Source organism: Rhamphochromis sp. 'chilingali', assembly GCF_963969265.1.
Source record: "Rhamphochromis sp. 'chilingali' genome assembly, chromosome: 13".
NCBI classification, from domain to species: Eukaryota; Metazoa; Chordata; class Actinopteri; order Cichliformes; family Cichlidae; genus Rhamphochromis; species Rhamphochromis sp. 'chilingali'.
This window is the reverse complement of record NC_137940.1, coordinates 9374833-9519011: the sequence shown is the minus strand read 5'-3', so window position 1 is coordinate 9519011 and position 144179 is coordinate 9374833. Positions and strand designations below refer to the sequence as shown.

The 144179-nt window shown below is 40.6% G+C and overlaps 2 protein-coding genes across 3 annotated transcripts; one reads left to right on the top strand and one right to left on the bottom strand.

The window, feature by feature from the left end:
* Positions 1-24217: 24217 nt before the first annotated feature.
* LOC308408818 (uncharacterized protein) lies at positions 24218-27999 on the bottom strand. The gene is made up of 4 exons (XM_080901223.1): positions 27788-27999; positions 26789-26983; positions 26624-26700; positions 24218-26374 (listed from the first exon to the last, which is right to left on the bottom strand). The coding sequence occupies exons 1-4, from the start codon at positions 27815-27817 to the stop codon at positions 25735-25737; spliced, it is 942 nt and encodes a 313-aa protein (XP_080757349.1). The 5' UTR covers positions 27818-27999; the 3' UTR covers positions 24218-25734.
* A 48685-nt stretch (positions 28000-76684) lies between these two features.
* cplx1 (complexin 1) lies at positions 76685-140616 on the top strand. 2 transcript variants are annotated; one of them, XM_080901786.1, is made up of 4 exons: positions 76685-77002; positions 77774-77892; positions 130923-131098; positions 136903-140616. In XM_080901786.1, exons 2-4 carry the CDS (start codon positions 77862-77864, stop codon positions 137095-137097), a joined length of 402 nt encoding a protein of 133 aa, XP_080757912.1. In that variant the 5' UTR covers positions 76685-77002; positions 77774-77861; the 3' UTR covers positions 137098-140616. The 2 variants fall into 2 exon arrangements, with proteins under 2 accessions (XP_080757912.1, XP_080757913.1); XM_080901787.1 differs by lacking the exon at positions 76685-77002 and adding an exon at positions 77394-77543.
* Positions 140617-144179: the final 3563 nt, after the last annotated feature.

Genomic DNA, 144179 nt, shown 5'->3' with positions numbered 1-144179 from the left:
GTGCATTTATCTCTTCCCAGCAATAAAAGCTGTGATTTTTTCCAACTTCTCTGCATCTGTCAACTGTCCAAGCTGTCAGATGTAGTCATGGAATCCACAAGGAAACCCAGGGACATTTTAGGAACACTGGGTGTTAGGAATTGTGGGAACAGAAATGAACTAGGATATGGGAGGTACAGGACTACTGAATTAGTAGGATTAGGAGAAACAGAATGCATAGTAACAGGATGACACAACAAAGAACTTCTCTTCTTCTTCTTTCTGTTTAACGGCGGTTGGCAACCAACTTGAAGGAGCCCACAACAAAGAACTAAACTGAAACAAAGGTTATAAACTCACATAAGGCAATTAGGAAGATGGGAAACATCAGTGAACACAGCTGGAACTAATCAGGGAAACAAGACCGGGGAAAATAAAACTGAATACTAAATACACAAGACGAAGGTCATACACTGTACAAAGGAACATCAAGGAAGCAGAGAACTATCACTAAGAAAACTTAAAGACTAAACTCAGAGTAAGAGCAACAACACATGTAATGGGGGTAAATATGAGGGAAAAATGTATAAAGACATCCCTGTTACATTATGATGGGTGACTGCTATTGCTTCACTGTGTTTAGCAGAAGCTGAGCGGAGTACTCTACTGGAGGACGCTGTCGGCCTGGCCCCACTGGTGGAGTTCGGTGGGTTATCAGCCTTAAGTGTGGCAGAGACTGATTGGGAACCTTGGGGGGCTTCAGCCCATTGACTGTGGAATGGACCTTTTATTGGGTTCAGTTTTATGTTTTTAATTATTCTTTCCCCGATCAGGATACGTTCTTATGCTGTAAATAAAGTATATGTTTTATATATATATATATATATATATATATATATATATATATATATATATATATATAAAAAAAACACCCAGCACGCCCCTGCGGACGGTTTATCCTTCAAGCTCAGGTCCTCTACCAGAGGCCTGGGAGCTTGAGGGTCCTGCGCAGTATCTTAGCTGTTCCCAGGACTGCGCTCTTCTGGACAGAGATCTCCGATGTTATTCCCGGGATCTGCTGGAGCCACTCACCTAGCTTGGGAGTCACCGCACCTATTGCTCCGATTACCACGGGGACCACCGTCACCTTCACCCTCCACATCCTCTCGAGCTCTTCTCTGAGCCCTTGGTATTTCTCCAGCTTCTCGTGTTCCTTCTTCCTGATATTGCTGTCATTCGGAACCGCTACATCAATCACTACGGCCGTCTTCTTCTGTTTGTCTACCACCACTATGTCCGGTTGGTTAGCCACCACCATTTTGTCCGTCTGTATCTGGAAGTCCCACAGGATCTTAGCTCGGTCATTCTCCACCACCCTTGGGGGCATCTCCCATTTTGACCTCGGGACTTCCAGGTTATACTCGGCACAGATGTTCCTGTACACTATGCCGCCCACTTGGTTATGGCGTTCCATGTATGCCTTGCCTGCTAGCATCTTGCACCCTGCTGTTATGTGCTGGATTGTCTCTGGGGCATGCTTACACAGCCTGCACCTGGGGTCTTGCCTGGTGTGATAGACCCCAGCCTCTATGGATCTTGTGCTCAGAGCTTGTTCTTGTGCTGCCATGACTAGTGCCTCTGTGCTGTCTTTCAGTCCAGCTTTGTCCAGCCACTGGTAGGATTTCTGGATATCAGCCACCTCCTCTATCTGCCGGTGGTACATACCGTGCAGGGGCCTGTCCTTCCATGATGGTTCCTCGTCTCCCTCCTCTTTCTTGGGTTTCTGCTGCCTGAGGTATTCACTGAGCACTCGGTCAGTTGGGGCCATCTTCCCAATGTATTCTTGGATGTTCGTTGTCTCATCCTGGACTGTGGTGCTGACACTCACCAGTCCCCGGCCCCCTTCCTTCCGCTTAGCGTACAGCCTCAGGGTGCTGGACTTGGGGTGAAACCCTCCATGCATGGTAAGGAGCTTTCTTGTCTTTATGTCAGTGGCTTCTATCTCCTCCTTTGGCCAGCCTATTACCCCAGCAGGGTACCTGATCACGGGCAGGGCGTACGTGTTGATGGCCCGGATCTTGTTCTTACCATTCAGCTGACTCCTCAGGACTTGCCTGACCCTCTGCAGGTACTTGGTGGTTGCAGCCTCTTCATGGTTCCTATTCGCCTGCGGGATCCCCAGGTACTTGTAACTGTCCTCTATGTCTGCAATGTTGCCTTGTGGTAGTTCAATCCTCTCAGTTCTGACTACCTTCCCTCTCTTTGTTACCATCCGACTACACTTCTCCAGTCCGAACGACATTCCAGTGTCATTGCTGTATAGCCTGGTAGTGTGGATCAGTGAATCGATGTCTCGCTCACCATTGGCATACAGCTTGATGTCATCCATGTACAGGAGGTGGCTGACAACTGCTCCATTCCGTAGTCGGTATCCATAGCCAGTCTTGTTAATGAACTCACTGAGGGGGTTCAGGCCTATGCAGAACAGCAGTGGGGACAGAGCATCTCCTTGGTAGATCCCGCACTTGATGGTGACTTGTGCTATGGGCTTGGAGTTGGCCTCTAGTGTTGTACGCCACATCCCCATTGAGTTCCTGATGAAGGCTCTTAGGGTCCCATTGATCTTGTACAATTCTAGGCATTCCAGTATCCAGCTGTGGGGCATTGAGTCATAGGCCTTCTTGTAATCAATCCAGGCCGTGCACAGGTTGGTCAGTCTGGTCTTGCAGTCTCGGCTGACTGTTCTGTCTACCAGTAGCTGGTGTTTTGCGCCTCTGGTATTCTTGCCAATTCCTTTCTGTGTCCCGCTCATGTATTGACCCATGTGCCTGTTCATCTTAGCTGATATGATGCCTGACAGGAGCTTCCATGTAGTACTGAGGCAGGTTATTGGTCGGTAGTTGGAGGGGACCGCTCCCTTATATGTGTGTGTGTATGTGTGTGTATATATATATATATTAGGGGTGCAACGATATTCGTATCGATATTGAACTGTTCGATACAGTGCTTTTGGTTCGGTACGCATATGTATCGAACAATACAAAATTTTTAATTTATTTTGTCAACTTTCCTTCTGACGATGCTGTCTGTGTTGAGCGCTCAGTGAATCTGCGTTCGACTACTCCGCCTAGGCTCGACAGTGCAGCCTAGGCAGAGTAGTCGAACGCAGATTCACTGAGCGCTCAACACAGACAGCATCGTCAGAAGGAAGAGCGCAGGGCAAGCTAGCGAGACAGAAGTTAAGCTCTCCTTGCAACATGGACCTTCCCCACCCTCATTCAGATCTGGCTTTTGGAATTATTTTGGTTTTCATGTGACGTATGACCCTGAAGGTAAGCGAGTCATGCACTAAAGTAAAACAGTATGTTGGATGTGCCATGCAATGCTCAATTACATGGGTGGGAACTAGTGTGTTAGCGCAAGGAGAGAGACAACCATCAGACCATCATATATATATATACCGAAAAGGCCCCACAAGCTCATCTTTGATGATACCAGCCCAAACCAGTACTCCACCTCCACCTTGCTGGCGTCTGAGTCGGACTGGAGCTCTCTGCCCTTTACCAATCCAGCCACGGGCCCATCCATCTGGCCCATCAAGACTCACTCTCATTTCATCAGTCCATAAAACCTTAGAAAAATCAGTCTTGAGATATTTCTTGGCCCAGTCTTGACGTTTCAGCCTGTGTGTCTTGTTCAGTGGTGGTCGTCTTTCAGCCTTTCTTACCTTGGCCATGTCTCTGAGTATTGCACACCTTGTGCTTTTGGGCACTCCAGTGATGTTGCAGCTCTGAAATATGGCCAAACTGGTGGCAAGTGGCATCTTGGCAGCTGCACGCTTGACTTTTCTCAGTTCATGGGCAGTTATTTTGCACCTTGGTTTTTCCACACGCTTCTTGCGACCCTGTTGACTATTTTGAATGAAACGCTTGATTGTTCGATGATCACGCTTCAGAAGCTTTGCAATTTTGAGACTGCTGCATCCCTCTGCAAGATATCTCACTATTTTTGACTTTTCTGAGCCTGTCAAGTCCTTCTTTTGACCCATTTTGCCAAAGGAAAGGACGTTGCCTAATAATTATGCACACCTGATATAGGGTGTTGATGTCCTTAGACCACACCCCTTCTCATTACAGAGATGCACATCACCTAATATGCTTAATTGGTAGTAGGCTTTCGAGCCTATACAGCTTGGAGTAAGACAACATGCATGAAGAGGATGATGTGGACAAAATACTCATTTGCCTAATAATTCTGCACTCCCTGCAGTTGAAAAAAAAAAGAAAAAAGGTCACAACATTTTTCATTGTCGAATATGGTGCTGACTCTTGTTTTGTTGCTTTTGTATGATCCAAGTAGATCACATTATATTCATACTTACTGTGCTAATTAAGAACTAATAGATTTGGGTCTGTTAAAGCAATGCAATGCCAATTTACCTTAACAGTTGAACTGCATTAAGAATGCCTTTCCACCCTTTGAGCAGAGTACCAGGCTTAGGTACTCAATGCCAAGGTGCATTGAACCTGCAGTTGCAAACACATTTTCACTGAGTTTTTCACATTTCAATGGACTGGTCCTTTAGCGAATTTTATGAAGTGCAGGAATTCATTCTTTCATTGTGAAGTCAAGAGTGGGCACTTATTCTGTCACTTGGTCTTCACTCACATATAACACACCCCAGTGTTTTCTATCTCAAACAATGTTAAGAACAGTTTTAGAAGTTTTGTCTGCCAGACCAACTGGCAGGGATCCTCACCAGGCTGTTCAACATCTACCTGACTCATGCTATGGTTCCCACCTGTCTAAAGGCTGCCACCATCATTCCCATCCTCAAAAAAGACTGGCATAAACATTCTCAATGACTACAGACCTATAGCCCTGCCCTTTGTAGTCATGAAGTATTTCTAGCAGATAGTGTCTAAGCACATCAGAGACTATCTACACCCCATGCTTGACTCCCACCAGTTTGCTTCCAGAGCATATCGGTCCATAGAGGATACCACCACGATTACCCCTCACAGAGCGCTTTTACTGCTCCTTGGTGGAGAGCGTGCTCTCATACTGCCTGGGTGTTAGGTACGCAGGGGTCACTACCAGTGTTGGGTAAGTTACTTTAAAACAGTAACTTAGTTACATTACTAGTTACTGCTATCAAAAGTAACTCAGTTACTTCAAGTTACTTGTTACTTTCAAAGTAACTAGTTACTAGGGAAAGTAACTTTGCTTTTACTCAGAATTCTCTTGTTAATGTGTTGCTTCCATAACTTTGCCAGTCTTCTAGCTTGCTTACTTGCCAGAAGTGCACTGTGCCACCTACCAATAGAAAGGAAAAGATAATGTGCATATTTCCACGAGAGAAATCCCTAGCCTACGTCACAGCGTCATGTGCACTTTTTACATCCAACACGAAAACTGCAGTCATGGTGCTTTCGATTGTACTCAGAGCTCGGAAATTCTGCCTTCTGAATAGGAAGATGTAGGTAACACCAGACTGCAGATGAGCTGCATACAGGGCTGGACTGGGACAAAAATCAGCCTGGGCCTTTTGACTGACCGGTCCGCCATTATAGGAAAAATCATAAAGCCTTTGAATGAAAACAAGCACTGTTGTGACAGTGATGTACACTGTTTTGATGGTATATATGTATCAATCTATCAATCGTTTGTTGTAAGATTCAGATAATTACTTTTTAAAAGCTAGACATTTTAAATGAGAATAAGAAAGAAAAGTACTTCTTTGTGCCCCCCTTTCCCTGTTAATGGCCCCCTGGCAACACTTTGCTAGACCCGCCCCTGCACAGTTACCAGCTGTCAGCTACCTAAAAAAGGATCCTGGTGTTGTTTGTCTCTCAGAAACAGTTCATAACTTCCCTTCAACTCATTCATGTCACCTAAAAGGTAAACCTGTTTCTCCATCACAGCTCTGATGATTCAGTAAGGACATCTCCTGGTTTCATCTTCATGTTTCCCTCTCACCACGTATCCAAACAGATATCATGACCAGCAAGTTTTACAGCTGTGGCTCCAGCAAACATCAACTGATACTAGAAAGTAATATTAAATAAATTCTAACAACAGCTGATCAGGCTTAAACGTGCAGCTGTTGTTTAGTGCTACATCCACTGGTTTCTTCTTTCTGGCGAGAAGTGGGCGATAAACAAACGAGAGAGAAAAGCCGATCAGCTGATCATTGATCAGTTTCATGATTGAAGTAGAAACGGGAGAGGGAGGGGAGACAATGAGAGAAGAAGAGGCAGCTGTGCAGCGTAAACACAGAATAACTCCAGCTTTGTGTCTTTTTCATGCTAGCTGAAGTCAGGGACAAACTGTGTTCCTTTTCACCTCAATATGAAACGAAAATATTACGAAACATGTAATATTTTCTCTGAATACGGAACGATTCCGTTTTTTACGGGATGGTTGGAAACTCTAATAATTAACCTTATGAACAAAATAAAGTTCACTATCAGTAACATCATAGCACCCACCCAGCTGTATAGAAACTCCGTCATACTAGCGAGTACGCAGTACGAGTTATTGTAACTGACTTTAAAAAGTCAGCACAACGAAAATAAACTCCACCTAAACTTGATTTATATCTGACCCAGATGGACTGCAGGTCATAACTTCTTACCTTAAGTTCAGTTCACCTGACACTCGGACCGGCGGCTGCTTCGGGTCTCTCCTCCTCCTGCGTCCCCTTTCCCTCATCCACCTGAAAGCCTCCACCACTTGCTAATGTTACTGAATCTGTGGAAGCTCCGCGACAGCCACCACACGAAGTAACGAATAACGACCCTATCTAAATCCCAGTAACGATTAACGCGTTCCTGATTTTGGCATAATAAATAGTTACCGTGCTGTAACGCGTTACTTAATAACGCGTTAGTCCCAACACTGGTCACTACTGAGAACAGAGAGGCTGCACAGAGGGTAATTAACACCATCACAAAAAATCATTGGCTGCCCTATGGCACCCTGGAGGCCATTGCCAGATCCTCCTGTCTCAAGTGAACCAGGGCCATCACAGGTGACCATTGTACCCCGCCCGCCACCCATTTGACCCCTCAGGTCAGCACCTCAGGCCAATCAGGTCCCACACCTCCATACAGTGACGCAGGTTTTCTAAGGTCTCATTCGCTTCAGTAGCACAGATACTGAAAAAGCACAATGTATAGTCCAAATTGTTTTGGCTCTGCTCCCTGCATTGTAATCTCACTGGGGGCAATTTGCCTTGTTTGTGTTTACATTAATATTTACCAGGCACCATTACATTTTTTAAGGAAGCAAGCACTAAGACAGCAACAGAGGGAGCTGCCCAAAGATCGTTTACATATTCTGTCAGTGCTTAAAGTTATTGTCATTGCACAGACCAGAAAAAAAATCAATACTTCATCAGAGCTGTTTGGACCATGACTGCAAGAAGCAGCGAGCATGCAGAATGTCAACAAGATCTTTTTTTAAATTTTTTTATAAACCTGTATACCTTCCAGTCTCCCTCAGGACCAAACAGCACACGTTGATTATACAACTGTGATATTGATCATTGCCTTGGGACTCAATTTGGATATGAGTTGATATGCAGTAATAAATCTTAGTCAGTTAATAATGATTCATTATTTGTGTGTGAATAACATTTGTTTAGGTACTGCATGACTAGAACTACAAATACTCAGTTTTAAAACATACATCTCTGCTGCTTTGAAGCTTCTGCTGATTATTTTTTTCTTCATGTAAATGGTTTTCAAATTGTCTCTTTTGTCACTTAAGTTCTCTATAGAATCATTAGATTTTATGATATATATATTTATTACTGTATATATAAAACAATACATATGGGGATATATATAATATATACGGGGATGTTTCATATGAACCAAGAATATACCAAATACCATTTACAGCCTAAGCTAATTTGCAGAGCCTGTCCTGTGACAGATTTATTTTGGAAAAGAAAAGAAACCAACAACCCCCTCCTTTGTGCTTTTCTTGCCACCCCAGGCAAGTGGAGACTGTATACCATCACTATTTTCTATCAAATACTTACTTCATTGCCCCAGTTTTCCAAAATATTATGATCTGATGTAGAGACACATGGGAGATATGTGCGCCATGTGCTGCCTTTGTTCCCTGCTCAGCACAGACACCGCAGGGAGCTTAAATCTCCCACGCAGAAATCTTCATCTCACTAGTAATCAGAGACATTACCCTGTAGATAACATATGCAGACATACAATCCATATACTCTGCCACATAGTGTACTTGAAAACTGAAGACTGGGACATCTGATTGAGAAAAGGCGATTTTCTTTTTTGTGAGGGTTGCAACTGTAATGGGTCTTTGGTTAAGCTGATTGTGTTGTATTCACGTCTGAAAAACATGAAAAGCTTAAGTGGGAGAAGAAAATAGAGAAAACAAGAGCGAAAACCCACACAAACAATATTCCACTGATGCAGACGCATTGCAGATGAAATCTCAGAACTGCAGCGCTGGGGCTCCAAACCCCAAAGAATGAATCTTTTTCTGTGCATAACTTTTAAACTATTCCCTCTGACTGGTGTCGTACTACTCGCCTGCTGTGTCTCAGGGTAGTGTTTCTTTTTCTAGTGCAGGAGGTGATGATGTACTGCAGATGATCTCCTTCCACAGCGTAAAGGCTGAAGTGCTGGAAGCACCGGTTCCTTATCTGGAGGTGTTCAAGGCAGCTTCAAAGGACTCAGAATCAAAATAAGAGTTCAAGGCATGATCAGCATCGATCAGCATCACTAAACCTGTGAAACTCCCCCTTCTTTCAGTCTGAAGAAGCTTAACTACAAATTTAATCAGTGAGACATCTTAATATAAGAAAAGGTGCAATTTCAAAGGTACGTCTCACATCTCAGATTTCTTTGATAAAGAAATGCTGCTGTAGGAAATGAAAGAAATCTGTTGGCATGACTCTTTGGGCTTAAACTGTAAGAAATAAACATACTGCGGACCAGTTGTTTAAAAACAAAAGTAGAATTTTAAATAATGGTAACAAAACAGTAACTTTTTTGTCATTATTACCTAATTACGTTGGTGTAGTATGAAAGACTTGGTTATAAAAAAATTACAAGGCCAAAATTTCCTTCCAAAGTCTTCCAGTGGGCGAAATTGAAATCTCTGGCAGGCTGATTCTGGACCCCAGGCCTCATGTTTGACACGCCTGTTAATGAGTAATGAAACCAATGAGATTCACAGCTCAAGCTTGTCCAGTGTCTATTCTTCCCAAGTTAAAGTTTATTTCACAACAGAGGGCTGAAAAATGAAGCCAATGCAGAGGTGCCAAAAAGTTCCTTTTACTCTTGCGGCTGGTTTAAAAAATAAAGTGAATCCCAACAGGGTTGAATTTTCAGACTTTAAAGCACTGATTTGGATAGTTTACCCCTTCAAAACTATGGCATCTATTAAGCCTCAACCTTTAAGTTGCTAAACTGGACTTTGCCACTGTGTTAGTGGTGCTGGTGCCATTTTCAGATGAATTAACTGACAAATAGCATGACTTGCTGTGTGCTTAACTGTGCCAACATACCATCCAAGAAGTCAATGCTCCAATTTTGGTGATTGAAATCTTCAGAAATCTTACTTCGGTGTCACTTGGCACTGACTCGGATATCTGTATCTTTGCAATTCAGCCATATAGTCTATGAATACAGCCTGCCAACAAAGCAAGCTTGTATCCAAATATGCTCAGTTCTGGCTCCAAAAACCCTGCATTGCAGCAACTGGAGAGCTAGTATTGCAGTTTTAAAATGTGGAGTCCAAACCTGGTGGATGACCTAGCTACGTCTATCATTTATATAATTTACGCCCAAACCACAACTTTATCGTGCAACATTTTTAATTTTTACTGAATGTAGTCAAAATTGTTCAGTAGTCATATATCTCTCTGCCACTATAGTCGGTGTAACTCACAACTACTAAAATAATGCATACAAATCGTGGCGGACACAGAATCTAAATGGTGGGCTTTGCAGTGACAAAGGTCTGAGCTTATTTCAATCTTTAAAACTCATTAGGGATTATGATGAATGATTAGTCACATGCATTGACTCGTTTTTTGTCAAACTAATGGGAGGGAAATGGCAGTTTTGAACAGCCGGGGATTTGCTGCTTTCAGAGTGTGAAAAATAAAACATGACAATAATGGTGCAGAGAAGCAAGTAGGACCATTCAATACAGATTATGAGGAGTTGGCACTAATCACATATTGTAGCTTGTGTCAAATGCTGTGCTGACCTTATTGTTGTTATGCCAATACTTTTTCGATTAATTCTTCAAACCTGAGCGAAAAGATTTATTTGCCATAAAGAAATCGAAATGAGGCTTACAGGAAGGAGGACACCACACGGTGTTTTTAAAACACACATTTTCCACAGTTAACTTTTTTATTAGAAACTTTAGACACTAAAAATGATTGAAGGGTGATTTTTTCACATTAAACAAACATGCTCGCTTCTCAAAGTGTACAGATGGAACACTTTTGATGCTTTATGCTGTGACAAGAATATGGGCAGCTTTCTGTTTTGGGAAGTGACAGCAATCTGTCCTGGGGATTATTGGATGATTTATTCTGCACTGAAATGTGAAACTTGAAGTGCCTAAGTGGTGCCTCAGCTTGAGAGGGAAGGGGCCACCAAGAGAAGAGTGGCTGCAGCGAGTGTGATTTATTTTAAGCGTCTTTATGTTTACAGGCTGCTTCATCAGCTGCTGAGATTTATGGGTTGTTGACTCGCACTTGAGGCGAAGCCAAATAACTTGGAGATAGTTTGGAGTCAAATAAGCCCGGAAGCTTTCAACATGCAAAAGGAGATAAGAATAATAGAACATTGGATGGAAGTTCAATAGGAGCTTTTGAACGCGGTTGCTGCAAACAAGAATTTATAGCTTCTTCTGAATGTTTGTCAGGAAGAAAAAAGACGTACTCTATGAAAAACAATAGTGTATTAAGTCACTGCCCCAACTGAAATTTCCAAGGAGATGGATCTACTTATCAGCATGTAAATTGCTGGAAATTGTGGTGCAAATAATTTAAGAAGTCTCTCTACCTCGGAGCAAAGGAAGTACTGGTTAGGAATTCTTACATGAGGTCTCTCCTTTTATATTGGAAAGTTCCCAAAAGAGCCAAGCTAATTTCTTTGCTCTGCAACATGATGAGTGGAACTTATTCCTCTCTCCAGTGCACACCTCCACCTCTCCAGGCTCTCTTCCACCTACCTCTTCCATCTGCAATCATCATAGTTCACTGAGACCCCTGCCTGATCTCATCTGTCAGCCTGTCCAACACCATCACAAACAGGACAGATCCCTGATAAAATACAAAGTCCACCTTAATCTCATCTGTTGCACCTACCTGAAAACTGTATTGGTGTAATAGATGTCTTGCACCACCCTCACATACTTCTCTGCCACTCCTGACTTCCTCATGCAGTGCCACAGTTCCTCTCTTGGCACCCTGTTATCTGCTTTCTCTGATCCACAAAGACACAGTGAAACTCCAGACTGCTTCTGTACTTCTCCATAAACACAGCAAATGCCACATTTGTACCACACAACAACTCTCTCTCATATTTTCATGGATTTTCTGTCACAATACAGTATAAATAACATAATGACCAATGTGGACTTCAGTGGTCCTCAGCAAGAGCTTCTGTTAAAGTTCCATGTGCTCTGTACGCCTGATTAAAAAGATTTTCTGCAGGGCAATGCGGCAGTTTAAATGATCTGCTATCTAATTAAACGCATGTTAAATGTGAGCCACAGTCATTACTCACACTGCAATGAAATTTCGCTTGCTTTGAAACTGTTTTGCATGTGCTAAAATTGTGTGCCGGCTTGGTGTGGAAAACTTTATCATCATGCAAAAACTGTCACAGAATTCAAAAACTGAAAGTTTTCTCTCCAAAACGCATCTAGCCATTAGGAACAAGCCAAGTGTGCAGGTGTAATAGGCAACAACAGTTTTTAAGACTATTGCCATTTTGCTAGAGTGCTAATTAGAATGCAAATCAGAGGATGTACTGCCAGCAAAATGTTCTGTCACCACATCCTGCACACAAAGAATGCACTTTTTCAGTCGTTATGGCTCCAATCAGCTGCAGAGTTGATGAGTAATGAAACAACATTAGAAATGGAAAGAAGACTTTCTTTATAACAGCGTGGGCTCAGAGATGAAATGGAGTTGGATAACTCCATGGCATGAATGTCTATGAAATCTAAATAGTTATTTGTTGTTAATCGTTACTGGGATTTAGTTATTTGTGATGGTGTTATACATTGTTTAATTCTATATTTAAATCGTTTTAAAAAATTGTGTATAAAAGGCACTCTATGACACCCTCATGTACAAATATTAAATATTACAAAGTCTCTAAAATAAAGGAAGCATTAATTACTAAGGTGTAAGAAAGATGAGCTCTGGAAGTGGAAATGTTTTTCTTTCCCAGGCTACAAAAAGCATAACATCTGGCTGAGATAATGTGCTGCCGGCTTCTTTCTCTCAACTCCAACTCTCGTTGTGAGTCATGACAAGAGGACTGATTAATAAGCAAGACGAACAATATCACACAACTGTCGCTGTGCAGTTAAAATCGCAATCACACTGTCATTTCACATTTATCCTGTTGTTCTGAAATGTAAATGTTTCGCCATCTTATCTTCTTTCCATTCATCACAAATAACTTGAACTGATCCAAACAAAACAAATCTGCCCTTCTGTAATGTAATTGAATACTCAGTAATGAAATGTAATCTAATTTTTCATTCGTATGACATGAGTCTTCCTGTTATTGTCGTAACGACAGGGCTGTGATCACCGTGAAGCATTTAATCTCATCTCATTTTGTCTTATTATAGGATTGTGTGACGTCTAGCTTTGTGCCTTTGTCATGATGACAGAGCAGCGCTCCAGTTGGACCGTGCTATGTAAGCATGGAGGTTAAAAATGACAGAATACCATTAAATTCAAAAGGTCACACATTCAAACCCTTCTATCCCAGGCAGGTGACTCTTTTTATTGCCTTTCCTTGAACGTGTGACCATTTAATTGAGTGTTTCTGTTTACAGCAAATAATGTAGGATGTGTCCGCTAGAGTTGGATTTCTCGAGACCGGTCTTGGTCTCGAGACCACTTTTACGTGGTTTTGGTCTTGTCTTGGTCTCAGATCCCTCGGTCTTGTCTTGGTCTCGCTGTCTCGGTGTTGCTGTCTCTGATCGACATAGTGGTCGGGAGATTTGGAGTCAACAGTATCCATGACACACAATGTAACGTTCGATAATGTGTCATGTGCGAAAGCATCAGCTCTAAGAGCTGCGCTTTAATGGATTGCATTTATATAGCGCTTTTCAAGACCCTCAAAGCACTTTACAATTCCACTATTCATTCGGTCTCACATTCACACACTGATGGAGGCAAGCTAAAGGTGCAGCCACAACTGCCCTGGGGCAGACTGACAGAAGTGAGGCTGCCACATCGCGCCATCGGCCCCTCTGGCCAATACCAGTAGGCAGTAGGTGAAGTGTCTTGCCCAAGGACACAGCGACCAAGACAGACAGAGCAGGGGATCGAACCGGTAACCTTCCGGTTACAAGATGAGCTTCCCAACCCCCAGTGCTTTGTAGTGAATCAGAAGAGTCGACTCCCATTGAGTGAGAGCCGGCTTCTCACTTAATTTCCTTTCACTGCTCAGCTCACAGTGGCTCAGCTATACTCCAATCCCTCCATATTGTGGCCAATCACATGCGAAGATATAGGATAATATCATTATGCGAAAAACAGAGAGGGTGAGAGACACGACAGTCAAGTGGAGCGTGCGTCTGTCCTCTCAGTAAGGGAGTGAGACAGTAGACAGCAGTGAGGAGGGCTGTGCGAGTGCATCGCAAAAACACATAAACACATGCCTGACACCCATAAAGCAACTGGCTGCAGTTTAAAGACTTTTTTGTCTCGGTCTTGGTCTTGTCTCGGTCTGTCTTGGTCTTGTCTTGGTCTCAATACCCTCTGATCTTGGTATTGTCTTGGTCTTGGTTTAGGCGGTCTTGACCACAAGTCTAGAGTCTGCCAGGAAAAGCCTTTTCTGAGAAATTTTGATCTAACTGTAACAGCAGCAGTCGTGGTGAAGAGAGAGCTGAGTGTAAAAGCAAAGCTCTCAATTTACCGGTCGATCTACGAAAGAATGAGATCGCAGATACAAGCGATAATGAGCTTCCTCTGAAGGGTGGCTGGCCTCTCCCTTAGAGATGGGGTGAGAAGTCCAACCATCCGGGAGAGGCTCAGAGTAGAGCCGCTGGTCTTCCACATCAAAAGGAGCCAGCTGAGGTGGTTCAGGCATCTGACAAGGATGCCTCCTGGGTGCCTCCTGTGTGAGGTGTTCCGGGCATGTCCCACCGGGATGAGGCCCCAGGGCTGGCCTGGATGGATGGATGTAACAGCAACAGCAGTTACTTTCCAGAGGTTGGGTGTCTAGCAGCAACTGGCAAGTTCTCATGCAGAGCTCAGCTACCTTTGGAGGAAGCTCATTTTTGCTGCTCCTATCTGTGATCTTCTTCCTTCCATCGCTACCCAAAGCTTGTGACAATAGGCGAGGGCAGGAACACAGATCGACAGGTAAACTGCAGATCAATATAGCATCCACATCACTGGTGACACCACACCGATCTGATGTAGTTTTAAGAGAATTATGCATTTAAAACACATAATAGTCAATGTACTGAGATGCTGTGTGACATTTTTCACATGAATGTTAAAGAGGTGTGCATTGGTCAGTATTGAGGAATGCTGACCCAATGCACACTGAACTGATGTACCATGATAACCAGGGTTAATTGGGATCATGCCTGTGTGACATCAACCTCCTTTGAAATAGGATTTTCCCTTTTACTTTTTCCCTCCTGTATGTGTTTATCAGAATGTGAACGCAGCAAATGTCTCCATTATCAGTAAACAAAAAAATGTCCATTAGCAAAACACATAACCTACCTGCTGACTCATTACAAGCTCCTCACAGAGCACTGCAGGTGATTTTAATTTTGTACCTCTGCTTTATCTCTCACAGATACTTGGCTTGTTTTGGCTATTTGCAAAGCATTTTCAGTAAATACTTTAACATAATGTTAAATTGCCCAGGAGCATTGTCATTAAGCGCTTCCATAAAAAACTAACATGTAATTTAATGACCCATGTGAATGACTGAATGAAGATGGTACTAATTATGGGATTTACTCGATACAATTTCAGCAAAATATAGAGTAAGCTGTTTCTTTCATACAGAATTTATTGACCAAAGTTTCACTGTTTTCACTGACACATAAAAGCTGTGTCTCCAATCCGATACAGATCAGGTGAAATCCAGACTGTTTAGTAATTGTTTTGAACCGAAACCCATCCCAGCATGTTGTCACTTTTGCTCCCTGAGCCCCACAGAGAATTAAACAATTAGCAGGTAAATTCCTGCCATGGCCACCACTGTCATAAACAACAAATGATCACAAGGTAAGGCCATACTGGCAAGGTAAGGACGTGAAATCTCACCTTGAGCTGGAATAGTAAAAGTACTCATCATTTGTCACGATGTCTGTTCTCTGTTAGCAGCTAGCCAGTAAGTGCTGAGTTGGTATTGATCAGCAACATAATCAAGGTTTTACAGCCACACTTCCCTCATTTTCTACAACAATATGTAAAAATAAAAGGTTGACTCGTAACTTTTATGCTAAAAGAACAAAAATTAATTGAAGCAGACATGTGAAGTGTTGGATATTTTATTCTTTTGTTACCATGGCGACGTGTCCTGTTATGTAAACCACCTTAGTAATACGGGAAACCAAGGATTAAGCCTGAAGATATCAGAACCTAACCTGCCATATAGTATGGGCCTCTGGTTAGAGTCATACTGAGGTTTAGCTTGAACTTTTGGGACCCCAGGAATCTCGATTACACCAAAGCCGTCTGTCAGCAAAAGATTAGACTAAGATTACCTCCAATACCGGGAGGATACGGATTTTAATGTAACAGTGAGAACCACGAGAGTATGAATTCAGGTTGTAGATGTGGCAAAAACAAAAACAAAAGAAAAAAGGGAATGAACTGCAGTTACCACACAACCAGTGATTAAAAACAGATGACAAATACACAGAGTTAGAAGCGTATCTAAACTAGTTTGATTAAGGCAAGGCAAGGCAAGTTTATTTGTATAGCACAATTCAACAACAAGGTGATTCAAAGTGCTTTACAGAGACATTAGAAACAAGAACAAATAAAAAGCATGATTTAAAATTGATTAAAACAAGCAAATAAACTAACTAACTAATTAACAAACAAACAAACAAACAACAGTATATAAAATCAAAACAGATAAAATCAGAACAGTAGATAAAATCAGTAGTTAAATGTAAGTTTTGAAATTTAAGCTTAAAGTGTGGATTTGGTGCTTTATTCAAATGCAGCTGAGAACAGGCGAGTCTTCAACCTGGATTTAAATAAACTGAGTGTTTCAGCTGATCTGAGGCTTTCTGGGAGTTTGTTCCAGATATAAGGAGCATAAAAGCTGAATGCAGCTTCTCCGTGTCTGGTTCTGACTCTGGGAACTGATAAAAGACCGGATCCAGATGACCTGAGGGATCTGGAAGGTTCATACTGGGTCAGGAGGTCATTGATGTATTTTGGTCCTAAACCATTCAGAGCTTTATAGGCCAGCATCAGAACTTTAAAGTCTATCCTCTGACGGACAGGCAGCCAGTGTAAGGACCTCAGAGCTGGACTGATGTGGTCCACTTTTTTGGTCTTAGTGAGGACTCGAGCAGCAGAGTTCTGAATGAGCTGTAGTTGTCTGACTGATTTTTTAGGTAGACCTGTAAAGATGCTGTTACAGTAATCAAGCCTACTAAAGATGAATGCATGGACTAGTTTTTCCAGGTCCTGTTGAGACATCAGATCTTTTATCCTTGATATATTCTTGAGGTGATAGTAAGCTGACTTTGTTATTGTCTTAATGTGTTTTTCTAAGTTTAGGTCTGCATCCATCACTACACCCAAATTTCTCGCCTGGTTTGTGGTTTTTAGATGTATAGATTGAAGTTCTCTGGTGACCTGTAATCGTTTTTCTTTGGCACCAAAGACTATTACCTCAGTTTTGTTTTTGTTTAGCTGGAGAAAATTGTGGAACAACCAGTCATTGATTTCCTCAATGCATTTACCAAGAGCCTGTACAGGGCCTCGGTCTCCTGGTGACATTGTGATATATATTTGTGTGTCATCTGCATAGCTGTGATAGTTTATTTTGTTGTTGTTTATAATCTGTGCCAGTGGGAGCATGTAGATGTTAAACAGAAGGGGTCCCAAGATGGAACCTTGGGGAACTCCACATGTGATACTTGTCTGCTCAGATGTGAAGTTACCTATTGATACAAAGTATTTCCTGTTTTCTACGTATGTTTTGAACCAGTTTAGTACAGTTCCTGAAAGACCTGTCCAGTTCTCCAGTCGTTTGAGTAATATGTTGTGGTCAACTGTATCAAATGCTGCACTGAGATCCAGTAAAACTAGGACTGACATTTTTCCACTGTCTGTATTCAGACATATGTCATTAAACACTTTGGTCAGAGCGGTTTCAGTGCTGTGGTTCTGTCTAAAACCTGACTGGAAGGCATCGTAGCAATTATTCTGTTTTAAGAAGTAACTGAGCTGTTGAGAAACTGCTTTTTCAATGATCTTACTTAAAAACGGGAGATTTGAGATCGGCCTGTAGTTGTTCATTTGTGTCTTGTCAAGATTGTCCTTTTTCAGTATAGGTTTAATTACAGCAGTTTTTAGTGATTCTGGAAACACACCTGATAATAAAGAAAAGTTGACGATCTGTAACAGGTCTGACTCTAAAGTCTTTGAGACCTTTTTGAAAAAACTTGTTGGCAGGACATCTAAACAGCAGGAGGAGGAGTTCAGTTGACCTAAGATGTCCTCCAGGTCTTTGCTGTTAATAGTTTGAAACTGTTTCATGGTGTTTAAACAGTTTTTTGGTGGACACAGTACATATCCTGGATCTGCTGTTGATGTACCAATTGCTTGTCTAATTTTTTGGATTTTTTCAGTGAAGAATTTGGCAAAGTCATTGCAGGCCATGGTCGAATGAAGTTCAGCTGCCACTGACACAGGAGGGTTTGTTAGCCTGTCAACTGTAGAAAATAAGACCCGAGCATTATGGCTGTTTTTAGTGATGATGTCAGAGAAGTAGGACCTCCTTGCACTCCTCAGTTGTAAATTATAATTGTGAAGTTTCTCTTTATAGATGTCATAGTGAACCTGGAGGTTTGTTTTTCTCCATCTGCGCTCAGCTTTCCTACACTCTCTTTTTTCATTTTTCACCAGTGTGGAGTTTCTCCATGGAGACTTTTTCCTTCCAGAGATAACCTTCACCTTAATGGGAGCAATAGTGTCCATTACATTTAACATGTTAGCATTGAAGCTATTGACGAGCTCATTGACTGACCCTCTGGACAGGTCAGGTGTTAATGGGAAGACCTGGTTAAAAATTGCACTACTGTGTTCAGTTATACACCGTTTTGTGATCACTGTTGTTGATATATTTGTGTGGGCTGAGATTTTACTTTCAAAGAAAACACAGTAATGATCAGACAGGCCCACATCAGACACAGTAACCTTTGAAATGCTCAGGCCTTTGGAGATCAGTAGGTCAAGAGTGTGTCCTCTATTATGTGTGGCCTCTGTTACATGCTGAGTCAGCCCAAAGTTGCCCAGAGTGTTACTCAGGTCTTTAGTCCCTTTGTCCTGAGGGTTGTCCACATGAATGTTAAAATCCCCAGCAATAATTACACAGTCAAAATCAACACAGATCACAGACAGCAGTTCACTGAGGTCATTAAAAAAGTCTGTGCAGTATTTGGGAGGCCTGTAAACATTAAGAAACACAACTTTGGATGGGGCCTTCAGCTGTAAAGCCACATATTCAAAAGACTGAAAACTTCCAGGAGATAGCTGCTTACATTGAAATGATTCATTAAATAAGACAGCAACCCCTCCTCCTCTCCTGCTCGCCCTGACCTCACTGATAAAACTGTAGTTAGGAGGGGTCGTCTTGATGAGAACAGCTCCACTGTTACTTTGGTCCAACCAAGTTTCAGTTAAAAACATAAAATCAAGGCTGTGCTCAGTGATTAAATCATTAATTAAAAATGGTTTCCCAGCTAGAGATCTAATGTTTAATAAAGCCAACTTAAGTGTTTTAGAGGTATTACTTGTCCCCTCGTGTTTGGGAGCAGTCTGTGGCACACAAGGTATGTTTACTATGTTTAAAGATCTTTTAGAGTGCAGCTCTCTGTGTTTTGACCAGGCCACATGTCTCCTGTCACCTAAAAGTACAGAAATTTTAAAACCTTCTAGTAAACAGGGTCCCAGCTTCTCCTGGGAAAAGTCATCACTGCCATAATCCTCACAGCCCGGACCCTTCACACATCACGCATCAGACTGCGGAGACAGGGCATGAAGAGGAACTAAGGGGGGCGAGGCTGGGCAATGTGACTTCGATTGCTCTGTTGAGGGTGGGGCTCGATGGCGAACCTTTGGCCACTCTGGTGGGGGGGGTTTATGGGGGACAAAAAGGGATTGGGACGGGGGGTAGATCTGAGCCCAGCATTGACCCGCTCCATCATCTCCTCAGTGAATTTCAGGTGTGGGGAGGAGGGAGAAAGGGAGGGGGAGGAGGGTGATGGCCTGTCAGGGGTTTGGGGGACTGGGGAAGGTCGTGGTCCCTTGTCCTGGTCGTTGGTGTTGTTGAGAGAGTTGGAGGCAAATAGGGACCCCTCTTCTTGCCTTAGATGTCTCTCCTTTCTGAGGCTCTTCCTCAGATGCCATGGATGTCTCTCCTTTCTGAGGCTCTTCCCGGGTGGGGGCAAATGGAGCTCCTCCTCAAGGTTTCTGCTGGGCTTTGTCTGTTCTTGGAGTACTGTTTGTTCCTCTTTATGAGATAACTCCTCGTTTATCTCAGCCTTGGCACCAAGCACGGATGGATGACGTATGGAATAAAACAAGTTGGAGGTGAACAGTTTCACCCCTGACTTGTTAAAATTAAATCCATTTGCTTTGAACAGATGCCTGTGTTCCCAAAAAATATTAAAGTTGTCGATAAAATGCACTGAGTGGTCAGCACATGCTGATATAAGCCATTTATTCAGTGTAAACAACCTGCTGAATCTCTCGTCTCCTCCTCTGACCGGCGGTACAGGTCCACTGATGAATACAGCTGCATTCAGAGAGTTTACAGTATTTAATAATCCAGTAAAGTCCCGTTTCAGAACCTCCGACTGTTGTTTGGACACATCGTTTGACCCTGTATGCAGAACAATGTTTGTCACAGTTGGATATTCATCTGCAATTTGAAGAATTCTCTCCTTCAGGTTGTTGACCATATCGTTAGGAAAGCAGAGGACTTTAGTGTTCTTACCGCACATCCTTTGTACATCCTTTATGGCAGAGTCACCCACAATCAGAGTTTCAGGCCTAGCCTTTAGCTTTCCCTGTGGCCTTTCACTTTTCAACAGATTTTCAGACCTTATTTCGCTGCTTTTAGATGGATGGTTGTCCGATATAGATCCAGGGTCCTTTGATAGTGGAGCAAATCTGTTCTGCAGTTTCACATTCAGTTGTTTTGGAGGTTTGTTGTTAACCTTCCTATTCACGGTTGTCCAGTCCTGTTTCCTCCCGTATACAGGGGTAGAAGAGCTTCTCTGTCTCGTAGGAAATGAAGGCCAGTCGGTTTCAGAGATTTCAGCTCGCTGTGCCCTGCCTGTGATACGTCCTCCCCCTTCCAGGAGACATGATTTATGTCTTGGTTTTGCACCAAGACAGTCTAAGGGGGGATTATCACTTGAGGATTTATAATAATGCACAGAGTCTACTTTCTTGGTCATGTTATCTGTGCTCCTTAGCTGTGTACTAGCTTGCTCATCGCCATTGTTTTGAATCAAAGGCAAGGTTGTTTCATTTCCACACAGTCCATTTACCTCCACGTTTACTTCTAAGCGATGAATTTTTGTCTCCAGTACTGCAATCTTCTGCAGGAGGCTGTGGTAGTCATCTGTGGAGAGGGAAGGCATCTTGTTGCTAGTTAGCCTAGCGGTTAGCACCTTTCCAGGCTATTGAGGCTGCTCGGTGCCCAGACGCTGTAATCAGGCTTCAGCTGTGTCTAGGCCACAGACACACGGAGCGCTGAGGACAAGGTAACCATAAAATGTTGCTGTTTCTGTTAAGAACACTCTAGTCCTAATGATCTACAAGTGTCCAGAAGTTATCGCAGGTAAGCTCACACGGAAAAAAGGGAAAAAATCAGCATAAAAATCAATAAAAATCAATATAAGAAGCAAAGCATTCAAGAGCAAAGAGATGAAGCGTCCACACTCACAAAGGGGAGGAGCATAATTAACTTCAATCAAATCTGAGACCAGATCTTCATAGAGTGGTGCCACTGTCTTCTTTCCATCCCCACCCCATAGAGGAGATCTTTTCCTCTCAGAGGTGAAACGCTCATGACCATCAGTGGCGTGACGAGGTGTCCCTCATGGATACAGTGAGTGCTTGAATTGTAGACATGTCTGCAAAAAGGTTGCCAGGATTTATCGGACGGATAAAAACATTCTACCCAGAGTAAGATATAAGGTGTGAGGGCAACATGTGGTCAAATGCAGGCAACAAAATAGACTAACACTCTTGTAGTGCTGTATTCTAATGACTGTGCCTATTCTGAACAAGTGTATACCATAAATACTGGCATCTTTAAATGAAATGCCTTTAGTTTTATTCTGTTCACTTAGAAATACTAAGCACATTAATGAAAAAAGCACTATGATGCATATTGCTACATTTCTGATTAAATTATATAACATACTGCAAGCCAGCACAGTGAATCCAATATGCCGATATGCTAAGTGTGTTTTTGGATGTTAGCATCATGGAAGGTTCAGGAACTGCCCAACATGAAACCGAAATCCTTTTCAGAAATGTGGAAGCCAAACCAGAATCCAAAGCAGGGATGATGAGTTAAAAAAGCACAAAACAAAAACAAAAATAAACCAGTAGATTTCTGAACATTTCTGAGGCAGCACAATAAAAAGATAACACAGACGAAGGAAAGGAAAAAAAAAAACCCTGCAGACTAACTGAGGATTAGAAACAGGAGAGGAGGGAGACAGGTTCATCTCATCAACACAACTGATTTTTATGGTGATTGTTATTGTTATAATTGTTATGGCTGTTTTTTCTCTGTTTTACTGTTTTCTACTCACTTGATGCTTCCTGGTTTTCCATGCTTCAGACTGAACACCTGTTGTTGACTATTCTGGTGGACAGTTGCTGTTGCTTGTCTTCCTTAGGCTACAGATGTGTTTTTATGTGATCCTTAGAAACCAAACCAAGAAACTCTGCGGAAAACGTACCTGTTTGCTCCCAGCTTACCCACCTTTTTCGGCTCAAATCTCCACCAGAGGAACCTTGACCAGTTCCTTCCCCCACAGCTCTTGCCTTGAGCCTCCCAAATTAGCACCAAATCCTATTCTGATCCAAGTTTTCACTCTCCTAAACTGTCCTGGCTAATCTCCCTCTCCTATCTGGCAGACCAGACCTCCTGAGTTGTGAAGACCTCCAGTGTTTCTCTGGCTGCGAATCCCAGCTGTTTCCCTTTGAGAAAATGCCAGTAAACCTTTTTAAAACTTCAAAGCTAGAGGTCCAATTTAGACTCCTGACATTAGATTTGCCTGATTTGGCAATGAGAACAATGTTAAGAAAAATCCCCTAAGAGCAAGCACTGAACAGCATTAAAAGACAAACCCTAAAGACAGAGACAAGAAGGGACACAAACAAGAAGACAGAAACAGGGCAACAGACACTAAGACAGAACAGAGGAACTGACAAGGAAACACTGGGGAGACTAGAATAATAAAATGAAACAGGAACCAAAGGTTCTACAAACTAAAACTCAACATCATACAAAAAAACTCAGGACCATGACAGGTGACTGTCATGGTTTGTCACAAGATGTCTGGGCAGCTTTCTTTAAAAGAAAAAAAAAAACATCAACTCTGTTATCAACAAGTTAACTTGAAATTTAGCTGAGTGACAGAAAAAATCTGAAATGTCTTCACATAGTTCTTTTTGACATGTCTTTCACTTCTGCGATGAAATGTCATCGCCAATTTTGAAAGCAAAAGAGCGGCATGTTTGAGGAGTGTCGGACCTGCCCATGGCACAGAGTTCAGCATGCTCGACTCAAAAATTTCTGAATTCTCGAACTGACAGCGCACAGCAAGTGACAAGAGTTTGCAGCCTGCTGCCATTACAGGAATACCGGTTTCCTACTTTCAACAGAATGGATGTGAAATCACCAATAACAGTACAGTTATAGGAAACGCTGTCAGTTTTGTGACTTCTATCCTACAAAATCTACAAATTAACATAGTGTATGATTGCACTCTGCTCTGGTATAAATAAGTCTACATGTGTGTCTTTAACAGCTCTGATACTTGCATTTTATTGTGCTAGATTTGAATCCACCTCAAATCCTATAGAATAAAAATAAATCCTTAGAACAGAAATCCTTGAGAGAATAGACTACTTGCACTAGGGCATGTGACGTATTTCCGTTTCCAAATAGTACCGCTTGTGCGTTTCCGGTACGTTTGCTTATCTATCGGTAGCTATGCTAATGTCGCTTCAGAATGAGTATAAAAAGGAAAGTATTTAAAACAGAACATTTTCAAAAACAGGAGAAGAAATACTCCGAGCATTGCTGTGTCCCACTTTGTTCAGCTTCAGCCAAATTTAATGGCATACTAAGTTTTCATGCCTTTCCGACCCATTCCGACTTGAGAAGACAATGGCCGGTAAACATACGCCGGGATCATTTCACGATCACCTCTCACACCAGGGTCTGCTGCAGACACTTTGCCAGTGATCAACTCATAGAGCCAACAACCCTCGATGGTCGAAGGAGGCTTATTAAAGGTGCTGTACCAACACTTTTTGAGTGGAATGGCTATAAAGTTGAACCACCGCGGCGTAGTGTTTGGGAGAGAACGGAGCGACGCCCTGAACTAGTTCCTCCTGACGATCAAGAAGAGCAAAGTCTTACAAGAGATCATGACTACTGCTCAGTCCCTGCATTGGACATATCTGCATCAGCTGCAGAAGACCTGTCCAAAGACGTGGAGACTCTGAGGAAGGAAATACAGGAGTTACGTGTCCAGCGAGAATTTGGGTTACAGCGTTTTGCTGGCTCCGACACTGACATCCGATTCTATACCAGGTACACCTAAGTTCTATTCAAGCTAACTGTTTAAAATATACCAAGGTCACCATCAGTTAAATTTCGAAAGTTTTTCCAGTCTTAATGAAAACAAAATAGATATTTACTTTTCATCTCTAATCTGTATGCTGGTTCGGTTAGTGACAAGGAACTATTCAAACAATCAGGCATTGCTGAGAAGTTGACTGAAGACATGGCAGTGATGGTAGATAAGGGCTTCCTAATCACTGATTGTTGTAAATGCAAAGTGTACTGCCCACCTTTTCTATCTAAGCAGAAGCAGATGCCAGCATACCAGGTTAAGGAGACGCAGGCCATAGCCAGACTCAGGGTACATGTGGAGCGAGTCATTAGGAGGATCAAACAGAACAAACTTTTTGATAGCATCATTACCATGTCACATGTTTATAATATCAACCAACTGTTTGCAGTGGCATGTATGCTGTCAAATTACCAGAACACAGCATTAGTTAAAAAATGGGTTAAGTGAGACAAGATGGATTTTTCCCAAGACACCAGTGCCAGTAACTTATGGAAAATGACCTGCAGCTGAGGCCACTACAGTTGCATTTCTTCCTTCTCAGCTGACAATACTTGATTACAGAACTGGTACTTGAGTGCTGATAGTTGAGTTTCAGTTATTGATAATTCAAATTCATTGCAAATGTTTAATGTTAATAATACTGTTTAATTATACTACTATATTACTATTCAGATTCAACAAAACTGTTTATCAAAATTATAAAGTAAATCACTAAATCGTTTTAAAACCATAAGTGACATTGAGCTTTTGGAACATCAAAAATACCATTTGTCATTTTCTACAGTTCAGTTGTGTTATTGTCTAAATGTATATCAGTATGCTAGGCATGGAGTTTTAAATACTTACCATGTAAATAAGTTCTGCACAAATTCAACGTTTTAATGTGTGTTTTTAAAAATTAAATTGATGCCATTGCTTAAATAACAGTTTATTGATGTCACATAAAGGTAACATGTAACAACAAAAGAATTCATGAAATATATTGAAAATAAAACATCAGTTATTTTGTTCCAGCCAGCCTGAAGGATCTGTTTTTCTTTTTGCTATGTTTTCACTGTTCATTTTTTCAAACACAGGTATCTTGGCATATATATGTAAAAAAAGAAATAGTCTGCCTTTTCTCTGATTGCATTGTGCACATCTGTATCCATGTATATTCTTTGCACTAGGTAGTCCTCTTGTGCCCACACAACAAAGTCACACCACTGCATCCCACTGATGAGCAGTTGTCCTTGCACTTGCCAGTAATATGCGTGGCTCTTTTTTAGTTTAGGGGTACCACATTCCATCTGCACATATTTGCAGTCAATAAAGTTTTGTACATTGGGACATTTGAATTCGACGAAGCCAAACTGGGGGTATTCATTGGGGTCAAAAACAACACCATCAGGAGATGCAGCAAGCAATGGGGTGAATGACCAGACCACAGGGTGAGTAGTTAACATTCATTAGCCTACTATACTCTGCTGCTATTGCAGGCTCCATCTCAGTTCCTCTCCTCATGTCTGCTGTCTGCCTTGTTCCCTTCAATATACGCTCTGCTAGTGACTCGGCCGAGCTCTGGCCTCTGACGTGACACACCTCCCGAAACCTAGAGGCAGTCACTCTGGGCCTGCGGAGCTGATGCCACTCAGACGAAGAGCTTTGCTCACGTGTAGCTTCCTCTATTTTGTGAGCCATTTCCAGAGTTACAGACAAGCTTTTCAGATGCAGAAGCTCTTCTTCTGAGCACACAAACACACAATCTGATGGCAAGATGTCATACCCCTCCAGAGGCAAGTGCGGTGTTGGTGGTGCATCGCGGTGTAGTGTGATGTACCGGGTTGTCAAAACCGGCTGCTGATATGACAGAACACTGCCCTCCTGCACCAGCCCAAAGGCACTTTCCACAAGGGGCTTGTCAGGTCTCATGTTCATTGTGGTCACAAGTGGCCTGTCCTCAATATTAAATTTTGCATATGCCTCCGTTATTCTGAACAAGCAGGGATCTGGTAACGGACCCACCATGCCTCTGTAGAAGCCACTCCTAAAGAAAACATCAATGACAATAATGTAAGGAAGAAGGTTGTTATACTGAACAACAACTAAACTAAAAACTAAAAGGTGTAAAACAGTGGTGCATAAGTTAGAGACTGGGATGTATATGTACATGACTGAGTTAGCCGTCTTCAGAAAGTGTAATGTATGTAAATTAATACCTATTCTGACACATGTATGAAAAAAATAGCAACATACATTTGTAACACGTGAAACCAAATTTTACAAATCTAATTACCGTACTCCAGTCTGGGCCATCCTATTTGGTACCGGCTTAGTGAAGATCATGGAGTTGATGGGTCCTGGCTTCACACCCTAACAGAAGACACATTTACTATGGATGGTGTTGCTGTTCATATGTAAACATGGACTAATTCAAAAACTTTAACCTCATTTAAATTACCACTGTCCGTGGCTTGTGCCATTGCTGTTCAGATTCCGTGCAGCTATGCACAGGGGGGACAACCGGCACTCTGAGTTGTGAGTAGTGTGCTGTTTGGAAGAGCAGTGCCACTGTGTGATTGCACATAACAGCGCCTGCCACACAGGAGCACTGGCTATGTGTCAGTATCACCGGCGATGAATCCAGAAGCTTAATCTAAGAAGAAAGAACGAAAATTAAAAATGTAACATCTTCATGGAAGAGCCGAACAGGAACATAGTTCAGTGTTATGGTTACGCACCCTCCTGAATGCTTAGTGTTTCCTTCTCTCCCTATTAAAACAACTTAACCATGCTTGATAACTGTAATAACTTAGATTGTGTATATTTGCAGTATTAACTTGTTGTCAAATGTTTCTGATCACCCAAACACACGTTGATTTAACTATCTGACTAGTCAAATTAGGAGTGATAAAGCAGGGAGACAAGGAAAACATTCAAGTTGATGGGCCTTTAGGAATGAACTTAACTAATGCTTAAATGAACTGAACCCCACTGAACGGGGATTAACAACTTTACACAGCTTCCTGCCTACACTTAGTCTGTGTGGTGCCTCACTCTTCCTCATTGACCTGTAGCACAGGGCTCTCACACCGACCTCCCCTGACAACCTGTCTTTATTGGACACTGAATAAAGATACAAGTACCATTAGCATTATTTCTGTATTACTCATTTCAGCATGTCTTAAACATATATATTTTACACTTAGCAAGAGTAGCATTAGGTAGTTAACTACCTCCATAGTTAGCCAACTACCTAACGCCATTATAACAGTGTCTAACTACAAAAGTGACATTAGTTAAGAAAACCTCAACTATAGTTTAGGACGACATAAAACACCGTTTAAGAAAACATGTAATGTAGAGAACTGACATCAAATGAAGGACATAGCGGAGTAACGTAGTGTTTGCATTTGACGTTAGCTAGCGTTTCTTTGTCGGTTAATTTACGTTTTCTTACCTTCGTAGTTGTGTATATATGATGCAGCATATAACTTAAATCCTTTATCTAATTTGCTGGCGGGGGTAGTCGTCACTCTGCAAATCCGATGAACATCGGTGATGTTCAATTTTGGGAGCTCTTGTAGGCAGCGAGTGTAGAACGTCGCCATGGTTTAACCGCACCGGAAGCACTGGGGCAGGACTACATAGAACGCGGAAGTGTTAGTGCAAGTAGTCCATTCTGTAACAAAGATGGCAGACGTTGTGTTCCTCCCACCTACGAGACAAACAGGGAAACATAAGTGAAAAGTGCTGCAGCACTGATGCAAATGCACAGTTAGGGTTAGGAATAGTCTCGACTGTGTGGTCACAAACATGTGTTCTTGTTAGTGTAGGGAAGATGGAAGTGGGTGTACTTCATTTTATTCATAACGTAAATTCACATGACTTTATTTAAGAGTGTTGGTGAAGTAGGTCTGAGATGTTGACTGTAGCTGCATGAAGCAGTAATGTTCTCTAAGTTCGCACATGTGCAATATGCGCTGCAGGCTAGTCAGATTACCCATGTGTACACAGGCCCATGTGCATTGGTTCCATCCATAGGGTGAATCAGATTTTGATCCACTGAAGGAGTTGTGTTGTAGGTTTTTGCAGGTGACATCTTTTTTTGATGTTTGCTGAATGTCTAGCGTTGACGTCTGTAGGACCTCTGTGTACTGGCCATTTACAGTCAACAAAGATTCTCGAGCATATAGTCCGGTTCATACATACACATTTGCCCTTCTCGTACCTTCCGTCGCAACTTCTCTCAGAGCAGGCTACAGATCACAAACACATTGTGAACGATGCACGACAGACCTGACCATGTTTCCATGCTTTTCAGCATCTACTTTTATTTGCACGATTGCATACACATACACACTACCAACAACACAATTTCAGGACCCAGTACAGATTTTAACAGCCGGTGAGGCATGATTACGGATGCTGTGCAGGTGCGTCCGCTTCAGTAAAACAGGATACGTGTAAAAATGAAGGCTAGGCTATGCCAACACATAAGAAATCGTGTTTGCTTATAAACAATCCATATTCATATGTTTTATGTTGAAAACAATGCTGATATTTGTAAATTTAAAAAAAAATACTACATTTATCAATGATGTAAATTTCATGCATGACATCCCCAAAATTTAACCAGTCCAAAGTTTAAATGCTGAACATCAAAGTGAGATCCAAGTTGGGTCATAATTGGAGGTGCAAAGTGTGGACCTAGTTTGAACGTTGTATAGATGTGAAATGGGAAAATGATGTAATAGGTATAATCTAGTAGTCTGTATTTTACCTGCCCTTTTCTCCTGTCCATTGCTGATGTTAGTAGTCTCTCCCAGAGTCAGCTAGTTAGTGAATATGTTACTTCCAAAATGAATGAAACAGGCATGGCAGAGGAAACTGGAAAAACTAGGGATGCCCTAGTACCCTTTCTTTCTTTCTTTCTTTCTTTCTTTCTTTCTTTCTTTCTTTCTTTCTTTCTTTCTTTCTTTCTTTCTTTCTTTCTTTCTTTCTTTCTTTTCTTTAACAGTCAATTCAGGATGAAATCATTCCCATTATTTTATTGAGATTTTCAGATGACATGCAAGCTAATCCAGAAGTTAGCTTTAGCAATAGCTCACAGTTGGAATGGATTAATGACCTGAAATTTTGGATGGATCCAAATGAAGGAGCTAGTGTGCCTTCACCAGTGGAGGGCCTTCGGCACCTCACAACTGAAGAGCCAATATCCATGTAATAGTTCAGTTTTACTTGAATTATTATTATTATTATTATTGTTATTATTATTATTATTATTACACTTTTTCGTCAAAGAAAAAACTGTTGATTCCATTTCTAAATGGTCACCTCTTAAAGGTGCTCTTCCTGTTAAGCTTACAGAGCTATACTTCATTATGGTTTCAACACTCATACTGTGATACTGTGCTGCTGGCTAAAGGCACTGAAAGGATGGAAAGGAAGAGGGGATCACCAGGACAACACAGAGAGAGAGAGAATGGCAGAGGAAGAAGACAACAACAGATGAGCACACATGAAAGTTTTTAGCAGTAAAAAATGTGATGAAAATTATTTGCTTTCTTTCATAAATTTAAATAAACTTGTAACAGGACTTGGCAAGACCGCTGCCAGAGTGGCAACATTTAACAAGTGACTCCATAAAATGGGTTAGAAATCTTGTATGGGACTAAATACCCATGTTGTAGTGTTAAAGCAAACTGCTTAATGCAAAGTATATTTTCCATACAAATGACCATAATATAGGGTAGCTTGTTGTGAAATGTGGAGGGTAAAGTGTAGCAAAAGCACTCTGATATAAACTTTGCTTGCAGGCAGTAGGGCGGACAAACAGTTTAATGATGACTCAGCCCTTAATGAAGCCAACTAAATCGGTCTAGCTCCCTGTTCATGGTCTGGGAACAGTTTTAAAAAAAACTCACACCCACTGGGCCAGCCCCCTCCTAGTGGAGGTTGAGGTAACATACACACAATAAAATAAGGCAGTGTTCCTAATGAAAACCGCCACACTAATGAGAGCATACATGTCCTTCATCCTTCTTCCTTTCCAGAGTTAGATGGTACTTTAGCTGTCAAGATCTTCTGTGTGGAAAGTGGTTGCGTTCGCAGACCCCACAGAAGTACGCAGGACATCAAGGTTAATGTAGGGTGAGGATTTAATAAAGAAGCGACAAGAGGGAAACAGTCTAAAAAGAAAACCAGGAATCATGAAGAATAACTACAACACTGGGGAGAACACGGAAAGCACAGCAATGTGAGGTGACTTGACAAAGGGCAAGTGACTGAGATAATAATAACAAGAGGTATCAATATGTCTGTGAAGGTTCTCAGTCATCCAGGTCATCGTAGTCAAAGAAGCTTGCAAAGAAAAGCGTCTGGACTTCTTTAAGTTGCTTGAAGACGTTTCACCTCTCATCCGAGAAGCTTCTTCAGTTCTAAGGTCAAATGGTGGAGAGTCCCAGATATAAACCTAGTGGGAGTGACCCCCCACAGAGGGACAAAAGGACCCCCTGATAATCCTCTAATCGCCTGAGCCATTGGGACCCACCTCGCCTGAGCCATTGAGACCCACCTCGCCTGAGCTGATTGGGACCCACACCCAGCGATTAGAGGATCATCAGGGGGTCCTTTTGTCCCTCTGTGGGGGGATACTCCCACTAGGTTTATATCTGGGACTCTCCACCATTTGACCTTAGAACTGAAGAAGCTTCTCGGATGAGAGGTGAAACGTCTTCAAGCAACTTAAAGAAGTCCAGACGCTTTTCTTTGCAAGCTCCTTTGACCAAGAGGTATCAATAAACACTGAGAGAGCTCACTGTCTTTTAGGGGAATAGTATTTTTTTTTAATTTTTATTTTTACTATAAGAATCTTTCTGTTATCTGTAACTTGATGATTCAGGAATGTCTGCCAAGTCCAGGCAGGAGAGTGACTATGTGATTTTATGAAGCATGACAAATCTATACAATGAGACTCTCCTGCTGTTTGTGCACAGAGGATTCTTCCAGGAATGGTGATGCCATTTTCCAGAGAATTGATTGGTCAGTAGGTGGTGATTTCATACCCACTGATCTCTAACCAGGCTATATTAAAGTTACCACAGCCTATACCCCGGGAAGAAGTGAAGCACTTCTGAAGCACCCTGAATTACCAAGATAAAATTAAATCCTGCTTCATATTACAGGCCTGTGGTCACATATGCATACAAGCACACATGCACCGATTAAAAAGCAAAAGTTTAAACAACAGAGAGTCAGTCTTTAAAATAATAACCAAAAGACATGCACAGAAACTAGAATACTCACAGTCTGATTCAGAAAGATAAAGGGAGGGACCAAGAGGGGAACATTGAGGGAACTACAACTATTGCTATTAAAACAAGAGAAAAGACATGAACAAAGCACAGCAAAAGCAGAACCAAAGTGAAAACAGTTTACAAAGACTTAATATCGCCAAAAATAAAACTCACAATTATTTACTAAAGTAATAAAGTAAAACAGGAATCCAGGAATTCAGAAACAAAAATAAGGACCAAACTCAAAGATTAGATTATTTATTGAAACCAGCAATGTCGGACTTCAGTGTCTGCTCAGCTACAAACAGTGCAAAATAAATGATGACTTCAAATCTTCATGAGATTTAAAACTCATGGTTGCCCAAACATTCAGATCAGAGGAGACACTGGTGAGTGTGCAACAGAAGATGGCAGACACTAAAAAGCTTCTAGTTTAAGACACATCAATACTGTATTGACTCTTTCCAGCATTTTTCTTTCCAGCAAAATTGAATTTGACATCTTTCGAGCTGGTTACAGTGAATCATTTGATATTACACCAATACCAAACACCAATGTTTCAGAAATTCCTAACAGATTGGAGCACATAAAAAAGCACGACTTTGCTGTACGATAGAAGGGTAATGACACTTTTTATTGTTGAGATTTATTGCGCTGGGGTAATATTCCTCAAAATGATTTGTTGTGATATAAACCAGCCCAGCACTCCAGAAAAGGAAGTGGTCTAATCGCCAAAGAAATGCCCGTCAATAAATATGTCCACAGCTTCTCATGTTTCATCTCATATGCAAACTATCTCATACGCAAAGAAAGCAACTTCATGAGGAAGAGAGATGGGTTTTACTCATTCCTCTGTCTTTGCAGTATCTCCAATGTCATAATGTGAACCTTTTAAAATGGATTTTCTTATCTCTTTAGGTGAGGTAATATGATATGTAATCATCCGAGTGTGGCTGGTGCCACATGGGGCACAGGGCTGATGGAGTTGTTGCTCATGTGCAAACATGATTCAACCTGCAGTTATCACAATGCTCCAGTCCTTTTTTTTTTTTTTTTTTTTTTTTTTTTTGGCCTGTCCCGTTTGGCTCTTTTGCCATCAGAATTATTGTCTAAAGGCAAAGAAAGGTGCCCAACGGATTTACTTTACCAAACTGACCATCCCAGCCTTGCCGTAATGGTCCATTTGATTCACCTTTTATTGTTTATTTTATTTTCACTTACTGAATACGGGACAGACTTGACTGGGGGAAAGAAGGGGAGAAAGAAAGAGGGAAAGAGAAACAGCTGAGAAGAGGGACAGGGGAGAAGGGCAAAAGACAAAAACCAACAGAACGGGCAGAGAAAAAAAAATGCATATATCAATCACCTGGCTCACCTGCTGAGAAAGAAAAAAGAAAGCAAGCAGAAGAGAACAAGAGTAATAGAATAAACAACATCACAATGATATATGGGAATATGACAGTAAATACTAAATGTTAAACATTATTGTGCAGCACATAAGATCAACAGAACACAGTGTGCTTTGAGGTAGGAGCCAAAAAGGGTGTAGTTTGTGGGTGTGATCACCCGTGTGTACACCTGTGAGCATGGACGCGCTTGTTTTTTTTTTTTTTTTTTTAAAAGGTTCCTTCATGTAATAATCTGCTAGAGGGTGTGGGGGGGCCACAGCCCCGTCCTCCAGGGCGTGAAGCAGGTGTGGAGGAGATCAAAACTCCAGACATCCAGAGGCCCCCAGAACACAAGAGACCAAGGAAGACCAACAGAGGGGCAGCTGCGCCACTGTCCCGGAAAGAGCTGAGGAGAGTCCCAGATGAGGGCTCACTCAGCAGCCGCGGAGCAGAAGCCAGGGGGAGTTGCAGTGACGCGCCCGTGAGCTCCGCCGGCAGCCAGCTGCGCCTGAGTGACCGAGCCCCAGGCCGAGAGGCCGGGGGCACCCCACCTCCGAAGTGGCCCGAGCGAGCCCCAGGCTCCAGGCCCCGATAAGCGGCCGCCAAGGAGTGAGCCGGTGTGTACCTGGACGCCCATCCCCGGACACAAAGAACCACCAACGCACCGATGTCTGAGGGGGTCCGCCACTGGCAGGGGAAGTGGTGGTAGGGGGAGATAGGCCTCCAAACCTTGGAGGGCCTGAGATGTCCCCAGAGAGGTGGCGCCTGACACCCAACCTGACATATAGACACAGACATACAGGCACACACAGACACAAACATCCATTCCCACCCTCATGCTCTCATATGCACTTACTCCACACTCAACCAACGTGGAGACAGACATAAAGAGACGTTGTACACACGATCACACTCCCCAAGCGTACTCTACAAACCGGGTCTAGGTGCCCCCGCCCCTGGAGGGGGGAACTGCACCCAGACCCAGGTGGTGTTTCCCTTTTCCCTGCGGTGGGGGGAGGCAGACCGCCCCGACTCCGCAGCAGCAGGAAGGCTCCACACTCCAGACCGCAGTCGGACGGCCAACTCCTCCTCCTAGTCCTAGCCCCCCTGCTCCAGCAGGTCGCAGAGAACGGGGGTGAGAGAAGACTCCGAACCTCCCTCCACCTGCTCATTTTAGTGTTGATGCATGTGTGTTCTAAGGTGCATTTAAAACCCAGGAGGGCTTGGAGCTACCTGCCAGAGAGCAGCAGGTAAGCGCATGGTCCCTCCTGCTAGCCCTCAATGTCTACGTGTATTTAAAATTGAGAGGTGGGCAACGATGCCAGGGGTGGGGTGTACACCCTGATGGTACTTTGGACTCCGTGTATCGTGCCCACCCCCAAGATCCTATATGTATGTGTAATGAGAGTGTGAGTAATGTGAATGTCTAAGTTGTGGGATAAAATTGAGGCAGAGGCAGCCAGAAGGGGACAGAGTGGGGGGGGGGGGGGGGGGGGTAGCCTCCTCTGCACCCTGGTGACATACCCCTACTCCAAGGCCCTGCATGTGTGGGTGGTTGTGGTGGAGCGGGAAGAGGGAGGCAGCTGGAGATGGGGAGGGAAGGAAGGGAGGGGCAGGTGACCCCTCCCTGGGGCCAGCTCCCCCGCTGACCCCAGTAGGCACCCCCATACTCCACAATGCTCCAGTCCTTCCTGTTCCTTGTTTCATTCAGAGCACATTCAGTCAACCAAAAATATATTCTGACTCTGTGTTATGTCTTTGCAGAGGCTATTTTCTATTCTTAGTTGCATAAATACAGTATCACTTTGCATAAATACACACGAATCTGAGTATTTCAGTCCAAGGATTCCAAAATATTAAAGGTGTATCTGTATTTTAACCTCCTAGGACCTGGCGTCCACATACACTCAACAAAAATATAAACGCAACACCTTTGTTACTGCTCCCATTCCCCATGGGATGGACGTAGAGACCTAAAATTCATTCCAGATACACAATATAACCATCCCTCCCAAACAGTGGTCACAAATCAGTCCAAATGTGTGGTAGTGGGCACATCTGCTATATTGAGATAATCCATCCCACCTCACAGGTGTGCCACATCAGGATGCTGATCTGACATCATGAGTAGTGCACAGGTATACCTCAGACTGCCCACAACAAAAGGCCACCCTGGAATGTGCAGTTTTTTGCGCTATTGGGGGTCTGGGGACCCAGAACCGGTCAGTATCTGGTGTGACCACCATTTGCCTCATGCAGTGCAACACATCGTCGCATGGAGTCTATCAGATTGTCAATTGTGGCCTTTGGAATGTTGGTCCACTCCACTTCAATGGCTGTGCGAGGTTGTTGGATATTCGTGGGAACTGGTACACGCTGTCGTATACGCCGGTCAAGCACATCCCGAACATGTTCAATGGGTGACATGTCCGGTGAGTATGCTGGCCATGCAAGAACTGGGACATTCTCAGCTGCCATCTGCCCTGAACAATGTGAACCATGATTCATCCGTGAAGCGCACACCTCTCCAACGTGCCAGACGCCATCGAATGTGAGCATTTGCCCACACAAGTCTGTTACGGCGACGAGCTGGAGTCAGGTCAAGACCCCGATGAGGACGACGGGCATGCAGTTGAGCGTCCCTGAGACGGTTTCTGACAGTTTGTGCAGAAATTGTTTGGTTGTGCAAACCAATTGTTCCAGCAGCTGTCTGGGTGGCTGGTCTCAGACGATCTTGGAGGTGAACCTGCTGGATGTGGAGGTCCTGGGCTGGTGTGGTTACACGAGGTCTGCGGTTGTGAGGCCGGTTGGATGTGCTGCCATATTCTCTGAAACGCCTGTGGAGACGGCTTATGGTTGAGAAATGAACATTCAATGCACGGGCGACAGATCTGGTTGACATTCCTGCTGTCAGCATGCCAATTGCACGCTCCCTCATTGCTTGTGGCATCTGTGGCATTTTGCTGTGAGACAAAACTGCACATTCCAGGGTGGCCTTTTGTTGTGGGCAGTCTGAGGTACACCTGTGCACTACTCATGATGTCAGATCAGCATCCTGATGTGGCACACCTGTGAGGTGGGATGGATTATCTCAATATAGCAGATGTGCCCACTACCACACATTTGGACTGATTTGTGACCACTGTTTGGGATGGATGGTTATATTGTGTATCTGGAATGAATTTTAGGTCTCTACGTCCATCCCATGGGGAATGGGAGCAGTAACAAAGGTGTTGCGTTTATATTTTTGTTGAGTGTATGTGGACATCACATTTTGGGTTATTTAGACCAAAATACTGAATTTTGCCCTACAAGGGCCTGCTATCCACTTACGAGGACATTACACTGCTACTGTTCTATCGAAATTTTAAATGAATATCATCATATGTGGCTCTCATTTTTCTTAGAAACAAAAATAAGGGGAAAAAAATCTGGTAATTCTTTGTTTTTACATTCATCAGGTCCCAATCAGCTCAAATATCAAAGAGAAATTAAAAATGCATGATGTGGAAGAGCTCAGGTCTTAGGACGTTAATGTTCTTTGAAAAAGGGGTAAATGGAATGGCACTCATATTCCACTGTTTGGTGTTATCTGTCACATCTGCCATAGCAGACTTGTGGACTGGAGAGACCCGAATGAAGACACAGACGATGATGGACTTAAAGCAAAAGTGATCCTTTATTTCGGCAGAGCAAAATGCAAAATGCATCGCGACCGTCTTCATGCATGCACCATCACCAAATCCCAAAAGATTGATTCTGAAAATGCAATGTCCAAATTAACAGAATCAACTTTTTGGTGCCAAAGGCGACCATCACTAAAGTAGCAAAACCTAAACTGGGAAAAACCTAAAAATAAACAAAAGACCTGAGAACCCGAGATGTGGAACATGGGAAATGCAGTGGGTGATACACAGATGACCAGCAGCAAACAGAGGAGGACAAAGGGCTTAAATACACAGAGGGATAACGAGGGAATGACACACATTCCCTCATAATCACACACAACGAGACCAGGAGGAAGCAAAACTGCCAACACTAACCTAGACTGTCAAAGTAAAACAGGAAAGAAGAGACATTCACAAAGACACAGACACTGAGACCTGCAGACATGACATGAAATGTGGAACACAGGAAACTATAATAACAGAAACCTAAAGAATCCTAACATACTGAGAACAATAAGAAGAACCAAACCTATGAATAACACTAATAATCAACAAACACACCAAACCCAAAACACTGGGTCACGGACCCAGTACCGTGACATTATTGATCACTCAGACAGTCGTTTTCAATAATGATGACATCACAGTGGTTTAAAATGACAATGCACAAATCTGTGATACATAAATTTTTTCACACCTGAATTTGTTCATACTTTATGTACTGCTGCTATTACTAAAACTAGGTAATATGACTACTACTGCTCATTATACCATTATTGCAATTTTTAATATTATTTCCTTTACTTGAGTATTTAAAGTATACAAAGACAAATGCTGAGTTAAAAGAAATAACAAAGAACTGCATGAACATTTGTAAGCTTTAATCTTCTGTTTTAAATATTTTCACATCACATCACGTCATCACTAACTGTCTAATTTCCTGGTTTTCTATTAGATGTGGGAGAATCTTGATGTTTTTTATCGCAGTGAGTGAACTGAACTTGGGCTTAAGACCGAGATGAGCACAGAAGCTCTCTGTGCTTCTTTTAAAGTTTGTAGTCTATTTAAAATGATTTTCCAAACCTCTGTTAATTCAGTCTCCCGTGGAAACAGTTTGGAAAGGTTCCACTTTTTTGAATCCCTCCTCTTACCCTGTTGTTCGAGTTTCTTTCTTTCTCACAACATTGCCTCGAGGTAAAAAGCGTTTCCATATTTTATAGATTTGGAATGATTCTGACTCACTAACATATGGTCCGGTGCTCCCGTTTCATAAACCCAATGGTAAGTTTGCATTTCTATCCACATAATGAACCTTAGTGAGGTGAGCACTTTATTGACATTAATTCTATCCAAGAGAAACACTATAAGATGTGGTAAAACAGGAGACTGACTAATCTGCAGAAATCATGAGATGCAATCATATTGCCAGGGTTCAGAATTGCAAATGAATGTTTTCATTATCTCAATGAATCCAAACACCATTTTCAGCTAATTGGAGAGCAAAGGCTGAACATTCAAAGTTTTATATGGTGCTCCTAATAAAGCGCCTACCAAGTTTATAACATTTAATGAAGTTAAACACCATCCAAATATCATTACATTAGCATGAAATTAAAACTGACCACTATTAACTTCTCTTATTTCATCACTTGGCTGCTGGCTTGTACTAATTTCCCATCTCTGCCTGTATTACTGCGGCTGACCTGAGTGGATCTAATCTCTTTGACGGCTGCATTCTGCGACTTCAGTGTCGATTTTTTGGGGAGGAGAAAGAAGCTTGGGGGCCAAAGGAGATAAGGGGAATACATTCTGATTCATTTCTTCTGATGGAAGCATAATTGAGTCCATTCGAGGCTTTTAGGGGCTCAGATATAACCACAAAGCCTGCAGATGTCTATGTAATATTACATTAGCCCGAAAGAGGCACCACTGCTGCTCTTTTCTCAGACAGGGAAAGTGAATTAGCATTTGCATAATAACAATATTCACTTTCTTGACTTGCTCTGACAACTAAATGTTTCAGGTTTACCACATTAGCAAAAGCACTTTTGTTGTGCAAATTTTGAGTTGTGTTCCCAAGTGTGTTTCCAGTGGTAGGGAAAAAAATACTGTGGAAAACATTTTAATCCAACGAAAGCTGGATATTTGTCTTTGGTTTATTTTGCAGGAACATAATCAGGGATATAAATATGCAAACATAAATATTATATTTAAAATCTACCCACTCCAAAAATGTTTAAATCTTTGTGTAATCATCCACACAGTCACATAGTACCTGCAGATACCCTGCATAAAGAAAATAAATGCTCTTACCTAGATGATTTAAAACCTAACGATTGTCATTTACCAATCAAAAAACAGAATAAATAACTTTCCAGAGAGGTTTAGTTAAAAGGAAAAGAGTATAACAGGAGCATGTTAACACAAACTTAGAAGGGTGAACTCTAAAGCAGAGAATTTCAGGTCAAAGCCAGCTGGCAGATTTCTACCCGGTCACTGGCTGTCTGCCCAAAACATGTAAACCTTTTCTATGGGGATATGCTGAGGTCTAGGAACAAGCTAAGGTCAAAAAAATAGACAGCCAGGTTGTTAAGCATGCGGAGGGGAAAAAAAAGGCTGGGTCACTTGAGACAAGGCAACAAACACAAACTGACATGAGACTGGAGTAACCAGGTGGTAAACCTGCAGAGCTGGATAACGAGGGACTGGTCTGCATGGAAGAGAAGGGTCTACTGACTGGAAAAAAGTGTGAGGATGTTGAAGGACAAGGGGTGTGTGGGTGGGTGTTAAGATGGCTGTTTAACAAGCCTGTACTGCTCTGATAACACAGAAGTAACTTATATTCAAATTATATTCTGTTAAAGTCCAGGTATGATGCATGCATAGTCCATAGGTGCTACGCAGATTTGCATTTCATATTATATATCGTCTGCTGTCACCTGAGGTCAGTGTCAAAAATATGTCAAGCGTTTGATAATGTGGGCTACTCTTATTCTTTTGGCATGTATCCTCCACACAAGAGAAGACAAGAAACACATAAAAAGAGCTTTTCAGTGCATGCACATCTTGAAAAACAGTGTTTCCCATATAAGCAAAGGGGATTTTGCAGTAGAAGCTGAATGTGTGTGCACCCAGTCTTTTTGTTTACACTTCTGAAATTTCTTTTCACTGAAGAAAAATCTGCTTTTGATGTGGAAATGAAAGAAGTGGTGAAATCCGAATTGGTAGCACAGCTGAATTTCCATCTTGTTAGGATGCCTATCTCATTTATAACTCTACCGCTCTCAGAGAGATCGCTGAGTAGTGTCTGCACAACCATAATTTAACATTTTCAGTCTGAGAAATATTACGTTTATTCTCTCTATAGAAAATAACCAATTCATCACTCAGAGGTTTACAAGATGATACCCACCCAAATGGTAACTCAGAATAACAAGTTTGCAAATCAGTGTCGAGGATCCAACAGGCTAAAAGATGGCAGGAACAGAAGGATGCATGTTATCATGTGTGCAAGTGTATATATACCTACAAACATTGCACAAAATATACCGGCATCAAAACTTTGTAAAGTAAAGCTGCATCTCAGTCTGGATGTTGAATGTCGCTCCCACAGGATGTGCAAGGTTTTAAGCAGGCATACAAAGCTTTTTATTACATTTTCTGAGGTTATATCAGGTATGTGGTTGTTATGTGTTGGGAAAGCAGGGAAAATGATTCCTGACAAACCAGGTAGTCAAGAAGATATTTAGATGGGTTAATAACAAATGCAAAAACAGCCTTACAGGCTTGATAAAGTGGAAATTTATTATTATAAAGAAAAACTTGGGAACTTACTGAAACCTGAACAACTTAATTTACTGAAATAAACACAGTGTTGAACAAAATAGCTCAGACAGATAAAATAGAGAAGTAAACTAAGGAATGGACTTAAAGAAAAAAATATAAAAAGTGAGCGAGGTCATTCCATAAATCAAAACTTAAAAATAATAAAATAATACAAAGGTGAATGCTTGTATTCTGGTATGGATTGGTAAATGTTTTTGTTTTTTTAATATCTGAGCTTTCTTTAGTGAATCGGATACAGATGTTTGAGAAAGTGTTTAGCTGGTAGAAAGTAAGTAAGCAACACAGAGGTTAGTCAGGATTCATTAATTATTCATAGCCATTCGCCACAGCCACCGATGACTCCGATGACCTCTGATGGAGGAAGCCAAACTGAATGTTGGATTCAAACAGCAACAGCAATGATGAATTCCCCGAGGAAGTAACATGGATGCATTCCAGCATCCAGTGGCTCAATATTCAGGCTACAAAAACTCGTTCAGTCCATCTCTACCATTGCCCAACACCTCACATTCCGCATGATGATTGCTGGAACAGCACAAAGCTCTGAAAACAAGTTGTTACCTCCTCAGATCCTCTGGGATTACAGGCTTCTGCCCAGGCAGCAGAGCTGACAGTGTAATGAGCTGGTGAAGAGTGTAATGCAAAGAAAAACCACTAACAAACTTATTAAACTTGACTTTAAGAGATGAGACTTTAGAAACAAAAAGTAACCATTACAACTTCACTCATCTTCCAATCAGAATGAGCAACAAAAATAAACTTGATCATCAGGTTATTATTAAACCACAAGTTAAACTCAACACTGAATCAGGAAAGAAAGATACATGAAAAAAAAAGGGCTGCACTGTGACAGTCAGAAGGAAGTGTAAAAAACATGACCTCCTTATCTCTTCCTTCTAAATCATAAAATTAAAGATATGCACTTTTGTTTAGCTGCATCTGTTTCTTGAACCGTTTTAAGCCTAAACCCTGGAATAATATCCAGAAAATGTTTGGTTTTTTTGGGAATTTTTTGTTTGTTTAATTTACCCTTTAAATACAGTTTCTGACAAATTTAAAAAATAAGTGTAAATTTGCATATGAGTTTAAATTTGTATCATACCATATTTGCTACACGTGACATTTTTTTGGAATGTAACGCTTAAAATATATTGTGCAATTTATTTATTATTTAGTACAATTAGAATTAATTAATTAAGGAGTTCTGTAGTGCAGAGGAATCAAATCCAATCCTTAGGAGGACCAAGTTGGTTTTCATTCGATTCATTGACAATGAATGGACTTACCAGCATTTTTTTTTACCTTGTTTATGACTTTAAGGTATCAAAAAACATAACATGAGCAGGATCACGGGATCACTTCTTTTTTTTTTAAACAATGCAATTTGGATATATTTGGTTAGATGAGAAGGTGAAGTTAAAAAGCAACTGCGTGAAAGCTAAGCTCATTATAATTCAGCAGGTTAACTAATTAATCCCCTGTATCAAATGACACATCCAATGCACAGTGTCTTAAAAAGCTTCAGTATTTGCAGCCTTTTTATGTGGCTTTGTGTGCTTTCGGGTTTGTTGTTTTATTTCATCTGGTCTCCTGCTTTTCATTTCACTGCTAATGGCATACATTAGTCGGTCTGACAAAGCAAGCTTTTCAGTTCTTTCATACTGTAAAGAACATTAAAATGCACCACAGAATGCCCTGTCACCACTCAGCACAGGTACGATTACCTTTTATGTGCTAAAAAATAATATATGAAAAACACTTCAACCAATACACTGTAAATAACTTGAAAATGAAAGAGCCTGGACAGCTCCTAACACCGATTCTGTATTAATCATGGTGAAGCAAAAGCAGATTTTCGTATCTGTCCTTGAAAGTGGTGTGACAATTAATCACTTTTCCTCAACCCGCATCTCTCTCACTTATTTCAGTGTACGCTCTGGTAATGACAGCGACCTTCGCAATGAGCCGGGAGTCACAGTGAGTGAGCTTTGCCCTCATTAGCAGCCTGTACTCGCTGTCAGTTGGCTGACTCACTGGGAAAAAACGAGCAGAGGAAGGAGGTGGCTCGGGTGAGAGTGTCCCTGTACACTTTCGCTGTCCCCAACCTTGTCCTTACTTCTGAAGCCTGAGCAGGGACAAGAATGTCACCAAAACAAGGTGCCAGACTGGCCCTCAACATCGTCATGTGTTGTGGTGCTGTTGGTGCTATTCTCTGCTCATTAGGAGATATAACAAGATTTCACCCTTCTGCCCAAATCACCTAAAGCCTGCGTGATGATGGCCTCTGTGACCTTTAGACTCCTAATAAATTTAATGAGGAAGAATATTTGCCTCCGCCCATTGCAGTGCGTGCGTCAGACACTATTTGTATTGTCTCAGAATAGAGAAACATTGAAAAATACTGTGTAGTTGGGATCTTAAAGTACCAATGATTCAGACTACAAGCTCATGAAAGACAACTGCAAATCATGCAAAACAGTGAGCTGGGACACAGTTAAAGTTTTTTACTGCTTGCTAAATGTAGGTTCACAGTCAGCTGGAGTGTACCTAACATCATAGTACAGAAGGGTGCAGGCTAACACACAGGAAAAGACCATCACACACTCGCACGTCTATACTTCAAGCCAGTTCAAATCAGCAGCCAAACTAACAATTTGGACTGTGGTAGAAAACTCGAGTAAAGGCCAACCAAGGTATCTTTCCATGTTTTTATTACCGTCTAGCTTCCATGATTGTATTCTTTGTGTTTTATTTTCATTTTTTATTTTCCTAGTTTGCATGTCTTCCTTGTGAACTGTTTTCTAACCTTTTGCCTGCTCCTCACCTGATAAGTGTGCTTACTCCACCTGACAATTTAAGATTAGGATTTTGAATTTTACTCTGGCTCCAGGCATCTTCTTAGGTCATCTTTTTAGCATTTTCGAACAGAGACATCAATACAGCTGTTTAACTAACTCTTGTTCCATTTCATTGTCTTCACCGGGTAGTCTTTGGCTTTATCTAATGTTTGGAATGTTTGAAAGTTGATAACAACCATCGTGACTCTTTTTATCTCTGACTTGGGCTTTAGGTTTCGTCAAACCAGCTAAACAAAGAAAGCCTGGTTATGTTGAACCTCCTCCATATTATACTCCTCAGAAAGCTGCCACCTAAAAATGATAATTTGCTCATTTAGCTTTTGGCTTTTTTCATTGTAATTAATTATTTGGTTATAGAAAAATGAATAAATTATAATTAATCTGTGAAGTGGAAGTGGTAACCGGTGTTAAGGGCTTAAAGAACATTTTTCTTTCATATAGATGGATTTGCTTTCACTCACGTCTGAGTTAAGCTGTTTAATTTAATCACATTTTAATTTATTTGACAGTCAAATAACTGATAGTGAATATCAAATGTAACATTACATTTTGTCAAGTATACAAAACCACCTTAAAAAATACCCCAATAATGAAGGATGTGAAATTTGTCTTGGTGAAAGCCATTTCTAAGAAAGTATTTCTAAGGAAATGCTCTTTGCTGATCCTTGTCCAGTATTTTTCATATCCCCGCTTACTTTCAGCCTTGACATAAAATGATGTGCCCATTTACTGTCTGCACATTGTGTTTCTGTAACAGTCTTCCATTTTGTCCACCTGGATGTTTTGCTCGGTGAGGTGGATCTGACAAGTGCAACAAAGAAGAATTGAAAGTCAAAGTGTACGAAATTATCACCATCCGCAAGGTGATGCTGTGAGCACTGCACTCTTCATCAGATGTCTGCACTTTAAAATGTCAAGCTTACAGGTGTTAATGCATTTGAACACCTTTGGAACATGATGCAGTGTTCACTTCTAGTCAGTAATAATTGCATATTTCATATTTTGGGCCCGAAAAAATGATGTTGTGCATTTTGGCCTCAGATTCTTCTGACTTCAGTTTGATCGAATTAAGATTCTCATCTAACTGTTTTGGACATTTTCCCTTTAATCAAGTGGTAAATTGGACTGTGTCCTAAAACAGCAGCTTAAGGCTGTGGTTTAAATAGAACAAACAACATTTTCAACAGCATTTGATGATCTTTGAGAACTTTTCCCTCCTTCGTGATGTATTGAAATAATAAATACAGCACTTATAACTTTCTCTTGCACACCTGTGCCTCACACAAGTTCCCTGAAAACCCACACAGACCTTCATTAAATATTGATCATTTCTATTAATACCAAATGAGAGCATAGCGGGGAAAGGCAAACCTGCCATGTGTTCCACATTGATCACTTTTATTTTTGCTTGGGGGGAAAAAGTCATCATGGTGTAACTCTGTGGTAAACAGTCTTGGCTACTCTCTGTGTTGATCTTAAGCTTTTATCACAAGGCTTTTACTCCTTTATACCACACACTGGTAACTAAAATTATATATTCAAAATTAAATAATAAATAAGTTATACATTTTTACATTTTAAGTCCTCTGAAAATATGTTAAATGCTTAAAATTCTGCCATGTTATTTTCTCATTTACCCTTTTTCTTGTGCACCAGGTCTAGTTCTGTTGTCTTCTGGGAATCAGCCAGAATGAGTCAGCTCTGGTCAAACATTTTATTTTTACCACCATTGGCCCCCTATCCCACTGAGACTGACTGCAGTGCAGCAACAGCCTCTTTGCTTTCACACTGGCATGCAAGGGGAGTCGTGGAAGGTTTCCTATAATCAAGAAGTTTAAAAAAAGAAAGAAAGAGAAACTGTAGCCTCCTCGGAGCTCTGATCCAGGGTCTGGATTACATTTGAGCACTTTTATTCAGCTGCTAAAATCTACAGTCTGCTATTAGGACTCAGTTGGTAACTCATTTTCTTCTTCAGCTTCTCAGACATGTACAAACCAACACAGGATCTGTGGAAGATAATGTGGATTCATGATTGCACAGTATTGCATCTGAAACTGTGATGCCATCCTTTCGTTATATCCAGTCTGTGCTGTAAGTATTGTTTATTAGTTTGAGATCGTCTGGGAGTAAAAAAGTTAAAGATGTATGTATAGATGTATAGAGTGTGCTCATGCACATACGTTTAAATTTGGAAATCTTCCCTACAAGGTCATCTTCTTGTGCACCTCTGGACTGCTTTCATCACAGGTGCCTGTGATTCCTGTTATTCCAGCACATTAATTATTCTAACTCGTGCAATAGTAAGCACTAACAGTGCTGTCAGTTGCCTAGCAATTGGTTCAACAGATATAGTAAGACAGAAAAAAGTCAAATAGTAAGTTAAGTTAAGGTAAGTTAAATGTTAGAAGGTAAATTTTAAACTCAAGCTGCTGTGAAGTGAAAGGATCCATCAAGAGCTACATTTTTATTTTCATCTGTGATGAAACATTTGTATAGTAATGGTACCATAACTCTTCCACAGACAAATCACAGTGAATGGATGATGGAAATAAAACACTGAAGTAAGGTAGGTCGTAACAAGATATTATGTTCCCTTTAGCACACACGCAAAAACAGCTGTGGCAACCAGGGATACACAGTTCTTATTATATTATTTTCTAGTGCAGAGTTTGCTTATGCTACAGTCAGCAGGGAAAACAGTGGTTTGAAGAAGACTACGTGCAATGAACTTACAATGTAAGTCCTTTGAAATGATTGCTTCAACGATGTGTACCAGTTCTGTGACCGCTCATAGTGAGATGCTATCTTCAAAGTGACTTTGACACATTACAACAGCAAGAAGAGAGAGTCAGTCTCAGTATGTGATTGAATCGGCTCAAGTTGGTAATTACCTGCATACTCTTTGTATTTATACAATGAACACTAACGCTAGCGATTGATTGACATAAATCTTTGAAATCACAAATCTGTTGCCATTTACACACATAGAACTAAGTCTGACCAGAACCTCAAAGAAATTAAGAAATTCCTCTACAAATAGTTTCGTGATTGCTGCTGGATGGCAATTGAAATTGAAAATTATATAGGTGCTCAGCAATCTTGCCTTTAATAATGAACATAACCAATACACTAGTCAACGACCTGCTGACTAAAGTCCCCTATTGCAAAGAGAGTTGTTCTCATTGGTGCAGACTGACTGCAGTGTTTTGACAATTTGTTTGCAATTATAAATTAGACAGCGATTATTTGCCAGCCTTCAACAATCAGTCTGAGAGTGACTGCAGTCAGTCTCAGTCAGACTGAGATTATTTGGTGGTTGATGGCCTCCTACCAGCCAACCTGTGCAACTGCCTTAGAATCAAAAGTGGTCATAAGTATGTTGCCGTCTCATTTTTACTCTGGTGACTGAATCATTAGCGTGCCCGTATAGTAACAAACTGCAGTACACAAAGCTTCAGAAAGCAGAACAGTTCCCATTACGGAGCACTCTCACCACAATTATCAAGACATCTTTTTAAAAACTTGATGTCCACACTGAAGACACAGTAAAGGTGCTCTAGCAGCCAGCGATAGCAACCCTGAATACAACACTTCATGTTGATTCCTCCCTTTATTGTATTATACTTATGGAGGAAGCTACATATAACGGTTATTGCCATGAATAAGTTTCTTCTTCAAAAAATCTTAGAATGAAACAAATGTTTGCAGAACCTTTAATAAAACTTGGTAAAGCAAACATTTCATTTCAAGCTAGTCTGAGAAATCAGACTCTTTATTTTCTTCTCTTCTGTCTGAGTGTCACTGTCACTGTAGTTCGTGCCCAGCAGAAGACGAGGTATCTGATCTATCATGATGCAGCAGCAGTGTCTTTGTGAACTTAGTCTGAACCTGTAGCTGGAAATCTTCAGCTTCATCTCAAATATGAAAAGGAGCTGGAAAGAAAGTTGAAAAATGTTCTTTTGTCTGCAATAGCAGAGACATAATCAAGTTAAAATCTGAAAAGCAAGCAGATTTCAGAGGTCAGAGACAGGCCAAAGTAAACTGTGGGTCATTAAAGTTATATAACTGCTTTAGTAAAGATTTATATTACAATCAACCAGTAATAATGAGTGCAAATGCCAAAGCTGAAGTGCCAGTTTATTGGCCTTTTCATGCAATGGCAATGGAAAATTCTCCTTCCTTCTGGTAGGCAGACAAAAGATTTTAACCCAAAAACATTTGCAAAAATGTAAAAAATAACATGAAGAATCTTGATCTCTTTGGATATGAGACACTTAAATACTGATGCTCACGTCAGCTTAATCTAGACTTTGATCAAAGCTTATTTTAGGGAATAAATAATAACAGATTTTGATCATAAGCCATCACACATTATTTTTAATGAAACACTTCCTTCTAAATCTTCAACTGCAGTTACAACAAATGTAATGCTACACAAATCATGCCACATCCCTTTTAGTTTTAGTATGGCTTGATGCCCTCTTTGGTAAATGTAAGATGTATGAAACAGGTTAAATGCTGTTAAAATATGTTTTTAATGTACATTTATTGATTTTCAACCTTTCATTTCTAGAAAAAATCCCAGTGATTGCAGTATAGTGATTAAACAAGTTCCCGGTGTCTTTATAGTTATCAGCCATTCAGGTCTTCAAAAAACTTACAGAAGTTCAGTTGCTTTCTTTCCAAGCTCCTTGGAGTTCAAGATGAAAGCTAGAAGAGATGTTTATCTTCTTCTTTAGCTCCTCTTTAGAGGTCACCACAGTGGGTTTACCTGCTCCCACCTCACCCTATTCCTAACATCTTCTTCTGTCACACCAACCCTCTGCATGTCCTTCTTCACTACATGCATGAATCTTCTCTGAGGTCTTCCTCTTTTCCTCCTGCCTGATAGTTACATCTTCAATATCCCTTGTCCAGTATATCCACTATGCCTCCTCTGCACATGTCCAAACCAAACCATTGCGGCTCTCCTTCTGTCACAAATCACCGCTGACCTTTGTCTCTACCCTGCCTGCACTCTTTTCTTCACCTCTTTTTGTGCACTGTCCATCGCTTTGGATGGTTAACCTCAGGTATTTAAACTCATCTCAAACTTCACCTTCTCTACTTCTTGCATGTTCACCTTCCCGCCTGTTTTTCTCTCATTCACACACATTATTCTGTCTTGCTTCTACTGACCTTAATTCCTCTTCTCTTCAATGGATTTCTGCACCTTTCCAGGCTCTCGTCCATCTGCTTTTCCACTCTTGACTGATTCATTAACTTTCCTCCATCTTTCCTCTTCTCTCTATCTCATTTTCTGCATTCAAAGTCAACTGGGAAAAATAAAATAAAATAAAAATCGAGAGGAAATATAATTAGTTTTAGTGTTGGTTAGTCTGGTAAATAATTTTATCAAAACATGCCTTGTGAACCTTTGACACATGAATTAATTGAAACATTGGATGTCTACAAGACAACTGCTGAGTCAACTGCTTTTTAAACGCTCTGTTTTTTTGTTGTAATACCTGTACTGATTTTTTCTAAATCTTGCCTCTGATATATGCCGCCCATACAATAATAATTACTAAAGACCAAAACTAACAAAAAATAAATGAAAAAAACATTTTCAAAAAACTAAAAACTGAAATGAACAGTTTAGTTTTAGTAACTGAATTAAAACTAAAAAGTCAAAATAAAATTAAATTAAAAACCAATTAGAAATACAAAAGTGCAATAGCTCCGATCCTTAAGTTTCTTTCACTATTTCACTATTTAGCTAACTGTTAGCTAGTCCTTCTTTTTTGTTCAGCCTGTCAACTCACTATAAGCCTTTTCCTTTGCTTCCTCTCTCCTTCTGTATGCTGTTAGTCACCCAGTATTCCTGTACACATTCATCATTTTTCATCACCATCTTGAATACTTTCCTGTACTTCCTCATTCTACCACTAAGACTCCTTGTCTTCTTACCTCTGTCGAGCGGTTGTCATTTCTGAATGACTGGATCCTACCACCCAGAGCCTGTTTCAGCCTCCTTGCTGAACTCTGTGTGACATTCTTCTTTCTTTCACTTCAACAATTTAATCTTTGGCTTGGTCATTAATTTCTGTTCTTGATTTCCAAAGTCATCCTACAGAATATCATCTGATGCTTGCTAGCTACTATCTCCCCTGACACCACCTTGCAGTGTTCTGTCTCCTTTAGATTGGACCTTCTGCTTAAGATGTAGTCCACCTGTGTGCACTTTCCTCCACTTTTCTGTGTCACTCTTTGCTCCACCCTCTTCTTGAAGTACACCACAGCCATTTCAATGCTCTTTGCAGAGCCCACTGCGACCCATCCTTTTCCATTTCTTTGCCTACACAACACCTCATCGTCATCTCTGGAATGGACCGGTACTTATATAGTGCCTTTCATAATTAGTTAATTTAAGCTCTCAAAGCACTTTCTACTAAGTTACACACATTCAGACAGTGCTTTTATGTATGCTTAAGTGCTTTTTTAGCTAACACACACACAGACACACACACACACAAACCCATGCATAGATGCTTCAGGGACAACACTGGAGTTCAGTATCTGGCCCAAAGATATTCTGACACATGGACTGGAGGAGCCAGGGATCGACCAGCCTTCTGATTGGTAGACAACCTGCTCTAACACCTGAGCCACATCCTCTCCATAGAGCCACTGAAGTCTGCTCCAATCACTACTCTCTCCCCTCTGGGAACGCTCTCCATTATTTCAGCCAGCTCACGGCAGAGCTGGTCTTTCTCTTCTGACATCCAACCTGTGGGGTATGCAGACTGACAACATTCAACATCACATTTCATGATCCTGTCTGTCACTCTGTACACATCCACAACACTGTTCACATCCTCTTCCTTCAAGATTACCCCAACACACCTCCACAGTCTTGCCTTTGTTCTCTCCCCATTTATTTGGGGAGGGTTGGACCGGCATTAGGACACGCTGGCTTGTATTCATAGTGCTGGTTTTCTCCATTCTTTTGCTCCTGTTGAATTTCCCGAGGGGAAAAAAAGTAAGAAAGTAACATTTAACCACAAATCATGTTGGAGAAATTAACTTTGATTTGGTATTTTGTTCATTACTGCATTTCAAACCTTGCTTGCATGCTTAGTCTATATACTCTAATAGTCTATAATACTTTGGTATGGTATTTAAATAAAACCCATGGCCTTTTTAATTTTATATATAGCTTTGCCTTCTAGTATACATGTGTGAAAATGAGAAATTAACTTAATGCTTCTTTGCTCTATAAAGTCTAACAGTTCCAAAGGAGCAGACTTTGGGCCCAGGCCCCTTTTGGCAAACTAACAGAATGAGATTTATTTTCTATTTTAATCAGCTTGTGCCATTTTCTGTCATAATACAAACAAAGCTCCTATATATATATATATATATATATATATATATATATATATATATATATATATATATATATATATATATATATATATTGGGGTCCTTGGGGATGAACAGGCACATGGGTCAATACATGAGCGGGACACAGAAAGGGATTGGCAAGAATACCAGAGGCGCAAAACACCAGCTACTGGTAGACAGAACAGTCAGCCGAGACTGCAAGACCAGACTGACCAACCTGTGCACGGCCTGGATTGATTACAAGAAGGCCTATGACTCAATGCCCCACAGCTGGATACTGGAATGCCTAGAATTGTACAAGATCAATGGGACCCTAAGAGCCTTCATCAGGAACTCAATGGGGATGTGGCGTACAACACTAGAGGCCAACTCCAAGCCCATAGCACAAGTCACCATCAAGTGCGGGATCTACCAAGGAGATGCTCTGTCCCCACTGCTGTTCTGCATAGGCCTGAACCCCCTCAGTGAGTTCATTAACAAGACTGGCTATGGATACCGACTACGGAATGGAGCAGTTGTCAGCCACCTCCTGTACATGGATGACATCAAGCTGTATGCCAAGAGTGAACGAGACATCGATTCACTGATCCACACTACCAGGCTATACAGCAATGACATTGGAATGTCATTCGGACTGGAGAAGTGTAGTCGGATGGTAACAAAGAGAGGGAAGGTAGTCAGAACTGAGGGGATTGAACTACCAGAAGGCAACATTGCAGACATAGAGGACAGTTACAAGTACCTGGGGATCCCGCAGGCGTATGGGAACCATGAAGAGGCCGCTAGAAAAGCTGCAACCACCAAGTACCTGCAGAGGGTCAGGCAAGTCCTGAGGAGTCAGCTGAATGGTAAGAACAAGATCCGGGCCATCAACACGTACGCCCTGCCCGTGATCAGGTACCCTGCTGGGGTAATAGGCTGGCCAAAGGAGGAGATAGAAGCCACTGACATAAAGACAAGAAAGCTCCTTACCATGCATGGAGGGTTTCACCCCAAGTCCAGCACCCTGAGGCTGTACGCTAAGCGGAAGGAAGGGGGCCGGGGACTGGTGAGTGTCAGCACCACAGTCCAGGATGAGACAACGAACATCCAAGAATACATTGGGAAGATGGCCCCAACTGACCGAGTGCTCAGTGAATACCTCAGGCAGCAGAAACCCAAGAAAGAGGAGGGAGACGAGGAACCATCATGGAAGGACAGGCCCCTGCACGGTATGTACCACCGGCAGATAGAGGAGGTGGCTGATATCCAGAAATCCTACCAGTGGCTGGACAAAGCTGGACTGAAAGACAGCACAGAGGCACTAATCATGGCAGCACAAGAACAAGCTCTGAGCACAAGATCCATAGAGGCTGGGGTCTATCACACCAGGCAAGACCCCAGGTGCAGGCTGTGTAAACATGCCCCAGAGACAATCCAGCACATAACAGCAGGGTGCAAGATGCTAGCAGGCAAGGCATACATGGAACGCCATAACCAAGTGGCCGGCATAGTGTACAGGAACATCTGTGCCGAGTATAATCTGGAAGTCCCGAGGTCAAAATGGGAGATGCCCCCAAAGGTGGTGGAGAATGACCGAGCTAAGATCCTGTGGGACTTCCAGATACAGACGGACAAAATGGTGGTGGCTAACCAACCGGACATAGTGGTGGTAGACAAACAGAAGAAGACGGCCGTAGTGATCGATGTAGCGGTTCTGAATGACAGCAATATCAGGAAGAAGGAACACGAGAAGCTGGAGAAATACCAAGGGCTCAGAGAAGAGCTCGAGAGGATATGGAGGGTGAAGGTAACGGTGGTCCCCGTGGTAATCGGAGCACTAGGTGCGGTGACTCCCAAGCTAGGCAAGTGGCTCCAGCAGATCCCGGGAATAACATCGGAGATCTCTGTCCAGAAGAGCGCAGTCCTGGGAACAGCTAAGATACTGCGCAGGACCCTCAAGCTCCCAGGCCTCTGGTAGAGGACCCGAGCTTGAAGGATAAACCGCCCGCAGGGGCGTGCTGGGTGTTTTTTTTTTATATGTATATGTAAGATTATTTGCCCTGAAGACCTCTGAGCCCTTACCTGGGACCAGTCTACCTCGAGAGAAAGATTGCAGACTGAAAATACAAAAGAGGCAATGCACATCTCGTTAGGCCTGGTAATGACTCTGGATCCACTTCAGAATGTGCAGGGCATGGTTAAGCTGAATAATATTTGCACTTTCTGGCTAAACCTTCTTCCATCATGACTCAGACCTGCATGGTGGGGTGCATTATTAACACTGAGAATTGATACTAAAGAGACTCAGTTTACCCCTCCTCTTCAGCCTTTAAGCAAACAGGGTGTGGAAACTCCCTGCAGAAATGAATCTTTTGCGGCCTACGATGACTAGTCATTGTTCTAACAAAAGAACCTATTCACAGACTCCCACAAGAGAATTAGATTTTAACCAAACTGTTGCACTTCAAGACAAAAAGCCAATTATGCATGCTTCATACACTTTGAAAAAACATTCCCCTTTTGCCACACTTCAAGGTAAAATAAATGGCTATCACATTGCTCTCATATCTGTGGATGTTTGAAGGTAAAAGGATATAGAGGGAAATGAGGAAGAAGAGGGGAGTAAGTGTATTTTTCCCAGTGGTCCAGAGAAAGATCAATATAATCATGCAACTATGATTGTGTTACCACACTTTTCTTCTTGCAGACCTGGTATCAAAATCATTTGTGAAATATGCTCAACAGAAATGAAAAAAAAATACTTGTTTACTTCTAATAAAGAAGTTGGAGAAGAAGAACCAGAGAGTAGTTTGAAAAACCAGAGCTGTAGAAAACATATTTCTCTCTAAAAGCTGAGGAACATGATCACAGTGGTGTGCACAGAGTTTTGGTGGGGGTGGACTACCCATGATGCTTCTCCCACTGGGTCTCCAAGTGCCCTTTTCTAACCTCTGAAACCACACAAACAGACCAGTGGAGTTTCCATCACTCCAAAGGCATGCTGTGCAGCCAAAATTGTTTAAAATCAGCAGAAGCCCAAAACTTTTCAAAAGAAAGTAGAAAATAGTTTTTCACTGGAACTTGGAAAAAATAGTATATTGAGTCTAGACATTTAATAGTCTCATGTTAAATATACTGTTACAGCTGTGGAAGAAGATTATTTCTCTTTCTTTAACAAAGGAGGAAAAAATGCTAACTAACTATTCTGTCAAGTTTTAACTGAAGTCCATTGAAAAAAAATTGAACTGACCCCTAATGTGACCACATGACTAATCGACATAAACCAAACTTCACATTCCTTTTTAAAAGTTTCATAGGTCCATTGTGTGTCCATTAAATCATACAATGGCTCAAGAGCAGGACCAAAAAAATCCCCCAAATACAGGTTTTCAGTCTTTATTCTGAACAGGGAAGTGGCAGCAGTGGGAGCATGGATCGGAACACAGTTGTTATTTTCCAGGTCTGAGGAGTTTCACTGGAAGAGAGAGGAGACAGAGGTTAATCCACATGGTCCAGATTTTTCCACAAAGGTATTTATGAGATAAATTGAGAGAAGGGAATGAGCGCACTGGTTTGTTCTTGGGGGGATGGCTGTCGCTGGAGGGTGAGCAGTCAGGTGAGAGGAGAGTATCCACAGGTGGCCTTGAGAAAACAGTCAGTTTACAGGAAAGAGTAGGTAATGGAGATGAGGCCTGGGTTCTTCAGCAAATGAGGGCTACCCATTTAGGAGGCAGACAATCTGGCGGAGACTGGATGCAAAAGATGGCCCTTACATACTGTGGCGGATGAGGATGATGATGAACAGATAGTCTGGCTGTCGAGTGGGAAACTTCAGAACTCCACTCCAAAGGGAGTTCAGGCTTAGAGGACAGAAATTCAAAACAAACCAGTGCTGACTATGACACTTGTAGCTCTTTGCGTGGAACAGGAAGGTGTTCCCAAGGCAGCCAAGAGATATAATCTCTCAAGCATATTCTGAGTATCACCCAGCGTCTCTTCTTAGTTAGGACATGTCCAGAACACCTCACTTAGGAGGGGAGGCTGATTCCCAAACCACCTCAACTTGCTCTCTTCAGTGTGGAGGAGTAACACACACCTGGTAGCCAGCCCTCTGCCCATCCAGGCTCAGGCTGTAGATGTAGTGCTGTGGAGAACCTGGCTGACTGACCCCCAGTTGCCAAATCTGGTTACAGACACTGAGAATACACTGAGAACTAAATGAATAATCAGGTGCAACCAAAATCTGAAAGGTCAGCAAACATATAAATATAGGGAGTGCAGAATTATTAGGCAAGTTGTATTTTTGAGGAATAATTTTATTATTGAACAACAACCATGTTCTCAATGAACCCAAAAAACTCATTAATATCAAAGCTGAATGTTTTTGGAAGTAGTTTTTAGTTTTAGCTATTTTAGAGGGATATCTGTGTGTGCAGGTGACTATTACTGTGCATAATTATTAGGCAACTTAACAAAAAACAAATATATACCCATTTCAATTATTTATTTTTACCAGTGAAACCAATATAACATCTCCCCATTCACAAATATACATTTCTGACATTCAAAAACAAAACAAAAACAAATCAGCGACCAATATAGCCACCTTTCTTTGCAAGGACACTCAAAAGCCTGCCATCCATGGATTCTGTCAGTGTTTTGATCTGTTCACCATCAACATTGCGTGCAGCAGCAACCACAGCCTCCCAGACACTGTTCAGAGAGGTGTACTGTTTTCCCTCCTTGTAAATCTCACATTTGATGATGGACCACAGGTTCTCAATGGGGTTCAGATCAGGTGAACAAGGTGGCCATGTCATTAGTTTTTCTTCTTTTATACCCTTTCTTGCCAGCCACGCTGTGGAGTACTTGGACGCGTGTGATGGAGCATTGTCCTGCATGAAAATCATGTTTTTCTTGAAGGATGCAGACTTCTTCCTGTACCACTGCTTGAAGAAGGTGTCTTCCAGAAACTGGCAGTAGGACTGGGAGTTGAGCTTGACTCCATCCTCACCCCGAAAAGGCCCCACAAGCTCATCTTTGATGATACCAGCCCAAACCAGTACTCCACCTCCACCTTGCTGGCGTCTGAGTCGGACTGGAGCTCTCTGCCCTTTACCATCCAGCCACGGGCCCATCCATCTGGCCCATCAAGACTCACTCTCATTTCATCAGTCCATAAAACCTTAGAAAAATCAGTCTTGAGATATTTCTTGGCCCAGTCTTGACATTTCAGCTTGTGTGTCTTGTTCAGTGGTGGTCGTCTTTCAGCCTTTCTTACCTTGGCCATGTCTCTGAGTATTGCACACCTTGTGCTTTTGGGCACTCCAGTGATGTTGCAGCTCTGAAATATGGCCAAACTGGTGGAAAGTGGCATCTTGGCAGCTGCACGCTTGACTTTTCTCAGTTCATGGGCAGTTATTTTGCGCCTTGGTTTTTCCACACGCTTCTTGCGACCCTGTTGACTATTTTGAATGAAACGCTTGATTGTTCGATGATCACGCTTCAGAAGCTTTGCAATTTTGAGACTGCTGCATCCCTCTGCAAGATATCTCACTATTTTTGACTTTTCTGAGCCTGTCAAGTCCTTCTTTTGACCCATTTTGCCAAAGGAAAGGACGTTGCCTAATAATTATGTACACCTGATATAGGGTGTTGATGTCATTAGACCACACCCCTTCTCATTACAGAGATGCACATCACCTAATATGCTTAATTGGTAGTAGGCTTTCGAGCCTATACAGCTTGGAATAAGACAACATGCATGAAGAGGATGATGTGGACAAAATACTCATTTGCCTAATAATTCTGCACTCCCTGTAGGTAAGTAGCTAGTGAGGAAAAGAAGTAAAAAGAAAGAGAGAGAGAGAGAGAGAGAGAGAGAGGTAGGAAAGAATAGATGACAGGGGAAAGGACAGCACTTAGAAACACAGGGGATAAACAAAAGGAAAACTATGGGAACAGCCTGTACCAAGACAGTATTAGAGTGCTTAATTAACTTCATTGCTACATCCTCTTACCAAAACGATGCTTAATTAGAGTTTGGGAAGTACTGCTAAATCTCTGAAACAGTTATTTATTATGGCCATAAGTGATTTATAAGTGGGAAAATAGTCAATCTTCCATAGTCACTGCTCAAAATGGAGCAAATTGTACTAGCAGAACCCTGAAAGCCTGGACTCGTACATAAGTGCATTCTGAGGCTGTACCCTCTGATTTTAGCTGTCAGTTTTCCTCTCTTTAGAAATACATCACATCTGCTGTCCTTTCACATGTGAATTATAGACACCATCCAGTCGCTGAACCAATTTAGGAGCATAACCACAATTCATTTCAGCAGCTCATTTTCTTTCACAGAACATTGTTACCCGTGATCCATTTCCTAATCATCAAGAGCTGAAATGCTGGGACCAAACAGGAAAAAAGATAATGATAGGAAAAAATGAGTAAATACATAAGTAGGCACACATCTGTCTGCAAATGATTGTCTGATACTTTAATATCCCCCGTAAAATCTGAATCAGTCTAAAAATATAATATAGATATATAATAAAAAATATATATATATGCAAGCGTAAAGAATTTGATTGATGTAAAAATAATAAAGTAGACATGAGGAGAGATGGATGTGGGTGAAAAAAGAATGTAGCAGATGATGTTGAGTAATAGGAAATTTCAGTATCACTCTGCTCCTTTGCTCAAGATGATGACCTCCTCTAACAAGGTTCAGAGGAAGATAAATTTGTTAATAAAGTATAAAAATATGCCAATTTGCACCCAAAGACTAAAGCAAAACCCTGGAAAACACTGCAGGAATATATTCCAAGATATATAATAGTCTGGGGGTTGCTGCGGTTCTGACTGAAGCATGAGTGACACACAATCCAGCCCTCTGGGTGTTTTCAATTATGTCCTTATCAGTGCATGTGGCATCTCCATAGGAATAAATGCTGAGGATTTCCTGCTTGACACCAGAGCTGAGAGGAGAGAGAGAGAGAGATTTACTGATTAATCATCTGCACTCTGTGGTAGCTGTTAAAATATTCAGCTTTTCACTTTTTGTCAGAAAGTGAGTCTGGTACATGGACTTTGAAATCTAATGAAATTTCAAACATAGCTTCTTTTACCAAAACAGAGTTTGGCGTTTGAAGCATATCAAATTGTATACTTGTATGCTACTTTATTACATGTCTTCAACTGCTTCTTAATTCAAAAGTGTAATTAGCCAATCCCATGTTAGCGGTTCAATGCATGTAGGCATTTAGACCTAGTGAAGACAGCCTTCTCAAGCTCAAGCAGAGCAGCAGAATGGTGATGGATGGTTGTTGGTGATGGGCTGGTCTTACAAGTTCAGAACCAGCTGGGATTTTCCAACACAACCAACTCTAGGCTTTACAAAGAATATTCAGAGAAAGAGAAAATATCCAGTAAGGAGCAGTTGAAAATGCTCTGTTTATGCTGGACATCAAAGGAGAATGGCCCAGCTGCTCTGAGTTAATTGGAAATCAAAGGTAACTCAAATAATCACTTGTTACAACAAAGGTAACAATTGCCAAAGAATTCAATTCAATTCAATTTTACTGACATGGCAAAACAACACATCAAAACAACAGTTGCCTCAAGTCACTTTATATTGTAAGGCAAAGACCCTACAATAGCTAATTATGATTATGCCTTCCAACACTGAACCTTGAAGCAGCACACCAGGTGCCACTACTGTCAACTAACAACAGGCTACAATCTGCAAAATTGGACAACAGAAGACTGGAAAAATGTTTTCCGGTCTGACAAGCCTTTGGGCATAAACAGCATGAAAGCATGTATCCATCCTGGCTTGTATCAATGATTCAGGCTGCTGTTGGTGGTGTAATGGTGGTAGCTATTTATTTTGATACACTTTCAGTTCTTTAACACCAACCAACCATCATTTCCATGCCACAGCCTACCTGAGCATCGTTGCTAACCATGCCCATTCCTTTATAACCACAGTGTACCCATCGTCTGGGGGTGGATTGCCCTGTTTGTTGAACATGACAGTCAGTTTACTGCACTCAGATGGCCTCCACAGTAATGAGATCCCAAACCCTTTGGGATTTGGAGAGCTGAGGCAACTGTGTGACTCTACCATGTCAATATGGACCAAAATCCACGAGGAATGTTTCCAGCAACTTGCTGAATCCATGTTACAAAGACCAAAGACAATTATGAAGGCAAAAAAAATAATAATAACGTAAATATGAGTGTATAATTTAGTTAAAAACTGAAAACACTTGTTGGTGGATAGCATACGTACCTATATGAATGTGGTACATTTTTTTTACAGCTTTTACAGACACTCAACTACAAAAGAAAGAAGAAGAAAAATTACATGTGACTGCAGAAACTCTTCCTTCTTCAGAGAGCTTCCTTCATCAACGGGCTGAAGCAGAAAAATCAGGAATTTAACAGCCCATGACAAAATGCCAAGAAATCTTGATTGAAACCACTGGAAAGACAACCCTTTTATGTGCAATTGCCGCTCTGCACGATTATCCAAAATCTATGTTTCTTCTTGCACAACAACATTTTGACTAATGTTCTGTATGATATATGGATGCAATACATGCTCAGTATTGCAGGCATCTGCTATAAAGCTTTTCAGTTAACTGGATCTAATAAAACCTCAGGAAGTCATACCTCAGTCCAGGGGCTCAAGGAGGATTTGGACAGTGGAGGAACCCAAAGATCTCATGTAGCAGTGCAATGGGGACCAGAAATTACCCTCAAAACACACATTAAGGAGTTCCTTTGATATTGAGACATATAGTTCACACAGCAAGTCGAACATTTGCATTTGCATTTGCAACATTTGAAGATAAGCACTTTATTTTGATTGACATCCGCAAGCATGAATGTGTTACAGGAATGAAAATGTGTTGAATATAGGAAGCAGGATCATTACGTAACTTTAGTTTCTGATTCTTTTAAGCGAACATTTGAGTGCTTTAACCTGTATGAGACCTCGGAAAGCACCACACAAAATATGAATCACTATGCATGAAACTGGAAGTCATATTTATTTATATTTGCAATTTTCAGTTTTTAAGATCTCATGATGGAGTTTCCACTCTGTTGCCACAATTGTTCTCAAAACAATCCCACAAAAAAGTCATTTGATCCCAGTGAAATGACTGGGTGTGTATCAACTCAATGCAAAAGAGCTGTGAGTGTATTTGTCTCTGTGTCTGTGTACCTCCCTCTGGCTGTAGTGAGCTGTCAGAGGAAAGGTGATGGAGTACAAACTTCTACAGCGTAGATTCTAACTCAGATTTCAGTTGCTGTGCTTGCTGCAGTTGACTTATACACTCCCGTGTCAGGCTGGTTTACTGCTGCAGTCCTCTTGTGCATGAGCAACAAAAACGTACTCGGTGGTAAAGAAAACCAAATAATGCTGTCAGAGCAACAATAGTTTTGAAGTTTTCCATCCCCGTCTCTTTCATTTACATTCGATCAGGATATCAAAGGACCACTCGGTCGCCTAGACTGTAAATCCATTTTTTGACACTTTTTGATTTACAAGGTTTAAACCTTCATCTGCTTTTTCCTCCCCAGTCAATATCAGACTTTCATGCTACTCAAGTAAAGAGCAGAATTAATAACATCGTCCTGGATTAGTCCACTAGAATAAGGCCTTTGGGTGGTATTCAGAGGCACAGCTCAAGCATTTATTTTAGTATGAGTAAAGTGCAAAACTCCACAGTAGTACTTAATTGTGAGCAATTTAATCATGCAAGTGCAGCCACTGTGAATGCATATTAATAAAACATTAATTTCTCCAGGTCTATCAACAATAAAAAGAAACAACACCAAAGGGGAAAGACAGAGCAGGGAGTCTGTAAACTGAATATTGGCTTCGCTGACAGATTCCAACTTGCAGATATATGTAATTGAAAAGTTTTGACTTTTTGATATTTAGAAGTAGAGAAATTGAAAGAAAATTTAAAAACGGAAAATTATTCAAACTATTTGACTGAAATCTCTTCCCACACTTGCATTGTGGGGAAGCCTTGAGGGAAATTAGTGTTCTTTATTAATTTCAGGGCTAATGGATCTTTGATGCACTGCCCTGATGATCTCATCTTCATAGTTCATCCATCCATCCATCCATCCATCCATCCATCCATCCATCCATGTCAAACCAGAAAAGACTATAAAATAACCACCTTAATGTAACTACAGTCCTACAGTCCCTGTAGAAGATATAATTTCTGCATAACCACTCTACTGTGAGTAAGACTGGATGCCATTGTGGGATTATGTACAATAACAAATAGACTGTTCTCACTGTGAATTTTTTTTATTGTATTTATACAAATACTTTTATTTTTAATGTCACAAGTTGTAAAACACTAACAGTAAATACTGGCTGGATTTCTGCCATGATAACTGGAAAAACAACTAATTTTAAATCATTGCTGAAAATTAAGAAATCATAACTTTGTGTAACACCCACTCAAAAGTAAGCTGGTAATTCATAAACTAGCTAATTATACTGTACAACACTGATTTGTTAATTCTGACAGAGTGATAATGTGATCCCTTACTCATCACTCCAACTGATACCTGAAACAACTCACAAATAATCAAGTGTGTGCAATTTACCATAAAACACACTGATCAGCTGTATTTGGGAATTTTTTTAAAATGTGATTGTTCGAGCATGCGCAGTCACACTGTGCAGCTCGTGCTACAATAATATATAACTGCTTCATCACTCCTTTAAAGATGTAAAGATTCTTCCTTTAGTGTCAGTTATGATCTCAGCGTCAAAGGTTCCTCTAACCTTAGCAAAGTAAACATTTTAAGCCAAATCTGACGTTTCGCTAATGAGCTATCAGGCGCCATCTTATCTTATAGTACAGAATGACCCTATTAGAGCTCTTTGCTCTCAGAGTGCAGGCTTACTCGTTGCTCCTAGTGTATTTAAAAGTAGAATGGGAGGGAGAGCCTTCAGCTTTCAGGCCCCTCTTCTGTGGAACCAGCTTCCAGTTTGGATTCAGGAGACAGACACTATCTCTACTTTTATTAAAACTTCTTTTTGATAAAGCATATAGTTAGGGTTGGATCAGGTGAGCCTGAATCCTCCCTTAGCTTTGTTGCAAATGGTCTAGGCTGCTGGGGGATTCCCATAATGTACTGAGTATTTCTGAGGGTTTATACACCTCTTTGAGTTTGATCATAGTTATTATTCATCTCTGTCTCTCTTCCACAGCATGTTTGTTGTCCTTCTTTCTCCTCTCAACCCCAACCGATGGCTGAGCCCTTCTTCTGAGGGTTCTTCCTGCTAAAAGGGAGGATTTTTTGCCACTGTCACCAAAAGCTTGCTCAGAGGGAGTCGTCTGATTGTTTGGGTTTTCTTTGTATTATTGTAGGATTTTTACCTTACAGCATAAAATGTCTTGAGGCACCTGTTGTTGTGATTTAGTGCCATGTAAATAAAATCAAACAGAATCAAATTGAACTGAACTAACCTAATTAAATAACTTATAAAGCAGGTTTATTTTTCAACAGTAATTTGAAAACAGATAAATGATGTTGTTTTCCAATAAACTGTATTATTTACAGAGTATTTTGTTGTTTGATATGATATGATATAGACATAGAAAGTTTGTGCAATATATATTTTTGGTGCCAATCACTGTATTTGATGAGGCTTCTCTGTTCTGGGGAGACTTGAAAGGTCACGCCCAGTGGAGTCTGTTGGATAATGGTGACCAGTGTTTCATTTGCCTCTCAGCAGAGACATACTTATGTTGAAAGTAGCTGTAGAAGGGAGTAAATGAAACTCTGTGTGAGATTAGCACTTGGAACATGTTCATCTCTCTTGTCCTTGATATGAAGCACCTTCCATTATAAAAATGATAAAAGTTTATATTACTCACCGGCATCTCCCGAACAAGGCAAACCTGGTTTCATCATAATTTCCATAACAAGCCATGATGAACAGAACGACATGTCGACCTAAGATGATTTACACATTATAAAGCCGTTTTCAAATCAAACATGGTCTACTGTATGTTATCTTTATGAAGGATAATACTATATATGCAAGATTACATAAAACAACTAATAATCCTCATTTCAAAGCAGATTGCCTGATTTCTCTGCTTGTGAGTACATTTAATGAGGACAAACAAGAAGCAAGCCGACATTACAAGTAACAAGCGTTTGCCCTCATACTCCAGTCTACAGGTCACACAACTCGTCCTCTGGGGAAATTTGTGAGCTGAGCACATATCAGCAGCCACACAGGGGAAATAATACAATGCGTCAGTGGTGTCTTGCTGGCTTCCCATGTTGATCTGCAGGCCACCTTCTTGCTTAAATGCATAAAGTTTGGCAGGTCAGTGGGTATCCTCTGATTTCAGCCACACTTTCTGTGTGTGTGCATGTACGTGTGAGTGTGTCACTAGTAGATATACAGTGAGAGGGGAAAAGAAAGGAGGATCTAGTGTCTAAGAGTGGGCCTGAGCTGCATTAACAAGACGTCAGGGGAGTACAGCATGTGTGCAAGAGAGGAGAGTGTACATGTGAGTGTGTGTTGTGCCTTTTTGTACTCCTTGTGCACCGAGGAAAAGTGAACTTATCATGTTGTTGCTCCTTTGACAGAGTTCCCAAGGTTATTACATCAGGTTAGGTTTAAAGCACAGAGTAGAACTCGGGTCTGGAATAACAGCTAGATTTGGACTATCCGTCACTTTAATCTAATCAAACGCTCTGCAGATTTGGAAGGTATCAATGGTAAAACTCTTCTTCTCCATGGATGAAGACAGAATATTTAGTATATACTGCACAATACCTCTGACATTGAAGGGATGTCCACACAGGAAGTTGCTCATAACTGGTGATGGCTGGCTGCTAGTGGACATTCAAGGCTCTGGTTGTCTAGGTAACCTTTTAATGCATTTTCCACCCTGTCACATGTCAGTCAAAGCAATCCCTTGTTTCAGTTTCTCACTTTGAAGTTGAGAAAGGTTTAATCTCAGGACCTGCTCTTTTTAAGATAAGATAACATAAGATAACTCTTTATTGTCATTGCACGTCATACATAGTACAATAGTACAATGAAATTGGAAAACTGTCCTACGTCGGCACTACATATAACACAACACGACCCGATACGACACATCACAACGCAACGCAAACAACACAACACAGTATAATAACTTAGTAATAAAAAAGAAGAATAAGTGTATTTGTATTGCACACTGTTATTATTGCACATTAATTGTTATTGCACCTTGTTATAAATATAAATATTATTATTGTTACTGCTTTTACCCCAAAAAGTCCAGGTAGGTATCCAGTCAGGTCAGCTATTTACATTGATCAGGGCTATTGCCCTGTTGTAAAAGCTGTCCTTGAGTCTATTTGTTCGGGACCTCAGCAGCCTGAACCTCCTGCCAGATGGCAGCAGCTTAAACACCCGGTGTCCTGGGTGAGTACAGTCCCGTAGGATGCTGCGTGCCCTCTTGAGACAGCGAGTGCTGTACAGGTCCTTCAGGGAGGGAAGAGGATGTCCAATGATTTTTTGGGCCATATTGATGACCCTCTGGAGTGCCTTTCTGTGTACTGTGGTGCAGCTGGAGAACCACACACCGATGCAATATGTCAGCACACTTTCAATGGAGCAGCAGTAGAAGACGGTCAGCAGCTCCTTCTTCAGGTCCATTTTTCTGAGGATTCTCAGAAAGTGGAGACGCTGTTGGGCCTTCTTTAAAACTCCAGAGGTGTTAGAGCTCCATTGGAGGTCTGTGTCTGTGTGCACACCCAGAAACTTGAAACTGGAGACCCTTTCCACGCACTCCCCGTTGATGCTGACAGGCTGCAGCTCAGACTTCCTCCTTCTGAAGTCAACTACCAGTTCTTTTGTCTTGGTGGTATTGAGGTCCAGGTTGTTATCTACACACCAATCTGACAGCCTCTGAACTTCAGCTCTGTACGCCGTCTCATCTCCCCCTGAGATAAGCCCCACCACGGTGGTATCATCTGCAAACTTGATGACTGTGTTGTCTGGGTGGGAACTAACACAGTCATGTGTGTACAGAGTGTACAGTACACAGCCTTGTGGAGAGCCGGTGTTAAGGCTGAGGGCTGGGGAAAGATGAGGCCCCACTCTAACTCTCTGTACACGGTCTGAGAGGAAGTCTCTGATCCAGTGGCAGGTGGTAGAAGGAAGTCCGATTTCCAGCAGTTTAACTATTAGTCTGTCCGGGAGTATCGTATTGAAAGCAGAGCTAAAGTCAACAAAGAGCAGCCTGGCGTAACGGCCCTGCACTTCCAGGTGAGAGATGGCGGTGTGGAGCGTTGTAGCAATGGCATCTTCAGGTGATCTGTTAGCTCTGTATGCGAACTGGAGCGGGTCGAGTGTGGGTGGCAGGCAGGACATGATATGACGTTGGACCAGTTTCTCGAAGCACTTCATTATAACTAGAGATGGCACGATACCACTTTTTTATGTCCGATACCGATACCGATATCATAAATTTGGATATCTGCCGATACCGATATGAATCCGATATAGTGTTTTTTAATCAACAAAACTGCTTTTTAAATATCTTGCTGCATTTTGTATAAGTTCATACTCAAGTTTAAAACAACAACTACACTAAAGCTATTCTGTTATACCTGTATGCAAAAAAAATTATTTCATAGTTCAGCAATACTGATCAATCTAATAAACTTAAACCTACACCATCCTCCCTATTCTGGTATTTTAAAGAGTACTTAGCGTAAATATTAAGCAACCTAACTAATAGGGTTCCAACTCCCAGCAACAACAAAAATAAATAAATAAAAAAATAGGGAACCACCCCTCACGCTCCACCTCATGATGCTTAATCGACGTAATCAACCTTAATTTGATGCAGTGTGAAAAAAAATGCACAAAAATCAATTATTTTTCAAGAAATATTAAATAGATTCAACATCTTTCTTCAACAAAATTGCAGACTGCACAGATGGTACCTTCCCAAAGGAAAAAGTACTATAGCTTACTAGGGTGTATATATTAGACTTAATAGTTACTATATACAGTAATTGACTTCTATTCATTTTACATCAAATTAAAACTTTGGGTGTCAGATAATTATTTATTAAAAGCTAGACATTTTAAATGAGAATAAGAAAGAAAAGTATGTCTTTGTGCCCCCTTTTCCCTGTTAATGCCCTATCGGCCCCCCTGGCTAAACTTTGCTAGATCCGCCCCTGCACAGTTACCAGCGTCAGCTACGTAGAAAAAGATCCTGGAGTAGAAAGTAATATTAAATACATTCTAACAACAGCTGATCAAGCTTAAACGTGCTGCTGTTGTTCAGCCGCTGGTTTCCTCTTTCTGGTGCGAAGTGGGCCAAAAGCAAACTAGAGACACGGACTCGCGACAGAAAAGCCGATCAGCTGATCGTTAAGCAGTTTCATGATTGAAGTAGCAGCAGGAGAGGCAGTCGTTTGTTAAGCTTCAGGCAGGAATGCTTTACAAACATTCAGAGATGGACTTACACACTTGCTTTACTTCTCTCGGGGATAACTTTGTCGGAGATGAAATGCCGGGTTGCTAGCGAAGCTCCAAATGCTATCCAGACCACCGACAGGTCCGGCATGCCACAGCCGCTCTATCACGTGATGCATACTGCTCCGACGTGCTAACGTTCTGAGGTGAGTTACGGCGTGTTGCAAGTTTTGTGAGGTGCTTTCGTGATATTTAATGGATCGGATTACATTTTTTATGTTTTTCTCCGATATCCAATCCAGTAATTTAGGTCAGTATCGGACCGATACCAATACGTAATATCGGATCGGTCCATCTCTAATTATAACAGGTGTTAGAGCAACTGGTCGGTAGTCGTTGAGGCTGCTAATGTTAGTACGCTTTGGCAGTGGGACAATTGTGGCTGACTTTAGGCACGGCGGGATGCAGGACTGGGACAGTGAAGTGTTGAAGATCTTAGTCAAGACCCCAGCCAGCTGGTCTGCACACTCTTTTAGGACCCTTGCGGTTACCCCATCTGGTCCGGCGGCCTTCCTGGGGTTCACTGCCCTCAGTGTGCACCTCACCTCATATTCCTGCACTATGAGGCTTGGGCTGCTGCTGCTGTCCGATGTTTTTGCTGCTGCTGCCTCTGGTCCCTTCACCTCAAAGCGTGCGAAGAAGTGGTTCAGCTCCTCCGCAAGCACCGCGTTACCCTCAGTCAATGTGGTATTTTGTGTCATCATGTCCTTGAGTTTCTACAGTTTCTAACTGTTCTGTGTGGACAGATGTGAACAGTCTATTTAACTCTGCAATTTTTAAAGATACTCATTACTTATCTTCGTTTTCCTCCCGTCCATCATCTTTTTTTTTTTTGGCTGATCCTTTTAAGGATTGCCACACTGCATCATCCGCCTCCAGCACACCCTATCCCTAACATCCCCCTCTATCACACAAACCCTCTGCATGTCCTCCTTCACTACATCCATGAATCTTCTCACTGAGCTGTACCCGGCAGCTCATATTCCACATCTTTTGTCAAATATATCCACTATCCCTCCTTTGTCCAAATCCCCTCAGCCTTGCCTCTCTTTGTCTCCAAACTGCTCAGCCTGAGCTGTCCCTCTGAGGTACTTGTTTCTTATTCTGTCCATTCTGGTCACTCCCAATGAAAATCTTAAAATCCTCAGCTCGCCCTCCTGTCTTTTTGGCAGCACCAGTGGCTCCAAATATAAGAACACTGGTATCATCAAATGAAAAGGGTTTTAGTCAGGGTGTAAAACTTCCAAATACTTGGACTTTGAAAAATAATAAACCAAAAGGTACATACGCCCTAATAATCTGATTAATTACTTCAAGTAAAAAAAAAAAAGTTAAAATACATATGCTGCAAAAAACAGCATTCTAGCAGTGACCATTTCAACGATTTATTAAAGTAGCTGTTTTCTAAAACACACATTATGCTTTTTCAGTTATCTTACTGTAAACAGGATAATAATTATTTGCAAAATGGACATAATGTCATAATGGCCTGTAAATGGTAAATGGCCTGTATTTATATTAGGGCTGCCACGATTTGTCGACTAGTCACGATTACGTCGACTATCAAAATCGTCGACGACTGATTTAATAGTCGACGTGTCGTTTGAAGCTTTGTAAGATCGCAAAAGACGCAGGAATAATAGCAGGATTTAAGAGTGTAATAACGGACTGAAACAGAAGATGGCAGCACAGCATGTACAAGGATGCCAGCTGCCGTTAAACCCCGAAGAAGAAGAAGCAGCTGTGTCCCAGAATTCATAGCGCGGCCCAGCTTAGTTTCCAACAATGGCGGCAGCTAGTTAGTTTTAATATTACTCTTATTATTCTTTCTGGGTCACAAAATAAACGTTTAACATATTTTCAGGCGAGAATGTAGCTGTGTAAACCTCAAATATCTGCTCAGTTTATCAGGACACCACATATTTTCAAAAGCGCTCCGACGTTTTCGGAGACGTCTGTTACCCACTAGCTCGATAGCTAGCCGGGGGCTAGGTCACTAGCGCCGTGAGAACACCGGACTCCCGGCAAATTGTTTTCAAACCCACCGCCGTCTTTCGCGACTCAGGTTAAATATATATGAGTCACTTAGATAAATTAAAAATGTTATTGTTTGGCTTTTTTTTAGTATTTTATTTGTTCCTGAGTAAATCGGTTTGGCTGAGATTAAAGTTATAGTTTTTACACAGCTGAATAAACGTCAAGCAGACAGCTGATTATCAGAAGTGTGAGATGCTGGAGAATATACTCCGTTGTCCTGTTATATTTTAGATAGCAAGGAGTTTATTAAACTTCACCGAAACAATCTGCAAATTTCATTAAAATTGAATAAACTATCATCTTGTCTTTATTTTTAGTTAGCACCTTAAAAGCTTAAAGCTGTAAGCTAATGATAGTTATATAAGAGCAGATGCTGCTGGTGCAATAAGCTGTAGTTTTACGTCCAGTGGATGATGATCTGATTAGTCGACTAATCGCATAAATAATCGGTGACTAGTCGACTATCAAAATAATCGTTTGTGGCAGCCCTAATTTATATAGCGCTTTACTAGTCCCTAAGGACCCCAAAGCGCTTTACATGTCCAGTCATCCACCCATTCACACACACATTCACACACTGGTGATGGCAAGCTACATTGTAGCCACAGGCACCCTGGGGCGCACTGACAGAAGCGAGGCTGCCGGACACTGGCGCCACCACGCCCTCTGACCACCATCAGTAGGCAACAGGTGAAGTGTCTTGCCCAAGTACACAACGACCGAGACTGTCCAAGCCGGGGCTCAAACCGGCAACCTTCCAATTACAAGGCGAACTCCCAACTCTTGAGCCACGATAATAAATAATGTTTTAATAAAAAGGACTTAAAAATTGTGACTCAACCCCAAAACAGCATTCACTGGGGTCATAAATCCAATCACCTATGAGGGCATTGTTTTTGTGCACTTATATATAATCTGACTTCTTTTTGCAACGAGAGGAGTCGCCCCCTGCTGATCTATAGAAATAATGCAGGATTTTGGCCCGACGGCTACATCCATTTATCCATCTGTTATAGCCAACCAAAACACATTATCTACTCTCACTGGATACATTACTACTAGGTTAGAGCCCCAGAAGTGAAAACAAATGTCGGAATACCTTTAAAAATGTAAAAATATTAAATATTAAGTTTCACATTAAAAATATAAAACTTCACATGCCTTTTGATTTGACCTTAATTTTTATTTAATAGATTGCTCAAGGATTCGGGGTCGTGTTTAGTGCCCAGATACAACAAGTGCTATGAATATTTACAGCTCTATAATTGATCAGTACAGTTGATCGAGTGGCTGAATAATGATCAAACAAATCCCCATCAGCTCTCTGTTAACAAATCCCGTCACGTGAATTATGACTGCACTGGATGGAAGGCACAGATGGAGGTTTATAGGTGGACTCATGCTTTGACTCGAAGGCATCCTAGAGGGCAGCCTGTGTCAAGTGCAGAACTCGAATTTGATAGTTACTGTATATTTTTGGTGTCTGGGTGTATTTATTTTATTTGTATCTCTTATTCACTTTATTTGTGCAACATATTTACTCTTCCAAAGATCTGTATGCCATTTTATGCCTTACAAATTCATTTTTACATCTCTTTCACTATAAATATCAATCCAAGCTTTAGTATTGCTGTGCTATGGTGGAAAGACATGTTCCCTAAAAACATATACAGAGAAACTGGATAAAAAAGAAAAAAAAACAGTAAATAGAAAATAGAGAGTCTGCATGAAAATAGCACTCATTGCAAAATGAAAAGGAGAGTTCACTTTGAAGTTTAAGGACATCCAGAAATCCTGTAAGGTGACGTTAGCAATACATGCAGAATCTAGCCTTGCTATTCTCCCAGTGGCTCTTTGATGGCGTATGTCAAGAAGGAGCCAAAGGGATTAGGAAAGGTTCAGCAGTGGTGAATTATGCTCTTCCTGCAAGGAATCATTTTTTAGAAACTCTACACCTCACATTTAAGTTTAAGTTCACCTCCTGACCAAATGAGTTCAAAACTACAAAAATGTATTCATAATTTCTCTGTATATACAACACCTGTTATAAAACTAAAAGACAAGGTTTACATACTCTCTCCTTTATGCTGAAGCCTCTCCAAGGACAGCCAAATGCATCCTATGTGATGCTTTAACCCAAGGAAAAGCTTTGGACACAATATTCCTTCCAGTTTGCTGTTATATCTTTTCACTGGCAGTGACTTCTGTGAAAATCAAGCTTCATGTATATGCAGTTAAACACATAACCTAGAAAATTGGTAGAATTTTCACCCATCTGAGTACAGTATTCGTGAAAACTGAGAAAGCCTAATTACCTGAGTTTGGCAGACTGCTCAACCTTTTGTTACTGAGAATCCTCAAATAGGTGAGCAAGTAAGATAAAACGAAAACGGGGATTAAAATTCTCTACATGAAGCCTAATTCCAGGAAACATGTCAAGTCCCTGCAATACAGCTGAATGGTGAAGGGCCTCATATTGGCATGATTTTACATACAAATCATGCAAACCAAAGAGCAAGTTTGAATGCTGAATGGGATGCTAAATGAGGAACATCTGAAAGCATGTAAGACGTGGAAGTTTTAGTGTCAGAGCTTTGCATAAATTTGCAGAGCACATCATCTATCAAGATAAAATTTAATACTGTATTATGTTGGGAGATACGCCTAGCAGGTTAAACCTCCCTGAAAGCAAGATCCTGATAAGAAAAAATGTTATGAACTGGGAACAAAAAGGGCTCAAGTGGCATTATGGACTGAAGCAGGCTCAATATAAATCATATAACGTCTGCCAGGCTTCAAGCTCGCTCGGTAGACAGAGGTAGGGTTACATCTAACGTGTACTGAACACAATGTTAAAATTTCATATACAAATGTTCTAAATGTATAAAATGATACATGTGACTTCTTATTACAAGTTGGGGAAACAGGTGGATACAGATGGGCGACGAATTAAAGCGAATTGCACACATGCCGAAGACCTTCATTGAGAGAATCTGTTGGGTTTTTGTATTGATATGGGGGTATGTTGCCAGCACAGTTTTGGTACAGTCACTGCCATTACATTTCTCTAAGAGAGAAATCGTGGTCACAAATAAAATACAAGAACATAATCAGGACATAATAAAGAATAATGTGCATCTCAGGATGTCTTAAAATTATTTAAACAAAACCTCAGATGAACTACAAAATACATCATATGCGCCATGTAATTATGTTTTTGTAAAAAAATACGACAAAATGCAGAAACATTGTTTGAAAAAATCAAATACATCCTTACTGCTTCAAAACGAAAAGCATAAATAGTAGCCAGGTGCTGTTAATCAAATACACTTGATTAACTGATCATCAGTGAGTGTGAGCACCGCTATGAAAGCAGACGTTTTGCAGTTTTCTTATCTGGAGCATTCAGGTGTGTGTTAACATGATGACAGGGAGGAAAGACATCTGCAACGGGCTTAAAGAAACAATTGCTGCCGCTTGTCAGTATGAGAAGTGTTGTAAGGCCATTTCCAAATAATCTGCAGTTCATTCTTCAGCATGAAGGATCACTGACAAGTAGGGATGGGTATTGATAAGATTTTAACGATTCCGATTCCATTTTCGATTCTGTTTAACGATTCGATTCCTTATCGATTCTCTTATCGATTCTTTTTTTTTAAAAAGGAGAACACTAAAGTCGATTAGCTTAGAACTGTGTTTTATATCTTCTCTTTGAACAAGATAGAAATTTAGGAGTAACATGGCCTTACAAACCCAACAGTGAGATCTTAAGAGATCCAGCCTACGGCTCTTCAATGGGGTGTCACAGGGTCCCCAGGAAAAAAATGTATATGTAAAATAATAAAATAAATATTCTCCTGTAGCAATAACAAAGTTTAACATAAATTATTCTGTAGCAATTACACAAGAATATCCAGTAATGTCCCTGCCTACAATTAAACACATTCACTTACCAAAGTGAAATCGGGGGCATCTGCTGTGGCAAATGGGTGCAAGCCTTTGACCACAAACTTAGACACTGCTGGGTGACATTCGTCTATCCTGGCCTGAAAGGAGATGCTACCGGTAGACTGCAGCGAGAACTGCCAGCATCTGAGCCAGCCAGACTCTGTCTCTCTCATCATGGTTATCTAAATGCAACGCACAGTAATAGCAGGTTTTGTAATAAGGTAAATCGCGCTAACATAATATGCAATGCTAATTGATTAGTTACCTGCAGTATTAACGGGAGAGGACGTGGAAACGCTACCGCTGCTGCTGGGTTGAGATTCACGAGTCCGGAGCGGATCAAAAACACGACATTCGTTGAAAGCAATCGCGTGTTTTTTGAGCAAATGCTTTTGCATATTCGTAGTGTTTCCTCCCTTTGATGAAATCTCTACTTTGCAAGTATTGCACGTTGCCCTGTTGTCATCCTTTCTCATAAAGTGTAACCAAACTTTTGAGCGTTTGTGCCGCTCAGGCGCCGTGTTTCCTACTGGGTAAAAGACGCTACTCAACGTGATGACGTCATTCGGGGCGACTGGAATCGATAAGGGAATCGTTTTTAAAAGTGGCAAACGATTCCAAGGAATTGAAACAGTGGGAACCGGTTCTCAACAAGAACCGGTTTTCGATACCCATCCCTACTGACAAGTGAGAAACATTCAAGACGGCTGCCAGTCTTCTAAGGAATAGATGTCCCTGCGAATCTATCCTAAGGTCAGACTGTGCAATGCTCAGAGAAACTGCAAAAAAACAAGAGCTACATCTCAGTTCTACAGGCCTCGGTCAGCATGTCAAATGCTAAAGACACAGCAATCAATAAAAAAAATAGCTGAAGGTAGATTTCTCTCTTTAAACAGAGCTTAAACTAATTTTATGGGTGAAATTTAGGGTCTGACATGAGTTAAGAGAAGAAAAGGGAAAAAAAATTAATTGATTTGAAGAGAAAGAAAATATATGCTTGTGTCATCAGTGACTGACATTCATATTGTGAACAAAATGATGTGCAAATCAGTGGAGGCTCATTATTTTCCCATCAAACAGAGCAATAAGAAAAGCTGAATATAATTCAGTAGAATGAAGCTGAATGAAAGAGTCCCATTCACTACACAGGTGGATATATAGTTATAAAATCAAAGCAACAAAAACAATACAACAATGATCATTTAATCATCTTTATTCGCAAGACAAATACACCAGGCTTTATTAACTGGTGTATGTTTGCCTTCACACTAGAGTAGACCTTAAATCCGGTGAAGATCTGATTTTAGTTGCATCTATTTTTAAAAAAGCTTTGAGAGGTCAGAGCGGTGTGGTTGTGACTTTCTTCACATTAACACGATCCTTTTTTGAACCCCTGGTTTTATGTTGCAGGGTTCTTTCCAAAATCTTCCTGAAATGCACAACGAAACAGGCTGTAAAATACCAAAATTACTAATCAACTGATGGATGCTGAAAAACAGCTAAAGGAGAAAACAAGATAAGTCCAAGTAAAGTTCAAGCAAGGCACCCAAAATATTAGAAAACAAGGAGGTTTCAAATGAAAGAGCGGGTAAAATGCTGACCTGAAAACACACAAGAGAAACACAAACATTCAAGACACACAAAATAAAGTTTCTGGATATAAATCAGGCAAAAAATATGCAGAGCACTTCATGCAAATTAACACAGGGAAAAAGTAAACGCTAATGAACACAAGACAGGTGATTTAAAAAAATAAAAAGAGAAATACCCAGCATTTTGAGTTTGTTTTGTATTTTTGATTCTTTCTTTGTATTATAATGATTATTTAAGCTCTATACAGCTTAGTCTTCAGTTTAGTTCTTTAGTTCAGTTCTTCTACTGTCCCTGAGTTTGGGGGTTTTTTTTGGGTCATATTGGGTTCCTTTTGTATCTTTGTCTCGTCCCTGTGTCTCCAGTGAGAATCTGTCATGTCCTCTGTTTTTATGTGTCTTTCCCCAGTCATGTCTCTGTTTGCCCACTCTCTCTCTCGCTGTTTATATCGCTCACCTTTCCTGTGTCTAAGTCATGCCTTTGTGTTTCGTCTCCTGACCTGTTTCCTAGTGTTTCCTCCTTGTCTCCTCAGCCTGTCATGTCTTCCACTGTTTGCTGTCCCCATCCTAGTGTCAGCTCACGTATACGTGTCACTTCCTGTTTTATTTTGACAGTACCTCATCTCATATGTGTTATATTCAGTTTTGCTCTCCCTATTTGTGTCTAATTTGTTCCAGCTTCGTTTCCCTGCTGTCTCCACTCTCCTAAACACCTGCATTGTTTGTCCCAGTCTCCCCTTGCTTTTTGTCAGATCGTCAGTTCTCCCTCCATGTTTCCCTGCCACGATCCAAGTTCTTAGTGTTAGTTTACTGTTAGTAAGGGTCTTATTCTTGCCTTCGTTTTGTATTTTTGTGCAGCCTTAATAAACGGCTAGCTTCTGCTAACTTGAGTCCAAGCATCTGCATTTGGGTCCCCGCTTCAAATACATGATCTGCATCTGCAGATCGTGACATAAAAGCTATGAAAATACCTAAAATCAGTGCACCTATCCAATAAAGCAGCACTCTCAGGGTAGAAAATAAAAATGGTCCGATTCCTTTCCTGGGTGCTCCTGGAATTTAAACCATTGGTAAATAGCAAGAGATGACTTTACAAAAAAATGTCGAAATCAAGGCTCCTGAGGCCAAGAGAGCTTGTCTATCATTTCTATGTGTAAAATTCTAATAGAACTTGGATTATTTTTCAGAAGATGAATTGCTCTCAAGCTAGAATAGGCTCCACACCCCTGTGACCTGGATAAGAAGAAGAGAATGGATGGATCGAACTGCTATCAAAGTCCTTAAATTCCTTACAGCATTATAAAATCTGTAAACTATGCCTCCACATATTCTCAAAGGTCCCCCAGACCTGCAGGAGACATGCATTTACTTTTCACTTGCTGTGAAAAGTAAACATCATCAAATCAGCATAGTCTTCTTCTTCCTTCTCCTCCTCCTCCGTGTAGTGGTCTCCACAACAGATGATCAGTCTCAAGGTCGCCCTGGTCATGCCATCCTCCTCTGCTGCACCAACCCTTCATCACTACATCCATAAATCTTTAAACTAATCCTATATGATTAAAGTTTCAATCAGCATTTGATTTCCAATAAAGATGAAATACAAACTTTTGTTTCCATGCAGATGAAAAAAAAAGCAAAAAAGCATCAATCTTTCTATTTAGTAGACCAGATGTTGGTGAAAGTCTTTCCTGAATGACAAATTCAATATAAAACAAACTCTACAACACTGTCATGGTCTTTGTAATTATCCCTGGTAATTTTTGCTTACCTCATTCTTTGCTGAGTGTTTTCCTTTTTCGTGTTGCGTCCCCCGTGTCTGTGTGTCTCTGCTCTTTTCATGACTTGGTCTTTCTTTCATTTTACTTCCCGCTTTACTTCAAAGCCTAATTCTTTGTGAGGCACTCCCTTTCTTTCCCGCCTGCACACTTATGCCTCATGTTGTTTATGTTCATTTAGTTTGTGTGTCCTCTCTGAGTCTCTTTCACGTCAGTTTTTACTCTTTTTGTTATCAATTTTATTGACGCTGTGCAACCAACACCTTCCTTTTTCATGCATGTCTGCGATTTATTTTCCTGCCAAGTACATCCCACACTTACACAAGCAAGTCAAATTAAAGGTAAGAGAAGAAAATCTCTTTGTGTGCAGGGTAGTATTACAGTGACACACACCACTCTCTTGGACATAAAGGACCTGTTTCTGTTTTGTCTTTTGTTTTTTTTTTTTGCATATCCTTAAATACTGGAGCAACCCCCCCCACCCGCCGCGATCCACAACATGAATGAATGTAAAACAGCAGAGGTGCCTTCTTCCCCCTTAGGTCCGTGTCCCTTACAGAGTCTGTGCACGACACTGACGCTGTTTAAAGAGAGAAGTGGATATAATTTAAAAGGAAGGAACGAACAGTTGGATACAGAGAATTCCGACATAGTGGTAGCCAGAAATCTGGAACATGATGTGACCCCCCCCCCCCCCCCCCCCCCCCCCCCCACACACACACACACACACATGGGGACACCTGAATGCAAACCAAATGTGGGTCACCTAAAAGAAAACGACACCTCCAAGCCAAGAAGCGAGAAATGTTGTGTCTCCTAACACCCCCAGCCTATAGCTGATATTCTGCACCACCGTTTTAAGCACACACCGAGTCCCCCTTCTCGTTTCAGAGATGGGAGGGCGGGCTGTAGGACCGAGCAGCCAGCCAGCGTCAGGGCTGAATAATTGATCTCTCTCTATCGGTCAGGGGGACGTTAGTGGGACGTTTCTCTCTCCATCCCTCCATGTGATTCATTCGCTGCTTCCCATCACAGTGTTAACGGCAGCTGCTTCACCCTCCGCAAACCGCCACCCCCTCCACTCCTCCTCCTTGTCTCTACGTGTGAGTGTGAGTGAGTGAGTGAGTGAGTGCAGGAAGACGAAGCGGCAAGCAGGAGGAAGCACCAAGGACGTCCTTTTTCCAGCCCCGGGAGACGGAGATGCAAGGAACGAGCAGTTAGATTAGCCCGTGCTGCTGTTGCCTGCTGCAGGATAAGTTCGTTCCGGAGGGTACTGCAGCTGAAGCTCTGCTCCTCGATCCGTGCTCGGTGTGTGAGTGTGCCAGGAGAATTTCATTCAGGCGCCGGACGGAGGTAAATCGACGCTTGATGCGGCTGCTTCAACACAAGCCAACGGTTTAGGGAGCTATCCACTCGCCGTGGTGCTGAAACCAGGCTCGCAGCTACTAGGAAGTGCATGTGTGCCTCTCCTTTCACACAATCCCAGCACATGCATGCATAAAAGGGGGGTCATTTTGAACATATGTTCCAACTGCAATTTCAGCTGTAGACATGCGTGCATAGCTCGATATTTCTGCTTCATTAACGTGCGAGTAGCTTTTTCTTTTTTCTAATGTTGAAGCGGGATGGCTGAGTCCACGTCCCTCCAATGGAGGATGGAAAGTTTTACCACATGATCAGGAAAAATACACAGGAGTGGTTTAGTCCGGGATTCACATGCGTGACAGCAGACCGTCCTGCCAGACTGAGGGTCTTTCACGGTGCACTTTCTCAGAAGTGCTCTGACTGCAGGAAAAGCTTAGCCGTACACGGTTTGAACGATCGTCAGCTGTCCTGGAAAATATTTTAAAGCAAAACGTTCGCAGATAAACCGCGAGCAGTAGTTTCTGAGCTGGTCAGTAGTTGTGACATGTTTGGCGCTTTTGTGTTCGAACCATTGACCTCGGTGCCCTTCAGTTGGCGCATCGAAGAAATGTGTTTTACACGCAAAAGCACCTCTTGCAAACATTTCAGAAATCACCGTTTCATATTTCAGCTTAACAAATGTAGTATAAAGAGCGTCGACTGTAGCCTAAGCTGAATACACGTCTCCGTGCTTAACGTGCTTGTCGTTTTAATTTGCAGATCTGGCAACAAAGGACTTCTCATCTTCCGCAACTATTGAATGTAACATCGCTCGGATAAGGAAGGCAGGGAATTAAAAGCCATCATCATGAATTTCGTTATGAAACAAGCGCTGGGAGGTAAGTTCTTCCCTTTTTATCCGCTGTAACGACGGATGTGATGAGTGTGAGTCCGCCGATGTTTCTGCTTCTTGTAGAGGTTTAATTACTCTCCAAAGTGATTACTTTTGTATCCAACACCCTCCTTTTCCACGCAAACATTATTGGATTGTCACATCTCAAGAATTTCTCTCTTTTTCTTTCCTGTTTTGCGCTTTGGTGCTTTTTTGCGCATTTCTTCCACATCTGCTGCTTGGTCTTTGCGCGCGTGGCGCAGTTGGCCCCTGTGGCGCATACTTCAGTGAGCTCATGATTTCTAACGCGATTAAACCAGTGCAGTCAAAGGGGCATTTTATGTTCGAAGAAGTTCAAATTTTTCACCAAGACGAGTTAAAAACGTTTTTAGCGTTTTTCAGTCTTACCCATCAAAAACACAGAGATGCCTTTTGACCGGGACTCTGCAGCGACTCCTTATCACGAGATGCTGAACGCACATTTTCCACCTGAGGAAGAAAAGATAATCAAGGCACAATCTAATCTTAAATAATTTCATTCCCGCGTGCAGGCACGGGGGTGATTTTCTAATGGCTTGTGCTGCAGTGAATCCCTGAACATGTGAATACCAAAACAGAGTAATGAATTTTGAAGGGGTATGAACTTGTTATGAATATGCAGACAGTGCAGTGGAAGGTGAAATGACGGAGATGGTTTTCACAAAGCAGCGGATGGTTCGTGATGATTCGTGGGACAGTTCAAAGAATGAAAGTGGTTTACCTTCCCCCTGAACAGCAAAGGTAACAAAAGGCTGTTTGACTTTTCAAGCACATGTAAGCTGCGTTTGCGGAGGTCGCTTTGTGATCAGAGCAGTTAATCTCTCCAACTGCGTGTCTGTTTTCGACGTTACGCAAAATAAATTTAAAAAAAAAATTGTAAAACTCGATGACGATGTGAATTATTTTATCGAGGGAGGATCCAACATATTTTAATATGAATCACAGTAAAAATTTTTGAAACGTAATGTAGTACATAATGTATGGCGGGGAATGTTCTTCTGATTGTCTTTATTCATGAATATATAACAGAATGGCAACATTTTCGCTGAATGCTGGATTTAAAATGATGCTTCTGGTATCTGGTGTCATTTTGTGAACTTGTCATTTTGCCAGTTGGACATTTTTTTTAATTTAATTTAATTTTTTGTCAGTGGCTCATTAATATGATGACTATGCTACAATGGCTTCTTCTTCTTCCATGCACTCTTTAGCCTTTACATTCCTATAGGAGACAAAAACCTGCCTACTCCACTTTTCTACAAGGAGGTCTCTTCAAATATGTGCATTCATTATATAGAACATTAAAAACATTTGGATGGAAACTACTAATTAATCATTTACAGAGTAATCAAGTGAAACGCACAAATCAAGCTTTAGTTATTTATTTTAAACATCACAATTCTTTGATGAGCAGGTATTTGTTATTAAAATGTTAAATTTGGGGATTGAATTTCATTTCTTGCAAAATGTCTTTTTAAGGCCATACAGTTTTACAGCTGGATACCCCCACATGTTTGAATTGTGATTCATTTTTACACCACTGTAAGACTCAGAAATCCCATCCTGGCAACCCTCCACTGCCCACCATATGGACAGCTACACATGCATGTTTTTAACAAGTTAAAAGATTTGGAGAGCTAGTCGCTGGTCAAATGCAGTGAAACTGTGAAATGCAATGCTAGTGTATTACAGTAAGACAAAGCAAGCATGCTAATATTACTTTTCCCACAGCAAGAAGATCAGCTCATTGTCTGTCTCACAGACTTTTGTTTCATGAAGCTCTAAAAAAACAAACTAAAAGCCAGTTTGAAATTACTGTTACTGGACGTCCTGCTTGCCACCTTTTCCCCGATTCTTCTTCCGCCATGATCTCCAGATCCTTAGCTAACATCTTCTTAGAGGTAGCTGAAGATCACAGTTGGGTTGCAGTTTGACGTAGTGCCCTAAAGGCTGTTGTAACCAATCATCCCAAGTTACATCATGCAAAAACAGGAGCAGCATAATGCTCCCTGTTACTAGTCAGGGTAGCATCAAAGCAATCTGGAGGCATTTAGTGAATAATCAAGTGAAATGCAAGGTGAAATGGGTGCGTAATCTTCTTTTAAACCTTGAGTGCACAGCTTTTGTCTCCCACTTCTGGCAATGATCATCATCAGAGGCACAATGACAAGTGCAGATGACAAGGACTTTTTAAAAAATATACCTTCATCGCTCCTCTGAACAGCAAATTTCTTTTAATCTCAAATACCTGAAACTTTTTTGGGGATCTTCCTACTTGCTGTTGCTTCTCTCTTCAGTGATGTAAAAGCAACCATCACTGATGTAAAACACACAGCTACCTGTGTTCCAGTCTATACAATCCTAGACAAATTCGTTAAGAAATTGTTATGATTCAGGCAAAGAAAAACCTATAGAATACTTATAATTCAATGGCACTGATGATTAATATTGCATCGAAAAGTCTACACATGTAAAATATTTATTATATGTACTTACGAAGCTTCCTGTTTTGTGTTTTTTGACAGGTTCCGTAGCAATGTGTTCATCTTTAATCTTTGTACCACTGCCAGGCTGGTACAAAGCTCCCCGTCAATAAAAACGAGTCAAATCTGCTGAACCGCACATAAAAGAAACTGCACACATGAGGAAAATCAGGCAGGCTGTGCCAAGGTCTTCACCTTGAGCAGAGTATTTCTTTCCATCTCGGGGAGCAAGTTTTTTGTTTCCTTCTTAAGAAGTAATGAGTTTTTAGTGTGCAGTGGATTAGCTGTGAGCTATTATCTCACTTCTCGTTCTCTCTGCGCGCTCTTAGGAGAAACTCACACTCCATCTGCTCCCATCTAGGCACCGATCTGTGCTCTGTCTGTTTCATACGCTGAAGAGAAAGGTCGCCTTGCAAGGTGTACTCATCTGCCATCCGCGAACCTTTCGTCCTTTGAAATGCAAGTCATAGATCAGGAGGTCTCAAAAATGTTTTCATGTCAAGGATCCATGCAGAGAAGACTTTGAAAAAGATGTTAGAACAAATACGCTGGTTTGTGTTTGTGTGTTTACTCTGTCAATCAAAGTTTGTGAGTACTGATAGAGTAATGATGCTAACCAGTGGTAACTACATACTCCATCCTCAACCCCTCATCCTCCATTTTGGTGTATTTTGACATATAACTCTGTACAACACTGAGCTGTGAGGCAGGAGACACCCAGAGAGGCAAAAACAGAAGTTGTCACAAAACATCCTCACTGTTGCACCTATATCCACTTCTACCCAAGTCCCCTGCTATCATAGAGAGTATAAAAGATGTGATGTCACTCACTGGCAGTGTTGGTCAAGTTACTTGAAAAAAGTAATCAGTAACTAATTACTGATTACTTCCCCAAAAAAGTAATCCCGTTACTTTACTGATTACTTATTTTCAAAAGTAATTAATTACTTACTTAGTTACTTAGTTACTTTTTAAAAACACGATTTACAACCTGAATAGGTGATAAAGCGATAGATCTTTCAGCCCAATTCTACTTTTTCTGCATAATCCATCATACAAAATGTAATCAAATGGAAAAGTCTCTTTTTTAAACTTGTTTTATTAGTTTTAATCTTTTAACTTTATGCATCAAGCAAAAATTTAATTATATGCACCATTCTCTGACTTGAAGAAATTAGTTTAACATGTAAACCTATTTTCTGCACATCCCAGCACATAAAATAAAATATTTTTTGTGTTTACACTCACTCTTTCAAATAGATGCAAGTAAAACACAGCAGAAAATAAATAAAGTCAAAGACTCAGCGGTCCTGTTGCTCTATTTTCACCTGTAAAGCAGGAGTGGGGCAGGCGGAGGTTTACCCTGGTGCAGGTGTGCCGCGGTCAGCGGAAGAATCCGCGAGTTTCTCTGTGAGTTTCCCATTACGTCGTTTCGCACTCGGTGCTTGCTCGGAAGTTTAGGGGGGTTTTTTGCTGTAAAAAGAAGTTTTCTTCCCACGCACAACGGACACTAATGTTTTTGTCACTTTTTATGAAATCAAACTCAAAATAAGGTCAGTACTTCCACGCTTTAAACGCTGCATGCTCATACTCTCTCCTGCACTCGATATATGATCCATTGTTGATCTGCACACAGCTGTTGTCACGAACGGCGCACTCGCTTACATCACTGTCATGAGACATTCTCGCAAAAAATCACAGTTTTAGTAACGCAGTAACGCAGCGTTACTACGGGAAAGTAACGGTAATCTAATTACTGTTTTTGCAATAGTAATCCCTTACTTTACTCGTTACTTGAAAAAAGTAATGAGATTACAGTAACGCGTTACTTGTAACACGTTACTGTAACACGTTACTGCCCATCTCTGCTCACTGGCGAGTAAAGTCCTGTTATGAAGCCTTAAGCTGTGTTTTTTCACCTTCACCATCTTGGTTGCTTGAAACTGGACACGGCAAGGGAGTGGTGGATCTGTGTCACGCACTATTGTCGGGCACAGTGCCGGTGTGTTTGTTAAAGCGGACCCAAAAGCAGACACTGGAGGCAAGGAGCTGGTTTGCAAACAGAAGGCGAGCCTTTATTTCGGCTGAAAACGTGAAACTATGAAACACCAAGCATAACTATGAAAAACTATGACAAACCTATGACTGACCATGATAACAAAAGGTTATCATGATCAGACGCCCTGACAATGAACAGTAAGAGACAAAGGACTTAAATACACACATGAGGTGATCAGGGGAAGTGGAGACACATGAGGAAACAGTTGACTAGGATGAACATAATGATGCACAGGAAATGTAAACTAAAACACAACGACATGAAAACTGGACTTTCAAAATAAACAGGAAAACATGACTAGACACAGGCATGACAGCATTAACCAGGCAGACCAGAAACATGACACATAAGACACAATAAACAACAATGGGAAATTTAATACATGGGAAGACGACCCAAAGGAGATCTACTAAACAATGAATAATAACTACAACTAAGGAACCTAGGACCTAATGCCAAAAGGACTAACTATAAACAATGAATATCAAAATACGACCCAGGACTGTGACAATCTGACTGTGAATTTAAGAACACTGCACCCTGATTGGTTAAAGACTTGTGATTCAGAAGTTGCCGACTACCCTGGATGATCCTCCATTCTGACTGTTATACTGACTAAAACTTACAAAATGAACTTCACACTTTAATCAAAATAACCTGAAACTAACATCAGAGTCCTTAAAATCATCCGGAAAATATTTACTGAGGTCAGAGAGTGAGGGAGGTGCTCCACAACACCCTAAACCAGCGGTCCCCAAACCCCGGGCCTCGGACCGGTACCGGTCCGTGAGTCATTTGGTACCGGGCCACGAGAGTGAGACTCGGGTGTGAAATGTATGGTTTTCAGGGTTTTTATCGTTTTTTAGCGTTATTTTGTTATAGTTTTTTTTTCGTTAACTCTGTTTTCCTGGGTCTTTTCACGTGTGTTATGAATAAATCTTATTTTTTTCGGTTCCGTTACTAGTTTTATTTTGTTGTATTTATCCACGACACCTTAAAGGCCGGTCCGTGAAAATATTGTCGGGCACAAACCGGTCCGTGGCACAAAAAAGGTTGGGGACCGCTGCCCTAAACTATTCAGATCAGTTTCCCAAATGTGAATTTAATCATTTATTATTCATTTATTTCTTGATTATTAACTGGATGGTGAAACTTAGTATGTCAGCTAGCTCGGAGAACATGACTAAATAATCCTGCCATGCCCAGTGGCTGGGTGTTAGCTTTCTGTGGTAGCGTAACAGTTCATTCCTCTGACTAGTCAATATGCCACCTAAGTGCACCATAGTGCTGCAGTGGCTCTTTCTGGTGTGGTCTATATTGAACAGATCAAGGTAGCATAATTAACTGCCTTCTGCTGTTTCTAGTCACTTTTCACAAAAATATAATTTTAAACTCACCTAAGACAGCTAATCCAGCTATGAAATGATTAATAGTCATTCATGTGCTTTCTTTCATTTGGCCTCCTTAGGCTAGTTTCAAGATTATGCATATCAGTTTTTAAGTGTCAAAAATAATTGCTTTTGTTAATTTTGCAGGATTTGTTTTAAGTGTTGTTTTAAGTGTTTATATGAGGGATTTTACGCTTGTTAAAATATTTTAAACTAATGCTGAGAGTAACCACAATCAGATGTGTATAGCAGAACAAACAGTGTTTGCAATAACCAAAATAAATCTGCTAAAAGAGATTCTTAATTTGTGCTTCACAGACAATCTGGCAACTCACGTGATTTGTGACAAACACACTAAACATATGGATTTGTATTTTCACAGTGAAGGTCCAGTGTCATGCTAATTACAGAGAAACAGTAAAAAGGGTGAGGGCACAATGAGTGTGACGAAGAGTTTGACTGTGTGAGTGTGTACAGTCTGTGTTTGATTGACATCACATCACCCTATCATTAGCCGTCATGTACCAGTGTGGGTGAAGCAAATTCATCATTATTATTATTAAAACATGTAATCCTGAACAAAGCTGAACCCAGATTCAAACTTTTATCGAGCCAGAATAAAAACGGCGTGAGGAAGAAGTGAAAAAGAGAAAGAAGGTTATGAAAGTGAGACCTTCTTCCTAAGCATGCAATCCTTCTGTGTGTTTGGCTTTGTTTACATCAGGTTTAGCTCTCTAACCTTCACTTCTCCAAGGACATATTTCAAAACGGTTCCTGCTTCAAACAGTTATGTGTGGTGGAAATATGACACAAAATAAAAGGTTTCTTATGCACATATTACAATGTACAACTTGTATGCAGACTAAACATTTTATTGGGATAAATCCCACCCTGAACTTCCTGGATCTGTGTTTTAGAACTGCTTGATACAGCTCATTAGTGTCACATAGGGAGAAAAAAAATCAGGACAAATGAGGAATTGATTTGATGTCCATTGCTGTTAAAGCAATGTGTGCATGTTTGTGTGTGCATGTTTGTGTGTGCATGAAGAGCTCTTATTTCAAAAACGGGAATCCATGCCAGGGGGCAGAGGGAAGGATTTATTCCAAATGACATCATCAAAAGTGCTCGTAAAGAGAAGTCAGCTCTCTCACTCTCACCTCTTTCTCGCAATAAGGCTGCAGTTCCATCTCCTTCCTCCTCCCCCCTTCTCTTCTGGCCTCCTCCTGCCCTCAGCCTTGGAAGTAAATGAGGTGTAGGAGGAGATGAAAAGTGACAAATTGATCTTTAAAACTTGGTGTTTTATCATCAGCCGCTGACGGCAGATGTTGTAAAGTCACGCTGCACTGTGGACCGGCAGAAGCTGTAATCTCTCTTTAATTGGAGTTGTTTTCTGTCCTCAGCAGCCTCTGAGTCTCTCTCTCGCCTTCCAGCCTGACCTCAACACAGAAATGACAATAGCAGCTGATTTCTTTTTTTTTGAAGGAAGTTAAAATGACTGGTGCACATGCATGTGTACATAAGTGCATGAAAAATGTCTGACCTTTGTAGAAAGGCGACAGAAGTGGTGGAGAAACTCATTGCAGGAGAAAGTTTGGACCAGTCAGCCTCATATGAGAAACTATAAGCCACTGAGTTTGCAGCTATGGATGCTGTTCAAATGTGATGAGATGGATGGTTCCCCCAATCCTTTTTTATTTAAGGTGACTTTTTTCAGTTTTTCATTCACTAGCGGCTTGCTAGCTTTCAAAGCTCATCATTCTCCGATTTCTGTTTTTTTTTCCTTCTTTGCCATCGCATCATCTGATTAGCTGAAGTTGTGGTAAAAGGTCATAGAAAAATGATTTATACAATTTTATGATTTCTAAAATTTGTATTTATTGGAAGTTTCAAATCATACTTAAAGGTACATTTCGTAATTACCCTTTCACCACCAGGGGGCAGCGCTTTACCTCTGAGTGTGTTGATGTTGTTTGATGTGTGCTGCTGTTTCACTTTTGATATTTTTTGGTTTTGCCCGGCTGCCACTGAAAGTTATTCATGTGCCTGGTTAAATTAAAGTTACACCAACTCAGTGTACCATCTTGTGGTGCAGGGTGGTATTACGCCATCACTGACACAAACTGGAACAGAACATTCACCTCCAAAGTAAAGGTTGTGGCTTATTTCTCCAACCAACATGCTTCAAAATGTGCAACTTTTACTTTGAAGGTAAACAGTCTCTGTTTTCTGTACTCTGTACTCAATTTCACCACTGCTAGCAACCAACCAAGGTTTTGGTTGCATCACTGTATCCCTCTTTGAGACCAAACCTTTACTCCACCTCGTGTCACTACCTTTCTCACTTCCACATCACCCCCTCCACCCACCCTCCCAGATCAGCTCCCTAAGCCTCTCTTATTTTACTGGATCACTAATTTTATCCCTTCTTTGCTCTCCCATCCTTCAATTTAACTTTCCATCTATTTCTTTCCTGCCGTCCTCCTTCACCGATTACAGTAAATCTGAAGGGCGAGGCAAAGAAACCTCAATCAGGCAGCCACAGGGGAAAGAAGGATATGTTTGTCTGAATATGTGTGTAGGTGTGTGTGCATGTGTGTGTTTCTTAGTGTGTTTTTTGTGCGTAGTGACAGCGGGATAGAGAGGGAGTGAGCTAGAGGGAGAGAGTGACAAAGTCTGTGACAAACAGAGAGACTAGGGTGGACCTTAGTAGTTGGCTTTAGCTGGCATTAGATGATAAGGTAGGTGTGTGTGTGTGTGTGTGTGTGTGTGTGTGTGTGTGTGTGTGTGTGTGTGTGTGTGTGTGTGTGTGTGTGTGTGTGTGTGTTTCTGGGTTTTTCTTTTGGCTTTCCAAGTAAGACTGCAACAGAAATGACAAACACACAAACAAGCACAAACAACATGAAACTGGCAAACAATAGATGCATGAACACGGACACACACAACCAAGAGAAAAACATCACATTCAAAGTTAGTGACATGATAAACAAACCGAGGATCATACAGACACACACACACACACACACACACACACACACACACACACACACACACACACGCACTCTGGGGCCATAATCAGTGGGATGCGACGGGCCTCGTGCCCCCAGCTGTAAACCACAGGAGGGCAAACTGCACCACAACAATGCAGATACAGCAGCCTGCAGCTTCACATATCCACTTGGCAAACATGTAAACATTCTCTAGACAAACTTCTGTGTCAACAGATAATAACACTAGGGAATGCCAATACCAATATACACATTCGAGGGACGTAAAAGAACGCCCACAATACTGTCAGTTTTCAGCTCCAGCTCTTCTTTGTGACACGTTTCTTATCTCATAGGTTATTTGTGATTTACCAGCAGTATGTGATTTAAAAGAGAAAATGAATTTTACGTGTACATTTTGTGTACAATTGCTGTCAAACATAGCGACTACCTCTGAAGTGCGTATGGACTGAAGGTAGTCCTCAAGAGTAGTTCAGCTTTTTGTTAACAAAGGTCAGAGACGTGAACCAAGAGCGCACAGTATCAGGTACGGACAGGAAGAATATTCTAACATTCAGGCATCCAGTGATTTCCAAATGGGTTTCCATAAAAACTGGAAGACAAACAGCCCTATCCTAATTTTTTATCTGCTGTTAAGATCTGAGTCTCAGTGTTTATCAGAATTTCCAACTGATCATAGTTATGTCATATCTCATTGCATCCCTCTGATTCTCAGCGGTTTACCTAAAAATAATGTTTGGTACTCATAAACACATCTGTATATTTGTACTGATTACTTCACTAGGCCTACTGAGAAAAAGAGAAAAATGTGCAAATTATTCTATGGCCAAGCTAAACTTTTATGACTATGTGCAATATTACAGTCAGTATAAGCACTAAACATCTGACGAGTGGAGGGACACATAAGCCAATCTGACGGTTCCGTCATAAGCTCATCTGTAGTCGTCACACATAAAAAGCTTTGAACCACTGCTGAAAATAACAGCATCGCTACATTTAGCCGCACAAATACTCACATAAAGTGCGTATGTTAAGCTAACGTGGGTGCCATGTTTGTGTGAAAATACAGTCCACATAGAGTTGTGCAAAAAAAAAAATGCATTAATTTGAAGTGTCATGACTAATAGTGACAGTGTTACTGTGGCTGTGCGATTACATAGGTGATAAAACATAATTATCCTAAAGGATTAATTAGGATTAGCTGGAGAACCCTGGAGCATATATGTCTGTATGAAGATATACAACTCCCACATGACCTTACTCACCCGCTGATGCTGTTTGCTAGTTCAGACAGCGCCATGAGTTTCTGTATTGCACATAATTACTTTTGTGCTTTCAAATCACACTTTTCTTAGCACTAATGTAGATTTCCTTTCCCTCAAAGAATCCTCAAACAAACCTACATTTGTAAATTAATGGCTTTTCCGTGCCCTCTACTCCATGCTTTTACTCTTTGCTTGTCCTCATAGAGTTCTGCCTTTCGTCTTCCACCCCACTCATCCTCACGCTCTGTCCACTCTCACTAATGAGCCTTAGAGCTACAGGCATGACCTCCATCCTCTTACTGTCCTTAAACAGAGGAGCCTTTGCACTGATAATAGAGAGTCAGTTTTAAAACTGTAAAGGCACAATTTTCTTTTTTTTAGTTATTCTTTCATTTAAACTATTGAAAAACAGGAAACTGAAGTGCGATCGTAAAGCAGCTGAAGTCCTGCCGGCATGCTTGTGTTATTGCAACAAGCTATTTTGGTCCCTCAGGCCTGTAATGAAAAAAAAAATCATCCGTTTTAAAACATAACTTATTTTATTTAGAAGAGTTGACTATTAAACCACAAGCTTAGATAACACAACATGTAATTTCAACATGACACACTTCCTGCTGGATTTCATGTAAAACCTCCGTGCCCGAGTGTGCAATCTCCGTGAACAATTCAGATGAGTTTCTTCACACTTAAATGGCTTTCAGCTGACTTGGCATATAAAGAATAATGTTTTATGGTGGATATTAACCAATTTTAAGTGAATTCAAAGAAATGAGGCAAGAAGGAAGGCAATGTAATGCTGATAAATTGAGCTGCGGTAATGATATCTGCCATTTTTAGACACCTCCGCTGCAGCAGTTTTTATCATGCGTGGTGCAGAGACGTTTTTTTTAAGAGTGCACATTTCTGAATACACAATTCAGCTCCTTTGAACCACAATGTGACCAACTGCTGTATTCTGGCAGGCTTTATAAATGCATGTTTCAATTATTTATTGTTGTACATATCCCCTTGAAGATGAATTGAATAACTGGAAGAAAATGCATGGATCAGTGGATCAATCTTTACATGAGAAAAATAAATCCCAAATTGCTCACTGTGTCTGGAAACATTTTAAACTGAGTAATTCTGATATATCTTAATCAGATTCCATCAAAATTCGCTAACTTAAAAACATCAACAGTAACGTGGTTCTGAACTACATTATTGTGTAATGGGATTTAAATGTAATATACTAGAAGGCGAAAAGGATACATTACCACCTTCAAATGAAATGTAATATATTTCTATCAGGAGCTGACAGATGTTAGACAAAGGCTAGATGCTAACTGCTTATTTGTGTACTCGGCTCTAAAGTTATACTTAAGAAACACTTTCAAAATCACCATGAAAAAGGAAGAATTTCCACACAAAAGATGATTTTTTTTTTCCCTCCACCTGGCTGAACTGAAAGGGACAATTTAAAAAAAATGCCTGCCTGAAGATGATTGATGTATGGATGGTCCAGCAAGTCACCCTGAAGGCCTTCATGTCAGACTGTGTTTTTGTCTGGGCGATGATCACAGAGCAAGTGACAGGGACTAACCTGGGGGAATTTTCTGAAACTCAAGTTACAGCCCAGTGGTTTCAAAATGGTGTGCAGAGCGACACTGGTGTTCCGTGATACAAGTCCAGGTGTGGCATGGGATTTAATGACATCAGATACACAAAAAGTGAATTTGTGTCAGCTTTGTGTGCACTTATGTCCCCTTCTGTCGGTTGTGATGAGTCACTATCTCACAAGTTATGTGAGTGAAGAAGAACAATAATCGCATTCTTCTGTAGGCAAAACCACAACTAACTAACAATTCAGATGACCACTTAAAAAACATCACAAAGCCTACCAGCCAGTGTTACAGCTGCAGCTGGACCAGAAATGTAAGCAGCCCTTTCCTGTCATCTGTCAGGGGAAGTTGGCCAAAGCACTTACTCATATGGTATGATTGTTGGCGTTTTCTCTGTTTTCTTTTTATTATTGTAGGGTCTACCTTACAATATAAAGTCCTTGAATTGAATTGAACTGAATTAAATTCTGATTTGGGCACTGGCCATTCTTTTTAACAAATCATCCATCATAGGTTTTGAAGCAAATTGAGGTGTATACACACAAGGATACTGTTATCATTTAAAAAGGAAAATTATCTTCCCTTAACCTTGAATAATTCTGAGTCTAACTGGGGCACACAAATAGTCGCGAATCAGAGAAAATGCCATATTCTCACACTGTATTACTATCTTTAAGTGAACAAAAAACAAACATCTGAGCCAAAGCAGCTTATCGTGATACATAATAAAATCTCCACTTATTGGCAAAAAGTGTTAAAAGAGAAAAGTAGCAGTTGACTTGGTGTTTAAGTCAATACAAGTTTGTGAAAATCTGACATCAGAGGCTTTCAGTGATGCAAAGACAAAAACAAGGTTTTAGTGTGAATCAAAGCACAAGTTTCTCAGGTTACGGGAGCTACAACCTACCAGATGCTCTTTGCAAAGTGTTATATAGTTATATTCCTTATATAGTAACAACAATAGACTGACATTCAGAAGTCTGTGGGGGTTTTCTGCCCTGCAACAACTTGCCGTGAGTGGGCAGCCCATCAACTGCAAAGGGAGTCCCCATGTGACCAACACATCTGTCAATCTAAACTTTTCACTTTCAGCAGGGAAATTCCCTCAGGCTTCTATTGTGAGTGAAGTCATGAAAGAAATAAGCAGAATACAGGCATAAACGCACACCTATTCTGGACACCAAAACAAACATTCTTGTTTAAATGTGGTTAAATGAGGTGAAAATGATCTACAGATCAGGAATATCAATCACATAAGAAAAGTGTTTTTGTGCTGGTTTTCTTTAGATTTTTAGACTCATTTCCCCCACATTAATACTGTAGCAGTGTATAAGCAACTTACTGTGTGTATCTGCATGTAGATCAGTGATGTTATCACACACGTAATTAGTGAAAATCTTTCTGCTCTCTTTCTAACATGTCTCATCAGCCTCAGAAACAAAGTTCACTGATAGATGAATCATTTAGTCTTTGTGCTCAGCTGAATATACATTTATCCTTGGTTGGATTATTGCCCTTCACCTTCTTGTTTGAAGAGGTGAGCAAATCCATGTCTCTCGCTAATTAACTGAGTGAATCCATATTTACTAAATAATGCAAATGGCATCACTAGGACTGCCATCGGCATGACAAATAAGCAAAAACACGCGCTGTTTCACCACGTGGCAGTTCCGCTCAGTGAGCCGTGCAGACAAATGAGCCTTTCTGAACCTAAACATACAAACACCACAGTTCTCTTGCTTCTCGGTGCTAATTACAACTCCAAATGGATATTTTTTTGTGCGTGTGTGTGTGATCTTGGCGAGGAGTTCAGGGAATCAAAACACTCCTACCTGCCTCGCCAGAGAGCTGAGAGACACTGTTCTGTGTGAGAGCCACTGATGCTTATTACTGATTCACGCTTTGACCTAGAAAGCAGTTAATAGTGTACGCCGAGCCAGCATGGCACTTAACTATACGCTAGTGAGAGGGATGATTGGATAGCACGCATTAATGTTATGGAGCTCCTACGTGATTGAGTTTGTGCGTGCAGTGTTATACAGTATATCAGCATTATCTGGTAGGAACGGTGCCAACATCTGCAGTTGACTCACCTCTTATTTTTTATGGACAGGTTTGTGGCTCTCGAGTGCTTTCAAATGTAATGTAAAATATAACTGTATAGAAATATTAATGTTGTACTTTTGACAGCTTCTGTACATGTACACAACGACTTCACTGCTTAATGTAGAATATGATATCGTTGTTGTTGGCTGATCGCTGACATTTCATACACGTTTGATATTGTTGTCAAATATTTAGTGTAACACCAGCATGGCAGGCTGGATTTGACAGAGAAGTAGTCCTGTACTTGAAAACATTTTCATAATTTTGGATATAAAATTCCATCTGTTCCAAAAACTGCTTCTGTTGTTCTTATATCTCAGAAATTAAAATGGTGAACAAAGATTAGTGTAGCTGAAATGTCAGTTATAAGATCAGTTGGTATGGTTACACCAAACTTCTTTAATTTTAACACGTGGTTTTGTGGCAAAAGTTCGAAAACTACAGTAAACATGCTCGGTAACTGCAAAACATAAATAAGACAGAAAACTTTTTACCCCATCTTCAAAATCCTTTTTTCCTATTGCTCGAGGTTCATCATCCTTTATCTAAACCATCTCAGCCTTCCTTTTTCCGATGCACTCATTTTTAATTCATCCCTCCTGGTAACTCCCATCAAAAATCTTCAATTTTTCCACCTTCAGCTTTGCCCCCTATCTTTTTGTTCCTTCAAATTTATTCAATAAATCTTAAGAAATATATTCTAAGTCAATTATAATTTCTTTAACATAATCTGCTCATTGATTTTATGCATCACCAGTCAGCGTTCCTGACATTTAATCAGACGAAAACTAATCGTGTATGATTTCCTGGCAGTAGGATGACTTTTCCCACCACAGTGGTACAGTGCACGAATGTAAAAGTGAAGCTAAAGGGCTTCCTGCTGGGGCTGCTGCTCTCACCCCAGACACACATAATGGAAGGCATCTTATATATACTATAATGCTTTGTCCATGCAGCTATAGAAGGCTGTAAAAGGCTTGCTGTATATCAAGGATAGACTTAAATGTAATGTTATGATGGCAAGCACCAAAAGAAATGAATTATGTCGCAGTTCCAATTTAGTTAATTCTAATCTATAGAGAGTATTGTAGGATAAAGACCATAAAATATCCAGTGTTACATACTGGCTGGCTGTAAAAATGAAAGTAAAAGTGCAATGTAAGGAAATGTGTTTATTAATACATTTTTAGAGATTCAAGTTATCCAAAGCCTTAAAATTTGCCATTTTAAGTCTGGTAGGTTAGTTGGGTTAATTTAGATTCTTTCTTTAGCGCTTTACTTGGTCCCTATGGACCCCAAAGCACTACACTACATTCAGTCATCAACCCATTCACACACTGGTGATGGCAAGCTACATTGTAGCCACAGCTGCCCTGGGGCGCACTGACAGAGGCGAGGCTGCTGGACACTGGCGTCACCAGGCCCTCTGACCACCAGTAGTGGGCAGCAGGTGAGGTGTCTTGGCCAAGGACACAACGGCCAAGACTGTTGGAGCCTGGGCTTGAACCGGCAACCTTCCGATTACAAGACAAACTGCCAACTCTTGAGCCACGATCATCACCTTCAACCACGATCGCCACGTATTGTCAGTAATGGTCCTGCATTTGGTATTGGATCAATACCAAATTCTGCAGTATCGCACAGCAGGAAGAGGCCTCGGAGACCACGGTTAATGGGAGCTTTGTTTTTTCACTTTGCCCTCACTCACTTTTTAATTTTCCTTTGCATTTTACATTTACTCAGTTTTAACAACCAAAATGTAATTAATTAGGTTATAATGTGCAGAATTACAACATTAAGCTTGACTGTCCAAAAATAGCAGAACTACTGTCTTTAAATAAGACACCAGAGTTCCTTTACAGCTAAATGATGGACCTGTATCATTGTTGCCATAACCTAGTGCTCAACATGGCTCAGACACTTTGTTCACCAAGTGTGAGACACCAGGGGTTTTGACAAAATCAAAGTGCAATACTTGAAGCCCTGGAAATCGGAAAAGGCTGCTCTTAAATTAGCATGTAGTTTGCATTTCAGGCTTTGCACAGTGCACAGAGAGAAGAATTGGCCAGGACATCCTGTCAGAAGCCCAGCAGCATCCAGAACTTTCTGCAGGGGTCAGCAGCTGTACATTTGGCAAACACACACACACACTGGCAGTGGCAGGGCTGTCTGAACCAAGGGCAGAAGGAATCAGTGATGTGTTGTGGCCCGCTGTGCCACCCGTAGGATCCTGATGCAAAGAGACACCGCCTGCCACTGTGACACATGCACTCACCAAGGGGTGAGAAGTTATCAATGGCTGCTGCAGGAGTGTTAGATATTGCAGTTTGTTTTCCTTTGCACAAGTTGGGTTGTGAAGTGAATTTTCATGCACGTGGCCAAGAAGTGGCTGAGTCATTCTGTAACCTTATAAAAACCCCTGCAGATGTAGTGAAGCCAGTTCAATCCATCAAGTGGCAACGGCATTAAAACATACACTCATAAACATATGAATGTCTACCAAGAGTAACATATACACAAAAAAAATAAATATGCTCATGAATAAATTTGCCTATAAATGGGAGTCATGTTACTTCCACACACACAGTACAAATATACAACACTTACAAACACAAACATGCCAAACTGGGACCGATTCATGTGTGCATATTGGCATGCATGAAGGCACTAGATGAAGAAATAAACACGCTAACACTCGCATGTAACAGTGTGCAGAAACATACATCATAGCACGTTAGCCGCTCATATGCACACCACAGATGGGCTCACTCGCTACCTCGGCAGTGGTTGAATTGTGAGGACACGAGTCATCTGTTTGTCACCTACATTATGCATGGAACACTGTGCCGGCCTCCACCGTCCACTTAATGGCGGTTTAACATCAAGCAACACTGCTTTAGTTTGAGTCAGGGGACTCGGGGAGATTAAGAAGCACCTCTGCAATAACTTTGGGGAAAATTTTGAATATAAAGAGAGGAAAAAAATGTACACAGTGTTGTTAATCAGTTCTGCCGCTAAAAGGCTCTTATTCATAGCAGGAAACTCTCAGTGAATAGGCCCCATTCACAGCAGCCATTCTGACCTGTCTTAGCAGGGTAAACACAGGTGTAATTTATAACATTAATTATAGTTCCATTCTGTTTACTGTGTGTTCCAGTAAGTCAGTAGATACCCTGGCCCTGGAAGCGTATCTGTTTATCTGTCCATTTATTTTATACTGTTTATCCAGTAGACATGAGCAGGCTTTCCTGTCCCGTATCTTTATCTGAAAGATACCACGAGTTCCCAAACCAGCAGCTCTACGCTCAACTAAATGTAATGGTCATATTTATTAATTACCTGCACCTGTGTTAATCCTTGCAACAACATGTCAAAATGGCTGCTTCGTGTTGTGTGATGTTGGTCAAATGGCTTTAAACACAATACCGGCGCCGTGGAGAGGAAGACCATCAGATGTTTGAATAAAGGACACCTTGTTATTGTAAAGTACAGCACAAAGACAGCCAAGTCATCCAGAACTAGTCTGAAGTATAAAATTAAAGTGTACTATTATTAACTATTTACCCAAGCTAATAGCTACTACATCTGTAACAAAGGAGATACTTTTTAAGGCTGTTGCTTAAGGATTTTGTGGCATCCAAACGCTTAGAAGTGCACAAACTGCCAGCTTTACTTCTGGAAAAACTTCTGTTTTTGATTGAGGATCAAGTTTTGTAAGATAAGAATAAGATTAAGATACTTTGTCATTCTGGAAAGATAACATTTCCTTCAGTGACTCTTTATCAACTAATTGTAAATGGCAAAATAATAACAATAAAAAAAATAGGAATAAAAAGAGCTATACACAAAACAGGGATATATAAAAATTATTGTGTTTTTATGGTAATATATGATAATTATGTATAAATATTGTTTTCTGTTTTAATGAGAATCTTCAAAGTGTTGATAGCTACAGGCTGCTTAAAGCTGCAGACTACGAAGGCAAGAACACAGTATCTTTTTTAAAAATTTTGTTTTAATGGATTACAGTGTTTAAAAAAAGCTTGTGATAAGAAGACTCTTTGAATTTAATGCAAAATCTGTGGCTGATTATGTAAAGGAAACACTGTTGCCTAAAATATCTATTGTGACGTTTCCCTACTTAGATAATCACTAATTTTCCACTTGGCTCTCTGCTGCAGCACACTGTGCAGCTCTTTCCAATGGGAACAATGTGTAATTCTCTGGCGAAGGCAAAAAGCAACAGCTGACCTTCTCTACACCTTCCTGACCAGCATCCAAAATGGCCGCCCCCTTCAATATGTCATCTTGGCATGGCATTGCTCTCCGCTCCATTGCTGAGGAACATGGGATTTGGGGTGTTTCCCCTTTACGTTGCACGGTGTATCCACAAACATATGGATACACACACATTTCTCATGGAAAACAAACAGGACCGTCAGTTGTATCTACCGCAGGCTGAGCTGCTGTGGGTCCATTAAATTGTTCAGCTGCATTTGTTCTGCTATATCATTAATCACAACACTGCTAACGCCTGCTGCAAACATTGCAGGTGTGCGTTTCTTAACCCTGCACACAGGCATTCATCCAGACATGTTTAGTGCTGTTGTTGTGAGCCCGAAGGATTCACACTGGTGATTTTGTCTGAGATGCAATGAAAGGTGGAGCTGAAAGCCAGCAGATCAAAGAGACACAGCAGAACGCCCACTGAGACTTCCGTGAAGGTTACAAGGCGATTTTCAGCCAGGAAGCAGAACAATTATGATTCTGCTCATCTCAACTCTACCGGTGGAACAAATAGTCAATACCTAGAGGACAGCCATTATCTAAAATATGTGTTCTTTCTTTTAAAGTCAGTGAACAGCAGTTACACCATCTTTAGCTTCCATCACTTGGGTTTTATTCTCTGAATCAAATGAAATAAGGCAGGGTGTACTTAAAGGAGGGAAGTAATTTAATCCTTTAGATCACTGAAGAGAGCTTTGTAAGGTATAGTGCACTTTTGGCCTCCTCCAGCATCTCCCTCATCCATACAGTATTATATCCATACAGAGCCAAGCATACAGAGAGACATGCTTCCATATATGATATGGATATATTCACATGAAGACCATGAGAGGATACGTGTGGTTTGATATGATGGATAGGGCAAGTTAGTCAACTCTAATCAAATTTAACTGCATCTGTACATCACTGAGTTCAACATGAATCATGAGGAATCTTTTACTTTTTTTGGGCAAATATTTATTTTATAAATACTAAAACTGGACACAGATATGCACATGCTTCAGACATTTTTGGTAAAGGTAGACCAACATAAGTCTGTAAGACTAGTGTCAGATTTGAGCACACCACAAGTCTAGCATGTCACGAAAATGTAAAAAAACATTGAACTTCACAGAATACAAACAAGTGGAGAAAAATTCTGTCTGTATTGATACTTTGTTTTTGGTCATGACAATTGTTCAGATGTTTTTACGTGATTTTAAATGGCATGTTAGATTCTTGCTATCCAAAATAAACTAAAAACAAACAAACTCATTAGTTTATCTTAATACATCTAACTCTGAATAGGCCCAACTGGCATATAAAGCAGCCATGATCATATGCACTAGTTTAGGTCTAAATACCTTAACATTGCTTTTCCTCTGTTTAATCATGGGCAGTTCTTTCCTCTGTATTTTACAGATATGACTACTGCTGGTTTTTCTTCTTAGTTAATTGGTGTTAACAGAATTCACATGGCTTCCCAGGTGTAGATTAGTCCCTGATTAGCTGGCAGGAATAAAAGCCAACAGGAATTTGGATCCAAAGGACTGCGAGCAGGAACTTTTGTTTTCATTGACAACGCTGTGAAGTCCAGTTCAAACAGAACTGAATCAGGAAGTCATGCATTAATAAAAATTCAAATTCTGCTATTTATGTCACTCTTCCAGCTTATCCCATTCATCTAGATGTTTTCTAGAAGCGTAACTATGAACCTTATCTTTTTGCAGTCTGTACAGGACAAGCTTTATAGCCTGCTGGTTGTCGTATGCCGAGTGTCCTCAACAGTCCTTGGTCTCAAGCACTGCCAAGGTTTCTGTGGTTCGAATCCTGCTGGGACAAGCCAAGCGGAAAATGTATGCACTCACGATATTGTATGGTGCTGGAGATTAATAGCTTGTGGTATTTGGCCTGGTAGCAGTGAACTTGCTGAAGAACGGGACATGAAGATGAGAACAGGATGATGGCGAGCGCCCAATGCTGCAATTTGCTTCCTTGATTTACTTTTTGAACAGTTTCTTCATTAAAACAAAAAATCTGAAATGACACAAATCTAAGCTATTCTGCCAAATTAAAAGATAACATGATTTATTTTTCAATTTTGCTAAAGTTCAATATTTTACAGATATTGTTTAAAAATACTCGTCTGAGTAGATTTGTATGAGATCCCTTCATAAAAGAAACCAGTAAATCTGGATACTGCACTGTTTCAGTGCTGAATTTGTCTTCATGAAGCAGTTGAATTGTTTAAAGGGAGACCTGTGTGACAACAGAAACACTGCACAACAACAGATTTCAGAAAGAAACTTCATAATAGATTTTTAGCCATTTTGACCTTGTTTTTCATCAGTTCTTCCCCCTACAGTACTAAAGGCAAAGTGCTAAAGATTTTGCTTGGGATACCTTCATATTGTGAACATTTGTGAAGCTACATGCAATATGAGTGTGGAGAAAAAGCAGTTGGGTTACTGTGAGTGGGGGCGTTAACTTCTACTGACTGCTAAAAGGTTTTATGAAGCTACCTGGATTATTCCACCTAAAGAGCAGTAGGTGGGATTCAAGAAACTGGATCAAACCATCATTGTTGGCAGAAGGGACCTGAGATTAGCTGTTTTTAACTAGTAATGGAAAATTGTGTTTAGCAGCAAGATTGAGACCATAAGTTACTTGACACTGGTCTTTCATCCAGTCATGACCAAGAGGGTGAGAGTTCCCTTCATCAACTAGGTCCCTCCTTCAGCTCTGGGCTGTCTCATTGAACTAGTTCGCTGCAGGCATAACTGTTGGCTCTCGGTGTCGGCATATATGTTCAGGACCTTTAAGCTTCCAGCCAGTGCACTTGAAGCACACTATGTATGCCTCACTGACCATTGCCCACAAGGGAAGCAGCTTTTGAGTCACGTGTCTGTGCCATGGGGATGAATAAAAAGAACAAATCTCTGCAGGAACCGGAGTAAAACTTATAGGAACTACACTCTGTATTCAACTGACTATCACTCTAGTGTTTCAGGTGGCTTTTCTCCTTTACTATTTCTATCCAAAAAAAGCCCTATTTTGATATATTTGCTTTTTTATCTGCATAATCTGACATATTTGGTCTTTGCGATAGTAGCATTTTCTCAGCTAAACGGTGTCCACGTTCTGTGCAGTGTTTAACTGAAGGCTAGTTTAAAGAACTGAGCAAATACATCCTCTGTAAGATGCCAAGCCACCGAGAAGAGAGAAACTCCAGGGGAAAAAAACAGGAATAAAAAAGAAGCCAACTGCCACAATGCAGCGCTAATTAGGTTGCAGATGTGAATTGAATGGCAAGTGCCTCAATTTTGGGGACAGTTAAATGTGTCACTGGCAGGAAAAGAGAGAGGCATCAAATTAGTGTGCCTCGCTTATATCCCTCCCAGCTGAATAATGAATCACTGAGGACATCGGGAACGTATTAAGGTGCAATTTGAACATAAGCGTCACATTAACAAATACCTCCCAACAAAACTAGGACCTCAAACCACAACAACAGATGCACTAAACTATCAGATTCTGGGTATGTGTGGTGAACATTTAAGAGATATAATGATTTGTTTAGATGGGGGAAATAATAAGCAAGTTGAAAGGCAGTTTGTTGTTTACATGATTTATTTGTGCATACCTTGATGCAAATAGTCTTAGGTGAGCCTGCCTCTCAGATTTAAGGGTCAGAAATGAGGTGAATGAAAAAGTAGCTCCTGTCAGACATTTATGAGCACGCTGCCCAAGGATGCAGACATGAATAGATTTCATAAGTCTCTAAAAGAGAAGTAGAGATGCACCTTTGCAGTGAAGGTCACTCTCTCTATAGGCATTCAGACTATCACTGACTCAAAGCTACATATATTTTTAGTGTAATCGTGTCACCTTCCTGACTACTGACTGAAAAAACAAGTAATCAACAACAGCCCGAGGGCCATGCTGCTCTTTCTATTGCCACAGTGATCGTGACAGAGAATTGACAGCTTTGTTAGTGCACAGTTTGCACGCCAATGCTGGTTTTTGTCCTCCAAGACAATAGAGAAGATATCTTCTAAATCCATATCTATAGAGCTACAAAGAGACTTGTCCCACATGCCAAACGAGCAGCATAAAAACCTTGACCTGTCAGAGCAGATAAGAAACAGGACAGCAGCTGTTCAGGAGGAAAAAAGAGTTTATGCACTCGTATGCTTCAGAGGTAACAATTTCAGGCAATAAAGTGTGTCTTCTTTAAAGTAGTGCACAAGGATAGGGCTGTTATTTTAAGAAAATATTTACAACTGCTGAGATTAAAGTCATTAAAGTCAAAATGGGTGCATAAAAAAGTATAAAAGTATTTAAAAAAAAGTATAAAGTCATACATTTGCCAGAAAAATAGTTATAAATATATAAGAAAAGCTCAGAAATTCTCCTGAACTGAAGCTACACATTCATCAGAAACGCATTAACTGGCTTTACGTGGCACATTTATCACACCACAGACGTGAAATGCCACACAGTCACTTCAGTGTGGAGGTGCATCTGTGTGGGTTATGTAACTAGCAGCATCTTTGCATCTGCCCATTGCCTTGTAGGTGTTGTTAAACAGAACCCATCAGAGCATCCAAACAAGTTTGTTCTTTTGTCCTGCGAAAGATCCAGTACACACAAATGTCTGCTCAGGGGAATTTCTGCCTTCCTGGCTTCTGAGTAGTAGGCTTTCATTTGATTCTGTCGTCTACTGCAGGCATAGCAGTAAGCTTGGTGTCTGCGCTGTGATGAGGTTGATTCAACCTTTTAAACTGAAATCTTATAGTTACTTGACAAGAAACTACATGTTTATCTCTCAAATCTATCACCAACATTCTCAGTGAACACATACTGCTTGTTATTTTGCATCCAAAATGTATGTACTCATGAAAACTTAAATACTGCATGTTGATTACCAGCTATTTGTAAAAAAAAAATAATAATAATTTGTGTGAAATGCCGGTGGTGGAAAGTGATTTTTGTGTTTTTAAAATGTACTTTTTTAGCTGGTCTTTAAAATTAAACAAGAAGAAATGCTTTAAAATGTTTTAACAATAATGAATTTATGTCACAACCTCAAATCTATATTGCATCAGTTACGTTGTTTCCGATTCACATATATCTTCGCTGTCTCACAGCTATGTCACTAATGAATGACGATCTTTGATATTTGTACCTCTTAACAGTTCGCTGAGCAGCCTGTAAATGCAGCAAACTGCCATTTTACCTCCAGAGTTACAGAAGGAAAAACAGGTTTGAGATTTCAGACCTTTGAGTTTATTTCCACGTTAAAATTTAAGATACACCGGCAGGAAACAAAGAACTGGGGAGTACAATAAAGGTTTCATTAGAGCTATTCATTTACCAGCTAATGCATACATGCCAGCAACCACAGTCCATTAGGCTGAAAAATGTATGTGCGCTCACTCCCCATATAGGCTCACTCTGCATCAATCACATTAGTTTATATCTTTACTAAACTTTTACTTCATTTATCTTCAATGCAGATATCGTTAACATTTCCAGGGACATCAAAGACTCACAATAGGCAACATTTACAAAAAGGAAACAGAAGAAATCCTAACAGGAGGTTACACTTGAAGGCTGTTGTGTGTTCTTGTGCTTGTCAAGCTCAGCTCAAAGCTGAGAAAAACACAATGAGAGTCAGAAGACGTGATGAAGAGCATGCAAATGAGAGAGGGAGAGAGTGATTTGCAAAGCAGCACTGATGGCATGCTAATGTAAAGCTGCTAATTAATGAGGGTTCTAGCTGGTGTGAAAAATGAGATGATACTGAGTCACGTGACATAAGAAGTTTTGATTAATTAGTTTTCTTTTGTTTTCGCTGTCAGGGGGCAACACTTGAATAACGAGAGAAACGCCAAAGTGGCAATACGTCAAAGAGGCCTTATGTTTGAGTCGGCAGATTAAAAACAATACTGCCAGCATCAAGTTAACTAAAAAGCCACACCAAAGGGGCAAATCTCTGCTGTTGCAAAACACCAAGGGTCAGTTTTCCCTTCGCTATTTTGTAGTGTTGATAATATGAGTCATCTTGTTGATTTTGATTGGATTATAAGAGAAGAAATAATCCTTCTCTCACAAGATTCTTAACAAAAGCACTTTGATTGGAGCAGTGCTAGAAAAAGAAAGCTGTACTTTGAAGGTCCTTTTGCACTCAGGTTACTATAAGCTATATGCACTTACTCACAAAAGTGAGTGCACCCCTTACATTTATGGAAATATTCTATCATATATTTTCATGGGACAACATTGAAGATATGACACTTTGATGCAATGTAAAGTAGTCAGTGTACAGCTTGTATAACAGTGTAAATTTGATGTCACCTCAAAATAACTCAACATGCAACCATCATTTGTCTAAACCACTGGCAACAAAAGTGAGTACACCCCTAAGTGAAAATGTCTGAATTGCGCCTAAAATTTCAATATTTTGTGTGGCAACCATTATTTTCCAACACTGCCTTAACTCTGTTGGGCATGGCGTTCACTAGAGGTTCACAGGTTGAATCATCTTCCACTCCTCCATGATGACATCATGGAGCAGGTGGATGTTAGACACCTTGCCTTCCTCAACCTTCCATTTGAGGATGCCCCACAGATGCTCAACAGGCTTTAAGCCTGGAGACATGATTGGCCTGTCAAGTATCTTTACCCTCAGTTTATTAAGCAAGGCACTGGTTTTTTTGGAGGTGTGTTTAGGGTCATTATCATATTGGAATACTGCCCCATGGCCCATTATCTGAAGGGAGGGGATCATGCTCTGCTTCAGTATATCACAGTACATGTTGGCATTCATGGTTCCCTCAATTAACTGTAGTTCCGCAGTGCCAGCAGCACACATGCAGCCCCAAACCGTGACACTCTCATCACCATGCTTGACTGTAGGCAAGACACACTTGTCTTTGTACTCCTCACCTGGTTGCCGCCAAACATTCTTGACACTATCTGAACCAAATAAGTTCATCTTGATCTCATCAGACCACAGGTAATCCATGTCCTGAGTCTGCTTGTCTTCAGTAAACTGTTTGCAGGCTTTCTTGTGCATTATCTTTAGAGGAGGATTCTGGGAAGACAGCCATTTGATGCAGTGTGCAGGTGTGGTCTGAACACTGACAATCAATCAATCAATCAATCAAGGCTTTATTCGCCACGTGCAGGTTGCCCTGCAGTGAAATAGGACCCCCCCCCCCCCGACCTTACACACACAACACAGACATCACATGGGGATACAGGTCGGAGATCGGTAGCGTTACAGAAAACAAAGACTGAAATATACACTACAATGAGAAAGTACAAGAGGAAAAAAAGAGACCTCTACTCATGCTGGGCTCCTGGGAGGACAGCATGAGAACAAGAAACAAAAAAACTCCTCTGCACAAAAAAACACAAAAGTCCACAGCACAACAGTATGGAACACGTGACAAGCCACAGGGTCGGGTGGGGGTTGAGGAGTAATCCGAAGCAAACACAGCAGCCATCCTGCCCAGCGCTACCATTCCAGCGCAGGCTCAGACCTGCCGTCTTCCCAGGAGGGAACAACCATCGAAGGCGTTTGGAAAGGGAGGGGGGATGAGTGAGTGCGTATCAGTGTATGTGTATGTGTGTGCGTGTCCAGAGTTCAGCTGAGACAGTGTCCTTCGCCCTGCTAGGCTAAGTAAACAGTCTTCAAGCCAATCCAGGTGGCCTTGCATGGGAAGGAACAGACTAAACACAGTCGTTATCAGGGTGTTTTTGTTCGGCTCCAGCCTTGCGACCACAGCTGGCGCCGAAAGGGTCTCCGCATGAAGGGATGGTGCTTTTTACTTTAGTGCGAACAGCTCATACGAATTTCAAAGCTGTTCTGACAGTCCGACACTGGTCTCTCAATCTCCTGTTGGAGAGCGGTAAGCTTCTCCATGATGTTATCAACCTTGCTTCTGTGATGTTGTCATTCTTGTGCTCAAAGAGCCGATTCTGAGAACTCACGACCGCAGTGAGCCTCCCCAAGATGTGATCCAATTTGTGCTCAGAGGTCTTGTTCTGAGTATTCACGGCAGCCGTAGCCTCTCTACGATCTTATCCGTGATGACTCAATGAGCCCATTTTGAGAAACTCACGCCTCTTCCCATCATTTCAATCCCAGTGGGCAGCCTTGTGGGGGTTTGAACAGCCGGTTCCGCTTTCTTAATTCTTCGATAAGTCAGGGCCAAGCCAGCTCCGATCAGCAAGAACCCTGTGACCATGGTTCCGAATAGGTAGATATCTTCAGCACTCAGGCTAACCCAAGCCCAAACCTCCCGTTAAAGGGGTGTCAATTGCATTTAGGGACCAGTTGATCAAATCCACAATTCCTCTTTTAGGTTTTAGAGAACAGACTATGAGAGAGTGTTCCAGGGAAAAGTAATACAAAAGACACGAGACTAGACAAGGACATAAGAGGCTAAGCAGGGAAGCTAAGGGAGAGGAGAAAAGTGCGACCGCCTTCATCAAGAGCAAGAGTAGAAAAAAAAAAAAGGGTGACCCTCCATGCCTTCAAACTCTGCAGCAGTGTTGGCAGCACTTATACGTCTATTTTCAAAAGACAACCTCTGATTATGATGCTAAGCATGTGCACTCAATTTCTTTTGTCGACTGTGGCGAGGTTTTGTTTTTCTGAGTGGAAACCTGTCCTGTTAAACTGTGGTCTTGGCCATGCTGCAGCTCAGTTTCAGGGTACTGGCAATATTCTTATAGCCCAGGCCATCTTTATGTAGAGTAAAAATTATTTTTTACAGATCCTCAGAGAATTCTTTGCTATGATGAGCCATGTTAAACTTCCAGTGACCAGTATGAGAGAGTGTGAGAGCAATAGCACCAAATTCAACACACTTTTGCCTCGTTTGCACCTGAGACCTAACGAATCACACGACACCAGGAAGGGAAAATGTCTAATTGGGGACAATTTGGACATTTTCTTTTAGGGTGTACTCACTTTTGGTACCAGTCGTTTAGACAAATGATAGCTGTATGTTGAGTTATTTTGAGGTGATATCAAATTTACACTGTTATACAAGCTGTACACTGACTACTTTACATTGTATCAAAGTGTCAATGTTGTCCTGATGGGTTCTGTTTAACATTTACAAAAATGTGAGGGTCATACTCACTTTTGTGAGATACTGTACATATATTATAAATAGAGAGATTTCAGTCTCCAATTTTATGATGTAAGTACTCACGCTCTTATTTTGACAGTGTGGTGTTCCTGCCAAGCTTCAGGCAGCTGAGTGATCTAAGTTGGTCTGACATCAGTTTACTCCACATCTGACATCTTCCAGGTCCATTTAGCCTCCTAAAACCTGATAAACACAAGCTTCTCTTCCTGGGTTGAACATGGCCAGCCACCGCCATTCAACCCTGAGGAAAAAAGGTTAATTTTCCGACTGAGCTGCTCCTGTCACTTGCATTAACATGCTAATTCAGAAACTGTGTAGTGGCTCTGTGTTGGTATGTATACAACTCCAGGCAGAGAGTGTATCTCGTCCTGACTCGTGACCTTGTGTGACTCATTGTGACTCTTGGACATCGAGACTGTCAGAAGGTTTCAGTGAGCTCTGGCATGACTGGTACTGCTGTCCAGCTCAGACACAGGAAGAACAAAAAAAGCTGAATATGAGTGGTGAGTGGTTTCATATTGTGTGTGTGTGTGTGTGTGTGTGTGTGTGTGTGTGTGTGTGTGTGTGTGTGTGTGTGTGTGTGTGTGTGTGTGTGACACTTTGGATCAGTCCCACAAGACAGATTTCTGCTATATCTGGATAAAATTACTCACTGAAACCCGGTACTCATCATAACTGATGCTTAATACCTTCAATACCTGGAAACATCAAATCTGCTATTTAGCAACTTACACATTTTAACATTTTCTAGTAACTTAATATATTCAATACTTTGTCTATGAGTATCTACAATATATTTACCTCCCCTAAGGAGTTTGTTTTTTTGGTAGCTGTGACAGGTGAGAGGCACGACAGGACCACGGTTCTCTTGGTTTCAGCATGTTTTATTTACACACGCACACAACAACCCTCAATACAGGACCCGGTACAGCTTTTAAGCTGGTGAGGCATGACTGTAGATGCCACGCTGGTGCGTCCATCTCACCTGCAGTGGAGTCACAAACCACTTTCTGCCACAGTAGCGTTTGCATCGTGTTTGTTATTCTATCTGTAAATATGGAAGCTTGAAAAGTTTTAAATAAATTCTGATAAAAACCTTTTAGGAGTGCAGAGCGCGGTCATGTTAACAATTCATTAAAATCTTGCTTACATCCACCGAGGTCTCCAAGGGTGTAAACAAGTGTCAGGGATGATTTGTGACAGAAGGATAGCAGCGGGACTTAAAGGGGAGGTTTACAAGATGATAAACCTGCTATGAGAGGGTGGTGCTGACAAAAAGACAGCAGGTTGAGCGGAAGAGTTTTCGTTGGGAGATACCAGGATGCACAGAATTAGAAATGACTTTGTCAGAGGACAGCTGAAATTTATTGGTTTGGAAACAAAGAGAGGAAAGGCTGAGAGGGTTTGGACATGAGGATTGGATGAATTTATTGGACTAGTGATGTTGAATACGGGGCTGCCAGGCAGGAGGAAAAGAGGAAAACCTCAGAGGAGATTCATGGACGTAATGAAGGACATGCAGAGAGTTGATGTGACAGAGGAGGATGCTGGAAGTAGGATGAGGTGAAGGCAGATGAGCCACTGTATATCTATACACAACATATTATATTGTCTTATAATCATATATATGGTTAGAAACATCAAGCAGCGATCAAGCAGCTGCTCCTGTATTCTTTCTCCTTTCAGCTCTTTTTGGCTCTCCAACATCTCCTAAAGCCTCTTTAGCAGCTAAATGTTGCACTTGCTCATGTCTGTTTCCTAAATTTGCTTGCCATTTACTGGTGGGTAGTGGTGGTATTATCACTGAAAGCAGCTTGTTTGCTGGGATAGGAAGCAAGAGTTAGTCTAAGAGCTGAGGCTGAACCAAAATTAGTCAAGTTGTGGGCTGCAACACAAAAACGGTGATTTAAAAGATGCCTAAATGTTTCTTTGCTGTAGGAGGCGGAAGAATTGTGTTATACTTGTCCTTCTGTTTCAAAATCTGATTTCAGATTACACCTAGGATTACCAATACAAGGATACTAAAATTCAGTTTTACTTTGTGGTTAAAAAAAAACAAATGACCACCTCAAAAATTGCTGTGCTTTGTGGTTATGCAAGTGAATGTTATACTTTTTTCAGATTTATATAAAAGGGTAAAGGGCACGGCTTAATGTTCAGTTCATAAGATTATATACAAATGTAGTGAAAGAAAGTAACGGGGACTACTGATGCTAAAAGATGATTCCCTGCAAACAAAGATTCATGAATATTTCCTTCAGCTTCCTGTTTGCCAAATAATCTGTTGCTGCTTGAAGAATTTTGTGGCACTTTGGGTGATCTGTTTTATTGTACGTGTTTAATTCATGTTCCATGTTCCATGTTCTGCCGTTTAAAGCAAAGCAACACCCTGCTACAGTGATAATCCTCTGCGCCACTCGAAGGATCAGCACACATGAAAACAGAGTACTGTAAGAGTTCTTGGAAATGCTTTCGCTTCTGCTTTGAGTACTTGATATAATGCACACCTGAGGGAAGTTGTGACAGCCTGAACACAGATAAAAGAAAGATGTGCATCAGTGATGTTGCTTTAAAATATATTTTTATTCATGCTTTCTCTTTGGATTGTATGTTAAATACATTTATATATATAATAATGTGAGAACAAAAAACATGCACAAAATATATTGTACATCAGACACAGTATCTGTCAATAATGTTCAAAGAAATGGCAAGTAGCTACTCCGTTATTTACCAGCAAAGCCTACAATGATCTAATCTATTAATGATACGACACAGAGTTTGCAGGCAAAACAAGCTGCATTGGATCATTAAGCGACAGTTAATAATGTGCTAATGTGCATATACGCCGACTGTAAGGTGGCAGAGAGTTAAAAAATGGTTGTATCCATTTACTAGCTTCATAAATATTACCCTCTTCTTTCTTGCATCCAAAGAGTTAGCAAGGTACAGGTAAGTTACCTGTGAACTGTAGTTGCTGCTGTGAGCTGCTGATAATCTAGTTTTGCTCTCTTTGATGGATCCATGAGGAAATACTAAATTTTGTCTTCCTGTTTGGAAGATTTGTGGTGACCACGCCATAGATCAACTGTTAAACACTTACGCTAAAATGATTAATATTATAATTAAAATATCATAGCGCTCTGTAATATAAGGGAAAAAAATCAAATGAAAACTCATTTGTTGATTTATTTTGTCGTCATGAACATGCAAGTCCTCCATCATTCACCAGGGGGTGATGCAGCACCCTCAGCACCCCTAATTCCTCCAACTTTGGGAGAATACTGTCTTTTTATGGTTTGTGTGCGTTCCTGTGTTGTGTGGTATCCCATGCTTATTCGAAGACATTGTAATTATCCAAAGACAGTCAAATGCATGCCCTCCATATGCACTCTCCCACTGGGACTAGACGGGCTCACTAAAGAACATAATTACCTTTTCATGTGGGAAATCCTTTTATGTAATTTTATCAATGTTTGTAATAAAGACACCATAAACTAGCACTAATGATTTTCCCTCAGAGTTCCAGTATAGAACATCCATCTCTGTTCTGCCTGTCCTCGCTGACCTTACCTCCACAGCATCCCATGATACATCAGCACACCGGCAGATCATTTATAGTCAAGCGGCTTTGAAATGTGTTTTGATACAGCTCTGTTCTTAGAGGTCAGAAAATTCTCAATAGACTCCCTGACTTCATCAGATTTAATTGAATTTGTTTGACATGATGAATCCAAAGCAATAGAAGTAAGAAGCAAAAATATATTTATTATTAAATGCTGGATTTTCTGCCCTTCCTCCGTTCTGAGGTCACACATCAGAGAAACAGCAGCAGGTCTGCAGCTGGAGGTGATTGTGTATCTCACAGAGGAGCACTTTTATCAGGAGTGACACTCACCAACACCACTCCCTTCACACATATAATGTACCTGAAGTGTGGTCTTTTAAAGGGCTGAGTCCACCCACTGCTCAAATAATTGAACTAAATATATGATTGGTTGAAACCAAGCTATGAGACATGAAAAAGCCTGTTTTTCACTAAAATTCCCTTATGTTTAACTTGCTGTTTATTTAGCTAGCAAACAAGATTTTAGCATGTCAAAGCAGGAGTATGCTGCATTTGTTTAGTAGAGGGGACAACCGTCTCTGTACTACAGTCAGGGGTTAAAGTGTGTAGCGCTGTAGCAAGGCGAGAAGAAACACTTTGAAATAAAGTTGCCTAATAAAATGTTACAGGCTGGGATCAGCTGACCTGCACTGCTGCCCTTTGTTTAGCTAATTAAATTCAACAAGATAGATGCAAATGTATCACAATCTTTTTTTTTTTTTTTTTTTACCTTCTTGACATGATAAATAGTATAAAAGGATTCAGTGAGTGGATCTAATCAACATCATCAGCTGGAATATAAACTAATATCTGCTACCCTTGATGTAATACTTGATGTACATACATACTCAAGCTAACCGAGTCTGTCCGCACTAAATGGCGTAGTACAGTACTTTCATGCAACCTTTGAATAACAGCCAATGTGTCTGCTAGCTAAATGTTCATATTTGTTTTATTTGTTGAGATGTTCAAGAACTTGCTTTAAGTTACCACTAACAAAAAAGGTCACTCCATTTAGCACCATGACAAAAAAAAACCCAAACAAAACATTTGCACCATGAACACATCACAGCAATAAGAAGGAAAGCAGGCAGTGAGATGATTTTCTTATTTTTCTTGTTACTGAGCAAGTGTCTCTATGCTGTAAGTGGATTCCCAGTTGTACCACCCAATAAATTAACTTATTAGTACAGTTAGTTCATCAACAGACCACCTAAAATAAAGCCAACTGTGGTTATGTTTGAATGTAACCAAAAACATTGTTAGAAAACTCCTCAATTGTCAGATTTGTCAGGTTTTAACATGTAAAGTATGACCCATTTCCTTCTACTCTATATCCAAGGGGAAAACATTGATATTCTGTGCTGCTCCTCTTCCTCTGCCAGCCAAGGTCACCGATATGGATGAGTCAGCATCGCAAGCCCTGTTGTCACACTCTACTTCCTTTTTCTCCCCAGGAGAAAAAGGATGTTTCTCGACCTCTTTCTTTTTCTCTTGATTTTTTTTTGGTTCCCTGGTTTCCTTTTGTCTGCTGCTCCAATCTCTCTTTGATTCTCTCCTTCTTTCACCTTCACCCTCTCCTATTACTCCATTTTCTATGACGTAGGTATTAAATTTCTTGAAAGGCAAACAGAAAAATTGAGGGTATATCAGGCCTCCGAAAGTGTGCTGACCCGAATTCTGAGTTTGATTCTTACAATTTTCTTGTCCTCTTTTTTCCTGAGAAGAACTTCAAAGAGCTGTGGGTTAGGCAGGGGACCAGTCACCCGGTGAACATCAGAGGACCTCTAGAAATACTCAAGCACCAAGAAAGCCTGAAAGCGTGCCAGAGCATGCGGCACGATTAAGATTCAGTCAAGACGAAAGGCATGATGGGATTTTTATGCTGCAGACAGTTCCACTTTTCACACCTAACTTAGTGGACGTGTCACAGCAGAGGTTGTCAAACTGAAGGTCAAGCCAGGCTTTAAGAGGGAAAAAACGTCATTTAATGGAAGTTCTTTTCCTTTATGAAAAGCCATTTGCAGCCACATGACTTTCTTAGGATTAATAGTGAAAGTGAAATAAAGTAAATGTGTGCTGTGCAGAGATAACCTTTCGGCTTGTTTTTAGTTGGATCGCTGTCAGCTACACCTACTTACCGTACCGCTCTCACAGTGGGTGACAAGTAGGAGTCGTCTATTTGGAGAAAGGTGCGAGCCAAAAACATTGTTTACATATGTGTGAGCTTTTTAAGTTATCGTTGTCCTCTGTAGCATACAAATAATAAAACTTTTCATTTTCACATTATCACCTCATCTTTTTTTTTTTTTTTGAAAGGTGTTTTTTTTAAGATCCATGGGAGAAAAATCTAAATAGAGGACACATGAGGATGAATAACAACAAAAAATGCTCGACCAACTACACAAAACCCACAGATAAACAAACTAGAAATCAAAGAAACTCAAAATACAGAAAGGAGCATGAAGAAGGGAGAAGGTGATGCAAACAGGACCGACTGACAGGGAGAGGGCTGATTGAGGAACAAGACACAGCCAGTGCAGAACATCGAGAACAAAGACAGTAACACTCGTGGGGGAAAATAACCTTCAAAGAGTGCATATCTGGGAAACATGAAGCCATAAATAGGAAAACACAGAAACTAGAAAACCATTAAGTATATGTGGACCATAATAAATTTTAAGACTTGACCTAGCCTTCCCGTTGTGTTCGGGTCAAATCTTTACAACCTTAAACACTCATAAATATTGTGTTTTACATCTGAAGGCCTTGTGATATCCTCCACACTATGCACTTGAACATATAAAAGTGACGATCACCTCTTTCACTGAATTTTGAGTGTTTTAATCAACCTTGTTACACCTATTGTCATGACTGCGTGCAGGCAGGCAGGAAAATGACCCAATATGCAGACTCACGGAGGTGGAAAGTGAACTGAAAAACAGCTTTATCGCTGTACACAAACTGAACTTAACTGAGATTACAAACTAAGTATGCAGGCAGGCAGATAGACAGACAGAACACACAGCTGGTTGAGGGTGCGACGTGACAGCGAGTAGACACTAAATACAAAAGGGAAACAGGGCAAAGAGTAAACACCTTGGACACGCAGCTGACATGAACTACAATGACGAGACGGAGGACAGAAAAACAGAACCTGATGCACACAGACTGAACACTACCAAAGTAAAACAGGAAGTACACAGACTCGAGGACATGGGCTTCACACAGGGACATGACTGACTTGAACACAGATGGAACAAAAGAACGAAAGATCTAGAAATACAAAACCAAAACACAGACAGTAATAACCCCGCAAATAAACAATAAACAAATCAAAACACTGTGTGACACCTATGGTGTTCCCGGTCAAAAGTGACAGCCATAGGAAATTATTAGGAATCCACTCACTTACTTACTGAATGGCCCACTGAACGACCCCCACCGAACTGAATTCGGTGGCGAAAAATGTTTGTTGTGCTAATTTAAGAGCTGTTAAAACATACCAGTCAACTTCCACTGGGAACACGGGGCGGGAGGTGAACGCGACAGGAGGGCTAGTGTTATAGGTTAAGCACAAACGCTAAAAACAGCTCTATTGGGAAGATGAGTGCCTGCCTACCAGCACATGTAAAGCTCACTAAATAAGAAGTTCTGTTGTTATTTGTTCATGAATTAGTATACTTAAAGACAGTAATGTATGCACACTGTCTAATCAAGTATAATGACAAGAGTATTTTGCAGGTAAGATAGAAATGCAAAGCGAGTAATCAAAATGGCGAGCAGCTACAGAGCAAAAGCCGAACTGAGGCTCATAATAAAGCTACTAATGCGTTTCATGAAGTGTAAAGCAATGGTATAAATCCAAATGCATCTTCTGCAAATTCACGAGTCTGATAATTAATAAGGCCACCCTTTATGATGGAATACAGGAAACATTTTATTGCATAATATCACATTACATATCATTTCAGTGGAAGATTCTATGGAGCTGAAGACAAAGAGAGGGGCCATAATTATTCAACAGGCTCTGATTCACAGTATGAATCAGCTCGGCTGTATCCCATTACCAACTGTCGCTTTACTTCCAGACAGGATGATAAGTCAGAAAAATTCAGGAGTGGAAAGTCAGAGTTTCTATTACTCTCGGTGCAAAGAGTTAAAATATATTTTAGCATTTGTATTAATCTCTTTCTCTGCCAGTCAGACTTGTTCATTGAGGCCAGGTTGACTTCGAAGTGTCACATTTTTTTTTTTACGTTGTTTTGCGCTCACCCAGTTCCCAAGTCTGAATATATAAAATATGAAGAGCACCTGGTCTCTCTGTAGAAGTGTAATCATAGGAAATAAATTCAAGGGAACGATATCACCCCGTTGGGATTTTAAAATTTAGAATTCACTCTTTGAACCTTCACTAATGAGAGACAGAGAGACTTTTTAATCTTCGAAACAGAAGCAGTAATTTGTGTATAAGGATGCAGATTGTTCAGGAATCTTGATGGTAATGTTACTGCAAATATTTACTGAGGTGTAATCGCTCCATCGTGTCCGGGTTCTGCCCCAAGACCTCCTTCCACACCTCACCCTAAGAGGTGCCCCAGAGGCATCCTGGTCAGATGCCTGAACCTCTTCAACCCAAGGTCATTTCCACTCGCTCTACCCATGTTCTTATTCTTTCCATCACTGCTCACAGCTCATGACCATAGGTGAGAGTAGGAATATGTAAATTGACAGCACATGTAATCCCTGAGATAGCTTAATATAAGACAAAGAAGTGCAGTTCCAGCAGTCCCAAATTTTCACGATATAGAAATGCTGCTGTAATAAATAAAATACATTTTTGAATATGGTTCTTTCAGCTTAAGTTTTAAGAAATAAATGTGTAAAATTACAGAAACAAATCTGGCATCACACTGACCACCAGAAAAAGATGTAATAAGTATTTAAAAAAACATTTAAAAGTCCAAAAATTTATGCTTTCCTTCACATTCACAAGTGATCCGGATTGAGTCCCTGGTCTTATTTTCAACACCCAGGTTTTAGGTGGTTTACGTGGACCTATTTTTTTTTTTTTTTTTTTTTGTGGTTGTATCAACCTAAAAAACATGTTTATAAAATTTCTCTGTTATCTAAGATTTAATAATTGTCAGATATATTTTAGTATTTAGTGGTAAGTCAGAAAGCTGGTTCTCAAGTCAAAATACTTAATGAGGAGAACTATTGTTAATCAGGTTAAAGCTTCCCCATATGGAAAAGATATATATAAATCTTATAAAGTTTGTATCTGTCTTGTGTGAAACTTGTATGAAAAGCATATAAGTGTGAAAACAGATATAAGATCCCTTGAAAAATTATATAATGAAACTTGTATGTTTTGGATACTTACTAAAACAATGTATGAAAGTAATGCGAAAGTGGCCACTTTCATGAGTAAATCATGTAAGCCTTATATGATTTACTCATGAAAGTGGCCACTTTCATGAGTAATCACATATAAGTTTTTACTATTTCTTTTCCGTATGGGTCTATGTGATGGAAAATGTGCTATAATGAGACTGATCAATGCTGGCTCCCAGTCTAAATTAGTGGCTATTGACATACTGGTGTTAGGGACAACAGGGAAATCGTGTGCACTCCAAGCCTCAGGGGGTCATGGCTGTTATGGTGGCACATAAAGGAGCAGCAGCAAAATTGTTCTGTCAGCAAAGTACAGTGTGCCTTCCTCCATTAATTAGTCTATAATAGAAATATTTAAACTACAACTACCTCAAAATGACATGAGTTGAACATTGGACTGCAGACAAGCATATAGGTCAGCAGATTAAATAAAGTAAAGTGGCAGTTGTTGTTTTTCACACTTGTAGCTGCAGATTTATAAATTGCAACCTCATCTGAGTCATACAGAGCTCCACAGTCCAGCTCTATATGCATGCACGGTCTTCGCCCCTGCATGACCACTCATGCTGTGCGAGGGATTGGTATGAATTGCATTTTCATATTTCACACACTCAAAATGCTCCAAAGCTGCACAAATCCAAACCACGGGTGACGGCGTAGAGGTCGGCGCGATCTCATGTTTGAGTAATGGTGTTAGGTTATCATTGAAATCAGATTTCCCTCACGTGATCGATGAGTATACTCAGGGAGTGGCAGGGGAAGATGAGACTGGAGTGATAACGCATATCAGGATACCATGAATCCATCTAGCTAATTCCCAAACCGAAGCTCTCCAAAGCTGTCAGGAGGCACAGAGGATTGAATCACAGCCCCTGATATTAGAGGCAGGAGGCAAAACTGGAGCTATAAAGCTAAAAGCATATTAGGGGAGGGTGAAAGGCAAGCAAAGCCTAGGGTCTTAGGGATCAATATGCATGTGCATAATACTGACAACACATACCCGAGGAGGATCTCAGTGAGCTCGGGTCCATTGGCTTTTTCATAATTCCTGTTTCAGGAGGCGACAGCAGCTTCACGGTGCTCTCTAAGGAGCTGCAGGATTTGAAAAGATGACTTTCCAAAAAGGTCATTCCACAATTTGGGATTTAGACTCTGTTTACCTTGGCTTATGTAGATTGAATTTTTGAATATCAATTTATAAAGTCAGCTTTTCATTAATGTCAATGCAGCAGAGAACTGACTCTTTGTGATGCCCCAATTCCTTATTAATAAAGTAAACAAGCTGGCTTATAAAAAAAGTTTGACCCACTTGAAGAAGTCTGTTAAACTGTAAACATCTAGCTTTTGCTCTCTTTAATCATCTTGCTGGGATTTGAATGCTGCAGGCTTAGATTCTTAATCTCACTGGTTGGTTTAAAACGTCTAGTTGTATTTATTCCTGTATTTTAAATGATCACAAGGATCTTTTACTTTAATGTTAGCCTTTAGATGTGATGGGCTGTTCAGGCAGATCGGGATGTGATTATGGCAGTGATTGGATGATTGTTTTTTAGATGACAGATGCAGAAATTGGTTAAAGTGAAAGTCATGTTGGAAAAGGCTGTTGTCCATAACATCAAAGAGTCTGTCTGCTGAATAGCTGATGGGGAATTTTATCGCAGAGCTGACGAGGGAGCTGCACCTCCACCCACCAGTCTGTCAAGCTAATCAAGTTCGCAGATGACACCACCGTCATTGGGCTCATCTCTGACGGGGATGAGTCTGCCTACAGGAGGGAGGTTGAACGCCTGGTGTCTTGGTGCAGCCACAACAACCTGGTGCTGAATGCCCAGAAGACAGTGGAGATTATTGTGGACTTCAGGAAGCACACAGCCCCACTCCCCCCCATCATCCTGACTGACACCCCCATCACCTCTGTGGACTCATTCCGCTTCCTGGGTACCACCATCACCCAGGACCTGAAGTGGGAGCCCACCATCACCTCCGTCATCAAGAAAGCCCAGCAGAGGATGTACTTCCTGAGGCAGCTGAAGAAATTCAACCTGCCAACACGGACGATGATGCAATTCTACACTGCAATCATCGAGTCCATCCTCACCTCCTCCATCACCGTGTGGTACGCTGGAGCCACTATCAGGGACAAACAGAGACTGCAGCGTGTTGTGCGCTCTGCTGAGAAGGTGATTGGCTGCAGACTCCCATCTCTGCAGGACCTGTACACCTCCAGGACACTGCGGCGTGCAGCCCGGATCTCAGCTGACCCCTCTCACCCGGGACACAGTCTGTTTGACCTGCTCCCCTCAGGCAGGAGGCTCCGGTCCATTCGCACCAGAACCTCTCGCCACAAGAACAGTTTCTTCCCCTCTGCTGTTGGTCACATGAACAATAACCACATGACTGTCCCCGCCACTAACACATGACCCTACGCTGTGTCACTGCATCATTTCATGTCTGGCACTGATCACCACCTGCACTCATGTATATATCTTTCTACGTAGCACTCATAATTCTTATTCTCATGTATATATCTCATGTATATCTCATGCACATATCTTTCTTTCTACATAGCACTTTAATTCTTATTGTCTGCACTGAAGCACCGCAGCAATTTCCTAATGTTGTAAACCTCAACATCTGGCAATAAACCCATTCTGATTCTGATTCTGATTCTGATTAGCATCTTTAACCATGTGGGAAATATTAATTCTAAACGTAAATGTAGGAATGCTGGATTCTCCTAAACATAGCCCCTGGCTGCCTGGTTATCGTTGATGAATATTATAAAGCACGAGAGTTTGTTCATCTGAGCTGTAATAAGAGAAAATGAAGGAATTTGTTAATCAACCTGTTAATTAGCTCTGGTATGAATTCTGATGTGTTAGAAGTCACATCTCACATATGTGGAAAAAAAATGTATAAATAGGACACGAAAATAAAGCGAATGTATTCAGGAATATGTGAGGAAGGAATAATTTACATCTACAGGTTTGTACAGCTTGTTTTTAAAACACTTTTTATGATTCAGCCCTGAAAGTGACTTATTGGTAGTTTACACTTTTACAGTTTAAGACATGAGGACATTTTAAATGTAGCAACTGCTGTAAAACCATGTTTTTAACATTAAAGTGGCTGAAATATGTAAAAATCAAATCGTAGACTCTATAGGATATTAACATTGTGCAACGCTGATTTTAGTTTATATGGACATACAGCCACAGGTCATCATGTTAATAAAATATTTGTCTACAAAAAACAAATTTCTCCGTTTACTATCTCAAAGCAAATCTCTTGCATGGCTCCCTGGGTTAACTTGTCTTTCTTTGCTGTGTTGGAGCACATCCTTGATAATATTCTTGTCAATAAGTGTCATGATCCTGGTTCCTTTTGACCCAGCATTTTGTGTTTTCTCTTCGATTTTGGTTCTGTTCTTCCTTTGTTTAGTGTTTACTCTGTTCTGCCCGTGTGTTCCTGTTTTATTGTGAAGGTCTGCGTCTTATGTGAGTGTTTTCAGTTTGCCTCCCTAGTCTCGTTATGTTAATCACTCCCAGCTGTGTTTCCCACCTGTGTGTAATCTCCCTGTGTTCTCTGAGTGTATTTAAGTTGTATTTTCTGTCTTAGTAATTGCTGGTTCATCTGTGTTGTTTCCCCTTGGTCTCCCTGCGTCTTCCCATATGTATTTCTCCGGACCTCCCTGCATCCTCGTTCTGGTTTGTCTTATTAGTTTACCCAGTTTAGGTTTCCAGTTTCATGTTTTGTCACCACCGCTGTTTGTACTTACCCACCCCTGTTAATAAACACTCACCTGCACCAGAGCTGCTGCCTTTTGGGTCCTTCCTACATTCCACACGGCTTGCCCCGGCAATCCGTGACAATAAGAGAGCTACAGAGCTGACAGTGAATCAAATTTTTGGTCCAGATACAATTTGGACAATCACCTGATCCATCTAAAAACATTTTAATACACTTGTATTTACATTACATTTGTAATTTGTGAGCTAACTGGTTGTTAGCTTCAGCGAAATGCCCTTAAAATGTGCTGAACTACCCCAGCATACTGAAAAAAACTATGCTTAGTACACTCCCATTGTTCATTCATAGAAAAGCAATAAAAGATTTAATCAATGAACATTTCATTTAAATGTGATTGTAGAGCTGATTACCTGCTCACTTTTCCCCCGTCACATAACAGCGTCTTCACAGAGCTAATTAGCTTGCTAGTCAACATTTGTGGAACAGTGGAAAGCTGAAGTGAAATATGAATGGAGTGAATGTGTGGATAAGTAGTAGAGCAGTAACTAATGCTAAAATAACTTTTTTAGGCTTAAAGCTGCAGTGCTTTCTTTAATAATTCCTTAAAATGAAGACAGTAAACCAGAGGAATGTCTGAATTTTTCAGAACACGTCCTCCAGGTGAGCTCTCACACGTCACTGTGGCTTTATGTAACTAAAACTCCACCTCAGATAGTCCTATAGCAGAGTGCAGAGTACATGTTATCTTGACGGCAAGGATCAAAAATGGATGTAAAGCCTTGCTTCATTCTCTTCCAGGTGGTCTACAGCTAGCAGCTGCTGTTTGTTTTGTGTGTGGTGCAGATGAAACAGGTGCTTTTTAATTTTCATCAGTAAATGACTGAACATGTACAATGAACAATCCAAGACTTGAAAAGCACCAAGGATAAGAAACACTCAGTAACACTACACATTTTAACACACAAAAATGTATAGATACATGCAGTCAAATGTTTCTGAGCATAAGTGCAACAAAATGAAACAGATTTGTAGAGGATACTTCTCCACAGTGTTTCTTCAGACTGATGCAAAAGGAGTTACTTCTGGGGTTATTCACCTACTGGCTTGATGCAGCCAATAGAACTGTTTAGACAGTTCAATGGGCTGAGAAGATTTGAACTGGAAGGGGAAATGACAGGTCAGTAGAGGTAGCTCCCACTTTTCATCTACTTTTTGTAACTAAAACTTAAAATCTGACCTGAAGATGACTGTAAATTTGGCCTTCAGTGTACAAAGGCTCTTTATTTTATTTAGAAAGCCAACTTTTATACTTCAACTCTCGCTGCTTTAATGAGCTGTCTTGCTGGCTGTGCTTGGATATCTTCTTTAATGTGAGCATATGCAACGTTCAGAAACTCAGACATAGCAATAAAAGAGCCGTGGTGTAAGATTATGCCTTCAAAGCACTGTCTGATACCTTATTGATCTCTCATCCCCTGTCGACAGGTCAGAGTCTGCCATAACAGATCTGTGGTTTTTAGAGCAGGGCCCTTGAAGCAGTCAAATATGCAGTAATTTGCTGAAGAACTCTTCAGCGGTGCTATGATAGAGGTTGAAACCTTGAATTGATGACTTAACCTCCACAAAGTCATGCAGTTTTATAAATTGTGGAGACTGCCCTCCCCCAGTAAATGATCCGATAGGTCATTTGTGTAAGCTGCTATTATAACCTGCACTGTAGCTATATTTTAAACAGACGCTTAAACACCTGCTTGTTTGATCACATTTTTAGATTGTTTTTCAGATGGCGTTGGAAACCTACACAGTGGGGGGTTCCAATAATAGTAAGGGCAGATACCAAACACAAGTGAACAGGAAGTGAAATCAAAACCTAAAAATTGGTCCCAGCTGAAAGTTAAATTGTCTCCCAATTGAAGCAGATGTGTTTGTAAAAGGGACACTTTTGTATTGGTTGACTGTGCAAGTTTGGGGACAGTTAATGAATAACTTTTAGAAGAAGCCAAATTTTTAATGCTTAAACAACAGATGGCATAGGAGACAATGAGGTTTTTATGATACCACACTTTTTGGATAATTTACTATGACGGAATGTTGAAATCTTTATTACCAAGGCCACCCACAGTCACCAAAAGCTTAGTGTCAAATAATGAATTCATTTCATATATTCAGTTCAATTCAATTTTATTTATATAGCACCAAATCACAACAACAGTTGCCTCAAGGTGCTTTATATTGTAAGTTAGACCCAACAATAATACATACAGAGAAAAACCCAACAATCATATAACCCCCTATGAGCACCACTTTGGTGACAGTGGTAAGGAAAAACTCCCTTTTAACAGGAAGAAGCCTCCAGCAGAACCAGGTTCAGGGAGGGGCGGGGCCATCTGCTGCGACCGGTTGAGGTGAGAGAAGGAAGTTGTTGATTTAGGATGAGAAATTTCTATACATGAAATCTACATCACATGTTCATCAGCTATTCATTCTGTAAAACTAGACTTGCTGTTGTCAGTTAACTGAAGTACTCGAATACTATCATTAAATCTTATAGTAAAGGTTGCTAAATAAAAAAAGAGTCCCGCAGTAAAGTTATTTTTTAAACCGGTAAACTGCCTTTTGGTCTCTTCTTTGTCCCCTTGGACAGCAAAACAACAGCTGAAACAATGTAGAAACCAAATATCTGATCAATGAAAACTAGAATCTATTTTCTATCGAGGATATTCTGATGCCAAAATGTTTGCTGTCCATCATCCTAAAGTACTCTTACATTGTTTTCAAGTTCAGTTATGTGACTTTTGAGTAAAGGTTACTGTGCAGGGCATGGCTGAGAACACCAGCACAGTGTGTGTGTGTGTGTGTGTGTGTGTGTGTGTGTGTGTGTGTGTGTGTGTGTGTGTGTGTGTGTGTGTGTGTGTGTGTGTGTGTGTGTGTGTGTGTGTGTGTGTGTGTGTTTCTTTCAACTTAATCTGTTTTTTGGGAAATTTCCCATTTAAAACTTTGATATTTGATCTTTATTTTCTCGCTGTTTTCTTGCTCCTCTTCTTCCAATGGGGGCAGCGTCTTTGGTGCTGCTGGTGGAGTTTCAGCCTGCTGCAGTGTCCCCTCCTATGACTCATTACTGCAGTGACTCCATAGTAATTGCTTATGAAGTTCTGCTATTGCTCTCAGTGATCTGTGGCACGCGACCAAACGTGACACCCTGAGCTGTGGGGGGTTGGGTGAACACGCTCTAACGCTGATAGTCCTTATTGGAAGAGGCAGAAAAGGAAATCAGACCTAGATTCCATATACAAAGCCAGTTATCATAATGAGGCCTGGATGTCATGATGAAAGTGGTATTACCCTGGAGATAACTGTGGCAGAAATGATTACATTTAGGGTTATTTGGGCTTTTTTTTATGTAATCTTAGAAGGAAATGATCCCTGACTTGAGATTGTTGTTCAAGGCTTACTTGGATTTGCCTTTTTCCCCCCCAGATAGATAAAGTTCTTATAAAATGTTTGTCTTGCATAATATGATGCGATAATACAGCTGTTTTGATTTTCAATTGAACACTTTGATTTGTTTTTGTTTGTGTAACTGTGTAGGTATGTGTTCCCTATATTAGTAATGTTTGGTTTGGGTAGAGATTGAGTTAGAGTCTTTAGGAAACTGATTTAAGTTAATGTCTCCTCAAGTTTCTGATACACAACTCTGCGTGTGATGTGTGTTTAAGAGGATGGATGGATTGCCTCGTGCTTGGTGCCATCCTCAGAGGTGATGAATGTGCTCTGTCGCTGCTTGCACATCTCCAAGGCCAACCTCTGCGAGGCTGCCTTCCAATGATACTGGTTGCAAATGGGTGATAAAGCACAGGAATGATGTAGCTCAAGCCTCCTTTTCCCTTGTGCCCCAGAGATTTACTGAGGTATTCAGTGAATCTGGAAAAATGAGGCCACTTTACCCCCATCGTGCATCATCAGTTTTTACTTGCTGGAACACTGGGATGTCCACGTCATTCAATAAATATTTTTCTAATCTAGTTCTTCAAATTGGTTTTAAATAACATTCATTCCTAAAGTAAAATTAAAGAAAAATACTCAACCAAAATCCTCTAGATTGATTGTCATCATAAATCAAATGTTGTAAACAAATAGGGCAGTAAACATCGTTTTTCCTCTGAATTTGCAGATGGTGACAATATGGCCTCATTCATACTTCTTTATTTCATGTATCTTTTTCTGTATTGCATTTCTTCAGTAAATCTGAATTCATCCATCTGGGATTTCCTGAGATGGATACAAATCAGGGCCAGTTGCACTCCACTTTAGAGGGCTGTCATACTCCTGATCTTCTCAAGCAATCACTAAAAATACCATAGGAAGTTAAAAACAACACTCTCTAGTGTCACTTTAACATCACTGGAACTGCTTGGCTGTGTGTGGCTGACAAGGAAGGAGAGCAGTCTAATGTTTCCTGTTCAGATCAAAAAGTAATCCAAATTTTACTTTAGCATCCGTGTGTGTGAGTTTGCATGTTCTCCCTGTGGCTGTGCAGGTGTCCTGACTATAAATTGGTCACAGGTGTGAATGTCTTTCTGTCTGTCAGTACTGGCCCTGCAAAAGACTGCTGAGCTTACCTTTGTTATACTGCCTTTTAACCTATAACAGCAAGGACAGACTCAATTCCCAACACGTCATCGCATTGTTTCACTCTTCCAAAAATTATTTAACACAATGGGGCGGGGTTGGCTTCATGTTACTTTGGTTTTGACTTTAACTTTTCTGTCACTTTGGTTACATTTATAGAGAATAATGGCTTTAAACGCATGCTTAATGATAAACACATTGCATAGCTTTTCCTTGGTTACCACAATTAGGCATTAGGTTGGTATTACACCAGTCTTTTCGCTCAGTGTCATAGCATCTGTATTGGACTACTGTGTACACTCAAAAAATCTGGAGCTTTATGGTTTCATAGATGTGATAACTCGGAAGTCAGAATGCTCGGTGTTTCTTTTATGCCTCATTTACATAGTATTTTTATTTCTGCTAGCCATGTCCCCCATGAAGGCTACATGGTGTCTTTTATGTTATTCTTTTAAATAAAACTGATCCTTATTGGCATGTTGTAATGATATGCTATAATGCAAAGTGTTAATGAAGAAACAATGGGATCCCCATACAAACTTGTACAGTGAATCTGTTTTCTATCCACCAATATGCCATCCGTTTTTCCTTATTATTGTCGTAGCGTAATGCTTTAATTTTAGTGAGTTAATGCTTTCAATTACCTTGGTAGAAGAAAAGTGTTATACATAAGGCCACTTAAAGGACACTCTCTTATGCATAAGAATGTACAAGGAATGAAAAGGAGATGGTTCTGTCTCTCGCTCAAGGACAGAGAAGATTTAACTTGGCGCAGTTGCACTATAAAATAATCTTTCCCTGGTCAGCCTGTCACTCATAGCAATAGAGAAGTAATCTTCTGTACTGAACGGGGCTTTCTCCTTTTCTCCAACACTAAGTGTGGCTAGAGCTCTCCAAGGACAGCTGTGTTCCAAAAACCATACCAGTCTCCGAGAACGAGTCAATAGTTAGGACGGGAACAGACAGCTCAGTGTGAAAAGTGACTCAGTGCTGCTTCAACAAAAGATCTTTTCAAGGTCTGACACTGATAAAACTTTGTGTAGGAGTTGAAACACAGCCACAGATCTAAAGCATCACGATGCAACCACAACTTCTATGGCACCTCTAAAAAGTTGGCAAGAAATTTTGACACTTTATAAACACCTACGCTGACGCCCCATTGGTTCCTTGACATCAGCATGACTGTTTTAATCCAGTCAAGGAAAAATGCATGTGAGGTAATTATTGAATCCAATTAAAAAAATGGTCACCAATTTTGTCACATAGTTATTTTAGATTATTTAAATCTAAAATTGTATTTAGACTATTTTAATCTAAAATCTGGAAAAACTGGAGCATCCTTTTTAATCTATCAGTAAATGTAAAAGCTTTGTGCTTACTTTACTTTGGTTTTTGATGAGTCATGGTACATAATACCTCCTCTGATGTTCGTCATGCCCATTCATTGATCTAAATAACTCAATTTAGATTTCCAAGACATGCTTGTTAACTTAACTGGCGTGGATGTGATTGTTTCTCTCTGTGCTCGCCCTGTGATGGGCTGCTGACCTTTCCCGGATGTGCCCCACCTTTTTTTGCCCATCGTAAATTAAAACCACATTTCACCTCTTATCAGCAATATTGTGAATTTCCTCCTCTGTAACATTACACCATTCTGAGGTTTTAAAAATATATTTTATATATTATTTTATCTTGCAATTTGAGGGAACGAGTCATAGCTTCTAAAAGATGTGGGATCCCACTTGTGGAAGGCACTGAAAGAGAATGCAGCCATGCATGGTGTCTTTAGTAGTTTTCCCACTGGGATTATGGACCATCCAGGTTGGGGTGGGAGGCTGATGAAGATGGTCCGACCCACTGGAGTCAAGATGGGGGGACCTGACAGTAGGCAGCTATGGGACTGCTGAGTAGTAGTGACAGATGGGAGAGCAGGAACACAGAGTCCTTGAGCTGGTCCTGCTGTTTTCCTCTCTTATGCTATCACTTTTTTTCTGCAGCAGCAATCTCATTCTCACAGTGCATTAAATCATTTTTGAGAAATCTTTTGTCATTTAGGAATATGTTCATTATTCTTTTGTTCTCCCACCTAACTTCATTTATCATTCAGTCATCATTCTCTGTGCTTTTCCTTTGTTACCAGTCACTGCCCTGTCTTTCTGCTTATGTCTTTTCTCCTAACTGAATACACAAGTTTCTTTTCTTCTCTTGATTTCTTTTTAATTGTTGTTGTTTTGTTTTTTTTGTTTGGTTGTTGTTGTTTTTTAGCTCTTTAACTTATCTCTGATATACTGTTTTCTTCTAAATCTTCTGCACTGCCAGTTTTTATTTCAACCTCTCTAATTTTCTTGCTCACACTTTACATGTTACCTTGTTTATTTGTTTTTTTTTCTTTCCCTTTTCCCTTCTTTTGACTTTGCTCCCATTTCCCTTTCTGTCCTTCAGATGCGTTGTGCTCCACAGGGGACACATCTCGTGATCTCACCGAGTCTATCAGGATGAAACACGCTACTGTAGCTCACGCACTTACTCAGAGGAAATGCTCTTGGAGCTCAAATGCACCTGGAGGACATGCACTCAATCTTACTTTAATAGCACAATGGAGACCTGTACATTTTGTTTTCATTTTCCAGTGTTTCATCCATGCACACATGCAGAGTACCACTGATGCTTCCACATTTTTCCAAATCCAATGCCAGCTTTTATGTAACTCTGCACAGTTTAATCCGTCCCTAGACCAACCATCCACAACTTTCCAACTTCTTCCTTATCCCCTTTTAAATTTTCACCCTTATTCTCACCAAGTCTTTTCTTCCTTTATAATCAGCCCCTATGTCTTCGCTGAACTAAAAAAAAAATGCCCCTAAAAGCCGTAATGAGACGACACGCATAAATACAGCTTACTCTATTTATAGAAGTGATGTGATTATTAGCATTGATGCTGTGCTTCTGGTGTATTGCAGTGACTGAAAAAAAATGGTTTTAGACACTCAAGCGTTATAATTCATGAAATGGCAACACCTGTCTGTCAGGTATTGAATGAGTTCAGCCAGTCAGTCAATTGCACTGAAATTTGGTTCTGCCTTTCATGGTACCCTGAAAGAGATTTTTGCTCACCAACCCTAAAGTTGACATTTTTTATAATTAGATGTCTCAACAAGTATTGAATGGATTGCCATGAACTTTGCTACAGAACTCAGTGGTTCTGTTGTTATATTTTCCTCCAGCAATATCAGCATTTTTATCTTTGTGGCTCAGATTGAAATGTTCAGATTGGTGGCTCAATTGCAATGTCAGATTTAGGGTTTTTTTTTTCACCGTGTTCAAATCTCAAGTGTTTAATCAGTCCAAAAAATTTCATTATATACTGAACTTAAAAGTATGGTTTTCTTCAGTATACGTTTTGTATGTGTTAGCATGCAGACAGACATAATTGTCTTGTTTCATGTCATGTTTCAAGCTTAGATTTAATGAGGTGTATTCGTTTTTAAAGTATTAATGGAATCATTCTGAATGAATGAAAATACATTCTGAGTTTAAGATAAAGAGGTCAACTTTTTTTAATATGTGTGGAATGATTCACAGTCTGAGGTAAAATATTGATATTTTTGTTTTTAAATAGTACAACAAATAGTCTTGAGACTTTGGAGGCTTTTTCTATCCCATGATTAAGATTATTATTGTTATTGTTCATTGTTTCCTGGCTGATTGCTGACCATGTTGTAGTTTGGATCTGGTATCCTCATACAGTCTGAGATTGCTTTGATATATATTTGATATTAGTTATTTCAACAGCGTTTTCTTACTTAACAGACATTATAAGATACCATGAAGAACCGCTCTCTTTCTCTTTGCATTAAAAAGGAGCCATGGGTATGATGAAAGGTTTATAATATAATGTTTTTTGGATACATTAACTTTCAACTTTCATCTTTGATCTTGAACATTACAGATCATATCTCCTTGTGCATGAGCTTGATTGGCTTGGTTAAATAATCTCTAAGGGCAGGTAATGTAGCAACCCACTAAAAACCTTTCATGGTCTTAACATAAAAAAAACAAAACAACAACAACAACAAGTGATCTTATAAATCTGTAAAAGACTGATTTTGTGGTGCATTGTGTCTTCTAATGGAGTACTCTAAACCATCTTATGACGTTTTTCTAACCATAACTGAGGCTCTTAGCTCTTCCTCAAGGGCTTTCTCACTGTACTACTTCAAGACTTCATAGCTGGCATCTTTTGATGATACCAAGGCTTTGGGGAACAATAAATGTCTCATAGTTTTACACAACAACTTTGTCACAATCAGATGAGCTAATTAGGCTTGAGCATTGAGATTAGTCATGCAGAGGTTTGGGAGAAGCGAGCGTAGAATAACAGCAACATGGGAACTGACAAAAAATCAGGAAGAAAAAGTTATATCAGCCACAGACGATATATCAGTCTGATGTTACAGCTTCTTTCTATTGAAAAATGCCTAAATATAACACAGCTTATTCATCTGGACAATTAGAAATATGTCAGTTAACTGGAAAAGAAGAATATGATTCACTTTGAAAACCTATTTATATGAGACAATACTGATGAGTACAATTTAATCAAACAAAAATCAAACACCCTTCAAAACCTCCTTTATATATGACTTTAATTTGGGGTAGAAATATATTTTCTGCATAGTGTGATCCAATTTTGCTAGCATAAATTTACATTTCAGTATCAGTGGAAGTGCAAATGAGATGGTGAGAATAGCTCATGATGACAGGAATGTAGGAATATATATCTAATAAAGTATAAACCCAGACAAGGTAACAGTATCTGTCGTGCTGCATTTTAATTTGTGTCTGCAGACTCTAACGTATAATAACTACTTTGAGTTTTAAAAGTTTCTCTGTTCAGCTTGGCCAAAGAAGACTGTATTAGCCCTAAGTGATTAAGGGTATCTTCTTTGTAGAGTCTACTCAGCTTCTGTGACAATTGCTGCTCATACAAGATTTGGAAAATCTCCTCAAGCAACCAACAAAGTCACAGGAAAGCAAAGTTTAATTCAGCACTTCAACCTGAGGCAAGGCACAGACAAAAATAAATAATCTCTAGGCTACACATATTCTGTGTTATACCAAACAAGTAACCTAAAACAAATCTGAATTCTTTAGAAATGCATAGAGAATGTTTTTAATTATTAAACCCCAGAGTTCCTTGGTGCCTGCAAGGAAAACATGTGATTGCACAGAAAGCAAGAGGATCATAACAGCAGATGAAAACAGCATCGTAATCCTGATAGCATGTGTCTTTTAAAAAACACGCTTTTGCAGCTTTTTTCCTACAACATTATTTGTTAATTTTTACCTCACGTTGAGTGTGGAGATGAGATTAATCACAGGCCAACTTTGGACTGAAGTCAAAAATTCATTTGAAATTCTCTCCTTATTGTAGGCACTGTAAAGTCAATTAACTAATATTAAGAATTGGAAATAAACTATGGCATCTATAGCAAATATGAACAGATAACAGCCTCACAGAGAGACTAAACTATAATGACAGCTAGCAGCTATTTCTTTCTACCCGCAGAGACAATAAAAACTGACAACAAATACAATCTTTATTGTAAAACTTGCAGTTGTAAGTAACCAGCCATCCTCCTCCACCTCGTCCCATCTTTAGTTTTCCTACCTGCAGGTTAGGAAGGCCACTGTTGTCATGGCATCTCCAGAGATTCTCTTCTTTCTATGAATTCATGATTTCAGTTAGCAGCAGCAGAACTTTTGTTGCAAGTTGTAGGGATACTCCCACCAGAAACTGCACTTGTAGAAAGGCTACTATGCCAAGCTCCCCAAGGCTGGAGAGCACAAGAACAAGTTGCCCAAGATGGCATAGAGAGTCCGTCTGCGGTCACTGAGAGACGAGGAGGCTTACTGAAGAGGCAGCTGAATGACGCTGAGGACTATCAAAAGCAACGTGCCACCTGGTTAGCAGAGATAAAACTATCAAAATAAGACTTTACATAGACTGCCTTTAAAGGGCTCACGTTTGCTCACTGTGCAAGCAGATGTTTGACATGTATATCATAAAATCTCACAGATATCAATGATGATGCACTACCTTCTCAATATGACAGCATGCCATGTGTGAGAGACATTAAAGAGTTACCGTGAAGAAACATTAATTAGCAATCACCCTGCGCTTTATGAGTAACGACTGGGGCTTGTACTGGTATGTCAATATGGCAAGCTCAAACTACAGCCAAGAACCTTAAGGTCATCGCTGTCTCATCAATTTCACCGCCTAAACAGATGGCTCAGTCTTTGAGTGTTTCCTCCAGAGAACCAGTGAAGCTCAGCTTTACAGTCAAGCCCAGAGCGGTGGAGGAAGCAAAAGCCCTAACAGTGAAAGCAAGTACGCTGGGCCAAGGGCAGAGGGAGAACCGAGTGTATTTCAAATTTACCCATGTCCAAAGGTCCAGTTCTCATTAAAATCAATTCCCTTCTTTCAAGTTGGAAGTGAGCAGAGAGTCATGGGTTCAAGATTCGTCAGACCACTGTTAGAGTGCTGGCTTGCTTCCAGCCAGCGAGCCGGAAAGAAGAGCTAATGCCTCTGGAGTCCGCACATACAGGCTGGGCTCCGTGTTAAGCCAGTGTGCAAAAGCACCTCGGGAGCAGCTCAACATGCAGACTGACAGTCAGGATTAGCCTGGGTAACTTCCTGATTTGATCTTTGGCTTTTCAAGTGATTGTCACTTTAAGGATGATAGCGGAGGGTTTTTAAACCAACATTCTTGTTGCTCTGAGTGTGAATAAGACTGTGGGACACTCATCCTGAAGGACACTAAAAGGGTCGTGAACTGGTTAGCTGAATTGCTTAACATTGAAATGACCCCGGGCACCATTTCAAGCATAAAGCATCAATACCAGTGAGTGTTATGTTTTCCTGGATGGATTTGTATCTTAGGCCAGTAATCATACCTTTTAAAACACAATCAAATGGAAAACAAACAAAATATTTCCTCTCAGGGGCAAAGATCTGTGTGGAAGATATTTTTATTTGATCAATTTCCAGCGCAGTATTTGGCTTACTTTGAGCTCTGACAGCTTTGACAGTGTGGAGCTGGCATGTTTAATGCATTTTTTTTCCAAAGCCAATGTTTTAATATTCTTTCTTCCTATAAAAAGTTCACGGTTGCCGTGTGTGATTAATGTTCAGACACTTACATCCCGTGTATTTCTACAAAGGCAGGCGTGTTCCTTGGCTGAAGCTTGATGTAAATTACAGAATGATTCCAAGAGGCGCTGGGGTGGAAATAAACACACTGGCCATATAGTGACGTATGAGGAATGTCAATTGACGCCTGCAGCACACACACCAGATAATCCACTAACACACACACACACACACACATACACAAAAGAAGTGGTCCAGATAGAGCAGTATGTCAGTGCCTGCTGCAGCTTTGCTAGCACCAGCAGGACTTTCGATAATCCAGCCTTCATCAAGAGAGCACCTCATTAAAAAGACTTTCTGGCATCTCTCTCTCTCTATTCTTTTTTACACTTCCCGAAATTCAGAATCAGGTGTTTCATTAATGCCACGTAAACATCGCTGACAAACATTCACATTTAAGATACAGATCAGTGATAGAATGTTTAATTTCCAAGATAAGCAGCATTTAAATTGAACAGATAAGATACACATTGGTTAAACCTTCAGCAGCCAGCTGTGAAGCACAGAAGATCTTTTTACCACATTCTCCATCCTCAGTTTTTACATATTTAATAAGTTCAGACGTCAGTAGCAGAATGAGCCCCTGTGTCTGATTGTTATTGTCCCTTCAACTGCTCCCCATGCCCTTTGTTCTCTGGTCTTAACCCATGGTCCAAGTGGGCGCTTGTATCTAAATTCCTCTTGGAGATAGTAAAGGGCCAAAATGAGCAGCACAAAGGCAATCAAGAGAATTGCTAATAATTTATTACAGTCTTTTATCTCAGCTCTCTTCGTGCTGCTCACCTCTTGTTCTCTCTATTGTCAGACCCTTTTGTCTTTGGTTCAGTCAAGTGCTGCTCTTTCACTGGCCTGAGAGAGGATTTAAATACAAAGCAGTATCTATTGAATTATCCAGATTTCAGATGTAATGCTGGGCACATCAGATGTTGAAAACCAGCCCGATAGCTGTGATCTATTATGTGCAATCACTATGAACTGCCAGTGTCACTCCATAAAAGAAATGACTGAATTTCTTTTATTTCACAATTTCTTTCTGTCTATTACCAACAACAGGGGCCACCAAAGACATGGGCAAGATGCTTGGTGGAGAGGAGGAGAAGGATCCTGATGCTCAGAAAAAAGAAGAGGAAAGACAAGAAGCGCTGAGGCAACAGGAAGAGGAGAGGAAGGCCAAATATGCAAGAATGGAGGCAGAGAGAGAAAACATCCGACAGGGCATCAGGGATAAGGTAAACTTCAATACTAATAGAGCCTCACGAGTTAATCATGCTCAAAGAGCTCTCATTGTTCTTAAACTGTTATCCAGTCCACAGACTAAACAAACTGCTGTTCAGCTGTTATACATGCTTACAAACAGGTCTGTTTAGTAGAAATATGCAATGTAAACTTGGGCAGCATGGTTACAGCCTCACAGCAAGAAGGTCGTGAGGTCGTGAGTTCAGCTCCGCCACCTGTCCGGGGCCTTTCTGTGTGGAGATTGTGTCATTTCTCCGGGTACTCCCCAGCTTTCTCTCCCAGTCCAAACACATGCAAGTAGTAGGGTTAGGTTAACTGGTGATTCTAAATTGACGTTAGCTGTGAATGTGAGTATGAACACTTGCCCGTTTGTCTGTATTAGCCCTGTGACAGACTGGCCTGTCTAGGGCATACCCCGCCTCTTGCCCTAGACAGAATAGGCTCTAGCCTCCGACTGACCCTAAATTGGACAAGGAGAGAATAGAAACAGTGTAAAAAAAACAAATATAACTTCTGTAAAACAAAGTGGGATTGGCTTTAGTCGTAGAGAGATGCTGCTTTTGCTTCTCGTATAGTTCTGCTAACATGTCTATAAACCAAGCATCAAACTCAACATCCCAAAACCTGCATTTCCTCAGGCTTCCTTAAAAACGTGCACTTTTTGCATGTGTTTGATGACAGTTGGAGTCACTGATCTGGACCTTTCTGCTCATTTTATGCTGCTTGAGCTTTTGTAATGAAATTATTTGAGAAATATTTGTTTTTGTGATGAGGTACAGACTGTCCAGAAGTTTGTGCTTCAGTTTTGGTTTTACTATTTTGTTAACTAAAGTCGTCAGTGATATATGTGTCTGTGTTCAGCCCACACAGGGCCATGAATCCAGGCTGCAAACCAGTCTAGGTGATATTGGCTAATAACTCAACAGTTACCCTTTCTGATCCAAAAACTGCAACATCTGACTCAAAAAACAAAACAAAGAAAAAAACATAGTGATAAACATACTGAGGCTTCAAACTGCAGGGTCAGAACCAGAGGGTGAAGTCATGGTGGTTACATCCATCTTTTATACACTGGCTGCAATAAATTCAATCGGCTCTAAAAAAACATCTCTTGCATTTTGGTGACTGTTGTTCGAGACCGATTAGCTTCAGGCCCGTCATAAACAGCTCAGCTTCACTCATGGTCACAAAACAGTGCAGCGAGACCATTGCACAAATATAATCAACAGCATCAGCCTCTCTGGCATGGCTCTATTAGGATTCAACAAGTACTATAAATCAAGCTTTATACTGCAAATTGCACTTTCAAATGAATTAGCTAATGGAGAATGGAGGTTTAAAAAACTGGACTATATATTAGTCCTTCTGTTTTGATTTAAAACTCTGCACTCTTAATTTTTTTTTTTTAAATTACTGGATATAGATCCTTAAACATATTCCCTTCTGGAGTTCATTTTCAAAGTTCAATGGAAATTCTTGACTTAGTGGCCCTTTTTATGTCACCAAGATAATTCTGGCTTTGATAATGTCTAAATTAATATTTGATTAAGCTGTAATAAGATATGATGATCAAAGTGTCTGCAGCTTGCCGGGAAGGGTTACCCTTGACACTGCTAATAATGCATTAGATATTTGACTTGAATGCCCTGAGAGAGACTGAAACTTTTCTATGTGTAGCTCTTATAAAACTATGTTTGGAGTTTGGGGATCAACTCTAAACTCTGCTGAGCCCCAGCACTTTTCCTTCTCGCTCTCTCAAAAAAGAGCAATATGACAGCATATCTTTGGGAAGCGTTTGATTATAGCAAGGTGAGAGGGGCTGACTAAGCATGGCTGTTCATTTCAACTGATGCAAGTCTTTGTTACTGTGGAACAAGTCTAAAAAAGAAAGAGAGACCGAGTGGAAACAGAGGGAGTTATAGAAGAGAGCTACATCAACCAATTACACCAATGTTTGTTTTATTTCTGTCGGAAATTCAGAAGAAATATTTCTTAGGTACTGAAGTAAGATACACCCCTCCAGCCAGTCAAAAAATATTTAGCTTCTCGATCTTGCTGAAGTTAAACTTTTCTTCATAGTCACATCTTTAAAATAGTCATTGTTGAAGATATGTATATGAGGATTCCCACATTTTCCAACTGCAGCAGCTGGAGTGTTAATATACTTTTGGTATTGAAAGATTTGTGACAGTTTATGAATTATTACTGGTATATAAAATGTTGTCAGTAAAGCAGTCGACATGATATCTATGCTCATATGTACTACTGAGGACACAGGAAAGCATCAGTGCTGAGAGATTACATCATTTTTTAAAATGGCAACAACATCCACCAACCACTCAACCTCTGACAGTCCGTTTGCAGCCTGGAGGGGCTGAGTGAGTCAAACGTTTGCTAGGGACTGCAGTTTGTGTCCTATATGGAAGTTTCATGTTTTTGTTTTGCTTAATTTTCACTTGGGTTTTCTTTTTTTCTTTTTGTTTTTAAGACACCTCTTAGTTTAAGACACCTAAAGCATTTGGTTAGGTTTTGGAAAAGCTGTTAACTTAACATTAACATTGCATATTACCCAGTGTATGTATGCAAGGGATTGTTTACAAGCAAATACACCCGATGAGCTGTGAGTTTGACCCACCTAAAGATACACAAACATTGTCCTTTAGCATTGATGTCGTTCCTCACCATTTGATGGTTAAGGCTGAGATGTGACAAAACATCAGTATTTGATGCTGTTTCTGAAAATCGGTGGATTTAACTGAACCGAGGAAATGAAAACCTACAATTCAACAGTTCTGAAGGATTCTTCTGTTGGCCTGATCTGAGCCAGTCTAGCCTAAAATAATATATTGTAATCAAACACAATTTAGTATGCGGTATAATTGAAAAATAATGTCTAAAATCATTGTTGGCTAATCCAAATCAGCCATAAATGTGACTTATAGTCTGTCGCTGTGCTAGTGCTGTGATAGACTGTTGGCCTGTCCAGGGTCGACTCCCACTCTTTCCTTATGATACCTGATTTAGGCCTGTCTTTTCATTTTTTAAACTGTAATTAAGTCTTTGAGCCTCAAACCTCAAAGAGAAAAAACATAAGATCTTGACAAAAGAGTGGTTTAGTCATGAAGGCAAAAAACAAAAAAATATTTAAAGCAACAGTTTTTTTTCAGCTGTTGTTCCCTCAAACAGTCGTACAGCTTCACTCCACAGACATACCCACTTATGCCCTGTGTTCCTCTCTGCAGTGGAAATGGACACTGCGACTCCTCCTCTAAGATATTTATTGCCACAGAATCACATTAGTGTGTGCCTGGCAAAGCAGTCAAGAGGTCATGGAGGAGTGCAGCTCATTTTCCCCTTCCCTGCCTCAAGATCAACTATCACTCGGCCCGCTGACCTCCCCGTGCACTGCAACCTTTTCCTTGCAGTCCTCCTGTATTGATTTTTCTCAATCTATGACCACAAATGCACAAAATACACAAAACTGGACACAGATCCTCAGGTTTAATGCAGAAATTGAGGTCAGGATCCTAGTTTCCGTATGGCAACAAATTCAATCTATCCATCTATTCTGAATTCATAAAAGCTTCAGGTTCAATTGTGGTGCTTGAACTAACGTGTTGAAATAACGATGAATTATTTCAGCCTGTCTGGACTTGTTTGTTTCATGTTTCATGTCATATTGTCACAGTGTTTGGTTAGTTATGGGCATATCACTCATAAAATACAAAATCATTTCCATACTATCTTCAATGCAGTTGTTCACAGACATTACAGTATGGCTGTGTCAGTGGACTTACTAGTGGAATGCATTTCCCAGCTGATGTCTTTAATGTTTTAACAAGCTTGTTGTTCTCCAAACATACTCTTGATTTAGTAGTAGTCTTAAAAATGGGCTTTTTAAAAGCAAACCTTGTCCAGGACACCTGCCAAGTGCCTCTGCCTCTGTAATTGCTATATAAAATATCCAGGAAGGTTAAATTAGAGCTAGCAGCAGTTCAAGCCTCCATATACACCCACAAAAACATAACCAAAAATAAAACAAGAACCTGAACTTCTTTCTGCATCTAATTGCAGAAATCAGTTGCAACAGGACCTAAAGGTTGCTGTATACATTGTGTTTAGCCTAATTTGCGTGTAGCCTCAAGCTAAACCATGCAAATTAAGAAATCTGTTACTTTATAAGAATACTTATTGCTTTAACCAGTCACCACCTCCTGGAATTGCTTGAAATATTCATGTCTTTATGTTCCTATATTTAAAAGAAACTGATATTTTAAAGTGAATCCTAGTTTTCCCTGCAAGCCTTTAAAGCAAAAAACAAAACAAACAAAAAAACAATTAACTAGCTTAAGGCCCTGTGTCTACAAATATAATAAATACGTTTTTGGACAGACACTAATTGACAGAAGGAATAGACTTTATAAAGGGTTGAGTTTAAAAAGAGGCAAATATACTGCTTAATGAAATGTAACAATGAAATTTATTACTCATTCATATTTCTATCCCTAAGTTCTTGACAAAATTAGTTGATCATAATTGGTGAAGAATTTTGGCCTTAACTATGCAGGTTGGTTGGTGAATATTTAATACAAATTTAATAAAACTGCATATTCTAATCCCTTGTCATCAGATACAGCTTTGCTGTCAGATCTTGCTGTCATAGGTGTCTTTTGAACCCTCCATACTAATATCAGATGCTGAGTGATTTTAGAGCTCCTTCATCTGGTAACAAAGAACAGAACAAATTAGGTAAATAGGAGTTTGAGGGGGTTGTGGTAGGGAAAGGCTTAAGTTTGTCAGTCAGGACACTGTTCTGTTTAGAAATTTTGGTCATTGCTTTGTTATGTTTAGGCAACACAACTCAACAACAAAGGACACTTTGTGTATCTTGTGAGACTCAAGCGGGTTTGACACATAGTGGAAGTATGTGAATGAGAATGGGGTGTTGTTTCATGCATGAAGCATAGCCCAGGTGCAGGCTGTGTAAAGATGCCCCTGAGACAATCCAGCACATAACAGCAGGGTGCAAGATGCTAGCTGGCAGGGCATACATGGAACGCTGTAACCAAGTGGCCGGTATAGCATACAGAAACATCTGTGCCAAGTATGGCCTGGAAGTCCCGAGGTCAAAATGGGAGACACCCCTAATGGTGGTGGAGAATGACCGAGCAAGGAATCTGTAGGACTTCCAAATACAGACAGACAAAATGGTGGTGGCTAACCAACCGGGCTTGATGGTGGTAGACAAACAGAAAAAGACGGCCGTAGCGATAGATGTAACGGTTCCGAATGACAGCAACATCAGGAAGAAGGAACACGAGAAACTCGAGAAAATCCAAGGGCTCAGAGAACAGCTGGAGAAGATGTGGAGGGTGAAGGTAACAGTGGACCCAGTGGTAATCGGAGCACTAGGTGCAGTGGCTCCCAAGTTAGGCGAGTGGCTCCAGCACATCCCGGGAACAATATCGGGAGATCTCTGTCCAGAAGAGCGCAGTCCTGGGAACAGCTAAGATACTGCGCAAGACTCTCAAGCTCCCAGGCCTCTGGTAGAGGATCCAAGCTTGAAGGATAGACTTTATTCAACTGAAAGAACCATTTTCATCATTGTAACAAAACTGACTACATGAACTTATTATGCTAAAATTCAATTTTTTGTCAACTCATCCATCTAGCCTACCTGTACAGATTTGGTGGTTTTATGGTAACATCCTTTGCTTCTGTCTTGATTGCAACCTCTACAGGGTGTTCATTTTCTAACTATTTTTTGTTTTTACCTGTTTTCCCTTTTACCGTGCAGTATGGCATCAAGAAGAAGGAGGAGAAGGAAGCCGAGGCAGCAGCTGCTATGGAGCAGGCCTCCGAGGGCAGCCTCACCCGCCCGAAAAAAGCAGTTCCTGCTGGCTGCGGCGATGAGGAGGAAGAAGAGAGCATCGTGGATACGGTCATGAAATTCATTCCTGCACCACTCATGGATATGTTCAATAAAAAGTAACAGCGTTCTGGCAGGAAAATGGTTAACTTCTTACAATGTCCATCTAATCAATGCTGTACCACCCTGCCCCACCTCCAGCTGCAGCCACACCTTTCTTCGCCTCCCTCCCACCCAGTCAACTCAACTTCTAAGTGTCCTGGAATTACACAACATGCTGTGATTTTGCCCTTAAGTTAAACTTTCTGATCTCACAGTGATTCATACTTTTTAATATCTCTGACAGAGATCTTTCTTGATAACCTGTGATTATTATCGTGTTTTAAAAAGTATGCAACACCTACACAGATCGAATGTCTTTACTTAAGGCAAACTGATGCCATGTTTTCAAAATGCCCAGCACTTAGAATACGACCAGATATCACCCATCATCCACCCTTTTTGTTTGTAAATAGCCTCGGTTATATAAAAAGAGTACTATATATCAGTGAAATATGACGTATAACAAGATAACTAAGAGTATAAGCCATATTTTTAACTTGTAAGAAATGATCCAAATCATATCAAATTTAATTGAATCGTCCTGTTATGTTCTTGCTAATATTTGATACATACAGTGTATATATACTTGCATTTTTATTGGTTCTCCTTGGTTAGGATCATTCCCACAAACTGTCCCATATGTTCTCACTGTTTTAATGTAAATGTGTAGTACGAACACTGGCAAAGCCAATACATCTGTAAACTCAAAAGTGAAGGAATTCAGTTGAAATGAAACTTTTTTGTTTTGCTTTGTTTTGTTTACTTTTTTAAGCATGCAGTAAAGTTGTGAAGTACATATATGGATACCATTTCCTTTGTTATGATGAAGCAAAATACACTGAAAATTTGAGGCAATAACTGGTTTTCCATTTTTATTTAGTTAACGTCTCATCCACCACCGTGTACAGTAAGCGATAATTGACTTTGTGTCTAAAACGTTCTTCCATGGTGGAAATTATAAATGTTCTCCATAAAGTTTGTCTTAAAAAGAGTAAGATGAAATCCTTAAATTCTATAAAGTCACTGGCTATACATGTTTGAGGCTTAAAAAAACAAAGTTCTTTTCCTTCTGTGGTGTTGCACACTCAGCTTTTTGTAATAGGAAATGTAAACGTTTGGCCAGGCTTGTTAATTTTGAATCGTGCTAACACTTTCATCATTTTACTTTTTAAAAAGACACTTCCCAAACACAACTATGTTGTGAATACACTATATGTGAACAGACAGTGACAATAGTGCAATATATTGTTCAAAATGAAGTTGTCTCGTGTCCGTTGGTTTAACTGATGGGAGTCGAGTCCCAAATCAGCAATAACAGACAATCTTCATTGTTGTGTGTTTGAAGTTAATCCCTAATGTTAGTCGATGTTAAAGACGCGAGGGTGGCTACTTACTGTAGCGAGACTTAAGAGTTCATTGGTCAGAGGTATTTACTTAAAACAAGGAAGAGAGAAAGTGGGATGATTCGTTTAATGTTGTGAGAAGTGTTCATCCACGTGACATACGGCATCCAGGGTTTGTGTTCAGAGTTACAAACTACAGGTTTTTACAAGCAGACATTAACAAATCAAAGTCATCCTTGGCATCTTGAAAAAATAACATTGACCTGCTGTTTATAGTTTACAGTTTACTCTGCCTTGCAGGTAACTGTAATAGCACAAATTTAAAAACAAATGAGGACGGAATAAATATATCCTCCTCATGCCTTTTTTTTAAATTTCTCCATCATTCCCAGTGTCTTGTTAAACATTCCAGATATTTCAGACATTCCACCAGACTCGAGCTGGTAACACGCAAACTTAGATTTACACTACACCTCAGTAAATGCCTTTTCAGCCTACAAGTACATCACAATGAATAACTTAAATTTGATGCTGTAACCGCAAAATTTATCTAGACCGAATCTGATTAATGGCACTAAAATGTTGCTGCGGAGAGGTTATATTAGCTGCCATTTAGGAAAAGTCCCGCATGAAGTCTAGGGGAAATCATAAATGTGCTTTTTGCAGTGATCGGTTAAATTTTGTTGGAAAATACTTGTGCACAGTAGCCATAGGTAGGTGTTAAATTAGGGTTTTCAAAACCAGCTGTTTCGCCACATTATGACTGTTTTTATTAAGCTAGCTAACCATGAAATGACACTAATTCTGATCTTGTGTATTTCTGTGGCGTAGAGAAAGGGAAATTTAGCTTCTCTCTGTGTTTTGTGAGCTCTGTAATCATGGTGAATATATACATATATACCCTGAATATGTTAAAACAAAATCAAATGGCACAGTGTGGTAAGATCATCTGTAGAGCACATTTATTGAACTTCCTGTGATTTTATTGTACCTGTAAACTGCCTTTGCCAGCCTCTGTTCCTACAGTGTGTTAGCAGCTAGCTAGAAGCCAGTAGATGTTTCATGCACTCAAATCCATCATCACAGCAGTTATTCAGTCAAACCAAAGAATAGTGCTGGTAGTATTAGACCTAGTCAAGGGGTGTCATTCCCATTTAGTTCCTGCATATCTGATTTATTTTAAAATTCTCAGGTATTCTAGTAATGTTTTTCATAGACGTTAAACATATTTAGCCTTCACTTAGAGTCTCATTGGGTTCTCGGCTAAAGAATTTTATATTTTCATTGCTAGCGGATTAGCAAGCCTATAGCTACGGTCTTTCTTTATGAGTGAAATATCTCTTTTTTTGGCCCAGAAAATAATCTAGAAAGCTACAATTACTGCCCCTGCAAAGGACGACAACACCTTAGCAAACGTCGTTAGCGCGTGCATTCCTTCAGGCTATGAGTGAGTGTGCTCTGAAATCAGATCAAGCTTTGCTTCTCATCCACTGACATAATCATGGACTCATTCATCATCATCATCATCATCATCATCATCATCATCTTGTAAATGTCGGTTGATTGCGCTCCAAATGGCTTTTTGATCACTGCCTAAACAAACTGCCCAAGTCATGCGTAATCAATATCCTGTTGTCCAGTAGACTGTGTCAGACACCCAGTCAGTCATTTGTGCCACTCATACAGCCATTGATAGAATTTAAAAAGCTGCCTGAAAAACATGGCACAAAAAAGAAAAAAAAAATCTTTTGATGTGACTTGAATGTAACTGTCTGACGTTTCTCTCTTCTTGCATCTGTCTCTCTCTTTTCTGTACTTGTTGAGAAGATATTTAGTCTGGTGCAGTATGTTTTTCTTTCTTGTCTGTAGCCGGTCCTGTCCTCTGGTGGTTGATATTTTGAGAGAAAAAAAAAACATGTTCATTTAGTGTATTCTTTTTGTACTGCAAAATCTTCTCACCCCCCTCCTCTCTCTCTCTCTCTTTCTCTGTAGCTCCCTATTTGTTGACCAACATGTATGCATGCTTATGGTGTGCGATGTAGGCAAGGTTGTTGATATAATCGTTCCGTGTCCTCTCTGTGTTTCAAAGCGCCACCTGTTAGCCTCACTGCATGCCATTTTAGACTAATATTTCGGTCTGTAACTTTCCTGCAAAAATGGAATCACCGCACACTGAGAATAAAGTGATTTCATATGATTTTTCATCGTCTTGTGTTTCTGCATTCAAACAGTACAGCAGCAAGTCTTTAGCTACCTGTGTGTACAAGAGAAAAAAAGAAAACAATATATGGAAGGAGTGGTAGAGTCATGTAGTGTGTTTCTGGGAGGCGGGATCATCCCCGGTTTGTGACTCTGAGACGTGGCCTGCCGTCATGGATCATATCCCATTGCATGGCATTCGTTGAGGAAGTATGTGCAAAAACCTTTAATGTATTTCACATGTTACTGTTTGTGTCAGTCAAACCTGTTTTTCATCTCAACATGACTGTTGTGCATTTTTTACTTTTTTTTTTCTCAGAAGGAATTTCAACATCTATTCAATAAAAGCGAAAAGGGCTGTAAACAGAATGCAGTTTGTCGTTCAAATCGTGATTGGAGGCAGACCTGACTTGTGATCGTGTCACAGTGAGTACATAGACATCAAAGAGATGCAAATGGCATATCTCTCATAGCAAACTGGTTGCCATAAGTGCGTCTGTGATAATGGGTTTACGGGTAACAGCAGACCTTTAACATCAAACAAATCCACTGAAAAGATAATAAAGGAATGCCGAGGAGGGATGGCGCCCTACTTTTGCGCTGGTTTTAATTTGGGAACAGAAAGCAGGCAGAAAGTAAAACCAAATTATTCAATTAATGTGTTTTGACATTTCTGAGTTTATTCCTTATCTCACTATTTTGGATTTCTAATGTTGCTTGCCCACAAGGTTACAAGCATCACATTTTAGCATTTACTGTTCAAGGCTTGTCATTTATGTACCTCCCACTCATGCATCAGCAAGTTCCACTTGGTAAAGGTATGCTGACATTCTTCATTCTTCTCTGCAGCGCTGCCGTGCGTTTTCAGAAATACACAGCTTTTTTACAAGAATAACAAACACGTTAATTTATCCATAAATAATAGTATTTTCACTTGTGTGATAAAGCAGGCAATTTGGATGCATTCTGTTGAACTTCAGAAACCACATGTGGTTTCCAGTGCACATGGGGAAAAATCTTTCTTACTGTCTGTTCCAACAGATGCTGAGCAATTTATGCTCTGCCGGCTCTTCACGCATAGATACCCCCATCCCTTGACAGGTTGTTATTATTAGTATTTAAAATGGCATTAACAGCAATATATTAAGATTAACAACTAAATACAACCTTCAAATTTTTGAATAAAAAATGGACTAAATGTCTTTTCTAAAGTTACCTGGAGTCATTCACAACACCAAATGAAGCAAAGATGTATTCAAAGCATTTCCTCAAGCTTAACTCAGAGAAAGCCCATATATTCTTCTATTTTCACCAGAGTCGAGGCTGCGAAATTACTAGTACGCTAACTGAGATCACTGTTAAAGAAAAGACAAGAAAAGAAAGATTTTCTCTTTCACTTTACATACGTTTTAAAAAGTTTTAAAAATAAATTAAAACACACCCAAAACCACCAACATCTGTCTCTGTGTGTGCCACTATATTCTCACAGTCATTTCCCCAGTGGATTTTCATAACAGCTCTGGACTCTGTTTAAATCATGATTGTAGTTGCCTCCTACGATTTCAACCTCGTCACACTTTTGAGCACACAGAAGGGTCTTGGTTCCCCCTCTGCAATAAAAGTCCACAAGTCTCCCTTGTGGAGGAAATGGAGGTATAAATCAATTCCATTAGCATTCATGCACTGAGGCAGCTTTTTCAAACCCAGCAGCCTTTGTGCTCTCTGAGCAGCACTTAGGCAGCAGGAGAGCCACGGCTCTATTGGTGTCCTATAGACATGCAACAGTCGATGTCAATTAACTGCAGTTAATGCTCTCTACTGGGCACTGACTCCTGGCTTTACAACATTCACACTGAAACTGGAATCAGTGTTTTTTTCTCTTTTATAAAAAACTTAATGGGAACATGGACAGAACTGCTGTCGCACTGTTGTGATATAATATATAACTCTATTAACAATAAATCTAAATGACAATAATAGACAGATAACCTGAGTGATAACCTGAGGCTATCCAAACCTACTTGTCTATATATGAAAAAGTAAATGTCCAACTAAAGCTAGCATGACTTGATGCTTTTTGTGGTTAACCACAGTTAATTCATGATCTAACAATCCAGGTTTGATAGCTTTTTTCGTAATCCCACAATACTGAATGAAGCAAATGAAAAATACTCGGCCATACTGCATTTAGTTCTTTGCGTAATATTTATTTACCGTATAGATGCTAAACCAAATTCTCCCTCCCCTCACCACCAGCTGGTCACGGCTGATGGCCGCCCCTCCCTGAATCTGGTTCTGTCGGACGTTTCTTCTGATAAAAGGGAGTTTTTCCTTCACACTGTCGCCGAGTGCATGCTGACAGGCGGTGCCCGGTTTCTGGGGTTTTCTCAGTATTATTGTAAGGTCTTTACAAGTATTTTAAGGCACCTGCTGTGGTAATTTGGCGCTTAAAAATAAAATTGAATAAAGTTGAACTGAATTCAGTTTGATTCAGCTGAAATAATTTCATGGAGTGTGACTCTCCAATCTCTGTGGACATAAATCAGAGCTCCAACATTAAAGTGGATTTGTTGTTATTTTACATTTATCAGACCATTAAAAAGTCATCAACAGTTGTTACAGCTCTTGCCGATCACACATGTGAGAATAATAACTCTTCAAGATGGATCCTCAGGTCTTCACTGAATGGAAGGAGCGTTATACATGCAGTATGTGCATGTTTGCTGAAAAACTCTGTTGGCTATTGTGAATGGACAGGTCATTTTCCTGGACTGTTTATCAAGAGACTTACCAAGAGTGTTTTCAGACTTTAGTTCGTGAGGTTTTGCTTTAAGTTATTGTTTGTTTAGGTTACAGCAACAGAACTACTTCAGGTTTCTTCTGAAAAGATCTAAGTTTGGTTATATTTACCAGAGAAGAAGCTTTTTAATAACAAGGTGAGGCAACATGTGACACTAACAATATCAGTGCATATTTTATGTGCTCTTACTGACCTGCTATTCTGCGTGACGGGGGATGCAGGAGGGAATCGTTTTCTGAATCAGATGCCAAAACATATCTGACAGATGAAATGAATAGGTTTTTATTGCATAATTACACAATCTGTACAGGTACAGTCAGTTGTAATAAGCATATTGGAACAAATCATGCTGGGAATACATGAAGAGCTATCCTTTATTGCAACTTACAGGCTTAAAGGATCAGCAGCTGAAGTCCTTGTATGATATCCCAAAGGCCATCAGCTCAGAGATCCTGTAGTCGATGCTTTTGGCAGCAACCAAAATACCAGCAGAATGTTCACCGTTCTTAATTCTCTGGCTCATTGCATAATTTCAAGCCCACAATCATTTGATCAACAGCAAGTTGGTGAACCCGTTCCACACACTGACACCTTACTTTTAAAGAAGCTCTATCTCCTGTAAGTTTAAGTTTATTCTTATAGGTCTGCGAACAACAACAGTACATATGTCTGTGGTTGTGTAGTTTTACAGTGAAACATACAGTAAGACCAACAGTGTGCGTTCAGTGTGGTCATATTTCTACAGAGCAAAACCAAAACAC

What these genes read in the sequence shown, in the direction of transcription:
- cplx1 (XM_080901786.1), top strand. Translation starts at nt 77,862, where the DNA reads ATGAATTTCGTTATGAAACAAGCGCTGGGAG. An exon ending in TATGAAACAAGCGCTGGGAG is followed by an intron (nt 77,893 to 130,922) that starts GTAAGTTCTTCC and finishes TACCAACAACAG; the next exon opens with GGGCCACCAAAGACATGGGC. An exon ending in GACAGGGCATCAGGGATAAG is followed by an intron (nt 131,099 to 136,902) that starts GTAAACTTCAAT and finishes TTTACCGTGCAG; the next exon opens with TATGGCATCAAGAAGAAGGA.
- LOC308408818 (XM_080901223.1), bottom strand. Translation starts at nt 27,817, where the DNA reads ATGCTGCATCATATATACACAACTACGAAG. An exon ending in ATATATACACAACTACGAAG is followed by an intron (nt 26,984 to 27,787) that starts GTAAGAAAACGT and finishes CTTTCTTCTTAG; the next exon opens with ATTAAGCTTCTGGATTCATC. An exon ending in ATGGCCCAGACTGGAGTACG is followed by an intron (nt 26,375 to 26,623) that starts GTAATTAGATTT and finishes TGTTTTCTTTAG; the next exon opens with GAGTGGCTTCTACAGAGGCA.